Source organism: Chrysemys picta, chromosome 4, assembly GCF_011386835.1.
Source record: "Chrysemys picta bellii isolate R12L10 chromosome 4, ASM1138683v2, whole genome shotgun sequence".
In the NCBI taxonomy this organism is placed as follows: domain Eukaryota; kingdom Metazoa; phylum Chordata; order Testudines; family Emydidae; genus Chrysemys; species Chrysemys picta.
The window spans coordinates 122,198,397-122,302,118 of record NC_088794.1 but is presented as its reverse complement, the minus strand read 5'-3'; the positions used below and the strand labels follow the sequence as shown (position 1 = coordinate 122,302,118).

The 103,722-nt window shown below is 42.1% G+C and overlaps 1 protein-coding gene and 1 pseudogene across 7 annotated transcripts; both read right to left on the bottom strand.

The window, feature by feature from the left end:
• Nucleotides 1–1,006: 1,006 nt before the first annotated feature.
• LOC135983271 (craniofacial development protein 2-like) lies at nucleotides 1,007–7,838 on the bottom strand (annotated as a pseudogene).
• Nucleotides 7,839–22,446: 14,608 nt separating this feature from the next.
• Nucleotides 22,447–103,500, bottom strand: SPATA7 (spermatogenesis associated 7). Of its 7 annotated transcripts, none has more exons than XM_005285362.5 (13): nucleotides 103,223–103,497; nucleotides 92,420–92,853; nucleotides 74,034–74,108; nucleotides 72,406–72,498; nucleotides 69,566–69,613; nucleotides 56,319–56,452; nucleotides 42,140–42,615; nucleotides 39,622–39,688; nucleotides 32,774–32,841; nucleotides 30,271–30,324; nucleotides 25,459–25,536; nucleotides 23,783–23,840; nucleotides 22,447–23,302 (listed from the first exon to the last, which is right to left on the bottom strand). In XM_005285362.5, the coding sequence occupies exons 2-13, from the start codon at nucleotides 92,466–92,468 to the stop codon at nucleotides 22,820–22,822; spliced, it is 1,683 nt and encodes a 560-aa protein (XP_005285419.2). In that variant the 5' UTR covers nucleotides 92,469–92,853; nucleotides 103,223–103,497; the 3' UTR covers nucleotides 22,447–22,819. The 7 variants fall into 7 exon arrangements, with proteins under 7 accessions (XP_005285419.2, XP_065449558.1, XP_065449554.1 ...); XM_065593486.1 differs by lacking the exon at nucleotides 92,420–92,853 and adding an exon at nucleotides 73,631–73,693 and having other exon boundaries at nucleotides 103,223–103,495; XM_065593482.1 differs by lacking the exon at nucleotides 25,459–25,536 and having other exon boundaries at nucleotides 103,223–103,500.
• Nucleotides 103,501–103,722: the final 222 nt, after the last annotated feature.

The following is a 103,722-nucleotide window of genomic DNA, read 5'->3' as shown; positions in this document are numbered from 1 at the left end:
AAAAGTGTGATACCACGCCAATTATTACAATCACTGAGAGTTCCTTTCTTTGGTATCTTCACTATAACCCCATTGGTCCACTCATCTGGCACTTTTTCCCTTTCCCAGACTGATGTAAATAGAGGGGCCAGGATAGATGCTGCTAACTCAGGATTTATCTTGAACAATTCTGCATTCAAGTTATCCTTGCCAAGAGCTTTCCCATTTTTTAAGGATTTGATGGCTTGAATGAACTCTTCCTTAGTTGGAGTGTCTGTGTTGATATCGAGATCATCTTCTGCCTCCTGGATGTTTGCTTTGTCTTTAGGTGGCTACCTGTTCAGCAATTCTTTGAAATGCTCTGTCCAGCGCATTTCTTGTTCGTTTTCAGTTGTTAGTAGGTGGCCTTGTTTGTCCCTGATGAGAGTGTTTGTTGGTGTCTGATGTTTACCACTGATAAGCCGTGTCATTTTATAGACTGTTCCTTGTTCATCACGAGCAGCTGCATCATACAATCATAGAATATCAGGGTTGGAAGGGACCTCAGGAGATCAGCTAGTCCAACCCCCTGCTCAAAGCAGGACCAATCCCCAACTAAATCATCCCAGCCAGGGCTTTGTCAAGCCTGACCTTAAAAAAAGCATCCACTGCTTGTGTTGCCAGATTATCAATATAATGCTGTATGTCCACTCTCGCAAGGCATCTGACTTCCCGGTGTGCCTTGCTATTCTGCTCGTGGTATTTGTTCTTTAGCTTCTGGGATTTTGTGTCTAAAACCCTTTTTTCTTCAGGGCTCATCTGGTTTCTATGGCACTCCATGTGCTGGGTGGAATCCACTCCTTCCTTCTCTTCTGCTGTAGCCTAGACAGGCTTCACTGCTCTGTTTATAAATTGCTGTTACTTTGCCCCACATATTGCATTCCCCTCCTCTTCATCAAGGTTTGCAAGTGCTTGAAACCTGTTCTTTAACTGGAAAATGAAGGCTTTCTGAATTTCAGGGGCATTTAGCTTGTCAATGTCATAATGTCTATGTCCCTTGTTTGGTGGACCCACACTTCAGTTTTAGCTTGATGGAGGCTGTCACAAGGTGGTGGTCACTACCAACATCTGCACCCCTTCTCACTTTCACATCTATCAGTGATCGTTGCCATTTGCCATTGATCATGATATGGTCAATCTGGTTCTTATCTCTGCCATTTGGAGAACACCATGTTAGCTTGTGAATTTCACAATGTTGAAATAGGGTTCCGCCGATGCCTAGGTCAATCATATTACAGGAACCAACAAGCCTCTCTCCATTTTCATTCATGGTGCCACACTCATGTCTTCCCATTGCTCTGTCGTTTGTGTTGTCCTTACCAACCTTGGCATTCAGGTCTCCCATGACGATAGTTAGGTCGTGGCGTGGTACTCTCTCTAACTCTGCCTGTAGTGTAAGGTAGAATTTTTCCTTTACTTCTTCATCACTGTCATTTGTCGGAGCATAGCACTGAATCAGGGTGATATTATGTTTCCCTTTCAGTCTGGATCTCATAAGTCTGCTGCTGATGGATTTCCATTCAAGCAGGGAATGCTCCACTCCCTTCTTCAAAAGGAGAACAACACCCTCATGGTGTTGTCCATCAACCCGTCCAGAATACAGCTAAGTTTCTCTCGAAGCTGTTGTTAATCTTCCTGATCCCGTCCATCTGCTCTCACTGACACCCAGGATGTGTAAGCTGTAGTGTCTCATCTCTGCTGTGACCTGAGCTAGCTTCTCTGTTTCGTACATTGTCCGTACGGTCCAAAAAACAAGTCTGGTTTTTGTTTTGGTGTTGAGCACTTCAGTCTTCATGCTAGTGACTTCCTTTCGGCTGTCACCCCTGGCAGTCTTACGGGTCATTGACTCCTGAAAGCCATCACACACATTAATGGTCGATTTCTCAGTCACTGTTTTCGTAACATATTTTGTTTTTTTTATGGGACAGGGTTGTTAGCTCTGTGCCTAACCCGCAACCTGGAGGACCAGGATGTCTGTTTTGTCTGTCCCCTCCCCCACAGACCAATCCGACATGGTTGAACCTACCAGGAGCAAAAAGCCCCCGCCGACACAGACTCTGGGGATCGTTAGAGCATGCAAGCGATCCTGCCACGACAAGACACGGACACCAGAGGACATTCTGCGGGCATATGGAATCCCTTTACGTATAATCAACATCATCAAAAGCTTTTATTTCAACTTTACATGCAGTGTTGATCACAGTGAGCTCAGTTTTGAAGTCAAAACGGGAGTACTTCAGGAGTGTGTCATGTCTGCAATCCTCTTCAGCATTGCCATTGACTGGGTAATGCAGTGTACAACAGAAGACATGCCAAGAGGCATTAAATGGACACCCATCCCTTGAAGACCTGGACATCACAGATGATCTTGCTCTCCGATCACATACCCAACACCATATACAAGAAAAAACAACTTGATTCAACGCATTCAGCCAGCAAATTGGACTGAAAATCAACTGTAATAAGAAATAATATTGCCTCACCATCACCAGTACGGATAGAGGATTATGTTCTCACCAATGTGGAAACATTCACATATTTGGGCAGCACCATCAGCCAGGATGGTGGAACAAGCCAGGACATCTGGAACAAAATCAGTAAAGCCAGGAACACTTTCAGGAGCATAAATACAGTCTGGAAATTATCAACATACAAAACCAAAACCAAACTCAAGATTTACCAGAGCTGCGTACTTTCAACATTACTTTATAGTGCAGAATGCTGGGGAATGAGAAAGTATGACATGTCCAAACAATCTTCATTCTATATAACCTGCCTCAGAAAAATCCTCCGTATCTTTTGGCCCAGAACAATCTCAGACCAAGATCTACTGACACAGTGCAGCCAAGAGGATCTGAGCATCATCATTGCCAGGAGGCGTTTGAGATGGATCGGTCATGTGTTTCGGATGGAAACTGATTCCATCACCAGAGTGGCAATAAGATGGACACCTGAAGGCAAGCGAAAATGAGGCCGCCCGAAAACAACACGGCAAACAGCTCTGGAAGCCGAGCTGAAAAACCTGGGGCACAGCTGGGGAACCATTGAAAGACTTGCCAGAAACAGACAGGAGTGGAGGAGCTTCATCGCTGCCCTAAACACCAGAGGCGTAATAGGGACATGATGATGAAGAAAAATGAGTTTGAGCACGAGAGAAAACCTCTTCCTCTTAACGGTGGGCCTGAGATAACATGCTTACCATGTCTTTGCCCAACCAGAACCACACCTGGCAGGAACAATGTCTTGATACAGAGGAAACTAATCACTGAAGATGTGGCACACTATAATTCACATCTGCTAACCTACAAACTACCTGCAACTTATATGTCAAATGGTTTATCAGCACCTCTCAGAATCTGGCTTCATGGGCCCACTTCTGCAGTTCTTTCATGTATAGACTTTACTTCAGCATGAACATTCATATAAATCAGTGGGATTACTCATGTGAGTAAGAATTGCTGGATCCAGCTCTATGAGAGCACTCTAGCCAACCTGTTTCTCTCCAAAAGGTTTATCAATCAGAATGAAATTCAACAGCTCTCTGTAACAAAATGAAATTTAAAATTGCTATTGAACTAATTAAGAAACTGTGTTTAAGTCTAAATGTATACTCAGGTTTTAGCATTCAAATGCTTTGAACCTTCAAAACCACACATTTGTCCATGCAAAATGGATGGATATCTGTACCATGTTTCTTCATAGAATATTGAGCATTACAAGGGAATTGTTGCTAAAGCCAGCCCCAGCCAGGGTTACAGGTCTGTTTATTTGCCAAAGGCTTAAAATTCCATTCCAAGTGGGTCCAGGTTCACCAAATCCACTTTCCTACCCTAATGATGTTGAAATGCTAGGGAGAAACTATAATTATATATATAATAAGTTTCAGAATTTCAGAATTCTCAGGGACAATCAAGGGTGCTGCTACTGGAAATATATAGTCAGACTTCACTCTCTCTCTTTTGTAGGACTAAATGGAAACTGCTTCTTTAGGATCAAATTCTGTAAAACTCTGCGAAGTCTGAGGCCATGTCTACACTACAGAATTAAGTCGAGCTAACGTACATTGGCATACAGCCACTCCAGGAATTATATCACTTGTGTGTGTCTACACTTTGCTCCTTTTTGTCAGCGGTGCACATCCTCATTAAGAGCACTTGCATCCATTGTGCTGTCAGTGTGGGGCATTGTGGGATGGCTCCGGAAAGCCAGTAATGGTCAATGTAAGCAACGCAGTGTCTACGCTGACACTGCATCAACCAAACTACATCGATCTTGACTCTATGCTGCTCGTGGAGGTGGAGTATTAAGTCGGCATAGCAGGCAGTTATGTCGGTGGGAGCCAAATTTAAGTGTAGACACTTCTGTGGTTAAAGATGCCTTGTGTCGACCTAACTCTAGTTTAGACCAGGCCTGAGTTATGAATCACTAGAAAAGTTGGAGGCTGTAGCAATGGCTTCTGCGCACTCCCCTGATGTGGGGCCAGTGGATCTGTACGGTCATGGACAAGCTCTTCTCTATGGGCCTGATCCAAAGCCCTTTGAAATCAATAGAAAGATGCCCAGCGACTCAGTAGGCTTTGGATCAGGCTGTAAATCACTCGTCTATAATTCTGTGGCATGAGTCCCATGGAGCATTACTCCATGACATACACAAAGTTCCTGTGTGTGGCTTCTCCGCAGCCTGCACAGTAGAACTATGTGGTGGTAGCACTGCATATAGGAATGTCCACCCCTGTGGCTAGCGGGGCCAGATTTAGGCCATAGTGTCCACTGTGCATGTAATAACCCTTTACACTAGTGAACAAGTTAAAAATACAACTCTAGGGACCTATGGATATTTTTAGAAATACATTTATTACAAGGAACTTAGCAAAGCAGAGCCCGTGATTTTTTATTTTTTTATAAAGCCAGCAGTAAATTTCAATCAGTATTTTCAAAGAGAAATGTAGAAGTGTTTAGAACATCTATGTGATATTTATAACTAAAAGAACATCATTTTACTATTAGTGTATTTGTGCTTTTCTATCTCACCATGTAATCCTGCATGTGTATTGCTGGGTTAATACTTAGGGCATGCGGGGAATTCTTCCAAAGTAGCCTCTTAAATTAATAAGCACGACTGAGCAGTGAAAGAAGAACTATCTGTATTTGGCTTTTCCTTACCAGAAGCCACACTCCGCTGCTGAAGAATCATTAAACAGCTGATCCAAAGTCCATTGAAGTCAATGGAGGTGAGAGGAGGGTATCTTTCTATTGACTTCTCTGGCTCAGGCCCCAGGTGCTTGATCAGTTACCTTCCAAAGAGGTATTTGTATTATGGTGCCTCTGTCTTAACACTCTGCAGCCAGGTTAATGAAGTCATGGGCATTTTGCAAGATTGGGCTGATTGTAAACTGTGAAGAAACAAGGTAAACACAAAGCAAATTTCACTCATTTGCATTTTAAGTGTTTCACATAAGGGTGAACTTCTCCGTCTTTCTCCCCTCCCCCCCCTCCAACATAATGCTAATAAATTAAGGAAAGGATTAAATAATTTATTTAATTTCTTTCTCAAATAAGTGAAACTGTCATTCAAAGATATTTATGGAAGTTGTGTGGAAAATATTCTTAGAAACTGAGGTTTTCTAAGAGCAGGTGAGGGGATGAGACTATGTTAATCCATAAAGCTGACCAGTCCAACAATGAAATTTGCAAAGAATTGCAAATTAATTTGATTCACATCTATAAACTCTATCCTGCAACATGCAGAGCTCCCTCAGTTCTTTGAAATCAATGGTGGCAGTTGAAAGCACTCAGCACTGATGCAGGATAAGGCCCACAGAGCTTAAATACTCACATCTCCTTTTAAATTTAAACACAGATACCTAGAATAGGCCAAAACAGTGGATCAGGATTCTCCATCTGTAGACTCTTGAAAAATGAAAAGGATAAGCGGGTAAGAGAGTTTCTCCAAATCTGTCTCTTGTACTAACTCTGACGTGTGGAATGGGGGGTGAGGGTGAAGGGAGTGGCTAGAAGCAAATGGAGAAGGTTTTGGAACAATTTTTATCGACACTAGAGCAGCTAGAAAGGTTTGATTCATATAGGATGTTTTGTGAGACCTAGTAGGAAAAGTGACTATGTAGTCAGATTCTGGTTTTGCAGGGTTTTTAAAAAAGTGCTTTTTGAAACGCCGAACATTTTAGTTCAGAGGCTGTGTTTATTAAAAAAACCAAACTCTCTTTTGCAAGTTTATTCTGTGCAACCTATCAGCTCAGCTTCTATTTACAGACTTAGGGTCTGCAAAGCACTGGTTTCTGGTTTTATACTTGCAAACAGCAGGGGAAAATAAGTGTTTGCACTGGCAACTATTTGTGTGTGCAATTAAAGTCATTTAGATGTTCAGGTACATACTTTCTGGGTGCAGTCAAGTATTTACAATAGATGTGACTGACCTACATTGTGCCAGGTTAAGGCTGGGTTGCAAATTAGGCCCTTAAGCTATAGCGTTTAACCCTGAACGTAGAAGTCCTATTTCAGTGCAGCACATGCAGTGATCTTAACGCTTCAAATAATCACACAAACTTTCACAGCTTTTTTAGGCATGGCTGTACAGTCAAACCTTATTACTAAGATGCTGTTGGGACCAGCTAACTTGGTTCATTCTGTTTTGGTCATGTATATTATTTTTTACTAATCAGCAGGGATTCTGTACTTAACTAAAAAATTCAAAATTTTTGTTAATGTGCATTTCAAAACAAAAAGTTAGTAAGTGAGCTTTGACTGTATTTGTCACAGTTTTCCACAAGACACTGCATTGTGAAATGAAGGATGTGCCTCCACTGTATTTTTTCTTTGGGTGTTCTTTCTTTGGCTATAAATGATGATGGGAGGCGGGAATTAAATTTGATGTACAAAGGAGCTAATGAATACTGATGACAAAAGATACAGCACTGCAGCAGGCTAGACAATTGTTTTGTATAAATTTTGTCATAGTATTTCATTTTAAAATATCCAGCAGTAAGAATCTTACCAAATAATCCTTATGAAGCACTGTTTCAGAAGATGCCTAACCTTATAAAGGGAAATTAGATGACATTTTTCTGTTGGGAAATGCTAAAGTAAAACTTAGACTTGAAAGTACTATAATAAGAAACTTTCAGCACACCGGATTTCTAGAATCATTGAATTTAGAGATGGAAAAAGATCTGTTAGATCATCCAGTCCATCTCCTTGCTAATGCTGGAGAATTCTCACAAAGAAGATAAACATAGTCCATGTACAGGACTCTCTCCTGAACTATTTCTGTACCCAAAATGCCCGTCAACTGTATTGCTGAGATTGGATGGGACTTCAGTGGGAATTTTAGGGTCTTGATCCTGCAAAGTCCTGAACACTCATCAGGTTCTGACTAAGCATTCCTGCAAGTTGCTGAGATTGCTTAACTTTCACTAAAGTTAGTGGGAGTCAAGGTGTTTCAACAGCTTGTGGGGTTGAATCCTGTGTGGCAAAGGAATGCAGGATCTGGCCCCAGTTGCATCCTTTTCCTTCGAGCCAGTATGCAGGGATGTATACACTACTTTGTTTAAACAGTAGCACACGTGGATTTTCAAGTATTATTTTTCTAGTATCAAGCTAATAGGTAATATGTATGTTTTGCTGTATTGCCATCAATACTGTAAAAATGTATAATCAGTACAGCTTTAATTCTTGTAAAACTGAAATTGGTTTGTAAAACAATGTACAAATTGTGTTTCATAGACAGAAAGGCTTGTATTACTGAATATGTAATATATGTGAAATGAATATATCATAGTCTATTTTTGCCATGGAAATAAATATTTGAAGCAATTTTGTTTGAGTTGTACTGAAAAAAGCAGTCAGTGAACTTAATTATGATCAGTCCAAATACTTTCCTAACTCCTAGATGCGATGGCAAAGATACATTCAGTATAATAGATCCCCTTTCCTAAAGTCTACAGCAGATACTGTAATGCACCTAAAGGAGATGGTAAATCTCTTGCTACTGAAAATTAAAGATATTAATAATTATCCCCTTTGCAGCAAAAGCCTCATGATTTCTGCCCTGCCATTATCACCTCATAGTCCATTTTGCATTATGCAGTGAGAGTAATATTAAGAATGTTCAATTATGAATACCAGCAGTTCCCTTCAATGAAAAATTAGAAAGGGAGGGATAACATTTGACCTCCCTAGAAAATTTTGTTTTCAGTAGCTCTGAAAGTAATGTACACTAGAAACAGAGTGGTGGTGATAAACCGCCTTATAGATATGTTTATGGAATATATAACCTTAATAACTTGATATAAAAAGATTGGGATAGAAGGATTGAGGGTTAATTATGTATGAAATCCCCTGCAGCCAACTTGATTAGCCATATCATCATGATTTGTAACTTAAATAACAGAGTTAGTTGACAAACTCCAGGAAAATTCCATCTTTACCCATAGATTATGTGCTGTAGCTTTGCAAAAACACAGTGTATCTGTATGGCCGTTCTTATATATTTCACAGTCATGGTAGCACCTTGTTGTTGCTTCTGTTGGCTTAGCTCAGGGATCGGCAAACTTTGGCATGCGGCCCATCAGGGAAATCCGCTGGCGGACCAGGACGGTTTGTTTACTTGCAGCGTCCGCAGGTTTGGCCGATTGCAGCTCCCACTGACCGCAGTTTGCTGTTCCAGGTCAATGGGGGCTGTGGGAAGCGGTGGCCAGCACGTCCCTTGGCTCACGCTGCTTCCCACAGCCCCCATTGGCCTGGCACGGTGAACCGCGGCCAGTGGGAGCTGTGAGTGGCCGAACCTGCGGACGCTGCAGGTAAACAAACAGTCTCAGCCCACCTGCAGATTTCCCTGATTTCCCCACATGCCAAAGGTTGTTGATCCCTGAGCTAAGCCAATAGAAGCAACAACAAGGTGCTATCATGACTGTGAAATATATAAGAATGGCCATACTGGGCCAGACCAATAGTCCATCTAGCCCAGTATCCTGTCTTCTGACAGAGACCAATGCCAGCTATAAAGTAGATATAAATGATACGTTTTCCAGTTATGATAATATCTTACTATGCCACCCCCACTGTACCATTCTAACCAATAGGCAGCCTTTGTCACTTAACACATTCATGAACCTGCTCACTGCTGAATAAGTAGTTTCACTACAATGGTCTGTCATAGAAACGCGGCGGTTGGTAAAATGGGCATTTCCCCACTAATCCAAAGACAGGAAGGCAAACAACTTCTGTACCTTTTGGGGAATTGTTTGCCTCTCTCATGCACTGTGTACAGGACATTTTCCATAATTTAGCTGTTGGGCGGTAGCATCAATTTGTCATGGGAATGTCATGGAAGCCTGATATGTGGACACTGAAGTAAAGCTAGCTTCCAGTCAGTGTACAATGCCAATTTTAACGTTTGTTTCTTTTTCCTGCAGTTCACATTCAAAAGCATAGACCCTGTTTAAGCTCTCACTACAATTATTTCTTCCAGTCAAGCTAGGGCGACATTTTCAAAATGCAAAAGCAGGACACATGCAGGAGCCCCGCTCCCTCCATGGCTCTGTCCCCAGCTCCTCCTCTTCCCCCCTGATGCCCTGCCCCCTGGTCAGGCCAGAAGCTGGAGCTGGGCTGTGGTAAGAGATGCCTAGGGAGCCTGGGCACTGTGGGGAGCCCCAGATCCTCCATCTACCCTGGGCGGGGAGCCTGAGAGCAGCCCTAGCCAGTGTCCCCACCCCCAGAGCGTACCGTCCAGGGGAGGTGGAGGGTCCCGGGCTCCCTCGGCAGCTCTTACTACTGCCCAGCTCCTGGCCAGGCATGGAGCCTCAGGGGGAAGAGGAAAAGCAAGGGGCAGGGCCTTGTGGTGAGGGGGGGCTAAGGCCCGCCCCCACCCCTGGGAAAAAGCTGGCGTTGCCCCTGCGCCTCAAGCAGGTGTGGAGCAATGCCACAGGGAATCTGGGCCAAATGCTGTTGCAGGGTCACTCAGCCCAGGACCGGGACTTGAACTCTGCATTTTGGGACTGTCCCACCCAATTCGGAACAGGTGGTCACCTTAAGTCAAATGTGTTGAGTCAAACTCAAAAGGTAGCCCAGGGTTATTTTCACAAACGGGACTTGGGCCTAATGCCACGGCCCCGAGTTAGGCATCCAGGCTTTCCAGACAATGTGGGGGAGAGTAAGGTGCCTAAGAAAGGGGTCATCAGAAGCCAGCATGCTGAGCAGGGTGCTGCCTAAGCTAGCCAGGAGTGAAATGCTCAGGAAAGGGGTGGTGGTCAGATTCACAAAGGAACTTAGACACCTAAGTCACATGGATCTAGGCCTTACGCCTCTTGACTGACAGGCTACAGGGAGGTGCCTATCTCCACACAGGATCTTCAGCCATCAACCCTCACCTGGAGTTAGGGTTGATCTGGCTTAGGTGCCTTTCTCACATCTAGGGACCCATCCCACCCAATTATAGCCAATTGGTGGGGGCATTTGGGGCACCTGCTTTCAGATCCGTGCACTGCTTGATTTGGAGTAGGGACTTGAACCCAGTTCTCCCACATCCTAGCTGAGGGCCCTCATACGCAGCCTATTGCGTATTCTAGGGTAAGTGGCTCAAGCTCTCCTGTTGGAGCTGTTCCACTTTGTCTGCATCATTAAATATTCACTGAGACAGAGAATGCCTCCTGGTGTAGGGTTTTATGAGCCATGGCATTAAATGGTAAGCGGAGTCTCCAAAGATCACAATGGGCATTTCAACTTCCCCTGTGGTGATCTTCTGGTCTGGGAGGAAAGTCCCAGCTTGCAGCTTCCTGAACAGTCCTGTGTTCTGAAAGATCTGTGAGTCATGCACCTTTCCGGACCAGGCTGCGTTAATGTCCATGAAATGCCCATGATGATCCCCAAGTGCCTGGAGAACCATAGAGAAATACCCCTTCCGATTTATGTACTCAGAGAGTAGGTGGTCTGGTGCCAGAACTGGAATATGAGTCCCATCTATCGCCCCTCTGCAGTTAGGGAAACCCATTTGTGCAAAGCCAGCCATAATGTCACGCACGATGCCCAGAGTCACGGTTCTTCTGAGTAGGATGCAATTAATGGCCTTGCAAACTTGCATCAACATGATTCCAATGGTCGACTTTCCCACTCCAAACTGGTTAGCGACCGATTGGTAGCTGTCTGGAGTTGCCAGCTTCCAGATTTCAATAGCCACCTGCTTCTCCACTGGCAGGGCATCTCTCAATCTTGTGTCCTGGTGCTGCAGGGTGGGGGTGAGCTCAGAAAACAGTCCCATGAAAGTGGCTTTCCTCATCCAAAAGTTCTGCAGCCACTGATCGTCAACCCAGACTTGCATGACGATGTGATCCCACGACTCAGTGCTTGTTTCCTGAGTCCAAAAGCAGCGTTCCACTGTGGTGAGCATGTCTGTGAAAGCTACAAACAATCTTGTATCGTATGCGTTATGTGAGTCGACATCATCATTGGACTCCTCACTGTCAGTTTGTAGCTTAAAGAGTAACTCGACTGCAATTCGTGACGTGCTGGTGAGACTCATCAGCAAATTCTTCACAAGTTCAGGATCCATTCCCGCAGACCAAAAAGGAAGACCGAGTATGCAGTATAAAAAAAGTTCAAAGATGGTGCCAAATGTGGACGGAAACACAGGGATTGCTGGGATGCGAAGCGATGCATCACGGGGCATTGGGACAGGACCCAGAATGCACCCCACTACCGCTCCGCCTTCACACAAGTCACAGCGCCAGAATGGGAAGAGGTGCTCTGTGGGATAGCTGCCCATAATGCACCGCTGCAAGTGCCACAAATGTGGCCACGCCACTGCGCTTGCAGGTGACAGCGTGAACACACCGCAGCGCTTTCCCTGCTGCGGTCTCCGAGGGCTGGTTTAACTTAAAGCACTCTACATGTGCAAGTGTAGCCATGCCCTGAGTCTTTCCCCCTGTGAGTCCCTTTATAACCTGTTTTGTGACCGTTGAGTATCCCACTTTGGGAATTTTCTTCTTGCTCCACTTCCTCCCCTCCCAGCAGACAAGTTAGAGAGAACTGTTTCTCCTAGGGTGCAATTCCTCGTATGTTCTCCACAGGTAAGGCCTATTAGATGCTAATTGTCCTTAATTAATCTGTTGTTGTCTCTAGAATGGTAGGGTTTAAAGGTTGATCGGGAATGATGGATACACGGTGACAGAGAGGCACTCACGACACAGCAATTTTCATAGTAACAACTGCATAATATCATCCAGAATTCATACACCATGCATAGGTTCCCCAAATGGTCACAGTAAGCGTGAATGTTATTGCGAGCAGGGTGCTGTTGTGGAAAAGCTGGCTGAAGAGGTGAGTTTTGAATTTTGAATGGAACATGATGATTAGGTGATGATCCTAATTTCATGGGACAGTAATTTCCATAATCTCACTCCAGCTCTTTATGAAGGTTCTGCGTCCTGCAATCATGAGTCACGTTCAGCTAGTTGACAGTGTAATTGTCCCAGTAGCATATAACCACCACAGAGGGCCACAGCTGCAGTGGCTAGGACCAATTTCACATGAGCTTTGAAATCTGGACAATGATCTTGAGCGGGACACTGTGTTCATAGGGGAACCAGTACAGAGAGCAGGATACTGGCATGTCAGTGGCCATTTATCTTGAGATTTCTTTCTCTCTCCATGCTGTGTAATGGTGGAGATAAGGAGAAACATTTGAGTCAATGTCCTTATTGGGAGCATTAGTAGGAGTTTTGCCTGGGTAGGGACTTCACGCTAGACCTATAGCTTGTCAAGCACTTGGGGATGAAAGGGCACAACATAAATGTAGGAGATTATATGTAGCAGAGCTAAGCAAACTTCTCCTGTCCCATTTCTGACTAATCACTACAGCTCCAAAACTGATCTGCATGACAAGACCTCAGACAGACATCTAAATTTAAACCAAACATCTGTCATCCCAGACATACCAAACCAGTATTATTTACAGCTCTGCTTATTCTACGGATTTAAGATATCTGCTCTAATGAACAAAACTACTAGGAAAGACTTGGAGGGCTTGCTCATCAGTATGTTAATCTAGGCTACTAAATTCAGATTATTATTTTATTAATAGCATTTCTAAAGTGACAGTCACATGCCTTTACATACATTTAAACATCAAATCCTTCCAAGAAAAGACCCAGACATGCTTCTCCTGTTCAGAGGCAAAGTAAGAATTTTCACTAGGGTTAAGTGCCTACAAATAAAGTCTTGTGTGCGGGCCCATACACAAACACCTCCCCACACACACACACAACTATTCTTCCACTGAATACAATTGAAATTTAATCCTGTGTAGACAAATGCTTTTGCACAATACTCCAGTGAGTCAGTTGTCTGCAGAATCTAGTTTGTTTTAGTTAGATTTACTGTAGCTTTTTGAAGCTTCCAGATATCAGTTGCTAATTTCCTGTACTCTGGCAATAGAGAAATATGTACATCTGTTCCTTAGTGACTTCATCTCTGAGTCGCCAGAAATAATGAATGTCCTGATCTTGCACAAAATCAGACCTCTCTTGAGGGCTGCAGGTCCCCATCATTCTAGATTGCTCAGGTAGGTATAAGTCACTGAATTTTCAGATAACTCCTTTAGTTTTGAGAAGCACTGACTGATGGACCTATTGAGGCTGAGGGTTCAGGAATCTGGAGGATTTTATGCAAATGATGCAGTGCCTCTATTTTCATATCTAATGACTATCCGTCACCTCATTTGCATAACACTTCTTATTTTTAATGAAGTTGCTGGAATGTTCTGCTCCTCATAGTATCAACTGCTCTGCTACAGTGACAAGGACTAAACTCATAGAATATCAGGGTTGGAAGGGACCTCAGGTCATCTAGTCCAACCCCCTGCTCAAAGCAGGACCAATCCCCAGACAGATTTTTGCCCCAAATCCCTAAATGGCCCCCTCAAGGATTGAACTCACAACCCTGGGTTTAGCAGGCCAAAGCTAAAGAGCATGATTAGATTTTTTGGTGGTTTTATGCTTCCCTCTCAGTAGGACTTAAACACAAACTGAGGCTATTAAGCCTTTGGGTTTGTGATTTATTCACTGACAACCCAATGTGCTCTCTCCTATCTGGAGCTCCAGCAGCCACTACAGGAGGGGAAGAGTGGAGCCCATATACCACAGTAAAGGTGGAAGGGCGACTACGGTATCTCAGCCAAACCAAGCAAAATGCCACATGAACTCCTTTTATAATGTTACATACATAGCCCACAGGGGCTCCAGCTGGCGGAGGGCTCCTGGTTCCTTCAGAGGGACAGTCTGTCTCTGGGTGGGTATTTCAGACTCACCTGCATAGTTTCCCAAGAGTTGAGATCACAGAGGCTGTATCCTGAGTATGCTGGTGCAACTGCTGTTCCTCCTCCCCACAGTTTTCATAGATTCTAGGACTGGAAGGGACCTCGAGAGGTCATCGAGTGCAGTCCCCTGCCCGCAGTTGTTGATTCCATTGTGAACTCCCTGCTGTTGCACACAGGGCATGTGAGGGAGTCTATCCCATCATGCATCATGGTCTCTATGCTCTGACAGGAAGTCGGGGAGCTGAGATACAAACCCACACTGGCCTAGTCTCAGTAGTCTCCGCCTGGTTGCTCCAGCTATATGTAGCTTGACTTGTTTTTTTTCACTCGAGGCCCCTCAAGACACGAAGTGGGTATTCACCCATGAAAGCTTATGCTCCAATACGTCTGTTAGTCTATAAGGTGCCACAGGACTCTTTGTCGCTTTTTACAGATTCAGACTAACATGGCTACCCCTCTGAGGCTGAAGTGTGTGACGCATCGGCGCAAGCCACAGCCAGCTAACATGGCTTCAACCGTGCATCCTTAGGGAATTTTTCAAACATGTTAAGCTACCTTGATTGAGCTAACACATTTGAAAAACGCAGTCTTTTTGCCTGTCAAAACAAGGCCTCTGACTTAATTGAGGAGAGTGTCTTGGTTCCAGGAATTCACCCTCCAAAGTTAGAACAATCCTCTATCAACTGCAGGTACATAGTAAGTAACCTGTTTTTTCCCCCTTATTACTCTCTCTAGGCTGCATAGTGCATGCTAGAACCAATACATGATCCAAATAGGCACATCAGTTCCCTGCATGATACAGAGGGGAGAGTGGATTGTACTTTGCAGGCAATCAAGAGCAGAATTTAATTAGGAAAAATCAGCAAAGTGCAGTTGTGCATTAAAATTAAAACATACACTGTTTGTAAATGAAGTGTTTGTCTTCTTCCCAATCGTAGCTTTTGATTCAGAGTATAGAAGGAGCTGTTCCATATCAGAATCAAGCACATCGGTTATACAAATCCATACAGCAAGTATCAGGTGTACTGATCTGATGCACTGTAGCATGTTAGGAAACAATTTGCATAAAATAGAGAGTATGGTGAGTACGTGGGTTATCTAATATTTATGTACTGCTGGAGTGTGGTCACTGTCTGAAACAAATTCATCCCTAGTACCACTGAGTTAGGAGTGCTGCCAAGTGTATTTGTGCCATCAAGCTGGAAAATGAATGCTCCATATGAGTCAATTTGCATGAACGAGGTTATCCTACTTATCCCACAGCACACTGTTAGCACTTAAATAATGAAAAGTAAATAGCAGTGAGATTAATTTACATTTTGTGTTGCTAATCTGCAGAGAAACTGGAGAAAATGTGCTAAATGGCATTGGTGAGCATTCAACCATAACTGAGTCTGATTCTACTGATCATGGAATGATAGAAATGTAAGGCTGGAAGGGACCTCAAGAAGTCATCAAGTCCAGCCCCCTGCACTGAGACAGGACCACATAACCCCAGACCATCCCTGATAGGTGTTTGTCCAACCTGTTCTTAAAAACCTCCAATGATGAGGATTCTACAACTCCCCCAGGAAGCCCATTCCAGAGTTTAACCATCCTTATAGTTTGAAAGTTTTTCCTAATATCTAATCTAAAATTGCCTTGCTACAGATTAAGCCCATTACTGATCTATATTAGCAGACAGCTTTGGGGTTGGGTTTTCCCATTCATATATCATTAAAAGCCTGGTTTGCTTGTTCTGAAGTTGGCTTTTTGCTGTCGATGTGTGTCACAGGGTGAGCTGTCCCTTGAAGGGAATTGGGGCTCAGCCTCACCTATGCCAGGCTTAGCCCTCCTCCCCAGATGGAGGGAATGAATACAAGGGCCACATGATGGTGAGGATGTGACTAAGAACATGGGGGGTATGAGGGCAGCCTGAGAGGAGCTGGGGAGAGCCTTCCTGGAGTACATGTCATTAAGCAGAGGGAGAACAGTCAGGAAAAGGCCAGTGAGGAAGCCTAGGCTGAGGAACACTCCGGAAGGCCTGAGGGGCCTGCAGGGAGTAGGAGCCACATAAGATGAAAGCTTAGGCTGGAAGAGGAGTAAGAACACTATACCAATGGTGTGAGGTGGCTATGAAAGGGTGTGGGGTTCTAAACTTGATATTAATAAACCAATTCATCAAAAGGGAGAGTTAGTGAGAAAAACACTGGCAGTGTAAATGTGAGGCCCTGGGGAAGAAGGGGAAACTGAGGCAGCAGCAGGGCCTGAAGGCAGACTGAGTAAGCCTTGCTACAGTGTGAAATTGGCACCTGGGACATGTGCACCCTGCCTCTGGGAAGCCAAACAGCCAGCATATGGCCCTCTGCTATCTGTATCAACTATGTTTTTGTACCTGTAAAATGCCAGTAAAGTATGTGCCAGATGTTATTTCCAATCTTGATCCTTGCTGGAGAGTTAGCTGGCTCTGTAAATATGCTCTGATGGTGACAGGATGACTTGATATCTTACTACAACTAGCTTAATTTCTCATATATATGCATGTGTATAGGATGGTATAGTTGTGGGGAGGGGTCATCTTGTGCTGTGTGATTCATCTTCTGGAACCAGCTTGCTTCTATCTCCTGTTAGCTCTGCAATGTGCAGTAGCTCTCGCACAGATACTGGAACAGTCCAACATTCTTTATGGTGTTGGATTCCTGAGATGACTCTGCACAGGATCATGTGTAATGGATCAGTCTCATGCTGCCCTCTGAGAGTATGAGTTCGCATAGCTCAGTGGGTTGCCTAGCTGGGGTTTGTTTTGTTTATCTCAGATACCTCACTACTCAGTTATTCTAGCCCTTACTTACCATTCTCAAGGGCTCATGTCACCCACACCATACTTCCAGCTGAGGACTGGATAAGACTCACTCCACTGGAGGCTATGAGCACGATTTTGTAAACAGTAAGCAAGATTGCTGCTTGGAAATGCGAGTCATGCCTATTCCATAGGGACTGGGTGTTCTGCTCCTCTAGCATTCTCATCCCACTCTGGTCTGGGAGTGGGCAAGAGAATGGCTTGGGCTATATAGCCTGAGGGCTAGCTCCACAAAAAGGACTTAGATGGTAAATGTTGCAATGCTGTGTTCAGGCATCCGGCCACCTAATGGAATCCCCAGGCCCAAGTTACGCACTCAGGAGAGTTAGATGCCTAGGAATGGGATCCAGAAAAGCCAGCTCACTCAGCAGTGAGTAGCCAGTAGGAAATGCTGAGGAAAGGGGTGAGTCCCAAGTCCTGCCCCTCAAAGGGACTTATGGGCCAAGCCCCATGCAGGATTCACAGCTGTGAACTCTCTCCTGGTGTTACAGTGCCAGGTCAACCCTTTCTTCCAAAAACAGGCAGAACCTCTGCCTTATAACTTTAGCCAGTGGTTAGCCTGCTCACCCAGGATGTGGGAGCCCCAGCTCCAATTCCTCCCTCTGCCTGATGTGGACCAAGGATTTCAACCTGCCTCTGAGGAGGGTGCCCTCACCACCAGGCTATCTCCTGTTGAAGCTGTTTTACTTCATATCACTGATTTAAATAGTCATGTGGGGAGGCAGAGCTAAGTAAGGGTGGGTGTGACTATAGCCTGGTGGTTAGGGCGTGCTCCTGGTTTGTAGGAGACCCCTGTTCAAGTCCTCCTTCCACTGGCTATTTAAGCAAAGCAGAATGGCTTCAGTGGGAGAGAGCAACAGAGCCACACTCTAGGCTATCTCATAGCTGTCTCCAGAGCTGTGGGTTCTGAGCCTTGCTCCACATCTGGCACAGGGAGGATTTGACTCAGTATCTCCACATCCTGGATAAGAACACTAAGCACCAGGCTAATAGTTATAAAGTGTCTTGTATGGGGCCTGATCTGTTAGGTGGCCCCTAAGCATGCCTATTGGATTGGGCCCCGCCAGTGAGATAGGTGGGGAATACCTAATTTGAAGATCCTGCAAGGGTTTAGGGATGGGCTAGGCACCCAGGCCCCTGAACTTTGGTGGCAGGGCACATGCCCAACAGCAAATGTTTAGGTTCTTAGGGGATTTTATCAGTGGAAACTTAGGCATGGAGGGAATTTAGGTACCTACATGGTTAGGCAGCAGCAAAACAGGGGTTTTGAAGATCTACATTTTGGATTTAGGTGCCTGAAGTGCGTTAGGCTGGTTTGCAAAAGACTCAGGGCTAGATCTACATAGGAATTTAGATGCTCAAGTGCCTGCATAAATGATGGTGGTAAGTATAACTGGCTTCTGCAAATTGCTGATGGGCTCATCAGATACAGCTCCTGTCCCTAGTTGTATGTTACAGTGAGACTACTTGAGAGAGTAAGGGTTGCACGAGCAGGCCCTTTGTTTTCACTACTGAAGACAGAGTCCAGCAGCTAAGGTAGTTTTCTACATATAAAAAAAACCCTTGTTTACAGTAAACCAAAATATTTTTAGCTCTAGTTTCCTTCCTCTCTGTGAACCATCCTAATTCCTGATCAAGGGCTGGCTGACACTGAGGCCTTCCCAGTTTTTCATTGAGCAGGTCCAGTTTTAGATGAGCTCAGAGCTGCTTGGCAGATTCATTAGTAGCCATCATGTAAGCGATGACTGGTATTCTTCTCTTTTCCCACCCACTCCGGAGATACATTACCCAGTGACATGTTTGGCTTCCGCTGGCCCAAGACCTATGCGTGGGTGTTTGAAATTGGACCTCTTGGCTAGTAGTGATGTGACCTGTTGCAACAACTGCTGCAGTGGTTTGTTTTACTATTTGCCTGTTCATGTGTAATTACTATCACTGTTAAGGAAACTGATAGTTGCTGGATAGAGCAGATTTCAATTTTGGGGAGGAGGGTTCTACAGAAGAAAACTGAAAGATTTGACTGTTTGTGTATTTGTTTTTAATCCCTACCTGCTGTTCCTTTCCCCCTAAGCGGTATCTACCTGTGTGCCCTTCCTTAGATTGTGAGCTGCCGGGGATGGTGTCAGTCCCTTCTTGAATGTCTAAAACACGCTCTACGCTGAGTCAGACTATAATCAAATGATAAAAACTCTGGCATTTATAAAGACAGCATTAAATAATAGTTCTCAGCCCAGAACCTATTGTCTGCAACAAGGGAGATTTAGGTTAGATATTAAGAAAAAACTTCTAACTATAAGGGCAATTAAGCTCTGGAATAGGATTTGAAGGGACGTTGTGGAATTCCTGTCACTGGAGGTTTTTAAGAAGAGGCGGGACAAATACCTGTCAAGGATGGTTTAGGGCAGTGATGCCCAAACGTTTCCCGTCATGCCTCCCCTTACAGTAATGGAATCTGTCCGTGCCTCTCCCTCCATTACAGCACAGTTGGCTCAGCAGAGGAGCTGGGGCTGCAGGTGGAGCTGGGGACAGAACTGGGGATGGGGGAGGAGCTGGGGCTAGAGGTGGAGCTGGCCTCGGGGCAGAGAGGAAATGGGGGCCGGAGCTGGGCTGGGGGCAGAACAGGGGGCGGAGTGGAGATGTGGTTGGGGATGGAACTGGGCTGGGGGTGGAGTGGGGCTGGGTGGCGCTCCTTCCCCACCCCCATGGGGGCTGGCCTGGGCCCCACTGTGTGCGCCCCTGAACTGAGGGGGGCACCCCACAGTTTGGGAATCACTGGTCTAGGGGTACCTGGTCCTGCTTCAATGCAAGGGGCTGGACTTGGGGACTTCTCAAGGTCCCTTCCAGCCCTACATTTCTATGAAACAGAGACACCGAAAGGTTGTGACTTGTCCAAAGCCACAGAACCAACCAGCAGTAAATTTGGGAATACAAAATCTCTTGAGGCCCAGATCTGAATTCTGACCTCTGGGCCATACTACCATTGTGTGGGTTAGATATTTATTGTAAACTACATTTGGAGTTATTGGGCCTAGTTTTCCCTCACATCAGGATGCCTCTACAGTGCTTCAAGCAGTGCAAAAGGAATAAGTTACTCTTACTTTCAGCCCCCTTTACAGTGCTAGCATCAACAAGAAACAGCACCTCTATAAATTACTAGATATAGGGTCTGTTTCTCCACTTGCCCGGTATGGTCATTTGCATCTAGGCAAAGTGGGTGTGAACTGCTATCTTTACCCCCATTCTGGACAGGTGTAAATGGTGCAAGAACAGTAGAGAACCAGAGTCATTTATTAATGCTGGTTATCATGAACCCAAATAAGTTACTGTCTTATGCAGGACTAATAAGTAGAAACATTTTTTATCATTAGGGAAAGTGTTGACAAGGTGATAATATTTGACTGTAAGCAAAGTCTCCAGTTCTAATTAAGTAACAGCCACTGGTGCAGTAGTTGTAAGTGTAATTTGAAATAAAGATGAACACTATTAGGGTCACGTTCTTCTCTGACACCGACCCTTATTGACTAGAAAGGTACAGAGTGTAAGTCAGGACACAGCATTTACAATCGTAATGGTAGAGGTTGTGACTGTCTCATTCCCACCATAATATTTTGGTTTAACACTACTTCTGGCAAAACTTGAATATTGTGCAAGAGAAAACAGATACTGTGGTACTAAGGCAATACAGAAGAACACAGACAGACCAAAAAACAAGCTTGCACTATTGATAAATCTTATCAATGAAGTGGCCTTTGCTACATTAATTTCTGAAAATTGCAACCACACAAGTAACTGCACCCATTGGAGCTGAAGTTAGCAGTTGTAGCTAGTTCCTTATTTTGCAAAATTGTTTGGGAAAGACAGTCAATCAGAAAATGGAGGGAAGGAAACAGGTAGAGTTGTGTAAATGAGCTCTAGCCACCTAACCTTGTTTTTGGAAGAAGGAGATTAAGAGATAAAACCAAGAAAAGAGCAGGTACACTGGAACAGGTGCCCTTTTCCAGTCCCTAAAGTTTCTTATAATTAATCATAGCCTTTGTTTAGCCTCTTCAGTTGTGCTGTTCCACTACAGCAAAGACAATTACTTATTTCTCACAGATACTTCAGGATGAACTGGATCAGGAAGATGAATGTCAGTAATTTAAGGGGAAAAGTAGCAAGATGTGACTTATCCATATGTATTCTCAGGCCCAATCCATTTAGGTAAATGTTGAACCAACTAATTATACACTTAAAAAATACTGAAGTGTAAGATAGTGTAAGATACCAGGACAATGTCGAGCAACCCACAGTGCTTCCCTATGGCATTAACCCCTCTTTAACAGGTGGTACTGGTGGAGACACATCGGTGCAGCTACTGCATGAAGCTTGCTCAGCCACTGTTCAGGCTGTAGCTGTACTATAGATAAACAAAGAACTTCAGTCTCTCAGTTTGTCAGTGCAGTACGTTTCATGTGTACTAGTAGAAATACATATTTAAATAAAAACCTGCCCTTTCTACATTTTCTACATGATGCCTGATGTTTTAGCCAAACACTCCTGATCTTGAATTAAAGCCCAACTTTCGTCAATTTATTAAAACAAAAATATATGCAGCACTTTAAATCAAGGCTTTCCTCAGTGCAGGAAACTGAGCTGTACATTTTAGTGTTGTGCAGTTTGACAACTGTTGCAAAATCTCCACCCTCCTAAAATATCAATTGAGTCATGAACATCCAGATTAAAACAGTGTACCAACAAAGCCAGCCAACTGCAGCAGTTACCGAAAGATATCCTTTCTTAGCCAAGCAAGACGGCGGGAGGTTAAGTGAAGACTGAGGGTTGCTATTATGGGAGAAGTCCCACTGCTTTCTACAGCAGGTAAAGGCAGGGTAGAAAAGATCTGGCGATGAATACAGGAAAGAAGGGAGTGAAAGGAGGAGTGATCACCCCCTAGCAGCCAGTCACTGGCACAGAGAAATGCTCATGTTTCAGACTATGTAACTGGATTTGAAGAGGGGTTCATCTCCTCTTGGGAATTTAGGACAGCCTTGAACAATGGACTAGGAGTGCCAAGAGATGCAGAAATCCCCTCCAACGTGGATGCAAGAGACTCCATGTTCACTCTGCACATTTCCTGCAGACACTAAACTCTGTGTCTTGTTTTTGATGCTGATCAATCCTGAATTCTTCCTGCAAAGTGATACTGAAATGTTCAGTAACAGCTTAAGCTGTGATATTAGCTCTTGGTGGCAAAAGCTTATTATATTACAACTGTGCTTTAAATGCTTCAGTTATTGCACTCATTTATTATAAAAACAAAGAATAAATAATATAACTTATTATTACATCTCTAATAATCCTAAAAATATATACCTCTAATTTTAGCACTTTCAACAGTTATTTCCAAATTAGACACTTAGCTGAAATATATAAAGTCCTTTTTAACCAGTGACATTTGACACACTACAGGTGTATGTTAGTACATGAATCAGTTAAAGCCTGATTAATAATACTTGTACTCCTGCTGGAGAGGCTATAGCAGTGTCCAAAGAGAAAAGTTAAAGGTAAAATGAATGATTCACTAGCATTTATTTAACAAACGTCAGCTCTCTGCAACAGTCTACTGTCTTGTTCTGCAGCTAGTTCTTGTCTACTACTTTACATAGAGGAAATTTGAAGGGCCTCTGCAAAGTTTTCCTCAAGATCATCAAGTTCCTTATTTGATTCAAAGTCACTGTCACACGTGGTTGAGTTCAGTGTTGGCTCAAATGTGTGTGAAATATCTGGGGCTTCTTCAGATTGCACTGAAGAGTAAGGATCTGTTCCAACACTCGCCACTTCAGTTCTATCTTTTGAAAAGATATCCTTGTCATGAATCTGCTTTGAAGTTTCACTGTGTATGGGGTGTTTTAGTTTGTCTGTCTCCTTTGATAATAAATCCATGGCTTTTAGGAACTCCTCACTTTTTGTAGTCTTATTTTGTTTCCAATTTTTGCTGGTAAATTGGAGCTGGTCCAAGGTCTCAAATCTTTCCAGATCAAATGGGTCAATCACTTCCATGCTGCCATTGACTCTCTCAGATTTCTCTGTGCTGCAGCCCAGGTCGACTTTGAGGACATCCAGTAGGTGGCGCATTTTGTTCTAGAATTTAAGGGAAGAAATAAGGTTCTTAATCACTTATGGCCCACTCCACAGCTGCCTGCAGTCTTAAGACAGGATCTGTAACAGATTTCATAGTCCAAATAGCTGAATATATTAAGAATTTATTTTCAAATTAGCATGTTCCATTTAGTTACATTTATGAGGAAATACAGGATGCATAAAATCAAGTAACTTAATTATTCTTATAATTACTTTGCAGAAAACAATGATCAAGTTTCTGAAATAACTGTTACCCAGTGCATGAAAGTATGCATGATGTGGGTGATCTAGAAAGGTCACATTTCCCACTTGCACTGCTGACGAAGTACCACCACACAATCTCTCATTTAAAAGGTGGATCTCTACTGAGGGTTATGGCTACATTTGCAGCATTTTTAAAAGTGCACTTTGGAAAGACCTCTCTGAAGTCATTTACATGGACTGAGAACATTACAGACTCTGTTCGGCAAAAGAACATACCTCATCCAAACGGTGTTTATTTTGCTCTATGTGACGCTCAAACAATCTCTCCAAAACCCTAAAAATAAATAAATAAGTAAGGCTCAGGCAGATCATTATTTTGAGAAGAGAAAGAAAGAATGTCCTAAACAAGTCTAGATGAGTAAAGGATTCAAGCTCCAGAGTCTTCATGCATTTACTAAGGGAAAATAATCAGATTCCCCTCATTATACTTTGTCACAAAGAGGCCAACATTGTGTCTACAGGTCTGTCGCATCTTACGCTGGGGTTACGTTCTGCGGTCAGCGCGTAAAGCGAAAACCACGTATAGTCAAAATTACATTGAGTGTAATGGCGGGCGGAATCGCCCACACTACAGGAACAGTATTTAAATTGTTATTTTTCTCTTTTTTTGTGTTTTTGTTTTTGCCGATCGCGTAAAGCTGAATTCGCGCATATTAAATGCGCGTAAGATGCGACAGACCTGTACATGCTAACAGACATTTACTCAGTGGGCCAGGCCTTGTCATAGGGCTGAATGAGAACACTAACTGATGTACCCCTTGCTCTGTCTTAGCCAGTCTCAGCTCAGGTAGAGTGAGCGGATGCCACAGGCTGAAGTATTCACTATCCCATAACCCCTCCTCATAGTGGCTGCTGATGTGCAGAGGTACAAGCAAAATCCTATACTCCCAGCAGATCCATTGTCCCAGGCCCTATACTCCCAGCAGACCCTCTGTCCCAGGGGAGGGGGAAGAGACAAAACACAGCTTCAGCAGCTCACTATGGCAAGGGAGAGAAGATCCCTCAGGCCCTAAAGGCCCGCTATCATGGCCTGTGGGGAAGGCAGAGAGAAAGAACCTCTGGTCCCTTCTTCAGAGACTGGGGAGAAGAAACTGTGAGGAGAGAGTCAGGAAGGAGATGGTGCTAGGGCACCTCTGTCAGTGCCAGGATTGATACGGGCTGTGCCCCTCTGCTCCAAAGTGGGGGGAAGGAGGAAGTGGAGTAGAAGGGTGGAGAATGTGCACGAAGGAAAGAGTGGGGGGGATGAGGAAACAGATTGAGAATAGAAAGAAAAAAGAATTAGTGAGGGAAAGAAAGGAGAGACTGGAAACAGGGAAAGAGAAAGAGGACAGGCCGGTTGTTGGGGATGAGAAAAAGAGAGACAGAAGGAAGAGAATTCAGTGCACAGAGAGAATTTAACGGTAAGGGAGAATAACCATTGGAACAACTTTCCAAGGGACATGGTGGACTCTCAATCATTTGAAGTTTATAAGATTGGAGATCTTTCTAGTAAATACGTTATAGTTGAAACAGAAATTATGGGCTTAATGCAGAAATTACTGGGTGAGGTTCCTTGCTTTGTGTTATATAGGAGGTCATCCTAGATTATTACAATGGCCTTAAAATCTATGTATCTCTGATAGGGGAAGAGTGACAAGAGATGGAGAAGGAGAGGAAGAAAGAGAGCAGACTATGAAGATGTGCCAAGATCTACAACAGAAGTAAAAGGAAAGGAGAGAGAATGAGAGCAAAGGGAAGTTATGTTTTTAGAAGTGTATTTAATAGGAAGTTAAATGCCAAAATCTTATTATAAAAATGTCACCACGGTCAGAGATACTGCACTCCACATGGCTTACAGAATCCAATCTGTTCTGCGCACAGTCCCTACAAACCTTAAAACAAAGATATCTAACCTGTTGGAAAATAATCCAAGCTTCAAAATTTCATCTGTTACATCTTCAATGAAACTCAAATACCGAAGCTCTTCTTCTCTGCACAGAGAACAGAAAATGCAGTCTGAATGTTTAAAAGTAGAGACATCTGTCACACAACAGAGCAAGAAGCTTTACCTGCTAAGGGAAATTACTTAGCAAATACCATGGAGAAAATGGAAACACTTATAGCTCTTGGGACCAACTTAGCTTCTTGTCTTACAGAAGACAAGTTACTTAGGTCCCATGTTTAGGTTGAATAAAGATAAGCTCTGTATAAAGTACGATGATATCTGCAGAAAAGTTGCCTTGGCATGTCAGAGCAAAACTGTCAAGCTTTATGTTAACTTCCTGCTCTTGTATAAACTAGTCCAGAGCTCCTGAGGTGGGCAGTCCTGCAGGAGGGGTGACAGATCACAACCTGCTTTGTGCTGTGAGATCTGGAAGGCTAACACTGCTCAAGAAATGGGTAGTGCTAGCCAGGTAGGGGGCAGAGACATGATGCAGCACAATGCTCTGATTCAACAGCTTTCACAGGGGTTTCTAGGGAACTTCAATTGCTACTCTCTGGTGGAAGGGCAGTGTTTCCACTGAAAACCTCCCTTACTTCAGGCATTGCTGGTGCAGGGAGAGGTAATGGATAGCTCTCGGAGCCAACTTCACTCATTCTGATCCTTTTTTTTTTAAATTTCAATGGAAACAACCCTTTAGCAAGACAGAAACATTCCTCTGCGGTGTTTGCAACCCAAATGTTGCAGCATTCAGCTAGTGCAGGAGAATCAGAGAATGAAACTCACTAGCACCTAGCACAACAGGTCCTGCTCCAGGACCAGGGCTCCTAGTCACTATGGTAATACAAGTAATAATAATAATGATAATAGCCAATTTTCATTGTAGAGTCAGAGAGATACAGAAAGAAAAACAACGCCCTGAGTAGAAAGTTCATCAGATTAACATATTTTCAATGCTAACAGGCAAAGGTTTTACTAGTAACAATGCTAAGGAATTTTTTACACAAGGGTTTTAGCCTATACCTACTCCAGGAAGAACAGGGGAACACTAGACTGTTCAAACAGCTAAGCATTAAAAGTATTCTTCAGTGGCACGTGCAAGCAGCTGTCATTAAGAAATATGTAAGAGAATTAATCAGGCATCAGCATAAAAATATATTGATGTAATGTGTTGTAAAATGTCCTTTCAAGTAAACAAATGATATAGCTAAAATGAGTTGCTTGGATTGCGGGAGTTCAACATCACAAATGCCTTGAAGAGTGTTGAGGTGTTGTGGAGCTCTTTGGCTAACATTCCTTAGAACCAGTGGTGATGCCAATCACTATGGCTGGGAGAGCCTCCAAAAGTTTGGAGTTCTGTTGAGACAATCTAATAATAACAACAATAATAACAACGCAGTAATATGTTCCCCTTCTATAGCATCTTCCAAGGATTCCAAAAAGCTTTTCAGTCAAGTCCTCTTCAAGATAGGGAAGCATTATCATTCCTTTTATAGATGGGGAAACTAAGATATAGAGCAGGGGTCAGCAACCTTTCAGAAGTGGTGTGCTGAGTATTCATTTATTCACTCTAATTTAAGGTTCCGCGTGCCAGTAATACATTTTAACGTTACATTAGCTAACCTCCAGTCATCTGGTACAGTGACTGATTCAAACAATAGGCTATATTCCACTGTCAGTAGTTCAGCGATTTCTTATTGGAGTTCCTTCAGAACTCTGGGTTAATACCATCTAGCCCTGATGACTTATTACTGTTTAATTTATCAATATGTTCCAAAACACCCTCTACTGACACCTTAGTCTAGAATGGTTCCTCAGATCTGTCACCTAAAAGAATGGACTGGACGTGGAAATCTCAGTCACATCCTCTGCAGTGAAGACAGATGCCAAGAATTCATTCAGCTTCTCTGCAATGGTCTTATCTTCCTTGAGTGATCCTTCAGCATCTTGATCATCTAGTGTCCCCACTGATTGTTTGGCAGGCTACCTGCTCCTGATGTACTTACACATTTTTTTGCTGTTAGTTTTTGTGTCTTTTGCTATTTGCTCATCAAATTATTTTTTGGCCTGCCTAATTATACTTCCATATTTGACTTGCTAGAGTTTATGCTCTCAAAAAAGATCTCACAAAACTAGTGATTGGGCAACAAAATGGTAAATGAAATTTAATGTGGATAAATGTAAAGTAATGCACATTGGAAAAAATAACCCCAGCTATACATACAATATGATGGGGGCTAATTTAGCTACAACAAGTCAGGAAAAAGATCTTGGAGTCATCGTGGATAGTTCTCTGAAGATGTCCACACAGTGTGCAGAGGCAGTCAAAAAAGCAAACAGGATGTTAGGAATCATTAAAAAGGGGATAGAGAATAAGACTGAGAATATATTATTGCCCTTATATAAATCGATGGTATGCCCACATCTTGCCCAACTTCAATGTATACCCCACATTAAGAAACACAGTAAAAGAACTAAAAAAGAGCCACCGTGGCTTAACAACCATGTAAAAGAAGGCGTGAGAGATAAAAAGACTTCCTTTAAAAAGTGGAAGTCAAATCCTAGTGAGGCAAATAGAAAGGAGCATAAACGCTGCCAGATTAAGTGCAAGAATGTAATAAGAAAAGCCAAAGAGGACTTGGAAGAACGGCTAGCCAAAAACTCCAAAGGTGGTAATAAAAAGTTTTTTTAAGTATATCAGAAGCAGGAAGCCTGCTAAACAACTAGTGGGGCCCCTTGATGATCGAAATACAAAAGGAACGCTTAAAGACGATAAAGTCATTGCGGAGAAACTAAATAGATTCTTTGCTTCAGTCTTCACAGCTGAGGATGTTAGGGAGATTCCCAAAACTGAGCTGGCTTTTGTAGGTGACAAATCTGAGGAACTGTCACAGATTGATGTGTCACTAGAGGAGGTTTTGGAATTAATTGATAAACTTAACATTAACAAGTCACCGGGACCAGATGGCATTCACCCAAGAGTTCTGAAAGAACTCAAATGTGAAGTTGCGGAACTACTAACTAAGGTTTGTAACCTGTCCTTTAAATCGGCTTCTGTACCCAATGACTGGAAGTTAGCTAATGTAACGCCAATATTTAAAAAGGGCTCTAGAGGTGATCCCGGCAATTACAGACCAGTAAGTCTAACGTCGGTATCGGGCAAATTAGTCGAAACAATAGTTAAGAATAAAATTGTCAGACACATAGAAAAACATAAACTGTTGAGCAATAGTCAACATGGTTTCTGTAAAGGGAAATCGTGTCTTACTAATCTATTAGAGTTCTTTGAAGGGGTCAACAAACATGTGGACAAGGGGGATCCAGTGGACATAGTGTACTTAGATTTCCAGAAAGCCTTTGACAAGGTCCCTCACCAAAGGCTCTTACATAAATTAAGTTGTCAAGGGATAAAAGGGAAGGTCCTTTCATGGATTGAAACTAGTTAAAAGACTGGGAACAAAGGGTAGGAATTAATGGTAAATTCTCAGAATGGAGAGGGTAACTAGTGGTGTTCCCCAAGGGTCAGTCCTTGGACCAATCATATTCAACTTATTCATAAAAGATCTGGAGACGGGGTAAACAGTGAGGTGGCAAAGTTTGCAGATGATACTAAACTGCTCAAGATAGTTAAGACCAAAGCAGACTGTGATGAACTTCAAAAAGATCTCACAAAACTAAGTGATTGGGCAACAAAATGGTAAATGAAATTTAATGTGGATAAATGTAAAGTAATGCACATTGGAAAAAATAACCCCAACTATACATACAATATGATGGGGGCTAATTTAGCTACAACAAGTCAGGAGAAAGATCTTGGAGTCATCGTGGATAGTTCTCTGAAGATGTCCGCGCAGTGTGCAGAGGCGGTCAAAAAAAGCAAACAGGATGTTAGGGATCATTAAAAAGGGGATAGAGAATAAGACTGAGAATATATTATTGCCCTTATATAAATTGATGGTACGCCCACATCTCGAATACTGTGTACAGATGTGGTCTCCTCATCTCAAAAAAAGATATATTGGCACTAGAAAAGGTTCAGAGAAGGGCAACTAAAATGATTAGGGGTTTGGAACGGGTCCCATATGAGGAGAGATTAAAGAGGCTAGGACTTTTCAGCTTGGAAAAGAGGAGACTAAGGGGGGGATATGATAGAGGTATATAAAATCATGAGTGATGTGGAGAAAGTAGATAAGGAAAAGTTATTTACTTATTCCCATAATACAAGAACTAGGGGCCACCAAATGAAATTAAGGGGCAGCAGGTTTAAAACAAATAAAAGGAAGTTCTTCTTCACACAGCGCATGGTCAACTTGTGGAACTCCTTGCCTGAGGAGGTTGTGAAGGCTAGGACTATAACAGCATTTAAAAGAGACCTGGATAAATTCATGGGGGCTAAGTCCATTAATGGCTATTAGCCGGGATGGGTAAGGAATGGTGTCCCTAGCCTCTGTTTGTCAGAGGGTGGAGATGGATGGCAGGAGAGAGATCACTTGATCATTAGCTGTTAGGTTCACTCCCTCTGGGGCACCTGGCATTGGCCACTGTCGGTAGACAGGATACTGGGCTAGATGGAACTTTGATCTGACCCAGTATGGCCGTTCTTATGCTCCTTTCTATTTTCCTCAGTAAGATTTGACTTCCAATTTTTAATTGATGCCTTTCTGCCTCTAGATGTCTTTTAATGAAACTTAAATTTATATTTGTAAAAGCTTAAAAGGAACTTTAAATTTGTTGCCATTTTACTGTTTCACCCAATAAAAGAGAGAGGAAAAAATATACTTACTCAGCCTGGATTTTTCTCATTGCTGAGGATTCCATAGAATACATGGATGTCACACTAGTCAGAAAAATAGATATTAAAAAATAGCATTAGGCAATTTCCTAGAAACCTCCAATTCCCTGCATTTCACTCTCTTTCTGGAACAACCCACAATCATGAGATGCCCTCACCCTAAAGTGTCTGCCAAAGAACACCGAACCCCGGTGGTAATAACTGGGTTAGCTGTACCAGTGAGAGTTATGGGAATGTCACTAACATCCTTTATCCATTTCATCTCTATAGAAAACAATCCCCTGCTCCAGTGGTAAATTCCACTTCTTAACTTCAAGGCAGATGAGAGTTTCCTCTAATAGGAAAGGGACAGTCAGAACCTTTACCCCAAAGATGGAAGGTATCCCTCAGACTGAAAAGAAAGTCCCAATGTTACACCTGAGGCTGGGTTTCCATCATGGCAGTACAGCATCCCATAATCCATTTAGTGCTTTTAGTAGAACATTTAATATGCTGTATGTAACTCTTACTCATGCAAGTAATCTCACTGCACTCACATATCATCTTGGCACAGAAAGGAGGCTATTATTAAATTTCTTGTCATACAAACATCTCCATGACTTCTTCCATGCCACTATATATGGAGCTGAGCAAATAATGGATTTTTTGGTTTGATAGATACAGAAAAACCCAAACAAACTTTTGTTTCGGGTCAAACTAAACATTTAATCCGACCAAAAACAACATTCTTCCATTGTTTTGTTTCATTAAGTTTTCAGGTGTTTTCTACCCTTTAAAAAAATCTCTAACAAATATAACTAAATTTCTAAACCAATCTGCAAATAGTTTATTCACTGATAAATGCATTTTCAGTCAAACAAAACTATGTGCCAAAATAATAATAATAATAATAATAATAAAAATGCACCCAGCCCTAGCCCCAGATGCTTGGAACACTGTCCCAGAGACTGCCCACCAATCCACCACTCTTGCCTCTTTTAAATCTCTTCTAGAGACACATACACTTCTACCAAGAAGTGAGCTACCTATCATTTTAAATTATAGCCTCAAAGTTCATCAAGAAGTGTACACAAATGAATGGATTCTCTGCATGATCTTATTTATGTGACTCTACCTAACCCTACCCAGTGCCCTCTTGTTTGCATGTCCTCATAACTTCTATTCTGTAGAAATTCTAGACTGCAAACATTTGGGAGCACAGAGCTTATCTATCTGTTCTATGAGGTTCCTAACGCACCTGTATACAAGTGATGTATATATAATGATAATTTGAGGTGGCTCAAAAGATCAGTTCCATCTTAATCCCCCCTTTCTGAACTTGAAAACTAGATCAATTTCTGTCTGTCTTTCAGGTAGAAACTGAGACAAGAACTGGAAAGGCCATTTAGCATTGTAAGATTTACAATATTTCCTAGATTTCCAGTGGAAAATATTTCAGAAGTAGAGCTTTGATTGACTCACCGATTTATAGTTTGCCTATCACTGGCTCTTACGTTACAGAAAACATCACACAGATGTTTTAATCCTGATGTTTTACCCAGTGAGACTATATCTGCTATAGCAACATAGCATGAACTGAATACAAAACACACTTGTGCTTTGTCTTCAGATGAGACTTAGTATTTATTTTTAGCCTCTATGGCAGACAACAGGTGGATTATCAGGGATAATTAGCGATGGGCTCAGCTGGCAGTGTGGCTGTTTAGGGTAGAAGATGGGGTAGGCTGTGGTAACAGGACACATAAAAGCATTACAGTCTCATAGGAGGCAGTCTGCTATCTTGGGCATAGGTAGCATCACAATGTAGCTGAAGCTGAAGCACAGGTGGGAGGGATGGGATTGTAAAAAGGGAGGAGAAAAGGTAGCCATGAACAAAAAGGTGAAAGCCCGGGTACCGCCATCAGTCTAACTTAATATCACCAGTTACTGCTACATAGAGGTAAGAACCTATTCAGTATATGGCCTTGCTTCATGGGTAATTTAGATGATCAGATATTGGGGATCTCTTTTCCCTTGAAAGGTACTTATTCATGCATGACAATGGCAATGCATCAATAACACCATCACCACCAACCTAACAAAAGAAATAGCTTGTAAGTTCTGATCTTAGTTCTAGTGTGTCTAAGGAGTTATTAGCTGTGTTGACTCTGTCATACTCACTCCTGGCTAATGGAAACTCTTGCTCAAATAAGCACAGGAAATTTGGATGCAAGAACACAGTGATCTACATATTAAGAGATGCTAAGGTATATAAAGATTTCTTCACTTATTTCACATAAATCTCACTATATTGGCTTCATGTTGGAATTTTATCATAAGGAAAATGTGAATATTGCTTCCTGATCTATGCACAAAGTCATGAATCTCCAAAAGCTCCTTGCTATAAAACAGGGCTCGCAGACAGAAATGGTAATAATGACCAATGAGCCTAATAACTAGTGGGAAGGCAAGCAATAAAGAATGTTTGAAATATTTCCTTCTGCAAATCAGGCACCTTGGCAAGGAGTACTGAAAAGCATCCATCCTTCCCTCAGACTCATCTGGAGCAGATGTGACTTCAGCCTATAAACACAGAGATAACATCTTTATTATTGATGCAACACTACATAGCAAAACAAGGCTCAGAACATGGTTAGTCATAAGGCATCAGGAGTGTGGGGGGACAGGAAGTTTGTGCCACACACATAGTCTTTAGGAAATTCCAGCTTAGAAGACCAGGGGGAGAATTTTGTTAAAATTTTATCATCTGCATGTGATTCAGCTAATCTATTAACATTAGTTTTAAAACTATGTTCTTAATATCCTTTGCTATAATATTATAAGCATACAGCATCTTTTATTCAAGGATCTCAGAGTACTTACAAATATCAATAAAACCTCACAACACCTTTCTGAGGTCAATATTAACAGTACATTAAGGCACCTGGAGGTTAATGGCCTAATCTGAACATAGGCTAAATACCTAAATCTCCAGCTGAAGCCAAGGGAGATGTGAGTACTCACCTCCTCTGAAAATCAGGCAAAAATGACTTATCTAACCACACAAAATGTGTCAGTGGTAGAATGGGAGTAAAGTCTAGCCGTGCTGAGTCCTATTCCATTGCACTAACCACCAGACCATTCCCCCTCACTTCAGGCACTCGCACAAACATAGAGATGGTAAAGTTGTCTACTGCCTGCATTTTAAACGACAACACTCAGAAAAGGCCATTAATGCTCCATTACTGACTGTCACTCTTTCATCAGCAAGAAAAAGGCTGATGTGACAGATGTCATATGAATACATAGTACTCAGTTGGACTGGAGGGGAGCTACCTAATTATTAAAGCTTTGTCTGAACCAATTTCTACCCAGTTCAGATGCAGCCACTCTGTCATTTTCAGGGAAGGTATAAAGCAGCAAATATCCCGCAAGCATAAACAGAACTATTTGCTTTATTCATAATCTGAGATGTTAAAGGTCCAGTACCTACTCATGTGAGTACTTCTATTAACCTTGACAGGATTATTTGTTTAAGGAATACGTGTCTGTGTACAGGCTATAGGATGAGGTCCAAAATTCGGTAGCTATTTGAAAAATCTCAGTTCCAGGTCATACTCTTCAACACAAAAATTAGCAGAAAGGGAAAATGTTAAGACAAAATATCTTCAGCGCTGAAGCCACTTATCACCACAAATCAATAATGTGCATTCAAAAACTACTGAAAATTCTCCTCCGGTAAAAGACATTTCTGTGCTATTGCAATTATTGTCACAAGCTATATATTTTATCTGAAAAATATTAGCTGAGGGACAGAATCTGCCTCCTTTGCTCATGCTGAGCAGTACCCTACTCCTCAAAGTCCTACTGAAATCTATGACACTACGTGTAGAGTAAGATACTATTCAACATGAGTAAGGGCAGCGGAGTCTAACAAAGAGATCTGTTAGTATAAAAGACAAAACTAAGCACCAGCTAACCGCAATCATTATAAAATCTCCTATGACTGTCAAGAGTATATTTAATAGTGTAGTGCAGCGGTTCTCAAACTTCATTGCACCGCAACCCCCTTCTGACAACAAAAATTACGACATGACCCCAGAATGGGGGACCAAATCCTGAGCCTGTCCCAGCCCCGCTGCCCTGGGCGGGGGGAGAAGGAGCCAAAGCCGAAACCAGCCCCAGGCGGGGGGGCCTGTAAACTGAGCCCCGCCACCCAGAGCTGAAGCCGAAGCCTGAGCCCCACCACTCAGGGCTGAAGTCCTTGCGCCCTGGCGACCCCATTTAAACAGGGTAGCGACCCACTTTGGGGTCCAGACCCACAGTTTTAGAACCCCTGGTGTAGTGTAAAGACAAATTGACTGATGGCACCAATACACAAAAGGCTGAGACTTCTATCTCAAATCATCCTGTTGTGTGTAGGTGTTGAAGCAAATCAAGAATTAAGCTCAAAACGGAGATACCATACGTGTGTGTGGCGCACACACACACACTAACTAACTATTCAAGGAAACAAGGAAATTCCCAAATTATACCCTGATAAAACAGCTCCTAGGCATTTGCAATATGAGAATCTAGCAGCTATTGCATATTTTATACTTTTTATGAAATGAAGATTCTGTAAAATACATATTTACAGGGCATTTGAAACATGATTATTGATTCTGAATCCCTAATACACATTTGGAGGTTAAGCAGCTATAATAGTTTTTTATATAAATACTTATTTAAGTCTTTAATAAAAAACGGTTACCTACCTTTCGTAACTGTTGCTCTTATAGATTTGTTGCTGCTGTCCATTCCATTCTAGGTTTGTTCACGCCCACCTGCTCGGTTATCAGAGATTTTTGCCTTAGTGGTATCCGTAGGGTTGGCCTTGGCACCCTCTGGAATGCTGCGCTCATGTATCAGTATATCAGGCACCGCCGGCCCTATGCCCTCTCAGTTCCTTCTTGCCAGCAACTCTGACAGAGGAGCAGGCGAGGGCAGGGTTTGGAATGGACATGAGCAACTCATCTCGAAGAACAACAGTTACAAAAGGTAGGTAATTGTTTTTTCTTTTTTGAATGATTGCTCATGTAGATTCCATTGTAGGTGACTCACAAACAGTATCCCTCGAGGTTGGATCGGAGTTCACGGTTGTGTGGCTTGCAGCACTGCTCTGCCAAAGCCAGCATTGTCTCGGGCTTGCTGGATAAGCACATAGAGAGACATAAACATGTGCATAGATGACCAGGTAGTGGCCCTGCAGATATCTTGAATAGGCACTTGGGGCAGGAAGGCCACCGATGAGGCTTGCGCCCTAGTCGAATGGGCAGTTACAATTGCTGGAGGAGGCACTTTCACCTGTTCATAGCAAAACTGAATGCAGGCAGTGATCCACGATGAGATCCTTTGGGCGGAAACCAAATGACCTTTCATCTTGTCCGCCACTGCAACGAACAGCTGCATCGACTTACTTGCTTGGTCCTTTCAATGTAAAAGGCTAGCACTCTTCTGACATCCAGAGAGTGCAATCTACGCATCTCCTCATATCTATGAGGCTTTGGGAAGAAGACTGGCAAGAATATGTCCTGGCTTACATGAAACTGAAACAACGTTGGCAGGAAAGCTGGGTGTGGCCGCAGCTGGACTTTGTTCTTGAAAAACACTGCATAGGGCGGCTCTGAGGTTAGGTCCCTAATCTCAGAGACCCTATGAGCAGATGTTATTGCCACTAGGAATGACACCTTCCAGGAGAACAGAAGAAGGGAACAGGAAGCCAATGGCTCAAATGGGGCCCCCATGAGCTGTGCCAACACTAGATTCAGGTCCCAAAGAGGGACTGGGTCTCAGACATAGGGGTAGAGTCACCCCAGACCTTTCAAGAACCGGACCATCATGTCGTGAGTGAAGACCGAGCTGCCCTGGACTGGAGGGTGAAAAGCTGAGATAGCAGCCAAGTGGACCTTAATTGATGAAAGGGTCAAGCCCTGGAGCTTAAGATGTAGGAGATAGTCCAGGATCGACTGCATCGAGGCCTGCTCAGGCCTAATATTCTGGTCCAAGGCCCAGCATGTGAACTGTTTCCATTTGGCCAGGTAGGTTGCTCTGGTGGAGGGCTTCCTACAGCCCAACAATACCTGCTGGACATGGCCTGAGCACTCCCGCTCTTCCGCATTTAACCACACAGCAGCCAAGCAGTCAGTTGCAGTGCTGCCAGGTTCAGGTGCAGAAGATTGCCATGGTTCTGGGACAGCAGATCCGGCCAGAGAGGCAGCTGCAGTGGGGCCACCACCGAGAGGTCCAGCAGCATGCTGAACCAGTGCTGGCGACGCCAAGCCGAGGTTATTAGCATTACCTTCACCCTGTTCTGTTTGATCATCATGAGGATTCTGTGGATTAATGGCACTGGTGGGAAGGAGTACATCAGGGCCCCAGACCACGGGAGTAAAACGGCGTCTGACAGGAAGCCTCTGTCGATCCCTCAAATCAAGCAGAACACATGGCATTTCCTGTTCTGAGAAGCAAACAAGTCCACTTCGGCAGTTTCCCTCCTTTGGAAGACCATGCTGACCACTTCCAGATGGAGTGACCACTCATGGTGAGATATGAAGGTTCTGCGGAGGCGATCTGCTAATACATTCCAGGTCCCCAGGAGGTGCACGGCCATGAAATGAATGGCATTCTGCACACAGATGTCCCAGAGCCGGAGGACTTCCTAGCAAAGGGCTGTCAACCTGGCTCCACCATGTTTGTTGATATAAAATTTTGCGGTGGTGTTGTCTGTCAGGACTTGTACCACTCTGCCCTTCAAGTGGGACCGGAAAGTCTGACAGGCCAAATGAACCGCTCTGAGCTCCGTGACATTTATGTGGAGGGAGCGATTGTCCCGCAGCCAGTGGCCTTGCGTGCTGAGCTTGCCCAAGTGGACTTCCCAGCCAAGGTCCAAGGCATCGGAAACCAGGGTCAGCAACTGGGACAGGGCCGCGAAGGGAACCCCATCCAACACCGATTTGGGGTCCAACCACTATTCCAGTGACAACTGGATGTGGTCTGGCCAGGGCCGGCTCCAGGGTTTTGGCCGCCCCAAGCAGCCAAAACCAAAAAAAAAAAAAAAAAAAAGCCGCGGCCGCGATCGCAATCTGCGGCGGCAATTCGGCGGGAGGTCCTTCACTCCAAGTCGGAGTGAGGGACCGTCCGCCGAATTGCCGCCGAATACCTGGACCTGCCGCCCCTCTCCCAAGCGGCCGCCCCAAGCACCTGCTTGAGAAGCTGGTGCCTGGAGCCGGCCCTGGGTCTGGCACCCTGACTACCAGGTCTAGATCATGCCCTTTGGGGGTGTAGACTGACACCAGCCATGCTTGCAATGCAGGAGATGGAGCCAGGCATGACGGACCACGTAAGTACAAGCTGCCATGTGGCCTAACAACCTCAGGCAGGTGTGGGCCATGATGAGCGGGTGGACCCTTATGTGGGAGTTCAAGTCTGACATAGCTTAGAAACGGGCCTCCAGAAGGAATACTCTGGCCCGCGTGGAGCCCTATGAATTCTATCTGTTGCACTAGTACGAGGATCAATTTATTTTCATTTACTAATAAGCCCAGGTCGTGACAGGTAGAACGCACCAGATTGAGACTCCTCTGCACTTGATCCTGCAATCTGCCCTTGATGAGCCAATCGTCGAGATAAGGATAGATCTGGACCCCTCGATGTCTCAGGTAAGTGGCTACTGGGGCCATGCATTTTAAGAATGCACGCGTGGCCAACGAGGGGCCAAAGGGCAGCACTATAAATTGGAAGTGAATTTGACCCATCATAAAACAGAGGAACCGTTTGTGTCATTGGAAGATGGAAATATGAAAATTAACATCTTTCAAGTTGAGAGTGGTGTACCAGTCTCCCAGATCCAGGGAGGGAATGATGGAGGCCAGGGAGACCACGCAGAACTTCAACTTTTTGAGATATCTGTTGAGTCTCCACAGGTCCAGAATGCGTCTTAGACCCCCTTTTTCTTTCAGGAATAAAAAATAGCAGAAGTAAAACACTTTCCCCCTCATTTCCTGAAGGACCTCTTCCATTGCCCCCAACTGCAGGTGGTTGTTGACCTCCTGAGTGAGGACTTGCTAATGAGAAGTGTTTGCCAGAGGGATTTGGCAATCTTTAGGACCCCATTGTGCACCGGAAGCGTGACACGTGTAGGGGTTGATGCGGAGAGCACATTAAACAAGGTGTCCGATTGCGCCACCATCTCCTCCACCTCTAGGCCTAAGTTCGTGAATACCCTTTGGAGCAGAGATAGGTGCTCCTTAAAATCATCTGGTGGGCTAGCGTGAGAGGCTAAAGGGAAAAATCTCCAATGAATGTGCATGTGAGCGCGCACAGACCTAGAACTGAATCGACATGAGCAAGCACTCGAAGAAGAAGATGGGGTACAGATCTATCTGATTCAAACAACTGGTATCAATAAAGTCCATACTAAGAGATGGCTCTCAAGAGTCCATTTTGGACGACAGCAGGAATTATTTTTATTTTTGGAGTACCAGAAGCTTCTTTACTACATATTCAGGATCTGAATGGTTTCTCACAAGTACTTTTTACTTCCCTAACCTAACAGCATATAAAGGCTCCTTATTAATATTCAGGTTCATGTGTCTGTCCAGCTCTCAAACATATATTCAAGCACAAGTGCTAAAAATCCTTACAGAATCCATCTCCAAACAAATTCTCCTGTGCATGATTCTTAAGTCATTTTTTTCAAGAAAATAATTGATTTTTTATTCTTTTCCCCCAAAGATTCCCCAAAAGCCCAAAGTCCACACTATTGTCTAATGGGCTGCTACATTCCAGCTTAGAAACAATGCCATTTTTGAGCTATAGTATTTAAAATAAAAGTCACTAAAGATCTGGCTCTGGTTTTCAAATCCCTCTCCAAAAGTTCTAGGACTGTATTCCATAGGTACAAAAATTCCATACACCAGGTTGTGTATCTATGAACTATCTATCTGCCTACCTACAATACTGCACCAACTTCATCATGTTTAATGATACTGGGCCAAGTGTCTGCATTCTTATCTGTATCTCAATTTCATACGTGTATATTTACATGTATGCTTACCTGTGAATGTCACATACTACACATAGGTTTTAAAAAAACTAGTTTTTCAGAATCTATTTCAATTTGTCCATATTCTTTCTTATCATTCCAGCTCATTCCTTTGGAACAAGTAGCTTGACACACACCAAATTAATCTGTCACCCATCCAGAATATGAAATTGAATTCAGCTTTACACTGTAGTGGCAAAGATAAAATATGGGTTCTCTGCATGGTGGACATGTAGTCAAAACACCTCAGTGACTGATAGAGATATTGTTTGTATCACCTGTGTTATGATCTTCTGCAGTATGGTAGTATCTTTTCTCTCAGGTTCTCTGGCCTCAGATTGAAAACTACAAAGTTTAAAAAGAATATTAGACAGATCTCTCAGAATATACATGCCTTGTAGTTGAAACAACTGTTTTCTATATACATTGACAGAGATTTTCAAAGCCACCTACAGGATCTAGACACTTGATTCCCATCAATATTAAAGGTTATTGGGCATTCAAATCCTTTAGACATCTTTGAAAATCTTTGCTATAGCTTCTACTCTCATAATGAAACTAAGAGTCAATTTTCAATGATGGCAATATTTAAGGTAATAAAGCCATATCCAGATCATCCAAATTGATCTGCTGACTGCATAGCAAAATATTCAGAATAATTGTCTGGGATTGGGAGTGGAGACTGCCAAAAAATTAATATAAAATGCAATAGGGCCATTATATAACCTACACACAGCAAATCAATAGTACAAATATGAACGATGGTAAATTACCACCACTGCAGTCTTCTGAATTCCAAAATATATGGAATAAAATAAGCAAAGACCAATCATCTCCAAGTACAGGGTAGAGTATAGGAGACGCTTGCATTGCTACTGCCTGTATTTTTAATAAAATGAGGGCTTGAGTGTCCAGTTTGGCCAATATACCACCCTTTGTGAGCACAAAATTAACTTAAATATGTGACATAAACTTCAACTGCTAAGGAAAAAAGAATTAAAAATAGAAAGTAACTGACATTCTCAAAAAGGTTTATGAAAGACCTGTGGTAAGAAGCATAAATCCAATGATATTGGGAATCTTGATCTTTGTTTAAATGATCAGACTCAATCAGCAGTGGTTCATGTATTAGAAAAAAGATATTTGAAGACAAATGTCTTAATAGAACTATTTAAAACAGCCAAACTTAATGTTTCTTCTATATGCCTTTTTGCTGCAGATGGAAAAGGGCACAGGTATTTATTTTAAATATACATTAAAATGCCTATTCTCCTCTAGGTATCAATGGAAATTTCATCTAAGTGATCTATCTACCCGTCTATAAAAAGGGACTACCTTACCTGAATTTTAATGTCTAAAGGTGTTTTGGCATTTTATCTGTGGTGAAGTATATTTGCCATTAGACCATTTTACTTTAGTCACAATCTATATCAAAAGGAAGTGATGAAGTTAACAGAGGTAAGGGGGCAGGAGAAGCTCACAGAGTTTCTTGCAAATTTTTTGTTCAATAATTTCATTACATCCACCAGACAAGCCCTGGTTTCAGATCTGGAACCCTAATTGAATGACCAAGGAAGTTGACAGAGGTTGAGCTCTTCCTACCTCAATATTCCCAAGATTTTGGAAAACAATTCTCCTGCTTTAGATTCAAGTGCTTTCAGGGGTGCTGCACTTGCCACTTGAAATCCAATAGTATGGATTTCAGTCCTGATGCTATGGGGTGCTGAGCCCCCTGAGCTCCCATTGACTTCAGTGGGAGTGGAGGCCATTCAGCATCTTGCATATTGGCCCCACAGTGATTATCCTCTATCCACTGTTTCCTCAAAACATGCACAGTAGTGCTCTCATTTAAAGGTGCTCAGAGACTATGCTGATGGACATGGTAAAAACCCTAGGCAGGATAAGACAGCTCATACAAGAGAGCGGAGCATTAGGGATACAGGCACTGAGGCAACTAAGGTCCCTAAGACTATAAGAAACTTACTTTAGAAGGAAAAATCTGACAACAAAAATTCTGCCTATGAGAACATTTTATACAAAATAAAATTGCCTTCTTCTGCATTAACATGTCCACTGCTCCAAGCAGCAGCACAGTGCAAGAGAAGGCAATTTTATCTTGTATAAAATGTTCACACAAACTGTATCTTAAAATGTTTGAACTAAAAATAGAATCACATATCTTAAAAAGAAAAAAAGAGGCATTAAGAGATGTATTCAAGGGGAAAAGGGCATTCTGAGTGAGATTTCAAAAAGGGATGGAGAGTCAATTAGGGAGACACCAGAGTATTCTCTATATAGACTGCAGGAGCTACAGAAGGGAAGGTTCATGTGTAAAACTGTGAGAAAAGACAGAAAGAAAGCCAGTGTAAAAAACAGAGAGAGCAGGGAGGAGAACAGATACATGAGGAATGAGTCTCCACTTTCTTGTACCTTGTGTTGGCATTGACACCAGTGCAAAGTGCATGTAGAATACTGCCATTTGGATTTGGTAGCATTTGAAATCCAGATTGCATAGGTGTAAACAATGACACAAGGTAAAAGGGAGTAGAGACTCATGTCCACAGTCTATGATACAGATTGGAGCAGGTCTTTGGAGGGTTTTTAACACAAGAGACCAAATTCTGTTCTAATTTACATTAGTGATAAGTCTGGAAGAATTGTAGTGATTTCAATTAAATTATGCTGGATTTACACCTGTATAGATGGGAGAAGACTTCAATGCAGTATGTACCTTTATGAAGATCCTGACATAATTAACACTTAAATAACACTATTTTAAAATTTTAGTCTCTGTACCTGCTCAAGTCAGTTTGTGTTTCTGCTTCCACCTGCTGCTTGGGGGGGTCCTTCCTTTTTCTTTTAGCAGGTGTGTAATACCTATACTGTGACAGGAAGGATTTAGCATCTGATTTTAAGGTGCGTGGAGTGAACGGTTCATGGCTGTCAGTAAAGTGGTCAGAGTGCCTATCTAGGAGATCCCCGCTGTACACTTTGGATTCAGTATCCTGATGCTTGTGAGAAGGACTGATATTCATAACACTTTCAGCAGAAGAACTGTATGAAACTCCAGAGTATTTTCTTTGTGGACTTGAAACACTGACACTTGAATTAGAGGCATTAGATGTTTTCCGAGTATCTTTTCTAACACATTTTGCAGGGTTGGGAAGATCCAAGCCTTGCCTCTCCGAAGACAATAATGGTCTAGACAAATACTTCTGTGCATTTTGTGCTTGAGGAGATAGCTGGTCATTGGCTTCTGCTTCAAATGAACTCTAGAAAAACACAAATGATAATGTTCTGTGAAATGATTGCTTAACTGGTTTTTTTTCAAGAGATTACATGGAGCACATCTAAAGCATGAGACACATAAAGAGTGTCAAAGAGCAACTCTTTATCTCAGAAAATCAGTGTGAACAATTGGTTTGACCCAAAATAAAAGAAATCATTAAATATGAAATAATTATAAATTATGAAACTGAACAAAATTTAACAAATTACACTTATTAATACAGTAAAATGTCTGTACACTTTTACTCTGAAAAGTGTCAAGGTAAAAACTGCACATCCTTATTCAATAGATAGGCTCCCTGTGGGCTTTAGAGACAAAAGCATAGTAATCTTTACTACTATTAGCACTTCAGAACCAACACAGACAGGTAGAATGCAACTCACTATTCCCTACTGTTTCTTGTGCATAACCAACAGAATTGTGTACAAAATTTCAATCATTTACACCAGTGCAAAAAGCCACTGAGGACAATGAGGTTGTACAGGTGTAACTGAAGGCCTGGATTGATTTGCAGAACACCTTCATTGCCGAGGATGATGTGTAAGAAAGAAAACCCCTAGCGTAACTCTCAGATCCCAGGTTGAAGTTTGCAGGACTGCCAGTAAGAAAGAACATCTGTCTCTGCAGCTCAGGCTGTGGTTTTAACCAAGTTGGAGATATTTTCTATAAAGATTTTGCATTTCAATAAAGTCAAATGTGTTAGCAAGAAACACCAATGGTGGTATTTTTAGTCACCTCCAAACAATGAAGGATTTTAAAGCTCAAAGGTTGTAGGTTGGATACTGAAAATTAAATGCGATGTCTTACAATCAGAACATCCCTACAAACGCTGAGGTGCCATATTACATATAGCCTTTGTATAGGCTAGAGCAGGGGTGGGCAAACTTTTTGGCCTGAGGGCCACATCGGCCTTGCAAAACTGTATGGAGGGCTGGGTAGGGAAGGCTGTGCCTCCCCAAACAGCCTGGTCCCCGCCCCCTATCTGCCCCCTCCCACTTCCCGCCCCCTGATTGCCCTCCTCAGAACCCTCGACCCATCCAACCCCCCCTGCTCCTTGTCCCCTGACCACCCCCTCCTGGGACCCCCACCCCCCGCGGACTCCACCCCCTATCCAATGCCCCCCCGTTCTGACTGCCCCCCAAACCTCCACCCCATCCAATTGCCCCCTGCTCCCTGTCCCGACTGCCCCCCCCGAGACTCCCTGACCTTTATCCAACCTTCCCCCCCCTTACCATGCTGCTTGGAGCAGCAGGAGCTTGCAGCCCCGCCGCCCGGTTGGAGCCAGCCACACTGCCACACTGCCCGTCAGGAGCGGTGGGCCAGAGCACGCTGGTGGCACGGCGAGTTGAGGCTGCGGGGGAGAGGAGATAGCAGGGGAGGGACCGGGGGCTAGCCTCCCCGGCCAGGAGCTCAGGGGCCGGGCAGGATGGTCCCACGGGCCGTAGTTTGCCCACGTCTGGACTAGAGATATCCAACCTTTTCAGCCTGAGGGCCAACCATATTTCAAAAAGGTCAAAGGACCACAATCAATGCTTTGGTGCAGGTTCTCTGACCTATTCAGCTCCCTCTGTGCTGCACAGACAGAGAAAGACGAGTAGAAACCACCACAATTCTCCTGCATGGTATTTCCACACCGGGGGGTATCCTCTAGCAAGTGTGTTGCTGGCATAGCCTGCTTCTATACCTCCCTCCCCACTGTTCCTTGCTGGTGGGAGCATGTTGCATTCCTGCTATCCTCAGATGGTGTATTATCCCCAAGGTGACCATTACCAAGTGGTGCAACTTAGAGCCATTTGGGAGCTGCTCTAACTTGGGCTGGGGCACAGAATTGGTTGTTGGTTCTCAGCTTCTCCATTTTATCCCCTCTCCTGGACTGCCTTAGGTGGCTGCCTGGGTGAGAGGAGCCATTTTTTGATAGATGCTGCTGTAGGCTCTGGAAGAACCAGTCGTGGTCCTGTCCTGCTCTCCATTGGCCTTCCTCAGCCCTAAGCGACATCTGACAGTGTGGAAAGGATTCAGAGGCACTAAATGAGGAAAGGCACGTTAGAAAGTTAAGTGTGAATGGCTGTGTAATGTATCAGCACTAGTGAGGCCCATTTTGATGTGAGTCCAAATGTTCAGGAAGCATCCTAACAAGGAAGTTATTGCACAAGCCTTTAACACATCCCGGGAAATGTGTAGTGTCACAGTTGGACTTGAAGGATAGTAAAACTTCTAGTGACTCTGCTACCTGGCAGGAGTTATTTCTAACACTTTATTAACTCCAAGGTCAAGCTGCAGCTAGGAAACTGACTCAGAAGCTTACAGACAACCACCACTTGCCAAAAACTTAAATATATATTTTTCATCTGTACAAAAAGTATAAACTATGTGAGGGTGGGGGGCACAGCACATACTATATGTATTTAAAACTGCTCACTAGGATAGCCTTGAGAGAGAAACATCTCATTTGCATGTAGGCCCACGCGAAAAGCCACAAGGATACGGTGTTACTCTAGCACATCTCATTATCATACTGTGTAAACAATATAGTGCAGCACTCAATCTAAAAGAGCAACTTACAAAACCTGCCAGTTTAGTTCACTTTAAACTGAATAAAGAGACTTCTTAAAATGAGGGATTCATTGTTCGTTACACTCAATGGGCCTGCCTGGCTAGCATTCATATCATCAAATGTTGTAAAATGTAAATGAATATAATATAGAAAAGGGATTTCTGAAGGGCAGAATTTAATTCATTAGGCTAATTAGTTACCAGATTTCTTGTGAACTTGAAGTTTAGCTTCAGACAGGCGGAAGTAGAAACCTTTCATATGATATATACCCAACATATTAATTAGGAATAGGTAGATCAGAAGACACTGGTATATGACTAAAGATTAGGCAGCATGTACTTTAGAAGTGATAAAAGAAGGGAGCCAAGACAGTTGAATTCATGAATAAAATACATTCAGGAATGTGTATGAGTTTAAAATTATATTAAACATCTAGCTCTTTATACAGATTAATTAAAAAATAATATGCAATTCAGTCCATCAGCAGGCTTTCATACAAATGATTACAGATTATCACTTGACAAAGCCTTGATTCTAAGCAATGTCCTACTCACAAATGCCACATGATTAAGGCCACATTTTAGTCACGGGCATTATTAGTAAAAGTCATGGACAGGTCACAGGCAATAAACAAAAATTCACGGCCCATGACCTGTTCATGATTTGTAGTATATATCCCTGACTAAATGTTGAGGGGGGGGCATCCCAGGGGTGCCGCAGGTGCTTGGGCAGGGGTGGGGTGGCGGTCCGGGGGACACCATAGGTGCTCTTGGGGGAGCAGCCCAGGACTCCTGCTGGTGCTGAGGGGGCGGGGCTGGCAGGCTCCCTACCTGGCTCTGCGCAGCTCCCCAGAAGCAACAACACATCCCTCCATCAGCTCCTAGGCGCAGGTGTGGCCAGGCAGCTCTGCGCACTGCCTCCTCCCCAAGCTCCGCAGCTCCCAAAGGCCTAACTATTTCTAAAAGTTCCTGATAGTACATTTTCTGCTCTCTTGTGTGCACCTAAGCAATGTTTTTTTTTTTAAGATCCAGGAAATGTGCCTTTTTGCTGTATAAATGATGTTACATTACCTCCTAATAACTGTGTTATTAATCCCTGTGTCACCAATAGCCCATTTTTTCACTCTCAGAACTCCATGGTGTTTTAAACTAAAAAACAAACGTGCCTTTTGTGGTATTTTAAACAGTTCTTGTAATAGCTTTAAAACAAAGAAAACCTCTCTTTAGGAAGACCATCAAAAATAAATCACAGTACACATTGCTCACATATAACATGATATTTCCCTTTGCCTTCATTACACTTTTCTCCAAATTTAATACAAATGTTACTTTTCTAGTGAGAACAACCATTTGAGATATGTTTACATGCTAATAACTAGAGCAAACAGCTCATATATTTACAGTTAGTAAGGATGCAATGCACCCTTCTTTGTGGTATTTCACACTTAATTTTACTACTACAGCACAATTAAGTGCTGAACTGGTAACTTGCAATAACAATGCCAAACAAATGCCTGTGTTAGCAAGCAGTATAATAAGGTTTACTACATGATTATTTGGATATAAAATAATTGCCGCTATAGTTTGGTGCTATGGAAAACAGATAAGACTGGAATGTTTCAAAATCCACCTATATGAATGTTTTGGAAAGCAAATTCCAAACCCTTTAGCATTTACATAAACAACAACTTTGTTTTTGTTGTACAATGTATATTTGGTGCTCTTATTTTTAAAAATAGCTTAAGGAGTTTCAGCGTAAATCAAACTTTAGAAGCACTTAGTACATGACGACTTAATCACATCTAAAATAAAATAGAGTAATGACTTTTTGTTGCTAAGGGTAATGGGTCAATTATTGTGCTGATTCCATCTCATGAAAATACATTGGACCCAGTCCTTAGACACACTGAGCTGAGTGAAAGGGGTGTCAGCTAGTGCAAAATTAGGCGCTGCTGTTTGCATGCACTTTACTCCTATGTGTACAACAAACTGATTCTGATGTTTAACCATTCTTTTTGTATAAGCAATCTAATTTATAGATTTATATATGTATGTGTATATATATTCATTTATACTACGATGTCATGAATCTACTTAACATGAGAGATTTATCTAACCATGAAAATATGACTAATTTTACACAATACTACAAATATTCAGTGTGAGACTGCATGGGAGATTTTACTCTATCCATCAAACAAAACTAAACAATTTTAAATAAATAGTGTAAACCCCATTGTTTGGGACATGTAAAACTAGACTGAGTATGGTACTGGAAAATATACTGGAAGGGACATCCCGAGCTGACTTCTCTTTCACTTCTATTTTCTATGATCCGACTGTATATGAATGAGTAATTTACAACTCCTATGTTCTTACAAACACAACCTTACTAAGGCTACTTCTATGATACATACCCACACTAGCTTTAATCTAGCTAGCTCACAATAGCACTGACTTGGGGCGGTGCGGGCTTCAGCATGGACTGCACAAAAAGAATGCACCTAGGTGAGGTCATGCAGGCTTGTGCATCCTCACCGCTATTTTTAGTGAGCAAGCTAGATTACACCTAATGCAGGTTCATCTACATAAGCTGCAAATCACACCCCTAGCTGCAATGAAGACGTAGCCTGAGACAGGCAGTTTTCACAGAAGTAAAAAAAAGGCTTCCAGAAAATATGTGAATACTACTACTACTAATAATCATGAAGTACTGAATTGGCTGAATGTCAGTAGTCACAATTTTGTGAAAAGTGCATTAGTTACAGAGCAAGGCCCTGACCCTGCTGTGAGCTCTGCACCAGTGGACCCCTGAACCTACACTGAAGCCATGGAAGCAAGGGCCCGTCCATCAGAACAGAACAAATTGCAGATCAAGGCCTCAGCTTGCTAAGTGGTGGGCAAGAGATGCACACAACAAGCCAGGGAGAAATGGATTTGCCTCTAAATTATTTTTATTTTCAAAAAGAAAGCGTTATTACGTAACCAAAACCCCACTTTGATGTCACAGATGCCTCCTAAAATCGGGCTAGTTCATTGAAAAGATCTGCTTTTATACAAAGGTGTAAATTCATCCCCGAATGAAGCCAGCAGAAGTGCACCAAGGATGAATTTGGCTCAGGAAATTAATTTTTGCTGTAGGTGAGGGTCTAGAATATGACAGCACATCTTCTAATGGTCAGAAAACAAGCTTCATGATTTATAACTTTGTAGGTAATTCATCACAAAATTTAATATTTTTACAAGCTAAATAAAGGATGGAATTATAAGATGTATTCTCATGTTTGCTGCAGAGAGCAGTTTACAGTTTAATATTCATTCAGTCTGACTAAAAAATATTTGCAATAGTCGAGACAGCAACAAGAGCCTTGTGGACTTTAGAGGGTTTCCTTTAAAGAGATTATTTAGGCACTTTGAAAGCTATACTATCAAAATGCAGAAGCTGCAATTTTGTATCATTTTGAACTGCTAGTTCTTTTAGCTTGAGACAACCTGAGTTGTAATAGCTACTTACAGATGCCTATGGCAGGCAGGGGTGCTGGAACTATTTGTATAGTGGGGGTGCTGAGAGCCATTGAATCAAACTGTAAACCTGGTATATGATGGAAATCACTTCAAGCCAGAAGGTGGGGCAGCATCCCTAGTTCCAGCACCTACCATGGCAGGTCTGACTTGTGTTTGACATATCTGCAGAGTAGCTTGCTTGAATAGAGCAGAAAATAAGATCTCGTTTGGTAAATATTAGTATTTTACATAATCTGTGCTTCCATCACCCCTTGTACATACTATCAGTCCATCTAATTACACTCTAATATTTACTTAATGAATGAATAAAATGAGGGAGCAAGTTCACACAAACCTGTTTCTGTCATTCAGGGGTGGTCTGACTAGAGCCTTAAGGATCTAATTTGTTTACAAGCAGATATATTAACATTCATGATTTTTCTCATTTTACAAAATACCCTGTAGTGTTGGTATTCATATATACAATAATATTTTTGACTGTAATCTATTATGCAATATTCAGATTGTATAGTGTGATATATTCCTATCTTCAACAAGTAGACATAGATTAAATTTGTTAACTAGAGATACAACTAAATGTATATGTGAAAATATATGAATTTGGACTTCTAGCATAAAAAATGTGGTTGACACCATGAAGCCATGAAGGAATTTTCCGTTTGTATTTAAGTGTTCGCAATATAAGTATGGGTTTTTATTTTAATACTTTAAATGGTATTTTTGGTTTCTTTAGGAGTTCATTTATTTAATTCAGAAAGTACTAATTTGAGTATAACGTATCTCGAGAATGTTAATAGCAATATAACAATAAATATTTAGAGACAAGACATCTGATTAGGCAATTATAGCTATGAATGCATGCACAATGTATCTGAAATTAACAATATAGATAAAAACTTAATACCATTTCCTAATACGTATTTGTTATGCACAGATTTCCATATTGTCATAGCTGTCATTTTACAACTAGATTTTCTGAAACTCAGCAAAGCACATACTACACATTAAGAGCTACCAGCCAGTTTTGTGCCATCTCTCTCTGGGAAAAAACCCTGCAACAATAATTGAAAATGGGAAATGTGTTGGGCCTGATTCTCTCCTCATTTTACATAGCTTTTACACACCAGTGTAATTTCACTGACTTCAATATTTTTTCATCCTCTAATAACTTAAGTGGTTGAAGGGATTTATTCTCCAGAAGAAAGAACCTCAGAAATGACGCTGGCATCCAGGTTTGGCTTTTGGCATGGCTGATATCTTGAAAATTTCCTCATCTCAGAACTGGTCAGTCAGAAGCACCCACTAGCAGGGTTGTCTGAGCATCAGATAAGAAATACCCAGCCTTGCCTGAATCACAGATTTGACTCATGGTAGGATCAGCCCAGCTATGCATGCTTTATAAGATGAGCTCCAGTTTGATGCCTGTGGGTTTTTTAGATGAGGGCTTATAAACCAAGGTCTGTTCTGCCTTGGCATCAAAGATGCCATGGCACTTGTTACAAGGGCAAGGATTTCTACTGGGGTAAAACCTTCCCACCCTTGCTCCCTGTGTTGCGCACTACGCTACTGTGCTATCTTCCTGGTTGCTGCTATCTATCCTGTGGGTGGTTGCATTTCAGTGGTGCTCTGCGTAGATGGATTGTACAGTACTTTGGGAGCCTTTTGGAGAAGGGCACTATATAAGTAAATTGTTATTATGAATGTCATCTGCAGGTGAAACTGAAAGAAGTCAGCACTCCTGATAACTTTGGCTGACTTTTAAATGGAGATGCTGAAATATGCAATCTAACACTACGTTTTATTGAACAGGGGGAAACCTTCACCATCTAGGTGAAGAAACACAATGTTACTTTTAGAAATATTAAATTTCATGAAAATTAATAAACCTCTCTGCCTACCCTAGCTCCTGTGTCCATACACGCTCTTCTGTTGCAGGAAAGCTAATTAAAATATTTAAAGTAGCTACACTTAAAAAGGAATAAATGTGCCTCATGCATTGCACAGAATGGATGGACAAGGGGGAAGAATTAAGATTGTGTGGACAACCACAAATCTTTCAATTCCTAACATTTAAGTGCTTGACTTTTTAACCTAACTTTCATTCATTGAACAAAGTTTTTTTTCATGTATACATACAATTTTAAGTTAAGTGCCTCTTTCTACCTAGGTACTTTCTACCTAGGTACTTTTTTATATTGTGCTGATCACCATGGTGTCTGAGTACCTTTCACTCATATGTGCCAGCAATCATTAATGTGTTGCTATGGGGACTGGAGAAGGGGAAATGTTAAGAAATGTATTTGTATAATATTTATAAATACAATGAGAAACTTTTAAAAGGAAACATTTAACTTATCATAGTATTAGGCTCAATTCTGAGCTGTAGTGAGTATGAGGAGAAGTAAAGGTGGCTCTACTCCATCTTTATGCTTCCCCTCATCCTTGGCCAGGATTTTAAGACTTTAAATGGTATTTTTGGTTTCCTTAGGAATTTGTTTATTTAATTCAGAAAGTACTAATTTGAGTATAATGTATCTTGAGAATGTTAATAGCAATATAACAATAAATATTTAGAGACAAGACATTAGGACAAAACAGCCCCCAGTGTAACTAAGAGCAGCAAAAAGAGTGCTCTAAGTTATGCTGACTACAGCAGGCGCCAAAGGACATCTCTGCCACATGAAAAATCAGGCAGAAGTGTAGGGAAATGTTTGTAGTATTTCAGACACCTGTGTGTGCCAGCTCTTGGTAAATGGGGTCTTGGTATGTAATACTGTGATGAGGCATTTTTATCATCGTGAGCTAAATGCTTCCTCAGTGTATAACAGGACATGCTGAATAGATCATTTGAGGTATTGCAAGGTGCTTATCAAGTACAGTAATATTCCACTCTTGCTATGCATCTTTTTAGCACCTGGTGGTGTTCCACATTGTTTGCACCAGTATTTCTTACATTTTGATATTTAAATTGATTACCATCATGCCCCATAAGCATCTTTTGACTCAATATTCAAAATTTTGCAGTGGTTCTAAAAGCAGAAAATTTAAGATCAGCAGTTTCCCCAGGAAATGGGGATAGCACCAACAGCAGTACGATTATATTGCCTGGTGATAATTCTGTGTCCTATCATATCTTTTAATAGGCATGTGTAGAAGTTGTCTTATGGCTGCTAGTTACTTATCTATTCTTATGGCTAAAGAAATACAATTTGAGAAGTTATGTGACCCCAAGGATGCATTAGGAGTGATCCAATAGATCAACAGGAATAAAACTCCCTAGGTACATCAATAAACATAGTAAAATCAATACACTGTCTGGTAAAAGAAACAATATTTAAATATTGCTTTGGTTTGGGTACAGATATATGAAAGCCCAATTACTACCACTGCTCACTTTATAGCAGGAGCCTCCTGCAGAAATATATTCACTTCTTACTAATGCAATGGTGCTTCGATTCACATGCTGATGAAAAATATTTTGTAAATCTTTAAGCAAGATTTTCCATATTATGATCTAATGTCTATCATCATGGCTCAGATGAAAAGCTGTTAATGGTTGTATTTTTTGTTCTGAATCATGCAGAGAGGGAATTCATGGGACTCTCCTAGTGCCAAGTTTTATCTTTTGGAATATCTGCTTCCTGTCTACATGGAGATTAAAAGATCTCCAGAAAAGGGCTCAAAATAGGTGACATTAAGTATTATCCAATGTTACCTAAACTGGCAAGTCTGCCAAAACCACTTATAAAATATATTATGATTGCCTATTCATATCTCACTCAAACATGCAGTTGGTTGAATCACACACAAATGCTGGCAAGACTGAGATGTTCTTGTTGACAATCATTCTGTAGTCACTGTACATGCGAGTCAAACATTGATGAACAGGTACCTACAAGGAATTAGTAGTGCTAAGTGACACATACTACTTGAGAGAGCTCTTCTTTGGGGGAGAGGTTAAAATACAGGCAAGGACCTACAATGCTCTGACATTGCTATGTCAAAGCACACACTTAAAACACTTAAAAAAAAAACCCTCAGATCCTGTATTTGATGGGGTGTATAGACCCCACACAGAGGAGGAAGGTGCCAGAGAGGCACGGGAGGCAGGGCTAGCCATGCCCCTGTGGACTTACCAATCACATATGATAGGCAGGAGGCCTTTAAAAGGGAGAAAACTGCAGTCAGCAAGGGTGAGAAGGGAAGGAGCAGGACTGCCAAGCAGGAGACTGCTGGTGTGATCCCAGGAGCGACAGGGAGAACTTCCATCCAGAAGAGCTTCATCCCAACCCTAAGGGGTGTACAGTGAACTCCCAGGGAGAGATTTAAGGAGACCCACAAGGGGTAGGTGCCCCTTGTAAGAAGTTAGGAACTAGGGCCAGTGCTGGAGCCAACCAGTGCAAGTAACTGAGTGTGGTCAGGTTCTCCCACCATCTGGGAGACAAACCTCAGGGGACTCCTTTACACCATACAATAAAGTATAATAGAGACAGAGTGTTAGTAACTGTTGCTCAGGATTTTCAGGTAGGAATCTAACAAGAGAGATATTCAGAAAATAACAGTGAAAGAGGAAAATATAATGGTGACTAAAAGATGGGATCTCACAGCTTTAATTTGACATATCCCTCCCTCCCTTTTTCCAATACAGATCTGTGAATTCATCCATATGCAAAAGTCTTGCCTAAAATTTCAAACTATTATTACCCGGCACTCTCATAAAGTTATTACTCAAATTGTCTGCTATGAAATACAGCCATGCAGAAAGAAACCAACTAATGATCAGTTTTATATATTAGCTGGAAATGTACTGTATCTCTGTGCATGTTTTAAACACAGAATAAATTCTAAAGATATCAAGCATTCTGTGCTGAAGTCAATACAGTGAAAATAATGTATTCTTCCTTAGGTAAAGTTGGCAAAAGCTTTTGCTGCTGGTTAATGCAATTCTGTCCCATACTAGTGAATAACACTTACTAGACTAATATACTTTATTTCAGCAATTTATTTCTCTCTTTCTTGGAAATATATTTAATATATCTGATGAAGCTCTTGCTAACAAAATTCAACTTATGAATATAGATAGCAAAGTCTTATTTCCATTGTTTCGATGGCTTAAGTAGCATGTTGGAAATCAGAAAATTCACTTTCTAGTAATAGCAATTGTGTGAACATGTAACTAATGGAATATCTCCCCAAATTAGGAATTTTGTGGCATAGGGAAATAAAAGAATCTTCAATTTGCTGCATATGTGTAAATTAGAACAGATCTAGCAGCACATATTTCCAAACCTCTGCATAGATATCTATGATAGTTACATTTGTGTATATTTTGTAAAATGCAAACACGTAGTAACACAGAAACACCACACTTGAATTACCTTTCTTGGTGAAGATAACCTGTAACTGGTTAATCATCAAAAACCTCACACTGTTTTATTTTGGTGACATCTGCCTAACTTGTTACTGAAATAGTGTGGAATGTAATTGTCTAATGCAAATAGGAAAATCTTACTTTGTCTGCAAAAGTGCTATTATCCATTCTATAAATATTTCATTTTCTATATTAACACCACTGAGGGCACTGGATCCAAATCTCTAACCCTTATTCTCATGAAGTATTGCTTAACCCTGTGAGAATAGTCTACCATGCAGTTCCTCCCATCACCTAAATCCTGCATGGTGGCGACACTCACAGGATGGTGTTCAGCTGTCTGAGTGGTTGTGCAGGGGTGCCACTCCCGGGTGCTGCAGAATTGGTCTCAGCTCCAGTCTATGCAGGCCTGGTGCAGAAGGCCAATTCAGGGATGAGGTGAGATGAGACCCAACGGTGAGCCGGGGGAGGTGCTCTGGATTTATGCTACTCCATTGCCTCCCACTGCTCTGTTAGGGTTGCCAGGTGTCTGGTTTTCGACAGGAATGTCTGGTCAAAAAGGAACCCTGGCGGGACCACCAAAACTCCGTCTGGCCACAATGGCCGGCTCCGCGTGGCTCCTGGAAGTGGCTGCCTTGTCCTGCTGGTTCCTAGGCGCAGGGGCAGCCAGGGCGGCTCCATACACTGCCAATGGGAACTGTGGCTAATGGGAGTTGCGGGGGTGGTGCCTGCAGACAGAGGCGGTGTGTAGAGCCCCCTGGCTGTCCCTGCGCCTAGGTAGAGGGACATGGCGGCCGCTTCCAGGAGCGGCCTGAGGTAAGTGCTGCCTGGAGCCTGCACCCCGAACCCCCTCCCATGCCCCAATCTCCTGCCCCAGCTCTAAGCCCCCTCCCATGCTCAAACTCCCTCCCAGAGCCCGTACACCCTCCCACACCTCAACTCCCTGCCCCAGCCCCGAGCTCCCTCCCACACTCTGAACCCCTCGGTCCCAGCCCAGAGCCCCCTCTTACACCCCAAACCCCTCACATCTGGCCCCACCCTAGAGCCTGCACCCCCAGCCAGAGCCCTCAGCCATGCCCCCCATCCACCTGCCCCAGACTTGAGCCCCTTCTCACACCCAAAGTCCCTTTCGGAGCCTGCACCCCACACCCCCTTCCACACTCCAAATCCCTTAACCCCGGCCCAGACCCTTTCCTGCACCCCAAACCGCTCATACGTGGTCCCATCGCAGAGCCCGCACCCCCGGCTGGAGCCCTCAGCCCCCCCATCCCCCTGCCCCAGCCCGGAGCCCCCTCCCGCACCTCAAACCCCTCATTTCTGGCCCCACCCCAGAGCCTGCACCCCAGCCCAGAGCCTGTACCCCCTCCCACACCTCAACCCCCTCCCCAGCCCAGAGCCCCCTCCCACACTCTGAACCCCTCAGCCCCACCCCCAGCTCAAAACCCCCTCCTGCACCCCAAATCCCTCATCCCCGGCCCCACCCCAGAGCCTGCACCCCCAGCCAGAGCCCTCACCCCCTCCTGCATCCCAACCCACTGCCCCAGCCCGGTGAAAATGAGAACGTGAGTGAGGGTGGCAGAAAGCGAGCGACTGAGGGACGGGGATGGAGTGAGTGGGGGTGGGGCCTCGGAGAAGGGGCGGGACAAGGGTGGGCAAGGCTGTTCGGCAACCCTATGCTCTGTACAACTGACAAAGAGAGGCTACGGCTGTTATTCCATCCCACAGGCTGGAATGGCAGCTGGGGGTGGGTGAGGGTGCTGTACACTAGCCCTCTGCCCTTGGGGTGTGTGGGAATTTCAACTATTCAACCTCCTCCTTCAAGGTTTACCCTAAGAAAAAAGGCATTAGAGGTGAGGCAGGAGGAAAATGCAAGAACATGACAGCGCAAGAGAAATCTTGGGGCTAAGGCTTATCTTCATTTTCTTAGGAAAAGAGGAAAAACCCAAGTAGTAATAAAAGGGAACAGGGGAGGTGTGGGTTGTATAGCACTGTGTGTGTTGAGAGCAGCATGGGGACTCTGCCTATTTACACTAACATTTAAACACAAAGGGCCAAATCCCAAGGTCTTTACTCAGTTTTTACTCAGTCTGAACTTCTTTGGACTCCAGACCAAGGAGTGAGTAAAAACTGAATAAGGACTTGAAGTCTTGGCCCATAATATCTAATTGTTAAATCTTGGTAATTTTGTATGTAAAAAGGGAAATATCTACAATTTGAAACAAAGTTAAAATATCTACCTTTACAAAAGTGGATAACAGAGGCCTCCTGCTCCCTCTGGAGCTGGACCGTGAGGCATTTTTTGCTGAGCTCATCTCCTTCTCACACCTGGCAATTTCCTTCTTGAGTTTCTCTCTCCGTTGTTGGTCTGCAACTTAGGAAAGAAAGAACCAAATAAAATTAGTGAGATTTTAAAGGAACGTTACTGAGTCCTTCTCTCTAAATGCATTACCTTGTGTGGCCTTTCATTCAGTCAGAAAAGTAAAATGTTGTCATGTTTTCCAATTTGAACATACTGTATTCATGAAAAATAACTCCTATTGTCAAAAGAAAATATTAAAAATTATGTTGCTTCCTTTAGAGTTAGAAATTTTAAGTTCTACAACTACAAAAAAATACAGTGGAATTGGAAGACCAACTTCAGCGATATGAGAGTCTACTCAAAAACCCATTGCACTGTTCCCATCCATACAGCACTAAGAACCCTTCCAATTTTAATCCTGCTGAACAACAGTATTGAAATTTTTGGTGAAAAACAAAATCATCTGTTAATGTTAAATCTTGCTAAATTTATATGTACAAAGGGAATTGCAGGACTCAAAAAATTCATAGTCAAACTCTGCAAAAAAGTAGAAAGGTCCCCAAAACGGGCATACAAATAACACTGTAAAAGCAGCAAATTACATGTCAGGACCATGAATAGTCTAGGTAGGGTCTGTGTGGACGGGCCATTGCTGGATCAGGAGGGAAGAATCAGATAAGCTACTGAACCTTTGCCCAAATGCCTCTCTAGAGCAGAAGATTGGCAAAGTGTCTATGCCATCAAGATTTTTTGGGGAGGGAGGGGGAGAGGGAAGGGAAGGAGCCATGGCTTGCTGCAACATGGCCCTTTGTTCTTAATGTTACAAAGCTTTTCATGCGCATTCTAGCTGCATAGTGGGGTGTCATAAACTCTGAAAGCTAATGTGATTCACAAAGCTGCATGCTCCAGTGGAGGCAGCCTCAACCAAAAACACCAACATACTCATTTCCAAATGTGAATAAAGAGGCCCTACAGAAGATACAGATACTTGTAAAATGCATGCAAATGGGACCCAATTTTACCCTCAACTCCATGGGCACAACTCTTATTGACTTCATTTGAGTTCAATGCATTTCTCCACTGCATGAACAGTCTGCCTGAAGCAACCCAAAAGACCACCATTAAACCAATTTCTGCCTTATCTATCCCATACTGAATTTAGCCCATACTCTGCTAGGCCCCAATACGCAGAGATTTAACTTTACAGGAGAACTTAGTGGGATCAGCACTTTGGTGATGTTCTCAGCTTTTGCAGAAGAACCACAGGAATCTGAGGGCCAGAACTCAGGTCTTAGCGGGTCTTTAATTCACCTTTAAAATGTATTCTTCTGTATGTATTAATCCTACAGATAGTTGTTAATCTTGGAAAAACAAATATGTATTAGTTTTATTAAAAATTTCAGTCCTCCTCAAAGCCAGGTACTGGTGCTTTTCAGATGTAATGTTCTTGCTCTCATTCCTCAGCCAAATGCCCTTTTCTGTTTTTTTTAATTCTTACAATTGACATGGAAGATGCAAAGCAATTGCTTCTATAGCCGCTAATTGCTGCAGCCTTTTCTGTTAGAGTGCTTTATGTTATACATTGACTTTCATTAGTGAAAATCCATCCTATGAAGAATGTAAGCAGTTTGATGCTAAATACTGTAAATCAGAATTAAAACATGGCTACTCTAATTTATTGGAGTTGCCGATCGCATAGATCCTAACTCACAGTAGGAGCATCTGAAAAATAACTAAAGGTCTTAAGAACCCAGTCCAGCAGAAGCAGATAGCCTTTGTGTGCCTGATCCAAATAATCACTCGGGGTATGTCTACACTACAAACTTAAATCAACCTATATTAGTAATTACTGCAGTGGTGCATGTCCACACTACCCTCCTTGGGTTGGTGGTGTGCGTCCTCACCAGGAGCGCTTCCAATGAGCTAATGGGCAGTGTGGGGAGCTGAGAGCATGGTCTCTCTGCTTTGCTGGCAGCTCCCTGACAGTAGCCTGGCTGCCCCACAAGCTCCTGGCGGGCTGCCCACCCCATGCTCCCCATTCCCTGCTGTTTACCTGCCCCCCTCCACCCGCCAGACACTGTGTTGCCCTAACTACACCGACATCAGCCCTACACCTCTCATGGAGGTTGGAGTTATTATGTCTGTGTAATAGGGCACTTACATCAGTGGGAGAAAGGCTGTAGTGTAGATACTGACATAATTAGGTCAACATTAGCTGTCTTATGTTGACCTAACTATGTAGTGTAGACCAGCCTTCAGACTATGCTAATATAGTTGGTGTGTTGGAGGCTGCAAAAATGCATTCTTTGCCTGCTGCTCAGATACTATTGAGATGAGCATTGTACAAATGCCTAGAGAGAGGGAGACAGATAGAATGACAGGATACTATCAACTGTAAATGCAGAATGAAGAAATCAGTTCAGCCTCTACAAGAATTTAGAGCACTCTACCTTGTATAAGTTCAATCAGATATGGCTCAGAAGAAACCTATTTTCCCCCTCCGGCACAAGCCCAGTATTTAAGTCACAGGGAATATTTTACATTGATTCTTCTTCTGTGTCCCTATAATACACATTGTCTTGATGCTGCAAAGCTTGTGTGTTCCTACTCCCTTACTCACAAATGCTCAGGACGAGAATAGGTATGTCCGAGAAGAGATGGGCTTAAGCAAAATGTTCAATAATAATGAGATTCTTAGCTACACACTCTTCTTAGGCCTCACTCCTGACACTAGGGAAGAGTATCCAAGCAACTGTGCATCAGTATCAACATTAATGAAGGATCAGAGTCTTCTACTTTCCTTGTCCTATTCATCACTTTTTATCTTGCATTTATATGTTGTAGTAGGATAGACTACTCTGGCACCCCTCTGAGGAGAGGATGGGTGCTGCTCCTGTCTCAGCATCCAGGGCACAGTCTTCTGCCTGTGCTGTTCATGGCATCTGCCCCCTTACAAAGGGCCTGGGAGTGATAAAGTAGTCCAAATAAAAAGACAGTATGCTTCAGCAGCCCACAAAGGGCAGAGTCCTGGGCCTTTGGGAAGACAAAAAGAAAAGAATTGGCCCCTCTCCTTTCTGAGAGGGCCAAGGAGGCCAAGGCTCTGAAACCATTTCCTCAATCAACAACCCCCACTTCCAGGGGACGGGGTGCTCTGAGTTGCAGTCCTGCTCCTTCAGAATGTCACGCTGGACTAAGCAGGGACCCTCCTTTTTAAGGACCTGCTCATCTCCAGCCTTGACAAGCCTCACTGGTGTGCTGGATTGGGACTGACTGTACACAGAGGAGCTCTTTAACCCTTTCCTGACTGGAGTGGGGAATCTGCCCCAACACATGTTTGCAATATTTCACATCTGAGCAGTAAAGGATTGAGCCTACTAAGGGTATCTCAATTAAATAAAATAAATGGACAGATTCTGGGGAAGGGCAGGGGAAGGAGACAAAGGGAGTGGCCAAAGTATCTCTGGCTATTCCTAGTTGCCCAAATGATATCTTTGGGCTATAGGCAGCTAGATTTAAGTTTCTGGGTACTGTAAAAAACTTTCCTCTCACCGATTGCACAGCTCAGAAAATCCAGAGAATCTGGTCCAAAAGCTGTAAAGTCACACAGGGGTGTCACATGGCATCACAGAAATATGCTAGCCAGAATGGTAGAAAACTTTACTCACATACAAATCCTGATTTGTTGTTATGCTACAGCATCTTCAGGCTGATTTTGCCAGTGCAAAGAGACTGCAAGCCACCCACCAAGGAATTCCCCCTGTGTAGAAGGAATCTAGAGGGCAGTAGGCTGCTGGATGCAAGTTGGGGTAGCCCTGAGGCAACCTCCCAATGACCCCAGACTAAGGGAGACAAAAAAGTAACATAGATCCACCTTCCCCGCCCCACCTCTTGGGTCCTGCACCAAGCAAAGTGAGAATCAGGTCTGGAAGCTCCATTCTTTAAAGTATGGGTTTACTCAGACAACAAGTGAATCTGTATAAGGGGCTTGCTCCCATAAGGCACTGAGCACTCATAACTCCCACTGCAACCAACTGGAGCTGAAGACATTCACCACCACAACACAGGATCAGGCCCCAAGACATGAGCCGATGGTGCAGCTATGACTATGTTAATTACAGCAAGAGACAGGCAGGCATTTGGAAGGAAGCATAGTACTATGGGGGAGAAATGTTATCAGTTAATTGGACACACTAAGATAAGCTTCCTCACTTCCTTCTGCTCTAGAAATAGTGTGGGCCAAATTAGTCCCTGATGTAACCTCAACTAATTTCAATGGGGTTATACCAGGGATAAATTTGTCTCTGTGTCCTTGTTACTGTGCCATGGACTAAATGCCCATCACTGCCAGCAGAATAATTCAAACAAAAGGAGATGCATCTTTTAACAGATTTAGTAGGAATGTCTGATAGATGAACTATAAATAGCCTTAATTGTACAGAGACTCCCCAAACTAAAGATCAAAATTGAACAAAAATATCAAAATGTCAAATGTCTAAATCTGCTTGTTTACAAGTAAAAAAAAAATCATTTCATCCACTCTTTAAAAAAAAAAACAACAATGATTAATATCCGAGTATAAAATGCATCCTGCAGATTTAAATTGCAAGATCTCCAAATCTTAATGGAATCTAGAGATCAATGAGTTTCATCAGTGACTCTGCTCACAATCATTGTCAGGCTTAGTAATGAGATAATGCATTATATTATAAGCAAGGCACTGACAGTTAAATGCACAGTGTGTACGAATAAGTTCCTTAACGTATTCTACCCAGTCCGTGAGCCTGTTCTGTTAATTCTACAGGCAACAAAAAATGGTGTATGTATGGCTGTATTGTATATTATTCCTCCCCCACTTTTAAAAACTTTTTAAAAGGATACCGAGCTATAAAATTCTTACTAGTCCAATTTAGAATCTACACTACTGACTAGGCAAATGCCTATTACACAAAGTTCAGAGGATACCAAGCAAATTTCCCTTCATTATAATTTTATTTTTCTGCAGTGGTTGCTCCCTCTACAGGTTTGACTCTATTTCCATAAACCCAGCACTTCAGCAATATTTCTAGAAACCTGCCTGGAGTTACAAAACATTGCTTGGCTGACTGAAATGAAGATGATAAAACTTGGAAGTAAATCAAAAATCTATCAGACATGTCACACTTGTAAGGAGTTTGGCAGTCCGGTGCTTATAACCACAGAATGAGTTTGCAATTGCTTAATATGAGTGGTTGTCCTTTGCTCTGAATTTCAGATCTCTACAGTCACCGTATATCACAGCTAAATACAATTTGCAATATTAATTCCTGAATTGATTTATTTTTAATGTAAATAAACTATTTCAGACATTGAAACATTAATTGAACAAATAAAATATTATCTTATTGAGCTTAGCTAAGGGTCACATGTCCCAGAGCATAATTTAACACTGAGTAATGCTATACTTCCCCATGTGAACCAACTATTTATTTGCCAACTCAATTCTGGGCATTATTTTCCCATATGAATTCCCCCAGACCAAGAGCATGCAAAGAAGTCACATCATGTATCTTTCAAAGTGGAGATGCCATCCTCAGTTTGAATGTGCTGGAAGAGGCCATGAAGCTAGTTCTGTAAACAAGTACTGTCTTTCGTAACACCCTTCTCCTTTGCATAGCTCAGTCTCAGTTAACAAAAGTCCCAATCACACCACAACTTAGCCATCTAGGGTGAAATCCTGGCCTCACTATCGTTTTAAATGAGCCATGATTTCACCCCTGAAGAATTCACTGTTTATTAAAAGGACAGACAATATGAGGTTATGGTTTTCATAATTCATAGGTCACGATTCTGTCACACTTCCTCAATGTTAAGTAGTACCTTACTTTGAGAATAGCCCATTCAATCAACAGCACTACTTATGGAATAAGAGAGCACTCAACAAGAGTAAAGGTGACACCTGATATTTATTTAGGAACAGATTCTTCCAGCCTTACTCATGTTGAGTGGAACGTTACTCAGAGTAGTCTCACTTAAATCAAAGGGACTACTCAAGAAGCAAGGTATTACTTAGCATGAATGCAGATGGCAGAATCTGGCTACAAGTAAAAGGCAGAAGTTAAACACCTGCATAGCTGAGGGTAAACAGACTAAGAATCACAGCTGTATTAGTGTAGTCCAATGGAAAACACAAAATTTAGCCCCAATTCTCCAGTGTAACGTGGCTATTTTGTGTTCCTCAGGAATCCCAGTGCTGCCCTGAAACTAGCTCTCTTACTATGCAGTTGAAGGATCCTAAAATTAAATAGAATTGCCATACTGACTCCCAACAACACCCACGCTCCCAGATGTCCATGTAGGGAATGTCCCCAGAGAAAAGAGTGTGTGTCATCCCCTTGTCCACCAGAACCTCAGCTGCTGGAATGTCCACACGGGGCTGTTGGCTACTGGTATAGATTACGATAGTTTCAAATTGCTCTAATTTATGCTGAGGGACTGGACTCGCATCCTCATCTCAAAACTTGCACTAAGTGCTCCCTGGCCACTGTATCATCAGCATTTTGTAGTACTTCATATACAATAATGCAGTGATCAATTTCACTTTAATAAATACAATCAGGAAAATGAATACCCGATTTAGCAAATTTAAAAGGAGAGGTACACTTAGTAAGAGCAATATATTTCTATGTGACCAAATCCTGGGGTTCATACTCAGCTCTGACTTGAAACTAGTTTATTGCTAGGTCTTTTTACTAGGCAAACTCATATTTACAGCTGCTGTGCACACTGCTACATGCTCTATGGGCTACACAGCTCCAATGACCGTAGCCCCACCACTTCTTACAAACCCTGTCTGTGGCAGAAGGAGCCCACACAAAGCACAGATCCGTGGAATATAAGGGCACAGATCCTCTGTGCATGTTTCCCACATCCGGCTCCACCAACCCACATGGGAAGCATAACTGCAACATCTCCCCTTGCTTATTTGGCTTTCCACTCCCGCAAAGGGCAAAATGCACCCCTTGCATACCCGCCCCAAAATAACCAAGTTTTGCAACTGTTTTACAAAATAATAAAGAAGTTAGCATTGTATCCTGTTTTGAAAAAAAAGAATGCAGTGTTCTTTCCATCTTTTTATAAATACTGTTTGTCAGTAAAGTAATTGAGCCCTTAAGATGAAAGGCTAATATCCGCTGTTTTGAGAATTGGTTAGATTTTCTCGTAAGAATGAAGATGTAGGCCCTGAAGCATCCTGTGAGTCACAGAGTGGACATCTGTTAACTACAGACTTACTGGTAACAGTTGTGTGTGTACTTTGCACCTCTGCATTTACCAATCTAATTTCTTATGGATTAGAGCCAGTAATATAAACTTCCTTTTGACTTTTTGGTGCTGCGTATGACAGAAAGTGCATTGATCACGCAAAGCCACTGTTAGAAAACAAAGAGGTGTTGATTGAATTTATGCCAACATAACACACTCATTTACACTTTTAAAATAAGTTTTTCTCTTTAAAACAATTTCCATGTCTTTCCATCTTAATCTCCCACAGAGTGTCCATCAGTATAATATCTATACAATAGACTGCACCCACAAATTGTAAAATTGTGGGAGAAAAAATAAGAGGCCAAGACTAGGCTGAAAATCTGACCTTTATATGTAAAATGTTGTTTTCTTCAATGAAGTTTGTGACAATCTTTATTGGGCATTATGTATAAAGTTTAAAAGAGAAGAGTTACAAAAATTATTCAAGGACTGGAAAAAGTGTCTTACAGTGAGAGACTTAAAGAGCTTGATCTGTTTACTTTATCAAAAAGAAGACTGAGAAGTGACTAGTTTATGTATATGTACCTTCACAGGGAGAAAATAATAGGTGCTAAAAGGATTTTAATCTAGTTGGAGAAAAGCATAACAGGAGCCAATGGCCAGAAGTTAATGACAGTCAAATTCCTAGAAATAAGGCACAAATTTTTAAAAGTGAGGGTGATTAACCATTCGGCCAAAATATCAAGGTATGTGGTGGAGTCCCCATCTCTTAAGGTCTTCAAATCAAGACTGGATGCTTTTCTAGTAGATGTGCTTAGTCAAAAACAAGTTATTGGGCTCAATACAAGGATGACTGGGTGAAATTCTTGGCTATGGTAATATAGGTCAGATTAGATGCTCTAATGGTCCCTTCTAGCCTTAATCTATGAAAAATGTATTATTGCTTTAAATAAATTTCTTCCTCAGAGATACTGCCTTTCATAGAGAACAAAACGTGTATCTACTGCAGAAGCATTTCAAATTGCTATAATTCAAAATGCAGGGACATAGAGATATTTACACATTTGGTTTTCATATTTATAAGCAAGAAATTCAGATGACAAATACAAAGGACTATATTTTCAAAAAGATATGTCTGATTTCTGTGCACTATTACCATGTGTGTGCAAACATGCACAGTTTATATGCATAATTCAAGTGGATCTTTTAGGAAAAGATACATATATTGTAGTTGGAGCAAACAACAACAGTGATAATTAAGATTGCCTGAGTGTTTCTGTTTAAAGGCCGTATTTCAGTTACTTTTAACCTTCACCTTTTGGTCTGAAATTTTCTGAGTCTGACCTCAGTTGAAGGATTATTTTTTAGAAAAGTTTGAGAAAAATGGTTCTGCCATTTTTGAGTACAATAATAGTGAAAAATATACACAGCTCTTAATGGCTCTAATGAGCCCTCAGGGAGTGACAGAACTTGGAAACTTGGCAGTTGTAGTAAATAACTTAACCCCTCCCCCTATTCTCACTGTTCTGTTGGCACTATCTGTGTATGTAAGAAAACCCCAGGTCATTAAAAAATGCAGGTGTGTCTGGAATGAGGTAGGGCTCCCTTTTTGCATAGATTCTTTGAAAGTATGCATGAAAATGAGGCAGGACTCATATGGGAACGGTGGAAGGGCCAGTGCAGGGAAGACTGTGCAAACTTCCTGTACAGCAGCAAAACATGGACAAGTTTGATTTTCCTTGTTTACACAGAGATTTTATGTTTTTCACAACACAAAGATCATCAGTGATCATGCACAAAATGTACGTGTTCACAAGTGGAGGTAATGCTGGAAAAAATCAGGCCTAAAAATATAAAAATCCTGATAAGTTCCTAGGTCCAGGCAAGGAAGAGTATCAGTTAGACTGCATCATTATTAGTTTCCCCTCCCCCCCCCTAAAAATGAGTATGTTTACTGATTTCTAAAAAATGTAACTACAGGTTCATACTTGATGTTCATCCACTATGTGTGCCGGATTTCTGGTGGGCAATTTCTCGGAATGCAGATTTTTCCTAGCAGGAGATCTACACTCTCAATCACTAGGTTCAGGCTACACTATCAGTGTATTCTGTGGAAAAACTTCTAAACATATGGGTTGCAAAAGTTGTTATTATTGGAATCCAGGCATGTGTAACTGCACCTATCTTATTTGGCAGGGCTTTTGTCAAGTTTTCTGGCACAAATGCTACAATAATGAGATTTCTAATAGCCACTGGTATTGACATGCGTAGGGTAATTCTGCACATAGAAGTTTCAGATTTCAAGAAGTTTCACATTTAACAACTATTTTAAGTCAATAGAACTGATCTAATACACATGTGCATGCTTGCTGCTGGCTCAGTGGCATGGCAGCTTGCCTGCTTTGCTGCCAGCTAGGATAGTGGGAAAAGAACTGTGGAAACTAAATACACTTTAAGGGCAGACCTATTCAGTTGTTCAGAGGAAGTGCCAGCTCCAGTATCATGTTAGTGCTTAAGAACCAATGACTGATACATGGCAACAGCCCAAAGGGAACTATTCAACTGCTATTTTAGCAGGGCAATCAGCACAATTTTGGGGAGAAACGTTCAGCATGATGTGCAGGTATTCTGCTTTGCAACTCTCATTAATGTTAATAGAAGCCATGCTGATAAATCTCAGCACTTCACATTGAAAATTTGCTCTCAATGTGTACTTTGAGAAGCAATGAGGGGAGAAGAGGACTTCCAAGCAGAACGGTGAGAAAATTCAACATCTGAAAAAGTAATTGCAGAAACTTTACAAAAGCTCAATAAAGTGACTATAAATCTCAGATTATGGCAGCACAAGTAAAATATGTTCACAGTTAAGAAGTAAAAAGTAGTAAGATAGTAGTAAGATATGGAATATAAAAAGGAAAAAATAGTAAATTAATATGTTCCAACAGAGGCTATAAACTAACTATTCCATGTCCCAAAGCTCAGATGGAAAGGACAACTGATATGAGATTTTTTTAAAATGATCTTTTTCAAATTTTCTTTTTCAATACCCTTCTAGCAATCTCAGTGCTTGTGTTGTTGATTGCCATGACACTACCACCTATTTGATATGGGATGGGAAGAAAAGTTCCAGCTCAGTTTGAAAATAAGGTGAAAGAGCAATTTAGTGAGGATTTAGTGTACTGTTTTTACCAAGCAGATGGGCAAACACAATAGCAGCAGCAAAGGTGTAAAGTTTCCATCACACACTGGTAGGCGATTAATTCAAATTCTGTAACCATGACAAAGTTACACAGTCTGAGAGTGGTCTGAGTAAACTGAACGGAAAGGGAAATATACTGTACCTAGGCAAGTTCCATTTGAAATGGAATTTTACTCACTATGGAATACACCTACTAGTGCCATTACAATTATCTGTTAAGGTTAAGGCTCTGTCCCTGTTTTCAACATGTACTCATATAATCCAGAAAAATTCACTATGGCATGAACTGTGTCATATAGTCTCACAGTTCAGGAGTATTTTGTTTGTGAAAATAGCAGGCTCTGAAATAAATGGCAGAAAGTTCAGAAAGGCCTAAGCAGGTGCGGGGGAATCATCTTTATCCAGGTAGGAATTCAAATAAAGGCCTGACTGAGGCAACAAGAGAAGTCACAGAAGTGAACTTTTTTTTTCAAAAAAACCCAAGCACTTTAATCCTCCCTCCTAAACCAAGCTGAAGTAGTCATGCTACAGAGGAGCTATTGATACAGCTGGGGCGCCAGGAGGAATCCTACAGCCCAAGCTGTGGGTCTGCAGGATAGCTGATATGAAGCTGCTCTTGCAGCCTAGAGGCTGTAATAATCCCTTGTGATACCGTTCCAGCCTGTGCTGCACCCTCTGAAAACAGCAGATGATGAATCCACAGCTTGTCTTGGACCTTTTGGCCCTGCTTTACTTCTTGCCTAACATCCCTAAAACCCATTCCACAGGGACATGTATCAGTCCCAGTGAAACTGAGTTCTGCTGCCCAAAGGGTGTGTGAACCATGTATCTTGTCTCCCCACAACACATTGATTTGGCTGTGTCTCAGACTAAGTACAGAGAAGGAGGGTCTAGATTCTGCACTGACAGGGCCGGCTCCAGCTTTTTTGCCGCCCCAAGCGGCGAAGCAAAAAAAAAAAAAAAGATAAAGCCGCGATCAGTGGCACTTTGGCGGCAGCTCTATCGCACCGCTTCGTTCTTCGGCGGCAATTCGGCGGCGGGTCCTTCGCTCCCAGAGGGACCTGCCGCCGAATTGCTGCCGAAGACCTGGACGTGCCGCCGCTTTCCATTGGCTGCCCCAAGCACCTGCTTCCTTTGCTGGTGCCTGGAGCCGGCCCTGTGCACTGGGTAGAAAACACATTCCATGGCCTCCTTCCATCCAAAATGATTGCTTTAATAAGTCACTTATCATCACCACCACCACCACCATCATCATCAGGGGGAAGGGATAGCTCCGTGGTTTGCGCATTGGTCAGCTAAACCCAGGGTTGTGAGTTCAATCCTTAAGGGGGCCATTTAGGGATCTGGGGCAAAATCAGTACTTGGTCCTGCTAGTGAAGGCAGGGGGCTGGACTCGATGACTTTTCAAGGTCCCTTCCAGTTCTAGGAGATAGGATATCTCCATTAAAAAAAAAAAATTATCTTTTGTTACTAATTACAATACAAGCATGGAAACAGATACACAAATCATTAGTATGTATCTTGACAAGAATACAATGAAGAAATATGTTTGTTAATTTAACAAGCAGTTTAGGTTTAGCCTCTTTGACTGATATACTTCTTTTAGTAGTCAGTAAACTGATGTCTTGAAAGTCACTGCATTTCAGCTTGCACTGTTATCACAATAACTTTCTCTTTTCTCTTATCACAAACAGTATTTGATACAGAGATATAACTAACAATGGTAATAATTGCAGCTCAGTCCGGGTTGATTGTGACCTATGTTGTTACCACCTGATGGCTGTTTGATTGTTTTTGTGAAATGATTTGATTGGTCTCAGTCCAGTTCCTGGCAGGTGTTGACTTCCCAAAAACACCTCCAGAACTGGCACTAATGGGCACTCTTGTTAAAAGTCTTCATAGAGAAGCTGAGTGCATATGGAGACAAAATTTACCTCCCACCCCACATGTGATGCCATAAGGTCACACATTGGAAGGGAGGTGGGAGAGAGAATATTGCACTGCTCCTGCTTCTGCTGCATCCACCATGGGGAAGAAGACGACTTTAAACTTCAAGGTTGGCAATAACTGGCTAGATGCATTTCACTAGGGCTAAATTCATTACAGACTGCCACAAAAAGGGGAATGAGGAGTGTTATAAAGAGTCATGAAGATACACGTGTGCCTTATTGAGTAACTGTGATCTTTTATTGTTACCCTTGTGCTTCCTCTCTCATTCCCTCCCTTTTCTGTTGATGAGCCTCACTTATATTGTGAGGAATTTAGTTTGTGAGCCCTTCTGGGTGGGGACCAGGATTTTTCTTGTATTTGTGAGGCCCCTACTGCAAATTTGAATGTTGCATCATTAATAGCTAGGGGCCCCATGTCTGTCATGGAGGTCGCAGAAGTCACGGATCCCTGGGGTCGCTGGAACAGCTCGGGCAGCCCCCTGCAGCGGTCCCCAGGGCGGCTAGCTGGAACAGCTGCGGTCGGCGGCCCCCGACAGCTGGTGCCGCTGGCCCCGGGCGCCCCCCACAAACAGCACCCCCCAGCAGAAGCCCCCCCTCACAAGATTTAGTCAGGGGTATTTATAGTAAAAGTCATATAGCCATATAATCATATAGGTCACGGGCCATGAATTTTTGTTTATTGTCCATGACTTTTACTAAAATACCCATGATTAAATCATAGCCTTAGTAATAGCAAATAACACCCTAACTTTATAAAACTTTTTAAAGAATTAACATCTCATAGGAAATACTTACATTTGATGCTGGTTAACCTGCTTTTTGGCACTGAACAGTCTACGGCTGCTGAAAACAATAAAAAAAAAATAGAAGTGAGTTATGCAAGATCCTATTCTTAATATTTGCTATGGTTAGAACAATATATTACCAAAATATCACTAAACAAAGACTTGTTTAATTAAAGGCTAACAGTTTAGCGAATTATGTATCCAGTACCCTGTCTCTGAGAATGGCTGGAAGAAGGTGAAAAAGTGTAATGCATCTAGTGTTGTGATAATATATCATGAGAGAGGAATTTCTTCCTGACCTTAACTAGGTCCTGATCTTATAAACACATGTGTGTTTAACTTTAAGCATGTGAGTAATCCCATTGATTTCAATAGGACTATTCAGGTGCTTAAAGCTAAGTATGAGTAAGGCTACATTTTAGTCACGGCTATTTTTAATATAAGTCATGGACAGGTCACGGGCAATAAACAAAAAGTCACGGCCCCGTGACCTGTCCATGACTTTTACCAAAAATATCTGACTAAATCTTACCAACTTCCCCAGCTGCTGGGATGGCCCTGGGGTAAGCTACACCAACGCTGCAAAATTCATGGAGGTCATGGAAGTCACAGAAGCCGTGACTTCCATGACCTCCATGAATGATTCGCAGCCTGAAGTATGAGCATTAATATTTGCAGGATTGGGACCAGTTTATGCCATGAAGCATGGGAATAGGCTGTGAAATTTAAAACGAACAACACACAAAAAAATCTACTTTTTTTTTTTAATACTACGCACACAAAATATTTAATAAATTCCCAATGACCCTTGGGACACTGTCCCAGATCCGTCACATTATATTCTATTATTTGACTTAAAAAAAAAAGTTAGGCAGAGCTTTGTAACCTACTTTTTTCACTTGATTCTTTAATGAAAGGTTGACTGTAAACACTGCATAAGGACAGCATCATAAGTTTCTAAACTTCAGTAATATTCAAACTTTGGGCATAGTTTTGCCTTAGTTAAGCAAAATGTACTAAGATTTGCACTAATTTTATACAAAAAATTGAATTAGCCGTTCTATGTAATTGAAATGGAAAAGGTATTGCTTCAGAAGGTTGTAATGGGTGGTATGAAATCTGAATTGTGCTTTGGTGCAAAAAATTTCCATATACAATACAAGACAGAGATAGTTGGGAATTAACCTCTCCAAACTGGAATAAGAGATTAAAATGAAAAGGTTGTGCACGTTAAGGAAATCTGTGAAGCAGCCTGCATAAATGTCTGAGAACTGCAACTCCTCAGTTGGAGCAAGTTGCTTGTGATATTCAAAGTTAAAAACCATTTGGACAGAAATATGCATTTCAGTTAATATGGAAGTTAGAATGGTGCAACTACTGTTTCACCCTATTGCCATATATTTATTATTGTGAGAGCCAGAACTCACAGTAGCAGATGAGAAGCAGATAGAAACTTTTCATATCACTTACTGTGATCATATGGATAGTGAGAATGAGTGCATATTAAAGCAATGTGATTGATTCTAGTATATTTCTGTCAAATATGAATCAGGAGAGGAGAGTGTATTTGGAAGCATGCTGCAGCTGCAAGAATGAATTCCTTGGCAGAGATCCAAAGAAAAGCAAAAGCTATAGCTAAACAACATCAACCTGTACACTGACAATATATTGGCACAGACAAGCAGAAGAGTCAGTATTCTTCCTCCCATCGCAATTTTAGAAAAATAAAATTGTAAATAAAGCACACACTGGAGCCTCTGATTCACCTTTCGGTGCTTCCTCTGTGCCTAATAAAGATAGTTATTGGCATTATCTTCTTATTCATACTCTGAGTCTGAATTTTACTGATTATTAATAACTGAAGAATAGCAGTATCATTAGCCTGATTTCCTTTGACCGTCATCCCACAACAAGCAAAAATGGATGAGGCAAGAAAGAGGATAAAGTGTTGGATTCTTAATTCATAAGGAATCAATATAAAACTGCACTGTTATGAAGAGGCAGTGGTTGACTAGCTTTCCCTTATAAGCTCAATTTGATCACAGCTACTCACCCAACCGTATCTTCACCCAAACTAAAACAATCTCCCTGATCCTTCTCATGAGTGCCCATTCCTCTGTCAGAGAAGATTACGGTGTGCATGGAACCTTTACTCTGAAGTTCCAGACTTCCTAACATTTGCTTTGTGAAAACATTACTCTAAAGTTTGAATTTACTTCTCTGGAAAGAACAAAACTTATTAATATTGCTGTATGAATAACAAAGATTAATAATAGATTATATTAATTTACCAACATTTGGGGAAATTTTTCAAAGTGCTAAACACTCACATCTTCCACTGACTGCAATGAGAACCCTTAGTGTTTAGCACCTTTGAAAATTAGGCCTTTTGGGGGTTTCTTTTGTTTGTTTTTAAAAGATGAAATGCTGTACATTTATTCTGATGTAACTAATCTGTGTTTACTTACTCTATCCTAATGAAGATTTTTTTTTTTTTTTGGTCTATGCAATTTACTTAGCATCAGCAACAAAACAGAGCGAAATGAAGGGAAATCAAAGACAGACTCACAGCACTAAACATCATTAAATAAAAGTAGTAACTTTCTATCATCACCCGAATGAATAAAATAACAAAATGTTAATGTGAGAAAAACAACCAAACACAAAGTTACTGAATGACTTTTCATATTTTTTAGTAGTGGGAAGCAGCCAACTGACATCAGCAAGGAACCGAACCAGCAAAAACAAAAAACTTTCTACAACCCAATTCCTGTTACAGGTCTATTCTAATGCAAAGTGAAGGAAGGAGCTAAAACTGGGTGTAGAAGTTTCATGTTTGGATGTTTTTACCTTTGGCTGAAAGGATTTTGTTATAATGAACAGCCATGTGATCCCTGATCAGGTACTGGTTATTTAGTCTCCGGGAGGAGTCAATGCAAAAAGCTATAAAATTAAACACATTTGAATGTTATAAAAAGTAGTGTAAAGATAAATAGTTATTAATTAATTACAGTTCAAACCCAACACAGTTCCAAACAAGAGTGGCAAAGATGGCAGGCGGTGTTACATAATGGAGGCCACAAGAACCAGAGCATGGGCCTGCCCTTGCCTTTGTCCTCCCAACTTCACAAGCGACATGCCCTAAGGAGACACTTGTCTTTCCTAACAACTTCAGAATCATGGTAGTTTTGGGAAAGGGTACTGAGGCTTTCACTCACTTCTTCGTTCTAGGAGGTCATCTCTCCCTGTTACCTTTTCTCCTTTCCCTGCAGTGTTGGTTTACACTACAGCCTCAGATCCAGTGGCTAAGCACTCTCATTCCATTTTTTACAAGATCATACTGCATCTCTAAACAAACCAAACTGAAATTTGGTGGTCATCAAAGTGTGCTAATGATTCTTCCCCTCTCTTTAAAACTGAATAGTGTATGTCTGACAGCCTCAAATCCAGGTGTTCTACCCATGAATCCCATGCACTTTGTCTCTCCCACATTAATGGGCTGGTTTGGTAGCATTTTCATAGTTAAAATGCTGAGTGGATAAAGTCCCAGTTTTCCATCACTTCCACCACATCCATCCAACCCCAAACTTTTAAAAACTTTTATTCCAAACCAGTAACAGAATATTTAAATTTTATCAGTATAAATAAATACATTTAAAAACAATACTGTTAGTTGTCCCTCCCCTCCATTTACCTGCCAGCCCCCAAGGTGAGGGTCTGCAGGAAAATGTTATTCACATTGTTAGAAGTTTTAGTGATATTACCAACTGTTACATGGGAAACAGAGATTCCTAAACTCAGCACATTGTGGATAAGGGCCTGATGCTGTGAAATGTTGACATTAGTGGGAGTTCATCACACTCAGCACCTTACATGATCAGATTTGACCCATAGAGTCATAAACCATTTTCAATCATTTCTTTTTATTTAAACATAATCTTTGTTTAAGATATCTTAGGACACAAAAATTTTAGCTTGGACAGAGTTCAAGAAGTCCCTATAAATATAGGCACTGTTTTAGCGGAGCATTTAAACACATGTTTAAGTGGTCTACAGAATAGAGGGGACTACTCACAATCTTAAAGTTATACATATGCTTAAGTGCTTTGCTCAATGGGAGCCATAGCTTCTTCATCACCTGAATGGAAACAAGCTCAGTATCATATTAGAATACACATGATTCGTTCTATTTGAGCCATTAGCTCATAAGAAATAACACTTAAAGGTAGTATTTTTACCTTTTTAGCTGTAATTTTATGTATTCTAGCCAGCAAAAGCACCAAGATACATAAAATCCAATGTGAAAAGACCAAATGTCCTTTCAGTAAAGCACATTTGTATATTACTATTATTAAAACCTCAGTAAAAGTTTAAGTCAAAGGTTTTAATGAAATAAACATTTTTTAAAATCATAAAATAAACATGTCCATACAAAGCAACCATGACAACCCTTTTATCAAATCATACATATTACTTACCATTACTCTGAGTACTTAAATGTCCTTTAAATGGGCTTGCTGGACCATATCTGGGAATGGCTGGGTATTCGCTCACTTAAAGAGAAATGTCAAGCAGTTAGAAGGAAATATATATTTTGACAAATAGGATAAAGCAGAACATGTTTCTTTAAAGCTGCAAAGGTCTGTTTAAATCGGTTATTATGAGAAATTTGAATCTGTGGCAGCCAATCAGATTACTGGTAGGGTAACAGCTAAATACAAAGTGGCACAGATTGTTTAGCAATCATTCGCATAGAGAATGGTCCCTTCAAAGGAATGTTCCCTTGAAATATGTTAACTACTTATGCTAAACAATATGTGCCACCTTCTATTTAGCTGTGACACTCTGAGTATGTTTCCCAGACCTGGGGAAAAGCCCGTGTAAGCTCGAAAGCTTGTCTCTCTCACCAACAGAAGCTGGTCCAATAAAAGATGCCTCACCCACCTTGTCTCTCTAATATCGTGGGACTGACACAGCTACAACAACACTGCATACAAAGTATGACTGTGATGTTTTCATAGATTCACAGAGTTTAAAGCCAGAAGGAATTATTAGATCAGCTAGTCTGATCTCCTGTATATCACAGTCCATTAAATTTCACTCAGTTACCCCTGTACAGAGCCCAAGAAAAACTTGTGTTTGGCTGAAGTATAACTTGTTTTAATGTTTTATTGTAAGGACTTTAAATCCATTACATCAAATGCCTGATGTATGTATAATCTTTTCCGATGATAGATGCTGATGTAATTTAGCTTCATGCCCATAATTTACACTGCTAAATTCTGAACACTTTAAGGAAACAATCTGTGCTTTCTCATAGACTCATAGACTCTAAGGTCAGAAGGGACCATTATGATCATCTAGTCTGACCTCCCGCATGATGCGGGCCACAAAAGCTGACCCACCCACTCCTGGAAGAATTCTCTCCCTTGACTCAGCTGTTGAAGTCCCCAAATCATGATTTAAAGACTTCAAATCGCTGAGAATCCTCCAGCAAGCGACCCCTGCCCCATGCTGCGGAGGAAGGCGAAAAACCTCCAGGGCCTCTGCCAATCTACCCTGGAGGAAAATTCCTTCCCAACCCCAAATATGGCGATCAGCTGAACCCCGAGCATGCGGGCAAGATTCTCTAGCCAGACCCTCTGGAAAAAGTTCTCTGTAGTAACTTTTAATATCCCATCATTGACCATTGTTGCTAATTACCAGCGATGGCACGTTGTTGACCTATTGACTAAAATCACTTTAACCCATCAAACCATCCCCTCCATAAACTTATCAAGCTTAATCTTAAAGCCAGAGAGGTCTTTCGCCCCCACTGTTTCCCTCGGAAGGCTGTTCTCCTCCAATAAGAAACCATCTTGACAATAAAAGGCGTTTGTTTCAAAGAATACTGTATAAAGATAACTGGTATTGCACTCGCTGAGGTCATTTAAAAAAATAATCATCCCAACGGTTTGATGGACTGGCAGAGATTCCATTTAATATCTTTCGATCTAAAACAATCACAGTGCAGCTATTCTATGACAAATGTTGATGCAACTACTCACTCTAGTACCAGTCGTTTGGCGTAATAGGAGAATAAGCATCATAGAATCAACATATCCTGCTCAGAAAATAAATGTCTTAATATTAAATGCAGCAGCTGTTGTTCACTGGTCAATATTTTATCCTGTTGACAGTCAGTATGATTTTCAAAAGTGCTCAGCACACTGAGTGCACTTGAAAATCCCATCTATTGTCTCTTATGTAAATTAGGATCTTAAAAATCACCACCTGATTTCACTGAGAAACTCCACATTCCTGAAGCAATTTTTAAAAGGAGATATTGATTGTTATGAGCAATAACATGCTCTGAGCCTTCACTCTAAGTGGCTATCCCCAAGAATTTAAAATATAAAACAAAGAAAAAGAAAAAATCCACAAGACTCTTCTAAAACAAGATTTCTTTCTTGAAGTTAAGGTACCATACCTGCTCCACTTACTATTGACTATAATAATTTGCAGCCAATTTCAAGGAACATATGATCATTGTCAAGGGCTGAACTAGCCCATTCTCTCTCACCTGTAGATGTGAAGAGAGCCTGAAATGGTCATGTGAATGATTGCCTTACAACTGATACATGGCACCACTATGTGCAAGTAAAAAGACATGACAAGGTGTATGGTCATAAGCAGATGTACACACACCTCAGGTGCTCTGTGAGGTAAGAGGCTGAAAGTAACCAATAAGTGTGGTTATCTAATACATTTGGACTCTTCGGTCTCTGGTACAACTACACTCCATGAAATACATTATGCTTTTTACTGTATTAATTTTTTTTAAAATTTTGATATTTGAAAAATTGTGGAGAAAAGACATGTCTTTATTTTGGGATATATTGTATTTTTTTAATTATTTTTTTTAAATATTATGGTTTTTTTTTTAATCCCCTAATTCAAGGTCCTTCACATTAGGAATAGGGATGTAACTTTTACTATTCAGGTCAACACCAAAAACTAGCCATCCTTTTCTTCATCAGCATCTTTTTTCCATTCTTCATTATTGCTTCTATCCCTTCTTGTTTCCTGGTTGCTTCTCTTTAACTCCCCTCCTATTCCTTGATTGCATACCCTTCCTTCCCAGTCCAAATCCCTCACTGCTTCCCTTCCCAGCACCTCTGCTCCATGTACAAGCAGAGAAACAAAGTGAAACTGATAAAATAGAGCAGCTCTCTGGTTATGGCCCCAATCCTGCAAAAACTTACATATCTGCTTAACTTTAACCAACTGAGTAATCTAATTACATGCTTAAAGTTAAGCACTTGGGTGAGTGTTTACAGAATTGAGGGCTATATTTGTTGCTTCTGGCACATGGAACATAACAGTAAAGAAGGTATGGGGAACAAGATAAAATTGGTTTGCATTTGATGATTTCTAAAAACTAGCAATAAACTATAGGACCCTTTTGGCTCTTAAAGGCTGTAGTATTTTAAAGCACCGTTAATACAAATCAAAATAGAAGGGGAAATCTTACGATATTTTTATGACATTCTTCTTTTTGATGGGTGTAATGATTTCAGTGAGGGCAAATTAGTAAATTTCTTTCTGTGTAGTTACATTAAATACTATAGATCCTGAATAGATAGTCAAAGCCACTGTCACATGGAATCTTCTTTTATAATATAACAGCATTTCCAAACCTGGGATGTCTTAACACTCAGCAAATGTATAGTTCCATTATACAAGCTCTTTAATGGGCTTTTTACTGTATTCCAAATGTAGGCATGTTACACTTTACATAAACAAAGCACAAATGCTATAGAAATCTTCTGACTATTCACTAGGAGCCCTGGATAGAAAAGGGAAGGAGCTATCAAGTCCATTAGCCTAAAGCATCTATCTATTTTTTGATGTACCGCAAAAGCTATTACTCTTGAAAAGGACAGGATATATCTGTTGCTAATTTTCACATGCAACTAAATAATTTGAGAGGCACATTGTGATCTGGGTTACTACATATTCACATCCTGAATGTCTACTATACACACAAAAAGAACAAGAGTACTTGTGGCACCTTAGAGACTAACAAATTTATTTGAGCATAAGCTTTTGTGGGCTACAGCCCACTTCTTCAGGTGCATAGAATGGAACTATACACATACTATACACACAGAATATTGACCCTACAAGAAATAAAATGGGCCACATCCAGGCTGTTGCTAGATCCTATCTGTTCTTCATTTAAAACATCTTTAAAATCTGTCCTCTCTCCTGCACTTAGATCACTATCTCTTGGCCTTATCTTAGTCAATTATCTACTTGACTACTGCAACTCCTTCTCCCTGGCTTCTCTACCTCTGACTTGCCTCTCCTCCAGTACATAACAAATGCCACTAGTAAAGTCATCTCTCTTGATCAGTGATCAGATCAGCTTAACCCCTTAAATGACTTTCTCCATTGACTTCCTCTCACCTTTCATACCAGGTTCAAATTTCTCAGCCTCACCAGCGAGGCTCTTTACATTTACACTCCTGCTTTCATCTCTGCTCTTGTATCTTTCTAAACATTGCCCCGCTGACTTCACTGAAGCCTCCTGACTAGTTATCACATTTGGTTGTGTGTACACTAGTATTTTCCTTCAAATTTTCCGCCATCTTGGGATCACTACTGTGGACACCTGGTTACTGGCTTTTTAACTATCATGTCACCTAGATCTGCTCTGAGCAAGCATACACAATACAGTGGTTAAAATATTGGCAGATAGTCTACACTAGCACTCCCACCATTATTAGCAGTGGTAGTATGATGGAAGGAAATTTGAAGGAAAATGCGATGTAAATATATTATTTGTAGCCTTCTTTCTCTCATCTGCAACCCATCTTTCATGTTGTCCTGATCGCTGGAATAGCTTTCTTTGTCTTGTGTGCCACTCCATTTAAAGGCATCCTTAACACACTCCTTCCACAACGTCCTCCAATGAGAATTTATATTTATAGTTTTAGAATATAAATATTAAATTGAATTACATTTATTTTAAATATTAAAATCCTAAGTATCCAACAACAAATGTGAAAGTAATAAACTAGCAATCTGCTCTAGCAATCTATCCTTCTCTGCTACTTTTGTGTAGTGTTCATGATCTAATTTAGACCTCTATCCTGCAAAGCATGGCTATTTAAACTCAGTCGGACTGTTCACATTTAAAGTTATGGGGGTATGTCTTTGAAGGATTGAGGCCACAGATTATAAACATCAAGAAGCAGGGGACTAGTATTTTAGCTGCTTATGAAGTGGTACGGCACCTACATAATTCAGAAATCTGGGCCAGAGAGGAGATCATAGAATCAACAGATTCTCATCCAGAGCTGATCAAATGGAACCTAAGTTTTCCATCACTTTGTAAGTGATGTATACCTGAGTCTGATAATACCAGAAAAACACATGTTTTATAGACAGATGTCTAATTATAAGAGCATCTCTAATGTATTATTTCAGGTGAGGGAACCCTGGAGAGAACAGTCCAGGCACCATAAGAGTATCCCTTTGTGCATTCTTGTAACTATAATTTTGATCCTATTCAGTGACTTGTACAGTTTGGGTCTGATTTTAAAGGTGTTCAGAGATGTGATGCTCCTACCGTCTTCAGTTGGAACTGTGGCTCCTCAGCATCCCTGAAAATCAGGTACTTTATTTTTAACATTGATTTACACCTCTACCCCGATATAATGCAACCTGATATACCATGAATTCGGATATAACGCGGTAAAGCAGTGCTCCGCGGGGGTGGGGCTGCGCACTCCAGTGGATCAAAGCAAGTTTGATATAACGCGGTTTCACCTATAACACGGTAAGATTTTTTGGCTCCCGAGGACAGCGTTATATCGAGGTAGAGGTGTACATTATAGCCATCTGTAAAAGCAGCACATTATATCACCAGCAGATGTCACACTGTTCAACTGTAACAAGTGGACTTTTACTATACTGTTAATACATGTTATTTGTAAAAAACAAAACAATGATCTAAATCATCCGTCTACCACAGGAAAACCCAAAAGACAGAGCTAAGAGGGAGATAACTTGCAGCGTTTCCTCTGAATCTTTCTCCTCAGGAGGAGCAGAGTCAGCTACACAGACCTCAGAAAATTAGCTGAAGAAACAAAGCCATCTAATAACAGGCCCTATCGTTCTCCATAGACGTAGGAAGACAACGTTATGTCAGTTTACACTCAGTTCATATTTCAAGGTTATCTTCACAATGACAAAGACTAGAAATTAAAATGTAAGGCTTATATTTGGGAGCACAGGGGGCCGTTTCTTCAGGAAATTCCATGGCTACAGAATATACATAAGCTTGACAATAGAGATGTTTTCTGGGGGACTTGGATATTTTGGGGGGGGAGGGGTAAAGATGACTTGTTCTGGGAAGATGGGAAGGGGGAATAAAGGTAATAAGACTTGTACCTGTCACTTCAAACAATATAAATGCATTCTGTCTACTGTAAGAGAGATATAGTGGGTGCGGTAATATCTTTTATTGGACCAACTTCTATTGGTGAAAGAGACGAGCTTTTGAGCCATACAGAACTCTTCTTCAGGTCTGGGAAAGGTACTCCGAGCTTCACAGCTAAGTGCAAGGTGAAACAGATTGTTAAGTATAAAAGTAGTTAGCATATATTCTAAGGGATCATTCAAGATAGAGTAACCGGCTAACACCTCTGCAGTCATAGGACAAAAAAGATGGGGTTAGATTGTTATAATAAACCATAAATCCAGTGTCTCTGTTCTATACAACTACACTGCATACAACAATGGAAGATATCGAATTTAGCTGGTTGAAGCTACAACTACTCCTGTCTACTGTTGTAAGTCTGCTTTGTCTATTTAGGACCTGATCCAATACCCATTTATGTCAGTGGGAGTCTTTCCAATGAGTCCTTCCCCTGGCTTCAGTGAATTTTGGATTAGGCTCTCAAATTGTAAATTCTCTGGGGAAATAATCATGTTTGTACATGCCTAGAACAATGGGTTCCCAGTCCTGATTGGGGACTTTTAATACAACAGCAATATAAATAATAATAAAATTTCTGATTAAAAATTAACCTTTACTACCTGTGCTTTTCTTTCCTTGTAAATATAAATGATTCCATTGTAAACACCCTTTGACCACAGTTTTAAACTTTTTGTTATCACATATGTAGAACTGAACTGGGAACTGTACAAACCAGTTTTAGCTTTATTTAGGAAATTAGTCAGATTTAAATGTGTCATTTCAGAAAATGAACTTTTTCTGCCAATAAGTACGTGGATATATATATTTGATACCTAATGCAAATAACTGCAGTAGGAAGCCACACGTTTATTCAAATTTCAGAGATATTGCATTGTTCACCCTAGGTAATTTACACAAGAGTTTTGTCATATATGCAGCTTCCCAAGGTACAGAATGTAAACAAAATTACATAAGAAACATCAAAAATCAATTAGGCCCTTTAGTACACTGTTAATGCTTGTAATTGCTTCCTTTTCTGGGCTTTGCTTGTTAATGAAAGATACATTGCAGTACAGAAGGGAAAACTGGATGAGAATCATTCACATTTTTTTTCTCCAGCCAGTGGCAAGGGTGGATATCAATCATGATTTTTTGTTTGTTTAAAAAATATTTTGTTTAAATGATTTCTCCATTATTTTTTTTTATTTACCTGTTGCCAGTTCTTACTTTCTTCCCATTTTATAGTCTTAAATTGCTAAGATGGATATTCTGTGCTTCCTTCTTAATTAGTTTCCTAATTGTTAGTAGAATTTCAGAGTTTACATAGAATTTTTAAGAAGATATTTATAATATTCATCTATACTGAAAAAGACAGTTCTATATCTCATTAACATCCCTCCTGTGAGATCAACACAAATTCAAATACAAAACTGATAAGGAAAGCTGGGCTATTTTTACAACCAACACCACTTTCTGACATACTGAACTTCTGCACATCAAGACAGATGACACGGTTTGACTGGGCTATAGTCTCTCTTCAAGGTTTGCAGTTTGAAACCAGTCCGACTTGTATTCCTAAATCATTTATATACCTTTGAAAACCACCTTTTTAAATACTTAGATATTGGGTTTAGGATATTAACCTTAGGCTTCTGTTTTTACAAAGATTTTATGCTGTGAGACTGTTTTAAAAATAAAAACACAATAGTAGCCCCGATGCTGCATACACTTTTATGCACATGCTTAACTTTAAGCATGAGAAGTTCCACTAAAGATAATGGCTCTATTAATATGAGTAAACCTACATATCTACTTAAATATGTGTGGGATGAAGGCCTTGATTATCAATATTTTTCTAACATTAAAATAAGTTATCATACTAGTAGTGACATTTTAAAAAACAAAATAATTGTAATTTAGTTCATTATAAATTTTATTAATAAATTAAGGCCAGAAGAGACAATTATGAGCATCTAGTCTGACATCCTGTGTAACACAGGCCATAGAATTTCATGAAATGATTCCTGCATCAAACCCAATTTTTTTTTCAGTTTGAGCATATCTTTTAGAAACAGACATCCAAATTTGATTTAAATTAGGTTGTTTTTTTGCCTGGCTTATTTATAGACTTTTTTTGGAAAAGGGCTCCCCCCCTTTTTTTTAGAATAGCTGCAAAGTTTAACTGCTTAATTTTTTTTAGCCTTTGCAGAGTTAATTTTTTACTTTTTAAAAAAATTATTTGCTTATTTTTTAAAATGACACCTTTATTAATTTAGATTTTACCATTTTAAGTATTGTTTTGGGGATTTGAAATTTGTATGTTTGTATTTACTTTTTTATTTTATTTTTGCTATTATGCTTTTAGGACTTTTAATTTGCTTTTTATTTTTTATTTGTTTTTATTTGTTGTTTGTTTGGGCCTGATTTTGCTTTTTTTCCTGAATCGTTTTTTTATGGACCAGGCTTTTTTCCATTACCAATTTAGCAAGGAGGGTGGGCTCTTTAACTAGCCCCCACCCCTTTTGGTCCCTTTTTTTTAAATTATGAAATTACCATATTACTACTTACAAAAAATACTACACTGCCCAAATGCCTATATTTTTTAGAGTTTGGTTTAACAGAGCAAGATCTGTTATTTTTGAATTACTTTCTTTAAAAACATTTTTTACACAGGGGCTATTACTATTTGCCCGCACTCTCTACCAAAAATGTTATGCTTAAACAGAGCACATGAGATCTTTTTATAGGGGAAAAGGCAACATGCTGCATTTATTGAGAATACAGCAATTAGCATATGCTTTTTAGTTACACACACACCATGCACACAGTTCCGCCAGTCGATATTTATAGTTACTAATCCAGAATCTGGATTAATTTAGTGGCCAGCCAGATTGGTCGCAGAGGGGAGCCAGGCTCTGTCGGTCACAATCCGATGCTTTTGGAGTAGTGGCAAGACGAACCCAAAGTCCCATGGCAAAGCACTTTGTTTTAATAGGTTTCAGAGTAGCAGCTTTTATCACTTCAAAAGTTTTTTTTCTCTTAATTAATTGGCCTCTCAGAGTTGGTAAGACAACTCCCACCTGTTTATGCTCTCTGTATGTGTGTATATATATCTCCTCAATATATGTTCCATTCTATATGCATCCGAAGAAGTGGGCTGTAGTCCACGAAAGCTTATGCTCTAATAAATTTGTTAGTGTCTAAGGTGCCACAAGTACTCCTGTTCTTTTTGTTTTAATAGTTTTTTGTTGTTGTTGAAGTTTATGGATTTTGCTGTGTTTGTGACTGGTTACTTTTTAATTGGTGTTATTTTTTGATGGCCCAAAACACCTTTGAGAGGGTTATTTTGTTTGGTTTTGAATTAATTAATTATTTTGTGTTTTAAGGGTGCCATCCTTCACCTTAGGGTTGTTAGTCTGCCTCCCCTTAACCATGGATGCGCGTTGATGGTTCTTTGGCATTTTAGAATTTTTTGAGTTTTTTTACTTTTTTTTTTTTTTGGTCATTTGGCTTCATAAATGGCCTTTACACCTTATTTTTTCCTGATGCATACATTCCTTATTCACATACACAGTTTTTTGCAGAGACCTTCAAAAGGTAACAAATAGCAGTGTTTTATGTTGAACAAGAAAGGCATTATAAATTAGACTTTACTCAATTTTGTAACTGTCCTTTCCCATATTGGGGCCTAGGCCTCCAAAATTCATTTAATTTAATTAACACAGACACCGATAAAATTCTGTGCTACTTACAAGGCATACAAAGAAAATGGCTAATACTAGTATTCATTATTCTATTTATTTATTTTAATACCTTAATTCTTACTATAAAACATAGAATCAATCATAGAATATACATTGTATATAGCCAAAACATAACCAATTATATAGCACAGTACCTATGGTACAACACTTAGACTGACAGAGAATTCACTACATTCCTAGGTAAGTTGTTTCCATGAAGACTTGCCAGGTGTCCGGTTTATGACAGGAATGCCCCATTGAAAAGGGACCCTGGTGGCTCCAGTTAGCACCACTGACTGGGCCACTAAAAATCCAGTTGGCAGTGCAGCGGGGCTAAGGCAGATTCCCTGCCTGCCCTGGCTCCATGCAGCTCTTGGGAGCAACTGGCATGTCCAGCTCTTAGGCACAAGAGTGGCCACAGGGGCTCCATCCGCTGCCCCGACCCTGAACGCCGGGTCTGCAGCTCCCATTGGTCGGGAACCACAGCCAATGGGAGCTGTGAGGGTGGCGTCTGTAGGTGCAGGCGGCGCGCAGAGCCCCCTGGCCCCTCTGCCTAGTAGCCAGAGGGGGGACATGCTGCCACTTCCGGGAGCTGCGTGGAGCCAGGGCAGGCAGGGAATCTGCCTTAGCTCCGCTGCGCCGCCGACTGGGAGCCATTCAAGGTAAACACTGCCCAGCCAGAGCCCACACCCAAAATCACCTCCTGCACCCCAACCCCCTGCCCAAGGTTGGAACCCCCTCCTGCACCCTAACTCCCCCCGAGAGCCCACACCCTCTCCTGCACCCCAATTCCCTGCCTAGCCTGGAGTCCCGTCCTGCACCCCAAACCCCTCATCCTCAGCCCCACCCCAGAGCCTGCATCCCCAGCCAGAGTCCTCACCACCTCCCACATCCCACCGTCCTTCCCCAGCCCTGAGCCCCCTCCCGCACCCTGAACCCTTCATTTCTTGCCCCACCCTGGAGCCTGCACCCCAAGCTGGAGTCCTCACCCCTTCCTGCACCCCAACTCCCTGCCCCAGACTGGTGAAAGTGAGTATGGGGGAGAGCGAGCGACGGAGGTAGGGGGGATAGAGTGACTGGGGGTGGGGCCTCAGAGAAGGGGCAGGGCAAGGGGTTCGGTTTTGTGCAATTAGAAAATTGGCAACCCTATTTCCATGGTTAACTCTACTCTCTGTTTCAGAGGTTTTAAGGCCAGATGGGACCATGGTAATCATCCTGTCTGACCTCCTGTATAACACAGGTCTGTTAAAAATGTACAATTTATTTCCAGTCTGAATTTATCTAGATTCAGCATCCAGCCATTGGATTTTCTTATGCCTTTGTCTGCTAAAGTAAAGAGCACTTTATTATGAGAATCTTTTCTCCGGGTACATACTTATATACATCATGATAGACCCCCTCTTAATTTTGTCTTACACAAATCAAATAATGACAGGTTTCAGAGTAGCAGCCGTGTTAGTCTGTATCCGCAAAAAGAACAGGAGTACTTGTGGCACCTTAGAGACTAACAGATTTATTAGAGCATAAGCTTTCGTGGACTACAGCCCACTTCTTCGGATGCATATAGAATGGAACATATATTGAGGAGATATATATACACACATACAGAGAGCATAAACAGGTGGGAGTTGTCTTACCAAAAAAACTTTTTTTTCTCTTACTTAATTGGCCTCTCAGAGTTGGTAAGACAACTCCCACCTGTTTATGCTCTCTGTATGTGTGTATATATATCTCCTCAATATATGTTCCATTCTATATGCATCCGAAGAAGTGGGCTGTAGTCCACGAAAGCTTATGCTCTAATAAATCTGTTAATCTCTAAGGTGCCACAAGTACTCCTGTTCTTTTTACAAATCAAATAGTGGACACCAGAATGGGATACAGTACGAGACACAATATTCCAATAATGGTCTCATTACTGCCATATGCATTGGTAAATAACACATTCCTACTTCTATTTGATATTTCCCTGTTTACCTATCCAAAGATTTAATTCGTTCCCTTAGCCACCACAGTGCATTCGGAAATCATGTACAGATGATAATCCAAAATGATCCCTACATTCTCTCCTGAATGTCTGATTTCCAAAATACAGTCCGTTCTCCCACCCCATGTCTGACCCACATTCTTTGTTCCTAGATGCATATATGACCTTTCATTTGGCTGTATTAAAACGCAAATTTGTTCAAGTGAGCCCAGTTTACCATGCAATCCAGATCATTCTATATACACCTCTACCCCCATATAACGTGACCCGATATAACATGAATTCGGATGTAACACGGTAAAGCGGCGCTCCGGGGGTGCGGGGCTGCGCACTCTGGCGGATCAAAGCAAGTTCGATATAATGCGGTTTCACCTATAACGCAGTAAGATTTTTTGGCTCCCGAGGACAGTGTTATATCGGGGTAGAGGTGTAACTTACCTGTCCCCACAATTATTATTTGCCATTCTACCAATTATTATGTCACCTGAAAACCTTACCAGAAATGATTTTATATTTCCTTCCACAACATGGATAAAGATATTGAATGGCACTGAGCCAAGAACAGATCCCAGTGGGATCCCTCCAGAGACACCCTTGCTGGATGATTCCCATCTACAATTAAATTTTGAAATCTAAAGTTGCATTAGCACAGATTATCAAATTATTTTTACAAACTTCAGCATGATTTAAGTCATTTTCTTAAAATTTAGTGATTTAAACGCCCCTTCCTGCCACTGAATCTTCTGACACTTATTCTTTCCTATAACTGCACATTTAGGTCTTTGTTCCTTGGATATGACAGAATTTTTTTGAATTGGTTTCTGCAGTGCTCCAGAGTGGTCATTATAGCACAGTGCTTTATGGGAAACTTCTGACAAGGAATGGGAGCAGGCATATAGACTTGTATACCACTCTCCCTGTAGACTGTAGGCTAATCCTAGCCATGTGCTAACTGAGTGGCTGATATGGGAGCGGGAAGGGGAGCAGTGCATCTTTGTTAGTGTTCATCTTGGCATGTACAGCCACCTTCAAAGACTCCCTCCACAACCTTGAAAGATAAACATGGACCCCAGGTCTTCTCCGTCCCCCTGATCCATCATCATCTACCAGCTGTTGAAATCCTTTCCTTCTACCTCCTGTATGAAAGAGAGATTACAGAATTCTAACAGACCAACCCAACCTCTTCTCAAGCATCTTGCACAGGACCCCACAAACCTAGGGCTGAGCCTTCACATTCCCAATCCCAAGGTCTTCAATAGAACTACTTGCGTGAATAAAGTGGAAAGAATTTGGCCCTGAATCTGTTTTTGAGAAGGAATGCTTGAAGGGACAGGGTAACCTATATCTGATTATTACAATAATTAAGGGTCTGTCAGCATTTCGAACTCAGGCCCTATAATAGGATTTATAAAGTGTCCACAAAATTCTGTATTGGCCTGAAACTTAGGCCATGTCTGTATTGGTACAGCTGTGCCCCTGTAAGAGCGCTCGTGTAGCTGCATAATGCTGAGGGGAGAGAGTTCTCCCGTCGACAAAATAAAACCAACTCAATGAGTGGCGGTAGCTATGTAGGCGTGAGACGCTCTCCCACTGACATAGTGCAGTGCACAAGAGCGCTTATGCTGGCAAAATTTATGTCGCCCAGAGGGGGTATTTTTTCACACCCCTGAGAGACAAAAGTTTTGCCAACATAAGTGGTAGTGTAGACATGGTCTTAATAAGCAAGATATCAGCCCAGGAGTTTACCACTTCCACTTATACTAGCATGATGATATCACTTTATTATTTAGAAAAACATGGGGCACATGCATGGAAGAAATCTGCAAGGTTTTGTAGTCTCGTGAGGGATTATTCAACTCCTACATGCCATTTTGGAGTCATTCACTTTAAGAGCCAGCCAGATGCAATAACAGCTTTGAAAAAGCTCAATTTAATTTGAAAATTAGGTATTAGGCTTGTTTGTGGCTGCCTTATGGGATGCAAAGTGAAAAGAGCCTGCACCTACTTTTGAAGCTACAAAAACTTTTTTTAAAATCATAAAGGCGAAATTGAGCACATAGTGGTCTTAAATATGATTTTTTCTGTTTATGCAAATGCAATACAAGCATACTGGACCAAGTTCTGGTCTCAGTGAAGTCAATGACAAAACTCCCATTGACTTTGATGGGACAAGATTTGGTCATTAATCTGACTTTAATGCGGTTAACTTTATAATTTAATATGAGATGAGCGGTGTTTGCTGGATGAGAATTCTTGTAATTTCCTAGACTTTTTGAATAAAACATATTCAATTCCAAAAAAATTCAATAATATGCATTTAAAATGAAATTCCAATTTTGCTGTGTTTGAATTTTGCATGTAATCAACTACATTTGGGTGTAAAACTGGAATGTTATGAAAGTGACGTGATTCCTACAACAAATATCAGTGTCTACCATATGTACCATGGTAACGCTATATAGTCCATTAACTAATTAAGTACTATTAATAGGCATGCTGAATTACATGCAGGAAGCTCTTCTTTACATCTACTATTAATGCCCAACAGTGTGCTAGTTTTCTCAGTGCTCCAGGACAAATAACCTACTAACACATTGCATAAACAATGTAAAATGAACAAACTGAAAGATACTTATGTTTTACAGTTAAAAAAAATCCCAAACAAAAAGCAAAATAACACTACCCAAAAAAAGCCTAACTGATTACTTTCTAATCAATCAATGTGATGAATGAAATAATCTTGTGTTAAACTGACTCAAACAAAAGGACAACGAAAGCAAATCTTGAAAAAATTCATGAATTTTTTTTTCCTAATTAAAAGCTTCAGTTTGCTGACTGGGGAAGTTATGGATGAAGCACTATTGCTCTTGCTTTGCGACAATTGCAAAAACTGCTGGCTGTGTCAATCAGTGGTTTATTTATTAACAGAAAATAAATAGGAAAAAATAAATTAGTTTAAAAGGTAACTGAATCTGAATGCCCAAAAAAGTTCATTGGGTAGCTGTGTCCTATGTTTAAAGCACTGGGTCTAAGCATCTTAGGGTATGTCTACACTGGCAAGTTTCGGCCCCACAAGTTATACCACTTTTATTAAAACGCTGGAATTAATAAACAGCTGTTGTGTGACCACACTGTGCTCCTTGTGATGCCCGAGTGCATCCACATTAGCAGCTCTTACACCGACAAAGACAGCAGTGCATTGTGGTAGCTATCCCACTGAGTACCTGGATGCAGGATGCTTTGGGAAGGGTTTGCAATGCCTCATGGGGCAGGCACAGCGTCACATGATGCAGGTTTCCCAATTCCATTGTCCCATGGGCATCCTACTACATTGTTAGCTGCTTTTCAACTGAAGTGTGTGGGGGAGGAGGGGGGGGAGAGAGCATGTGTGTGGGTATGAAGCAGAGGAGAGAGACAGTGTGTTTTGCGGGAATAGAGAGTGTGTCAGCATGCTGTCTTGTAAGTTCAGACAACGGCAGGAAACAACCAGTCCTGAGGCAGGGGGAACCCCCAACATCAGCCCTGGCCTCCCTCCCTGGGATCTCTGCACAGGAATCTCTCTCTCTCACACACACACAAACACAACACAGACACCTGCCTCTGGGTTTAACAGCACGAGCATTCCACATTAATGGTTTGCTTTGTGTCCCAGAGCAGATCGGCACAGCACACAATGGCTGTCAGAAACCGCGCTTTGAAAGGGGAAGGGCGCATGTCTCCAGGGCATCTGAGTTCAAAACAATGAGCAGAGCAGTCACCTGAGGCATTATGGGACAGCTCCAGAGGCCAATTACAGCACACAAAGCAATCAAGTGTCTACACTGGCAATAGAGCGCTGGAGCCTCTGCACAAATAGCCTTACGACTCTCATTGAGGTGGGTTTTTGCAGCGCTGCAACCGAGGAGTTGCTGCGCACAAAGTGGCTTGACAGTGTGCACACGCCTGCAGTTTGAGTGCAAAAAGCTGCTTTACTGCGCAGAAACTTGCCAGTGTTAACTTGCTCATCAGCATTTGGGGAGAAGAGGCTGTCCAGTCACAGCTGCACACCAGCTGCAAGAATTTTGATACCTACGGACAGATTTCACGATGCATGACAGAAAGGGGCCATGACTGGGATACACTGCAGTGCAGAGTCAAAGTTAAGGAGCTGCGGAACACCTACCAAAAGGCGTGGGAGGCAAACCGCCGCTCCAGTGCTGTGCCCACGAGCTGCCGGTTCTACAAAGAGCTGGATGCGATACTTGGTGGCGACCCCACCTCCACTGCGAAGGCCACCATGGATACTTCCGTGACTCGCATGCCAGTCGAGAGTGGACTGTGCCAGGAAGAGGAAATCTTGGAAGAGGATGGGGAGGAGGAGGGGGACCCAGAGGCAGAGGACGACTAGGAGGTCAGAGATGCATGCAGCCAGAGCTCTTCTCTACCCTGGAGGAGGCTAGCCAGTCACAGCTTTCGAAACTTTGCGAAGTGCAAACAAGAGAGGAGGCCCCTGGAAAGTGGCTTTGATTTTGAGAAGCGCTGAAGCGAGTTGTTAGGGGCAGGAGGGCTGCAGAAAGCAGGCTTGTGTCTGTATGATGCATGTACCACCACATGCCTAGTCTGAGTGGCGGAACAGGGTGCTGATTGACGCTCTCACTTCATGGGAATCTCCCTCAGAGATCTCCATGAAACTCTCATAGAGATACTGGGCAATCCGCTGCCGCAGGTTCTTTGGCAGAGCTGCTTTGTTTCTTGCCCCATTAAGGGTAACTTTCCCACACCGCTCTGCCGTCACTGCGGGTGGGGGGACAGACACCATTGCTGCACAGAGGCGAGCCGCATAAGGGTCAGGGCAGAAGCCGCAGTCTTGGAGAAGACCCTCCCTTGATTCCCTGCTCACCCTCAGCAGCGAGATATCTTCCATAATGAACACAGCCTGTGGAAAATGTGGGGACAGTAATGATTATAAGCCCCCCCCCCCCCTACAGTGCTGGCTCTCCCCAAGAGCCACGTGCCCAGTGTACAGTACGGTCCTGGAACACTGATTTCTCCTGCCCCTGTGGTTACTCACCATTTTGGGGGTCTTGTGGCTCATATGTGCTTGCCTGGGTTCAGCCAGTTAGTGACAGGTATGTGAATAGTGGCTGTGTTTTAAATCACTGAATCAGTGGTCTGTGTGTTGCAAACAATACTGCTTCTGTAAAATGTTGCATTTTGGCTTCAGAGATATGACCTTGGGAGCCCAGCCTCCCTCTTTATTATTGCCGGCTGAACAGCTGCGCAGAATTAGAAAGCAGCCACGAAGAACTAAAGAGGATTTTCTGCGTGATGTCATGATGCACTCCACGGCCGAAAAACAAGAATTGAAGGAGTGGCGGGACAGTGAGAAGAGGGACCGAAAGGAGAACACGGCACACCAGAACAAAGCCACGGAGTGGATCTTAAACATTATGGAGCACCAAGCGGACATGCTCCAGGCGCTACTAGCACTGCAAACCAAGCAGCTCCGCGCCCTCCCTCCCCAACAGCCGCTGTCGCAAAACTCCTTCCCATGCGACCCTCAGACACCACCAACACACTCTTATCAACCTCCTGGCTCCAGTCTCTACCCGCGACATTCCACTCCTCCACTGTCACTGTCCAGCACTGCGGACTCCCAGTACCCACTGCACTCAGCACCCGTCCCTCTGCAATTAGGCCCTGCTGAAGTACAGTACCTGCTGCACTGTACTCCAAAGGACAAGGTTGCATATGATACCTGGACAAAATCTTTCACTGTCCCGGGACCTCCCCTCCTCCTGAGACCCTCCCTTCCCCCATTCCCCACAGTGCTGATGTGTTTTTCTGTTTGTCTCTCTCCTCCGGTTGTTGTTTTTTAATAAAAGAATTGTTTTGGTTTGAAAGCAATCTTTATTCCATTAACTGAAAGCAAACAGAGCCCTTCAAAGCAACAGGCAATTTTCTTAAACCTTCACAGTGCATCACATGCACCAATCTCAATCATCTCCTAGTATTACAAGCACTGCACTCTCGAGCATAGCAACAAATATTAGTGACTTTCAGCTTAAAATTGCTACCTCAAGGCATCCCTGATCCCACGCTGCGCCCCTCTAATAGCCCTAGTCTCTGGTTGTTCAAATTCAGCCTCCAGGTGCTGAGCCTCAACGGTCCAGCCCTGAGTGAAGCTTTCACCCTTCCCTTCACAAATATTATGGAGCGTACAGCACACAGCTATAAGAATAGGAATATTGTCATCGGCCATGTCCAGCCTCCCATATAGGCAGTGCCAGTGGGACTTTAAATGGCCAAAGGCACACTCAACAGTCATTCTGCACTTGCTCAGCCTGTTATTGAATCACTCCTTGCTGCTATCAAGGTTCCCTGTGTATGGCTTCATCAGCCATGGCATTAAGGGGTAGGCAGGATCTCCCAGGATCATAATGGGCATTTCAACTTCCCCTATGGTGATCTTCTGGTCTGGGAAGAAAGTCCCTGCTTGCAGCTTCCTGAACAGGCCAGTGTTCTGAAAGATGCGTGCGTCATGCACCTTTCCGGACCAGCCTGCGTTAATGTCCGTGAAATGCCCACGGTGATCCACAAGCGCCTGGAGAACCATAGAGAAATACCCATTCTGATTAATGTACTCGGTTGCTAGGTGGGCTGGTGCAAGAATTAGAATATGCGTACCATCTATCGCCCCCTCCAAAGTTAGGGAAGCCCATCTGTGCAAAGACATCCACAATGGCACGCACGTTGCCCAAAGTCACGGTCTTTTGGAGCAGGATGCGATTAATGGCCTGACACACTTCTGTCAACACGCATCCAACAGTCGACTTTCCCACTCTGAACTGTTTAGCGATCGATCGGTAGCAGTCTGGAGTAGCCAGCTTTCACAGTGCAATCGCCACGCTCTTCTCCAACGACAGGGAGAATGCTCTCATTCTCATGTCTTTGTGCCGCAGAGCTGGGGCGAGCTCATCAAACAGTCCCATGAATGCGGCTTTCTTCATCCGAAAGTTCTGCAGCCACTGATGATCATCCCAGACGTGCATGACGATGTGATGCCACCACTCAGTGCTTGTTTCCCAAGCCCAAAAGCCCAATCGGACTCAATGCTCAGTCTAGAAGATACCATCAGAGAGGCTTAGTTTTGCAGTTCTCAAACTGTGGATTTATGTCTTCAGAGGTAACATGCTTGTTAACAGCAAAAATGTTTTTAAATAAAATAAATAAATAATATCTAGAGGTGAGAAATAACAGACCTCAACTCTATTGTCCCTCTGCAAATTTGTGTACACAGAGTCAATCGCTTACCTCTCTCTAAAAGTGCAAAGTTTCAAAAAGTTCAATGAATAGAAGATTGTTGGGGGCGGACTAGATCTGGACAAGGAGAAGAAGACTGGAGATAAATGTGAGAAGCGAGGGACATATGCTTGTTTTGTTAAAATATTCTACGTTTGCAGTTGAAGAAAAAAAATCCAGAATGCTTAAGGTTGTTGTTTTAGTTAAATAAAACAATTTAAATGTCTGTCTGGTGACGCTCTCCTCTTAATACAGCATGGCAAGAAAATCCTCCAAATATTAATGATTAACCTGTTGAACTGGAGATATTTATGAAGTCATTGGGAGGTGAACTATCTCCTTCAATTACCTTTGGTAAATGAAATAAAAAACAATCATTCATTTTCTGATATAGCTGTAAAACTAATCTGAAAAGTTTTCAAAATAAATCACTGTTTAAAAATGTATAGTGTGTACCTTCTAAAAATGAAACTTACATCTATCTCTGAGTTGTGAAGAATATGTATTAAGGTTATAACAACCCACAAGAATGCACTTTTATGTAGAAATTCATGATTAAATCGAGTCTTCCCGACTAGTGATTTAAATCATGATTTAAATCAAATCCACCCTGAGGAACACTAAGGGCTGGTCTACAATGGAAACTTACATTGGCACAGCTACGTCTCTCATGGATGTGAGAAAGCCATATCTCAGAAACATAGCTATGCTGACCTAACCCCTGATGCAGACAGTGCTAAGTCATTAGGAAGAACCCCTCCCATCACTGTAGTGAGGAATCTATACTGTAGCATTTTCAGTTTAGACATTGCCTAACACTTTAGCAGCTTCTTTACATTACAGATGCTACAGCAGCACAGCTACAGCGCTGCAGCTGTGCCACTGTAGCATGTAGTGTAGTCCTGATCTACACTAGAAAATTAGGTCAGCATAACTACATCACTCAGGAGTGTGAAAAATCCACACCCCTGAGCGACATAGTTAAGCCGACCTAAGTCCCTGTGTAGAAAGCTCTAGGTCAACGAAAGAATTCTTCTGTCAATCCAGCTACTGCTTTTCAGGTCATGTCTACACTAGCAAGCTTACAGTGGCACAGCTGTGCCTATGCAGTACATGTCAGTAGTTTTCTTGTTTCCACTAAAACATATTACCTCGCCCACCTTGTCTCCCTAGTAGTTTCTTTGAAATTCAATGGAACTACTCATATACTTTACTTATTCAAATGCTTAAAGTTAAATACACTCTTAAGTGTTTTGCTGAATAGAAGCCTAAGGTATAATTGCCCCCAAAATGGGAAACTCTCCTGACTATCAGAGGGGTAGCCGTGTTAGTCTGAATCTGTAAAAAGCAACAGAGGGTCCTGTGGCACCTTTGAGACTAACAGAAGTACTGGGAGCATAAACTTTCGTGGGTAAGAACCTCACTTCTTCAGATGCTTCACTTGCATCTGAAGAAGTGAGGTTCTTACTCACGAAAGCTTATGCTTCCAGTACTTCTGTTAGTCTCAAAGGTGCCACAGGACCCTCTGTTGCTTTCTCCTGACTATGTCTAAAGTGTGCCTTTATCTTTCAAACATTATTTCTAAATCTCTGACTGCTTTTTCCCCCTAGACATCACTAATGCATTATTCTTCCACTTGCCTGACCGATCAATGAACATTTTGGGGCAATTTTGATTTCTGAAAAACTCAGACTAGTCTGAGGATATGATAGTCCTGCTCCAGTTTAAAACCTATTTGTTAGCAAAGTGTTATACAGAGAAATACACAAGCAGCACAGGTGGTCATATTTGCATGTAAATACTCAGAATGCCCTTCCAGCTCATAGTTAGATCAGAGCAGTGTCAGTATCTAAGCTGAGGGAAGAAACTGAAAGGGCTGGTGTTGCTTGTGAATAAATGAAGTATTTTTGTTTGGTACACTTTGAAGCCCATTCAAATTACAGAAATATCATAGCAACATCCTTGTGGTAATTAAATGATGACTTCTGTGTTGCCGTAACAGAGCAACATCACATTTGTGCAATAAGCCTTCAATTTTATTACTGTTCAGAAATGTGCCAAGCAAAGGCAGTGGAAGATAAAGAACCAAATGTAGACCACTAGCTTTAAATAATAAAGCTGGTTTGGATAGTTATATTCCTTATATGGCCATAAATAACATGAATCTGTGATTAACCTAACTGGCTTCTGGGATCAGTACAGTAAATAACTGTTGGGTTTAATTCTGTATCTGGAATTTTAAAAAGTGAACCATGTTCTTTTCAAATTAATCCTAGGTGAAAAAAGAACCAATTACCCTATATTTCAACAACAATACTTTACATTTTTATAGGGCAAGAAGCCATACCCTTGTTTGAACTGTGCCAAGACATTCCATCACATATGGTCCTGAAGAATTCCACACCACTAAATAATATAACATAACCTTAGGCAATGAATATCCTAAAGCTTGATCTCTGCCCAAAATTCACATTGACATGAACAGAAGTCCCATATGATATATGGAATAAGTGTAAAATTGTATTTAAAATATAAGGGTCTAATTCTTCCATGCGTGTAATGTATTTTACACTCTTACACTCACACTAGCAGGAGTAACTCATGCAAATACCACTGCACAGATGGAAGACTAGATCTTACAGACTACTAGTCTCAGTTGAAGCTCTGGACAACCAGAACCCCACAGAATCCTTATGGGACCACAAAAAAAAATATTTTGAGAACCAAAAGTAAGAGATGGAGGAGGATTTGGGAAGGAAGGGAGCCTGTAAGTGGATCTTCTTTATATTGAGTGAGTAATCTGCAGGTAAAACAGTTTGAGAATACCTTATAGAGAATTTAATACTAAAAATCTTGGGCACAGATAGTATTTTTCTGCACCGAATTTCATTTTTCTAAGCATTATTAAAACTCACATTAAAACTATGGTTTTGATGGCAAAACAATGTCTGCGGAGAAATCATCTTGTCAGTGTCACCACAGATTTGAACTGACACACTGCATGATAATGTAATGTCATCCCTGTTGACTTAAACTTGCTTGTATATCACTATGGCACTTCAACATGGTGCTGAATAGCATAGCAGCCATGGATTAGGACTATCCTCATTATACAATTGTCACAAGAGATAGCTAGGAAATTAGCACATACATATTATATACATGTTGTTGTTTTAGACATAAAAATATCTTGAGCATTTTAAAAACAGCTAGGGCCTGATCCTGCAAACACAGGTGTGTTTAACTTTACTCCTTTATTTTGTCCCATATATGCCAATGGGACTATTCTCAGAAGTAAAGTTACATGTGTGCATAAGTGTTTGCAGGATCAGGACACAAAGGATTAAATCCATGCAAATAATAATTTTTAAATCTCTAAATCTTTTATTTTTAAATTAGAACTTGTCCAAAAACCTCAAAACCAAGAAAATTGAATCAGAATCCAAGTTATATTTTTATTTTCACCATAAACTATTAATAACAATTTTAGGTAAAATAAAATTATGTTGATTTCACATACCCTGAGAGTCTGAACTCTGAAAACTGTGGTTATTAGTGAGAAACTCAAATCTTTACCATATTAGCACTTGATACCATTAAAAACACACATGTGCATTTATTATTATTATAAAGCAGACCTTCTAAGGCCCTGATCCTGCAAAGACTTATGTGCATACTTAACTTTATGTACTGATGTAATCTCTTTGCAGTCAATGGAACTAAGCGCAGTGCATAAAGTTAAGAACATGCATAATGCTTCATTTCATTAGCTGCTTATATGCATTACAGTCACTAGGGTCTCTGTTTTACAATCTGATCCATGTGGACCTTTGTGCCATTTAAAAAAATTGGAAAATGTGATTGAAAAGCTAAAAAAATTGACAAAGGGACTCAGGTGCAAGTATAGTATTATCTGAAACGACTTTTAACTTTTGTTTTGATACTGACTGGAATTCCAGTGGCAGAATCCCTTCAACATGCTTCAGCTCCATGAAATCATGTTAGGGTGTGGTATGCTGGAGCTCTCTGCCTATGGGGCTGTGCCACGGGATCAGGGTGGAGCAAGGCATACCGGTAGCCTTCTCCCCAGGGGGCTGCCCTCTGGGATTAAGGTGGAGTGGTACATTCTGGGAGCTCTCTCCCCAGGGAGTTGCCCCATGGGATTAGGATTGGGTGATGCATGCTGACAGCTCTCCCCCTATGGGACTACCCCCTAGGATTGGGTGGAGTGATGCATGCTGGGAGCTAAGGGAGACAGAGAGGTACATAGACAAGACTTTCCAAGACATAGAGCCTTCCCAGCCACTGTCTGACAGCCTCTGTGCTATTAATGAGGATGCTAGTCTCGGGAAAGAGAACATCAAACTGAACTGGAGGGCAACAATCCCTCAGTTGGGACCCTTCTGCCACTGAGGATATCATCTAGCACTGAGTATACCCCTCCAGGGGAGGGGACCCCAGTTATTAGGAAGAGACAAATAATAGTAATGGGGGATTCAATTATTAGAAATATACATAGTTGGGTTTGTGATGACTCGGAGAACCACATGGTGAATTCCCTGCTGGATGTGAAGGTGGCAGATCTCTCAAGACAACTAGAGAGACTTACATGCATTGCTGGGGAAGAGCTGGTGATTGTGGTACATGTAGGTACCAATGACATAAGGAAATGAAGGAGAGAGGTCCTGGAGGCCAAATTTAGGCTGCGAGGTAAGAGATTAAAGTCCAGGACCTTCATATCATTCTCTGAAATGCTTCCAGTTCCACATGCAGGGCCATGTGGATGAGATAATGGTGTAGGGAGGAGCATTTTAATAACTGGGCAACCTTTTAGTAGGGTGACCATAAGTCCCGTTTTGGCCAGGACAGTCTCTTTTTTAAGCCCTGTCTCAGCCGTCCCAACTTTTTTTCCCCCCCAAAGGAGGAATTTATCCCATTTGCTCTTGCTGACTTGATCAGTTGGCAAGAGCAAATAGGACAAATGACCACTTTGGTCAAAAAAGTTCGGTGTGGTATGGAGGGGGCGAGCGGAGATGGGGCTGGGTGGGGGAAAGCAGCATTCCAGCATGTGGACCCCCTACAGGGTTCCAGCAACCGGGCTGCAGCTTGGCTCAGGGTAGGGGCAAGGTTCCAGCAACTGGCAACAGCAAGGGCGGGGGGGCAAGCCTTGGGCGAGTGGCTGGGGGTGTTCTGTTTTCTCTTAGAAAAATATGGTCACCATAGCTTTTGGGAAAAGAGGAACCTATACAGGAGGATGGGCTCCACCTAAACCAAAACGGAATCAGACTGCTGGCATGTAAAATTAAAAAGGTTGTAAAGGTTGTAAAGAAGTTTTTAAACTTAAGGCTGGTGGAAAGCTGACAAGTGTGGAGGACCACATGGTTTGGACAGAGACATCCCTTAGGGGAGGATTTATTTATAGGGATTCTCATAGCCTAATAAAAAGGAGAGGATAGAAGGTGACAAAGTACAGGTAGGAGCTGAAGAGAAACAGTCAAATGAAAAACAGTCTCATTCAGTTACATCACATGAAGGCAGACAACTAAATATTGACAAATTTTATAAGTGCTTGTATACAAAAATGTTAGACATCTAAATACTAAGATGGGTGAAGTTGAGTGCCTGATATTAAATGAGGATATTGCTATAATAAGAATCACAGAAACTTGGTGGAATGATGATAATCAATGGGACATGGTAATACCAGTATACAAAATATATAGGAATGACAGAGTGGGTCGTGCTGATGAGGGAGTGGAACAATAAAGGAACGAAAGCATAGAGTCAAATATAATAAAAATCTTAAATTAATCACACAGTGCCATAGAATCTCTATGGGTAGAAATTGCATGCTTGAATAATCAGAGTATAGCAATAGGAATATACTTTCAGCCTCCTGACCAGGATGGTGATGGTGATTGTGAAATGCTCAGGGAGATTAGAGAGGCTACTGATTGGGTACATGTCACCGCAGGATGGTATGCAGAGATAAAAATTCTAGACACCATTAATGACCGCTTCTTGGAGCAGCTAATACTAGAACCCACAAGGGGAGAGGCAATTCTTGATTTAGTCCTACATGGCACACAGGATCTGGTCCAAGAGGTGAATATAGCAGAACTGCTCAGTAACAGTGATCATAATATAATTAAATTTAACATCCTTGTTGGAGGGGAAAACACCAAAGAATCCCACCACAGTTGCATTTAACTTCAAAAAGGGGAACTACACAAAAATAAGGAAGCTAATAAAACGGAAATTAGAAGGAACAGTCACAAGAGTGAAATGCCTGCAAGCTGCAAGGAAACTTTCTAAAAACTCCACAATAAGGTTCAGATTAATGTATACCCCAAATTAAAAAAAAAAAAAAAAAAAAAAAAAAAAAGAGGACCAAGAAAATGCCACAACAGCAAAACAACAGAGTAAAAGAGGTGATAAAAGGCATCCTTTAAACATTGGAATTCAAATTCTCCTGAGGAAAACAGAAAGGACCATAAACTCTGGCAAGTTAAGTGTAAAAGTATAATTAGGCAGACCAAAAACGAATTTGAAGAGCAACTAGCAAAAGACACAAAAACTATCAGCAATTTGTGTAAGTTCTTCAGATGCAGGAGGCCTGCCAAAAAAAATCAGTGGGGCCACTGGATGATTGAGGTGCTAAAGGAGCACTCAAGGAGGACAAGGCTGTTGCAGAAAAGCTAAATGAAATATTTGCATCAGTTTTTATTGCAGAGAACATGAGGGAGAGTCCCACACCTGAGTCATTCTTTTTAGGTGACAAATCTGAGGAGCTGTCCCAGATTGAGGTATCCATAGAGGAGGTTTTGCAACAAACTGATAAATTAAACAGTAATAAGTCTCCAAGACCAGATGTTCTGAAGGAATTCAAATATGAAATTGCAGAACTATTAACTGTGATATGTAACCTATCACTTAAATCAGATTCTGTACTAAATGACTGGAGGATAGCTAATGTAATGCCAATTTTTTAAAAAAGGTCCAGAGGTGATCCTGGCAATTACAGACTGGTAAGTCTAACTTCTGTCCCAGACAGAGTGTTTGAAACTATAGTAAAGAACAGAATTAGCAGACGCATAGATGAACATGATTTGCTGGAGAAGAATCCATACAGCTTTTGTAAAAGGAAATCATGCTTCACAAACCTACTAGAATTATTGGGGCGGGGGGACACACAAACATGTGGACAAGGGTGATTGAGTGGATATAGTGTACTTGGACTTTGAGAAAGCTTTTGACAAGATCCCTCACCTAAGACTCCTAAGCAAAGTAAGTTGTCATGGCATAACAAGGAAGGTCCTCTTATGGATCAGTAACTGGTTAAAAGACAGGAAGCAAAGAGTAGGAATAAATGGTCAGTTTTCAAAATGGAGAGACATAAATAGCAGGGAGATCTGTACTGGGACCAATGCTATTCAACATATTTGTAAATGATCTGGAAAAAGGAGTAGCAGTGAGGTGGCAAAGTTTGGAGGCAATACAAAGGAGGGATACTTAAGGCATACTTAAGATAGTGAAGTCCAAAGCAGACTGTGAAGAGGTACAAAGGGATGTCACAGAACTGGGTGCCTGGGCACCAAAATGACAGATGAAATTCAGTATTGATAAATGCAAAGTAATGCACATTGGAAAACATAATCCCAACTATACATACAAAACGATGAAGTCTAAATTAGCTGTTAACACGCACGAAAGAGATCTAGGTATCTTGTGGATAGTGCTTGAAAACATCCGCTGAATGTGCAATGGCAGTCAAAAAAGCTAACAAAATGTTAGAAACCATTAGGAAACTGACAGATAATACAGTAAATGCTTGTTTGTTGAAACACCTCATAAGTGCAACCACCACTTATGAGCAACATTTCCACTAGGAACATTTTCCCTACCACTTGGTAACAGCAACATAGCTGCCACGTAAGAGCAACAGTTGTGACATCACATCCAGGGCGGAGATTTTGGGGGGACATTTAGAGGCATTGCCCCCCCAAACTTCATCTTTCCACTCCCCTCCCGATCCTGGACCTTCAGCACAGCTCCAGGGCACACAGCCCCGCCACTTGCCCTTCCTGAGAAAGCCTGCATAGAGAAAGCAGATGGGGCCGCACTCGAGGGCTGGAGTAACAGGGGGCTCTGTCCAATAGGGACCCATTACTCACAAGGTGCATCTTTTCACTCCCCTCCCAACCCTGGCTCTTCAGTGCAGCTTCAGGGACACAGCCCCATCCACTTGCCCTGCCTGACAGAGCCTGCGTGGAGAGCATGTGTAGGGGTGAGTTTTGGGGGGTGGGAAGTTGGGGTTAGGGAGAACAGCAGAAGCGCAGCAGGAAGGTCTCCTTCTCCCTTCCTCAGCATCTGGCTTGCAAGAGGTTGGGGGGACGGGAGGTTGCTATTTTGAAGTGGGGAGCATCAGGGACCCCCGTGCACTGAGCTATCCCCTCCATCTCGGTTGCTGATGGCAGGGTGTGGGTGTGCTGTTTTGCAGTGGGGGATTGGGGAATCCCCCTCTCCAGGGCACTGATCTGTCCCCTTCCCCCTCCCATCTCCAGTGTCAGTGCTAAAGGAGCCTGCCCCTCCCACCCCTGCAGACTGTGCACGGTGCCCTCCCCAGCCATATATGCCTCGCCAAGGTGGACCATGAAGTCCGACAGCCAGGCTCACTCAGCCATTTTGTGACTGGGGGCTCCCCTGCCAAACCCAGGGTTCCACTTTCAAACTTGGTGTTCCCTACTCCCGCCTCCCCTCACCCCACACACACAAAGGGGCTGCCCCTCTCCTTCCAAAACATCCTTTACTCTTCATATGCCTTCGGTCAGAAGACACTCCCCATAACAGCAACAGATGCTTGCATATGTTGCTACTAATGAGCGTTTACTGTAAACTGAAAATATCATAATGTCACTATATAACTCAATGGTATGCCAACACCTCGAATACTGCATGCAGCGCTGGTCGCCTCTACACAAAAAGATAGATTAGAATAGGAAAAGGTAGAGAGAATGGCAACAAAAATGATTAGGGGTATGGAACAGCTTCATATGAGGAGAGATTTTAAAAACTGGGATTGTTCAGATTGGACAAGAGGCAACTAAAGAGGAGGATATGATAGAGGTATCATAATGATAAAATCATGAATGGTATGGAGAAAGTGAATAAGGAAATGCTATTGTCCCTTCACAAAACACAAGAACCAGGGGTCACCCAATGAAATTAATAGGCAGCAGTTTAAAAAAAAAAAAAAGGGACGTAAAGCTTCACACAACGCACAGTCAACCTGTGGAACTCAGGGGATGTTGTGGAGGCCAGAAGTATAACTGGGTTCAAAAAAGAATAAGGCTATATCTACACTACTGCAGTAAGTCGACCTACGCTACGCAACTTCAGCTACGTGAATAAGGTAGCTGGAATTGATGTACCTTAGGTCAACTCTGCTGTCGACTCACCTTACTCTTCTCGTCGGGGGTAGAGTACAGGGATCGACTGGAGAGCGATCTGCTGTCAATTTGGCGGGTCTTCACTAGACTTGCTAAATTGACTGCTGGTGAATCGATCTCAGAGAGTCGATCCCAGCTGTAGTGTAGATGTAGCCTTTGATAAATTCATGGACCCTATTAGCCAAGATGATCAAGGAAACAACCCCATGCTCTGGGTTTCCCTAAGCCTCTGACTGCCAGAAGCTGGGACTGAAAGACAGGGGATGGATCACTTGATGATTGCCCTGTTCTATTCATTCCCTCTGAACCATCTGGCATTGGCCACTGGCTGAAGCCAGGATACTGGACTAGATGGATCATTGGTCAAACACAGTATGGCCGTTCTTATGGGCCTGCCCCCTGGGATCAGGGTGGCGCGATGCATACTGGGAGCTCTCCCCGCATGGGCCTGCCCCCTGGGATCAGGGTGGTGCGATGCATGCTGGGAGCTCTCCCCCCCGGGCCTGCCCCCTGGGATCAGGGTGGAGCGATGCATGCTGGGAGCTCTCCCCCACCCTGTCGGAGCAGGTAGAGCAATAGATGTTGGGAGCTATCGGTCTCCCCTCCCCCAGCTAGCGACTAACAGCTCCGGCCGTGTGGAAGGTGTTGCTGCTGCCGAGGTCACCCCCCCGCTTCGCCCTTGGCGAGTCCCTGCAGGCCCGCCCCGTCCCTCCGCGGGGGGCGCCAGGCCCCGCGCTACCTGGGCTCCTCCTGCTGCCGCTCTCCATCCTCACGCCCATGCTCCTGACCTGGCCTGGCCCCAGGCTCCTCTCCCTGAGCCGCGGCCGGCCCGGCCCGGCCCCCTTCTCTCGGCTCCGGAGTAGCGGCGGCCCCTCCCCCCCCAGCTGGGGCGGGGCCGCTCTAGCCGCATGCAGGGTTGCTATGACCACGGACCCGGTCACGTCGCTGGGAGTGTTACGTCCCGAGGCCCGGCAGCCCCGGGGAGAGGGAGTTCAGAGGGGGGCGGGGGAAGAGAGAGGCTAAGGGCGGGAATGCGAGGAAGAGGAGTTGGAGATGGGAGGGGAGGGGAGATGGCGGGGGGTGGGATGGAGATGGGAGGGGAGAGGAGAGGGTAAGGGTAAGGAGGATGGAGAAGGTGCAGCCCACCCAGGCATGACCATGGAGGGGGTTGTGTGAGGCATTGGCTGGTACAACACCTGTTGTCTTCCCTATCAAAGTCCCATCTGGCCCTGTTTGGGG

What these genes read in the sequence shown, in the direction of transcription:
- SPATA7 (XM_005285362.5), bottom strand. Translation starts at nt 92,468, where the DNA reads ATGTCTTTGCACAGATGGGCTTCCCTAACTTTGGAGGGGGCGATAGAT. An exon ending in TTTAAGTACTCAGAGTAATG is followed by an intron (nt 72,499 to 74,033) that starts GTAAGTAATATG and finishes TTAATTTTATAG; the next exon opens with CTTTTTGCATTGACTCCTCC. An exon ending in CAAAATCCTTTCAGCCAAAG is followed by an intron (nt 69,614 to 72,405) that starts GTAAAAACATCC and finishes TATTGTTTTCAG; the next exon opens with CAGCCGTAGACTGTTCAGTG.